The 144179-nt window shown below is 38.1% G+C and overlaps 1 protein-coding gene across 2 annotated transcripts; it reads right to left on the reverse strand.

The window, feature by feature from the left end:
* Positions 1-25013: 25013 nt before the first annotated feature.
* Positions 25014-91890, reverse strand: LOC115630078 (thyroid transcription factor 1). Of its 2 annotated transcripts, none has more exons than XM_030526702.1 (7): positions 91760-91890; positions 84711-84748; positions 73014-73225; positions 59423-59574; positions 54821-54916; positions 34429-34515; positions 25014-25580 (listed from the first exon to the last, which is right to left on the reverse strand). In XM_030526702.1, the coding sequence occupies exons 3-7, from the start codon at positions 73168-73170 to the stop codon at positions 25149-25151; spliced, it is 924 nt and encodes a 307-aa protein (XP_030382562.1). In that variant the 5' UTR covers positions 73171-73225; positions 84711-84748; positions 91760-91890; the 3' UTR covers positions 25014-25148. The 2 variants fall into 2 exon arrangements, with proteins under 2 accessions (XP_030382562.1, XP_030382561.1); XM_030526701.1 differs by having other exon boundaries at positions 84286-84748.
* Positions 91891-144179: the final 52289 nt, after the last annotated feature.

The following is a 144179-nucleotide window of genomic DNA, read 5'->3' on the forward strand; positions in this document are numbered from 1 at the left end:
TTGATGCTGGTGCTTTGGTTGAATGTAAACATGTTTACGAGAGAGGTAAAATCGATCATTGAATTTTTTTTTATTTTCTTAATTTTTTTATTTTCTATAATTATTGTAAACATATGTACAGAGTATTTCAAAGTCGGGACACCCGACTTTAGCTTTTTTACTTGTTTTCTTCACTCGTTTTCGTGCTTCCATTCATTAACACAAGTGAGTGTGTGTGTTTGCTTGTGCTTTATTCTTTGCACGCACTTTGTTGTGTTTCGCTCTCTTACATAGTTTTTTTTTTCGCTCTCTTACATTTCTTGTTGTGTGACAATATGATTCATATTAAGTGTGCAGGGCTTAAACACGTGACCACTACAAGGTAGTTGCTAAGGCCAAATATGGTTGCTGCGGCTTGCAATGGTCGTGCCCGGTATGTATGGAAATGCAATTTGATTTTTAATAACAGCGTGAAAAACAAATTTGTAAAATTGCAGAACATTTCAAAAAATCTTCCATGCGATTTCGATTTGGGTATTGACTTGAGTCTTGAGTACTGCTTCAAAAAGGTGCGCACGCGTTTCAGTTTTAACGCCTAAAGTGGCGGAGATTGCAGCTTCTGCTCCCAATCCTCCTACTCTTGATGTCGTGGCCCCTCGGAAACAAGTGTTTGTATCGAGGTTATCCGCTGATACGACTTGCGAATCCATTAAAACTTATATTGCTAGCAAAACTTCATCTAGTGTTTCAAATTCTAAATTTAATTTTTCCGAACCTCGCGAAATAGCGTCGTTCAAATTAGCATCTCCGTTAAACTGTTTCCTATTATTTGTGAACCTACATTTTGGCCTCCTCATATGATTTTTCATGAGTTCAAGGAAAGAAAAAGGACTCTACCAGATCCTGTTTCATTGTCTGTTGCCCCTTCTTCTCAACCTGCCACTAGTAATGCCTCAAAAAACTAGACCATATTCACGTTCCGCTTACTCTACCGCTTACAATACCAAAATGTTAGAGGTCTTTTATCTTAGTTAAAAACTTATTTAAAGACAGGGAACATGACTCTGTTTCTGGCTATGAAATTCTGTCAAATATATTTACCATTTATAGGCGTGATCGCCCAAATCGTCGTGGTGGTGGTGTACTAATCGCAGTGAAATCCACCCTTCGATCAGAACTTGTTTATGTAAATATGACTGCTGAAGTAGAATTTATTGCTGTTAAAGTAATTCTATCTTCACATGATGTATTTATCACTTGCTCTTATATTCCTCCTTCTGCTGATCTTCAAGTTCATATGCACCATATAAATTGTATCAGCGAAGTCTAGTCTTCTTTTCTTTCTTTTAAGCATACCAGAAACGTGGCACAGATCAAAGGTAGTCTTCATTCAAAACGGGTAAAGTCAAGCATACTACCCCGAAAGACTTCAGACCTAGTAATCTTTCGTATTTTCTCCTAAAAACGTTCGAGAGACTACTAGGTCTCCACTTAAGAAGCAAGATCCCGCTTTCTGACCTCTCATGCTCACAACATGCCTACTGCAAAGGCAGATTAACAGAAACGGCACTCCATGCCGTTATCTCGAACATTGAGAGATCTCTCAATATTAAACACTTCGCCATCACTGATTTCCTAGACATAGAAGGCGCTTTTAATAACGTGTCCCTAAATGATATCATGAACTCGCTTACAGACCTGGGAAAAGACAACTCCATCGCAGAATTGATAAGACAGCTGCTCACTAAGCGGTCTATGAAGGCTACGCTGGGGTCGTCCACAATATCCAGATACGTAAGTTGTGGAACACCTCAGGGCGGCGTACTCTCACCCTTTCTCTTCCTTTGGAACGTGGCGATTAATACACTTCTCCGATCCTTGGGGGGAATAGGGGGATGCCAAGCTGTAGCCTATGCAGATGACGTGACCATCTCCTTTCAGTTAAATTCCCCCAAACACCGAACGCATGACATGCATTAAGCACACTACATCGTCCCCCACTACTAAATGGGGTACCATTATCATTCAGCAGCTCAGCCAAATATCTAGGTCTAATACTGGATAGGAAGCTAGACTGGAACCTGAATATTGAAGACCGAGTGAGGAAGGCCACAGTCTCGCTCTATACCTGTCGGAAATACATTGGACTGAAATGGGGTATGGCCCCATATGTAGTCCACTGGCTTTATACCGCGATAATTAGACCCATACTGTTGTATGGGGTCGCAATTTGGTGGCCATCACTGTCCAAAAAATCATCTCTCCAGAGACTAAATAAGGTTCAACGACAGGCCGAACTAACCATTTCAGGTGCCTTACGCACTACTCCAACCGACGCTCTAGGTGCGATCCTGGGAATACTCCCACTAAATCTCATGGGGAAGATGAATGCCATGCTGGCGGCTCTTCGCATGAGAGAAACCAATCAATGGTCAGAGGAACACTTTGGTCATGCCAAAATTCTGAGAGGAAACAACATCATCCCCTAAGTCACTGACTATTGCACCCCCAAGGAGTACCTCCATACTCATTTTCACAATATCATTCTCTAAAGGGAAGATTGGAATTATGGCCCACCGGCCCCTAACAACTCCATAAAAATATACACAGACGGTTCTAAGCTAGACAATCGCATAGGCGGTGGCGTCTTCTGCGAAGAACTAGGTATCAAAAAATCGTTCAGACTTCCGGATCACTGTAGCGTGTTCCAGGCAGAAATCCTAGCCATAAAGGAAGCTCTTCTTACACTGCAATTCTCAGCAGCAGACACCAGAGAAATCGGTATATACTCGGATAGCCAAGCGGTAATAAAATCCCTAAACTCCATCACATCGAACTCGATGTCAGTGCAGAACTGTCGCAAATCTCTTCACGAGATGGCTGCCCAGTTCTCTGTTTACCTCATTTTGGTTCCAGGACATAGGGTCATTGAGGGAAATTGTATAGCAGATGAGCTGGCAAGACATGGTAGCACTGTCTCTCTCCTTCTGGACAAGGAGAGTGTCGGTATACCAATGGCCAGCTGTAGACTGTCAGTTCGGAACCACTTTGAATCTGTAGCAGACTCCAGCAAAATTACGCGTCTAACGTGGCCAATTCGCAACAAAAAACGCTCCTCCGACCTCTGCAATTTGAGCAGAATCCAATGTTCAACCACAATAAGAGCCATCACTGGGCACTGGCTGATCGGCACCCACGCCGCCAGAATGGAGCTCTATCACAACGAAGTTGTAAAGACGTAGAAGAGGAGGAAACTGTTACCCACCTCTTCTGCGACTGTCCAGCCCTATTAAGGACAAGACAGCGTTTGGGCTTTTTTTAATGGCTCTAATCACCTTATTCCCTCACATCATGACTTTCTTGATTCTCTCTTTGAATTGTCTTTGGTTCAAATTAATTCAATTTTTAATAACCTAAATAGACTGCTTGACCTCATTTTTATAAACGAGGGCACAGATGCTGTAATCTCTAGATCTTCACCTCTATCTATTCCCGAAGATCCGTATCACCCTACTATTGAAATCTCGATTTCTCTTTACGAAGCTAAAGCCTCTCCATCGGAAAGGCGATTTTAATAAGCTCAACAGATTAATATCAGAAACTGATTGGTCATTTCTATACGAATCCGTTGACATTGAAATCGCGTCTACTTTTTTCTATGAGCCCATTCTCTCCCTTTTCGATATCTGCATTCCTTATAGCGTTGTACCATCTTCCTCAATTAAGCCTCCTTGGCTTAATCGGCAACTTTCCACTTTAAAGAATAGGAAATCTAGGTATTTTAAGAAGTTCAAGCAAACAGCATCTTGTTTGGACTTTTCAAAATACTCTATAGCCAAATCGAACTTTCTTCTTCTCAATTCTCAGTGCTACACTGAGTATTGAGCTGTAAAGCTCAATTTGTTCAAGACCCTAAGCAGTTTGTGACGCAGTTAAATTCTATTATTATTATATTGAATTTCCTATTTTTGTATTGCACAGTTTTGAATATTGCACATTTTGTTATTAGCCTTAAGATTTCACTATTATTGAACTAAAACTAAGATTTCCTATTTTTATATTGCACAGTTTTGAATATTGTACATCTTGTTATTAGCCTTAAGATTTCACTATTATTGAACTAGATCTAATATTTCCTATTTTTATATTGCACAGTTTTGAATATTGCACATTTTGTTACCTTATTTCATATCGAATATCGCCCACGATTGCATAGGGATTTTAGAAAAAGGGAATAAGGTCACACGAACCGAGGCTAGAAGGGCGAGAGAAAACGGAAGTCCGCTCTTTTCTCCGGCGAACCATCAAGAAAAGCAGACCTACCTTCCACCCCAGCTTCCAACAACCGAGCACAAGATTTAACCTAAGTTAACGTAGAGAATTAATCTGAGTAAGTCGGGGTAATCAAGCAACAATCGTGTTGCAGCGAAAGGCCAACAGTGTTTATATTATAAATAAAAGGCAGTGTGCGAAATATTTCAGCGCGCATTGATTTATTTCTTGAATTATTTCTCCCTCTGCGTGAGTACAGTTTATGTAAAGCGGGCATTAGTCGTGGTATATAAGCTGTAGCCCTCTGAGCTGAGTCTTGGTAGTTATATTTGCTGGGCCACTAACAGATGTCGTGAGATCGGCGGATCAGACTGGCGACGTTTTACAGTTGCTGGGCCATTAACCGCAGTTGTAAAACGGAAACATACTGGTAGATGCGTCAAATTTGCACTTATCGGGCATCAACCAGTGAGTACAAATTCCACGTGTCGCTGCCGATTGTCCCCTACAGTGTGCATCGAGCCCTTTGGTCGCAAGGTCCCGCAACTTACAAATTTCTAGTAAGGGATCCTGGATAGCTGACCCATTACCCCAGCTGGAGAAATAACTTTTTTACAAGTGGCGCCCGAGCAGGGACCTTGGTGACAAAGCGAAAAAGAAATATGAAGGGAAATATGGATTAAAGCCCCATAGTCGATGAACGCTGTAGGATAGGGAATTGTCATAGAAGCTGCACCCCAGAAAATTTGACACATGCCAAATTTAATGCACATGAAAAAGTCCAAGCAAGGGCTTAACACACGCACAAACACACATACGTACAAAACAAATCAAACATCACCGCAGCGCTCTTGCTGCTTCGCTCAGCCTAACGGCTCGCGACAAGCGCTGACCAGCGCAGCCAACATCGGCTGCTGTCTCTCACGATCCCGCTCGCGCCCTCTTCACACTGACGCCGCCGTCGCGCAGGGCAGAGACAACAAGTGAAAAAAAAAACAAGTGAAACAAGCAAAATTGACACAATGACAAGAAATTAAAATGTACAACACGCGAAAACAAAATTTATACACGGTGAATAAATGAATAAATAAATGCAACCACAAGCAAATCAGTACAGTGAACACGGCGAGACAACATGAAACAGTGAAATATGGCAATACAAGAAAAGATATTCCTTTTTTACATATTTTTTGTTTGTGTGTGTATAAATCTGAAGCAACACAGTGAACATATGTACATACATGCAACTATACAACATTAAGCCAACCAGAAAAAGAACAACAGGTATACCAACAAATAACATAGCAACGCAGTACAGTGAACCATAAAAACACATCAAAAGCAACAGTGACAAATAAAAAAACAAAATAAAAAAACCGAAATTTGCGAACGAAAAGTGTCTAGAGGCAGTGACGTCATCAGTGATATGCAGGGTCACTAGTCAGGCGAACCAGTGAGCCGAACCAGTTCGTCACATAGCCTGAAACAAAACTAAAACAACGATATAACGCAACAAGCATAAGAACAGTGAAACAAAAACCAAGCAACAAACAATAAGAAAACAAACAAAAAAGTGTATGTACAAAGTTGAATCCAGAAAAGCAGGGTGAGTACGTTCCATTAGCCACCAGAAACCCAGGGCTGGGTACTGGCTGGATTTATGGCCGGTCACAAGAGGAACTCGAAGAATTCTCAGTCGAGTTCGGGTTCAACAAGACGAACCAGCTCGACGATTTGAAGCAGAACTTCGCAACGTTCATTGTGGGGAGAGCACTGCTGCGCGAAACTTGGGCTCGGTTGGCGGACCTTGAACGGCATTATACGTCGAAGCCCGTACCGGCCCCAGTTCCTGAGTCTGGACAATTGCCGCGCACATGGATGACGGCTGCGCCACGTGATTTCCAGATACCCGAACTGTTTCGCCTGCATACTGTTCCCAAATTGGCAACAAAAACCAAATCCATGGAATGCAAGTCGCGCAATACGCTTCGATGAACCCAACCAGAACCGGTCCGCTGCAGGCAACGCTATGGCCTCAATGGCACCTTATAATACAAGTCCAGAGCGCATAAGAAAATGGGAACTTCGTTTTAATGGGCGTACAGACCCACTGGCATTTATCGAACAACTCGAAGAAAGGGCTGTATCCTACGTCCTCGAGTTCGACGATCTACCACGCGCCATGCCAGAGGTTCTAACTGAGAAAGCTGCACTCTGGTTCCGCACAAGCCGCACAAGAATTTTTCCTGCCCTCCAAATATTTTCAGCGGTTAGAAGACGAGATAAGAAGTCGCTTCCAAGTTGAGGGGAAAAGTTTTAAAGATTTCGTGGTAGAGCTGCGCGCACTCATGCACCATGCAGGGTACACCGAGGCCCAAGAACTAGATCGTATCTATGAAAATACTTTGCCAGAATTTCAGCTATATGTACGCCGCCATGAATTCCGGACGCTGCCTCTTCTTATCCAACTCATCGGAGAATTGGAAAGTGTCAAGCAGCGTGCATTGGGAAACGAGCGGAGACGCTGCTCGAGCCGGAACCCAGCGGAGGCAGCACGAGGAACACCCTAAGCCTAGACAACCAGATGTACATGTGCGAAGGACGCATCGCGGCCAGAGTCCAGATAGGCGGTCAAAGCACAGTTGCCACAATAGACACCGGGGCAACTCGCAGTTTCATCAGCGAAACGTGCTTTGATACGATGGCTCGACAAGATGAGATCCGCAGCGCCAGCACGAACATTCGGCTCGCCGATGGTTCCAGATGCGAAATAAACCGAGCTTACACACGATGGTTATGCCCAACTTGCCCGACCCCGTTATCCTAGGCATCGATTTCCTACAGACCGTTGGGACTATGATATAATGCGGGACCGTTTGCCTGAAACTTGGACCAGGTGAACCAGAAGGCCCTAAGCACAACGAGAATCCTGATCTACTCACTAGCCGGAGAAGAAGCACAACCAAGATCGCATCGCCGCGCTCTGTACCGGCTAAGAATACAAGCGTACCAGTTACTAGCCTGCAAGCCATAGAAAGGTGTTGTCAACAACACGAAGACGACAAGGAGATGAAAAAGGAACCACAGAGTCCTTCAACGAGCACGACTATGCAAGCCAGCCCATTCGACCTCACTGAATTGGCTGAAGAACCCGAAGAACCAGATTACGACTCGGTGTTACAACGAAAACCAGCAGAACCATGACCACAGGACATACAGCTCAAAGCCCAACAGTTCCTAGATGAGGAACTACCAAGATTTGACACGCTCAATGGAGTAACGCATATGGCGAAGCACTCAATCGTCATGGGAGATAATCACCCAATCAAGCAGCAATACTTCCCAAGAAACCCGGCCATGCAACGTATAATAAATGAACAAGTGGATGAACTCTTGGAGCCATGACGCTCCAACAGCGGGACATCAAGGCATCAGCAAGACAATCATCAGGCTATCCCAGCGATATTACTGGCCAGGAATGTATCGAGATGCCACGTCCAGAAATGCGAAAGCTGCCAACGATTCAAGATCAACCAACAGTGGCCAGCGGGAAGAATGCTCACAAGACAAGTCGATGAGCCATTCACTACACTTTGCGCTGATTTTGTCGAACCTCTACCTAGATCCAAGCATGGTAACACTACACTGCTCGTCTTCTTCGATTTGTTCTCGAAATGGGTCGAATTGATCCCCCTTAAAAAGACCACTGCCACCCATGTGGTACGAGCATTTAGAGAACGAGTCCTCAGCAGATTTGGAGTCCCAAAACTCTTCGTGTGTAATAACGGCACACAGTTCACGAGTCGGATATTCAAGAACTGCTTGAAGGAATGGGGAGTCGATGTCCAGCAAATCGGACGATCAAAACGATGATATCACAGTTCAGAAGCGGTGACCAAAATACCTGAGACGAGTTGCTACCAGAGATGGTCAAGTTCGTATCTACTTACATCGTGCGCATCCAATGAGTGAGAAGCCGTAGGAGACAAGTTGCCCACGTGTCCGATTTGAAGGACTACCACACTGATGCAGCAAGCAACGACGACGACGACGCAGATACCCTCGAGGTTACCAACAACTCTCAGGGTCAACCCAGTGAACACTAGACAAGCAAGCAACGACGACGACGCAGTTATCCTCGAGGGCATCAATAGCCCTCGGTATTTAACCAAGCCAGCATCAACCAAGCCCTAGTAGTGACCCAGTTCCTGGGTATGAACCAGGAGACGTGGCGCACCTACTTGGAGGGATAATTAGTGAATAAGGGGGGAGTACTAGCCAGGGACCCCGCGCTCACAGGCATCGCCCACCAACGTAGTTTACCTCAACCAAAACTAGTTTATCTTACGCGAAAGAAACACTTCTAGAGCGGAATAAAACCTGCAAAATCAAAAATAATAACAAGCAATTTGATCTTCCACAGCAACAACAAATTTTGACAAGCCCAGATGGAGAAAGAGAGTGGAAGTAGGGCGTGGAAATCGTCTCCAGAGCGGGAGTGGGAAGACGACAAGTCCACGTCCCCGTACCTTCCCCAAGACCAGGACGGCCAGTCATCGGATGACCCGCCCCCAGCCAGCAACACCCACAGCAACGAGAACGACCAGCCCGACGAACGATTCGAGGCAACACCGCAGTGGGATGAGTGGGACTGGCAAGAGCCACCACCACCTCGCAGCCCGGACAGCGGCACTACACCCGAAAGGCACTACACGGACAACGTGCGCGAGATCTACGATGAGGACGCTCTACTACACCGTAGTTTCCAAAGACCCTCGTAACCGCCCAGATTCCAAGATCATCCGGACAGCGATAACGGCTCCAGCTTGCAACCGACGCCGAAGTCCCGCCGAGACCCGAGACATGGACAAGGAGTTTATAAGCCCGCTGAGCCACCAAATGAGCAGGAACACTATACAGCCAGTCCGGCCAGCGCGCCCACCAGCGACGACGAGGTCACCTATTATAGGGAACTGGTGGCGTCCACGGAGGAATATCACCACGCGGTCACCCAGGATATTTTCCTTCCCCTGAACCGAAAACCGCGAGAACCTGTGATGAAATGTACAAGAGTATATTAGGTTTGCGCGAGCTGAAAAATGTAACAGGCAGAAGGAGGCGTGGCAGACCCCACAAAGTATATATATTCTTGATCAGCATGACGAGACGAGTCGATTTAGCCCTGTCTGTCTGCCTGTCCGTCTGTCCGTCCGTCCGCCTGTTCGTCCGTATGAACACCTGGATCTCAGAGACTATAAGAGATAGACATCAAATTTTGCACAAAGATGCCTTATGTGTATACGCTATACGAGTTTGTTTTATTTTTTTTAATATCCTTCCCACTTCCCCTCTATGGGGGTTTTTCCGTAACGCCGTTCGTATAATCGCCTATATCTCAGAGACTATAAGATCTAGGGACCCCAAATGTTAGTCCCAGATGCCTTATGTGAATACGAAGAAAATGTGTTTTTTGGAATTCCCCTCCACCCCACCCCACCTAACAAGATGTTATAGCCATAAATATATTTGCTGCGGCAGCGCTGCTCAAGCGCTGCCCGCGGCAGTTGTTGATGTTGCTGTTTAGTTTACTCAGACACGAATATACGAGCATATACATACATACACTCACATAGACGCAATTGCTTTGTATATGTGCAATTATACACCCTTTACGTGAGTTCGAATACCAAAAGAGCTAAAATCGATCAAATTTTTTTTTTTTATTCTCTTAATTTTTTAATTTCTATAATTATTCTAAACATATGTACAGAGTATTTCAAAGTCGGGACACCCGACTTTAGCTTTTTTACTTGTTCTTTATTAGGTCAGAGTTTCTCTGTAAAAGATATTTAATGTTTTGTTTTGTGGTATCTGAATAAATTGATTTTCAGGAGCTCCGACCCGTGATGGGTCAACATACCGTAAAACATTGCTTTCGTAAGTCGATCCCTACTATTTCGAAGGCTTGACCTTGGGAGTACCGGAAATTGAAGCCATATAAATGATCAAATAGGATCATCGGTATCCTCGTTATATAAGCTAGTTGACCAGTTGCTGGGCCGTTTATAATAGTTGCTACACTTACATTGTCCTGCAATTCCTTAATAACCAGCTTTGCCCCATTTCACATGCTTGGAAGGCTTTAATTTCTCAAAAGCATGATTGCAATTCCGAATTTTACCGTCAATTCATATGGCGGCAGTCCAGAAGGGTTTAGTGAATTTAAATGTCTTGAATATTAATCACGGTGTCGATCGATTTGTAATTATACCCTGTACCCATAGGGTACAAGGGTATATTAGTTTTGTGCGAGTGCACATGGAGCACACAGAACGAGGCTTGGTAGACCCCAAAAAGTATATATATTCTTGATCAGCATGAGAAGCCGAATCGATATAGCCATGTCCGTCTGTCTGTCTGTATGAACGCAAGGATATCCGAAAGTATAAGAGCTAGAATAACCAAACTTGGTATACAGATTCTCCTGAGCCCGAGAAAGGGCGAGTTTGTTCATTTTTTCTGATCCACCCCCGCACTTCCCCCCTATTACCGATTTTCTATAACTCCCGTAATTTTTGGAATTTTGAACTAAAATTTAATTAATTTAATTTCTTTTTTGTGGGGTGCTGAAAATGTAACAGGCAGAAGGAGCCGTGGCAGACCCCACAAAGTGTATATATTCTTGATGAGCATGACGAGACGAGTCGATCTAGCCCTGTCTGTCGTCTGTCTGTATGAACACCTGAATCTCAGAAACTTTAAGAGGTAGAGACACCAAATTTTGCACAAAGATGATTTATGTGTGTACGCTGTGCAAGTTTGTTTTCTTTTTTTGATTTTCCCCCCACTTCCCCCCTATGGGTGTTTTCCCGATTTTCCATTCGTATAATCGCCTATATTTCGGAGACTATAAGACCTACGGACACCAAATTTTAGTCCCAGATGCCTTATGTGAATACGCAGAAAATGTGTATTTTGGAATTTCCCTCCCTCCCCCTCTTCCAAGCAAACCGCGATTTTCTCTAACTCCCGTAATTCTTAGAATTTCAAACTAAAGTAAGTACCCCCAGTTAGTAATTATGTGTCCGAGTGCCCAGTTTCATCATGATAGACAGATTTAACAAGAAGTTATAGCCATAAATATATTTGCTGCGGCAGCGCTGCTCAAGCGCTGCCCGCGGCTGTTGTTGATGTTGCTGTTTAGTTGACTGTCAGACACGAATATACGAGCATATACATACATACACTCACATAGACGCAATTGCTTTGTATATGTGCAATTATACACCCTTTACGTGAGTCGAATCATTGATAAATGATGCATTCCTGCGGGCAGCGCTACAAGCAGAGCAAGGGAAGCGATTTTATTTATGGCTGTAACTTTCTTCAGAATTGACCTATCATGATTAAATTTGGCACACGGACACATTAGTACTAACTGGATGTACCTACCAAAATTGATTTTAAAATTCCGAGAATTACGGAAGTTATAAGAAAAAATACGAATTGCGGGGGAGTGGGGGGGTGTATCAGAAAAAATAAACAAACTCGTTCTGCCTAGGGCTTATAGGAACCTTGATACCAATTTTGGTTATCTTAGCTATTGTACTTACTGAGATCCTTGCGCTCATACAGACAGACGGACAGACAGACAGACGGACATGGCTATATCGACTCGTCTTCTCATCCTGATCAAGAATATATATACTTTGTGGGGTCTTCCACGCCTCCTTCTCTGTGTTACATACATGCGCACAAAACTAGTATAGCCTTTCACCCTTTGGGTACAGGCTATAATAAATATATACATATGCTTTGTTTTCATGCTGTACCTCTTTATTTATTTATTTAAAATTCGTACATACATATACACATGTTGGCGCATAATTGCAAACAACACATGCACGCACAAATACATAAATATGTATATCTATGCATTTTTTATACGGTCATAATCAGGTAAAACCAGCGCAATACTCGAGTAATACTCAAGTATAACTTGCGCAAAACCCAAACAATATTCGAGCAATAACGCTACTATACTCTTTCGATCAAACACTCATTCTGCATAGTCTGGTTTGCTTCGATCAAGACACAGTCATTTTAAACGAAGTGATCGAGCCTGAACTGTTTGAGAGCAAACCAAACATGCCCGGTACCTGCTTGCACCGAACAGAATACTCGAAGTGACCGAGCCTGAACTTTTTGAAAGCAAACCAATCAAGGCCGGTACTCGTTCGAACCGACCGCAATAAGCAAAGTGACCGAGCCTGCTGTGCTCAAAAGCAAACCAATCAAGTCCGGTGCTTGTTTTTGAAAAATTCAATGATGGCCCATGCAAGTGCGACCATAAGAAAAATGCTGAGAGTACTCAACTCGTTCGAGATCATTTGCAGCCAAGAAATGATCTGATTTGATTGAATTTTCAGCAAGGGTGGTCGAACACACTCGTTGCAGTTCTCTGATCCCGACCGATGAATTGCCACAATTTTCAGAAAAGTTTCCAGGTAACCAGTGCGAAAAATAAACTGCGGCCACATTTGTCGACTTGTGTGTATATTTAAACGCCAAGTTTGCCATATATATGTACATACATACAAATGCATAAATATACAAGTATTTACACATATAATTTTGGACAACTTACTAACAAACTTATATGCACAAATTTATATGCTCATACTCATTTGTAAATTTAGCAAGTAGAGTGGACCGTAATTTATTTGGCATTCGGCATCTCAATTAAAGAAATAATTACTAACGCACAGTTATTGGAGCTTTATAAAATAAATAAAGTAAACAAACAAACATATGAACATACATATTTGCGTAGACAATTGCATTTATTTATTTCTTTCTTATACATATGTACACACACGTACACACAAAACATATAAGCAAATAACCAAACGTTGGTTAGAAATTTGTTGGGCCAAATCAGTGTACGTGCACTGCGCTAAGTCGCCGTTGTAAGCCGTTGCTAGCGGCCGTTGTACATATTTATGTACATAGGTACATACAGGCGAGACTGCGTTGGCGTGCACTGAATTTGGCAGTTTTGGTTTGCCTTGTCTTTCCACCAATTTGTTCGTCTCGATATTGTTGTTGTGCTTATGTCAAACTGCAGCAGTGTGCACTACTGGCCCGCTGATATAGTGTAGCGTGCATTCGTCGTCGATTGCGCTGTCGGCGTTGGTATAGATCAGCTGGACGGTTCGCTGTTTTGGTACACATAAACAATAACATAAATCCACTTTCGTTAGGCTAGCAATTTAGTACCACTGTGCTGTAATGTATTGAATTAATTTATTGCAGCCTTTTGCATACCATTTATTTAAAAATATGCCTGACAAACGAGGCGAGCAAAACCATAGCAGGGCATTAGACGACTCTGTCTCAAAAAAATTTGACTGCTTGCTTCAGTCACATACCAATGTCATTCGCGATATCGAATGAATAAAAAGTACTATTCAGACAACTTCTGGCAGAATCGAGCTTTTTGAAGCTGAGTGCCGAATCGAAATTTTGTGCTGGTACATTGATAAAGCCTTTGACCTGCAGGAAGAATTAGGCCAAATTGATCCGACCTTAGTGTCAAGGGCAGAGATTGGAGATTGTCCTTTGACCTTCCGAAAATTTAAAGGTCGTCTGCTAGTTCTTTGCGTTCGTTGATTGATAACATTCGCGCTAGCTATGACTCACTGCTATCCTTAGGCAATGACAAACAAATTTCTAACGTCATGGTCATACTCTTGGTCATGAGTAAAATTGATCCCACTACTCCTTCAAAGTGGGAAGAGAGCATCGACTAAAGCCAACTTCCGTCTTGGGAAGATTGCGAGGGATCTCTCAAAAGACGCTACTAGCACTTATCTTCTGAGGAATCATATTCTGGTCGCTCCCGGACTCAAAAACATCATCAAAAAAAGTGGAACAAGATAGAACGCTACAGTCGAGCAAGCCCGACAGTAAAATAACCTGTACCTGTACACAAAAAAGAAAAATTTTAAAAAATTAAAAAAAATTAAATTATTAAAAAAAATGAATGAATTAATTAATTAAATTAAATTAGAATACAATTTTATGTTCAGTTTTAACAGCATACATTTACATCACGTACCTATGCGTGTTTATATGCGTGTATGTATGCAGCACAAATTTGAACCAAAGCAGCAACAACAACAACAGCTGCGAGCAGCGCTGCCGACAGAGCTGCAGGCAGCGCATGAGCAGCGATTTTACTTATGGCTATAACTTTCTTCAGAATTTACCTATCACGAACACATTAGTACTAACTGGATGTACCTACCAAAATTGATTTCAAAATTCCGAGAGTTACGGGAGTTATAAAAAAAAATACGAATTGCGGGGGAGTGGGGGGTGTATCAGAAAAAATAAACAAACTCGATCTGCCTAGGGCTTATAGGAACCTTGATACCAATTTTGGTTATCCTAGCTCTTGTACTTACTGAGATCCTTGCCCTCATACAGACAGACGGACAGACAGACAGACAGACGGACATGGCTATATCGACTCGTCTTGTCATCCTGCACAAAACTACTATAGCCTTTCACCCTTTGGGTACAGGCTATAAAAATAGCACTGGCACAAGCCAGTCCACCACCGAGTCCGAAGTGTTTGTCCTGCCAAGCTGTTGACCATTTTATAAATTCGTATACTCAATTCGCAGCACTTAACCGCGATAAACGATTAAAGTCCGTGAAAATGTGCCCTTTGTGCATAAACTGCCTAAGGAAAGGTCACACAACAAAGGCATGCAAGTTGACTACACGCAGAGTATGTTCCAAGCCACATCATAAACTTTTGCATAAATATTCTGTCGACTCAGCGAAAGCTGCAACTGCCAGCCTATCATTCGTGGAACTAGCCAAAACTTTGCAGCTTAAACAAGATAGAACGCTACAGTCGAGCAAGCCCGACAGTAAAATAGCCTGTACTCTCCACAAAAAGGAAAAATTAAAAAAAAAAAAAAAATTAAAAAAAAATTAAATTATTAAAAAAAATGAATGAATTAATTAATTAAAATAATTAATTAAATTAAATTAGAATACATGTTTATGTTCAGTTTAAACAGCATACATTTACATCACGTACCGTGTTCATATGCGTGTATGTATGCAGCACAAAGTTATACCAGCCTGAAAATGTAATTGTAACCGTTGACATGCCGAAAGATCTGGAACTACCAGATCCTCAATTTCATAGGCCGCAACGAATTGATCTGCTCCTTGGAGCAGATGTATTTTGTGACCTATTAAAAGAAGGTCAAATTAAAGGAACCAGTGACCTTGCAAGCTACATCACTCGGCTGGATTGTAGCTGGACGTTGTCGGTCTGCTGACTCATCTGCTTTGTTCTTCTTCACTTACTAGTTTAAATCAGAGATTATCGCTGGATAATTGACAAAGTTCCTGAGTTCTGGGAGTTGGAAGAAGTTCCAAATTTGACTGATTTACATCTATATACTTCAGAACAAATTCTCTGCGAGAAGTCATTTGTGAACTCGATCACTCGCTTGCCGTCGGGCCGCCTTAGTCTATCCTTGCCATTTAAGTCCAGTCCGCAGTCGCTTGGCAGCTCCTATGATACAGCTAAAAGGCGCTTTCTAGCCTTAAAAGGAAACTGTCCAAGCAGCCAAACGTACATTCTATGTATATAAATTTTAGAACTGAGTATATATCTATGGGACATATGAACGCAATCGACAACACGGTTCCGAGAGAGCCGCACTATTTTATTCCGTTTCAGTGCATGCTAAGACCGCAAAGCACCTCAACAAAGTTGCGAGTTGTTTTCGACGCGTCGAGCAAGACGTCGTCCCAACTGTCGTTAAGTGACATACTCATGGTTGGATTATCCAGCCATGCTTATATTTAACTATGTTACGGTTCTGACTTCGACCGTTTGCTTTGTCCGCAGACATCATCGCTGACCAAATCGGTTCCGCAATTTCCACTTTGTGCTGCACAGCTGCTAGCGACGATTTGGCACAAAGTGGGGCAACTACTGCATATGCCACTAGAGGGAGCCGTTTTGAATACTTTCGTGGCAAATAGAGTTGCAAATATTCAAGGGCTTACTTCTGACGCGTTTTGGCGTCATGTTCCGACAACAGATAACCCAGCAGATGTGGCTTCACGTGGCTGCATCACGGCCGAATTATCTGATTCGCACTGGTTTTTTTGTTCCCTTTGGCCTCGTAATTCTCTTATCGAGCTGACCAAAGACCAGTCAACACTGTAGAAGCGGAAGAACGCGACGGCTCTCATCGTGGCCGATGAGTGTTCAAATCCCTATATGGATATAATTGAAAATTCGTCGTCGTACCTTAAGATTCTCCGCATTATATGCTACGTATTCCGGTTCATCAACGGAAAAACAAATATAAACTCGTCACTTGTGCCAACAGCAGCTGAATTAAAGTTTGCAGTTTTGGTAGTTGTCCACATAGTACCACACACAGCTTTTACAGACGAGATCTTAAAGCTAAACAAGTGCTCGATCCTGCAGCCGTCGTATGAAAAATTAAATCCATTTATTTGTCCACTTCGAATGGGAAATCGTCAATTAAATTTGGTACGAGTTGACGGTCGCTTACTTAAGGCACCATTGCCCCATAATGCTAAATTTCCATTACTTATGCCATAGGGATGCCGTTTCGTGTTGATATACTTGTAGTATTTACATCGCACTAATTGCCACGCTGGTTCACGTGCGCTTGTATGCATTCTTCGCCAACAAATTTGGCAGTAGTGTGAAGGTGTGTGCATTGCATTAGGTATAAACCAATCCTAGCAAGCCAAATAATGACTAATTTGAGGTGAGCGGAGTGGACTTTTGTGATGCAATACCAGTCTCGATGGGAATTCATGACAGAGCCCCTGCGTCCAAAGCTGTGCACATTGATGTTGTGACAGACCTGACTGCTAACTCGTTTATAATGTGTCTGTCTACGTTTGTCGGCCGCCGTATACGTGTGAAGCGGAGATATTCGCACAATGCAACCAATTTCGGGGGTGCTGCACGCAACGATGCTATTGCCACGTTTGCTGCCACAAAGGGAATAACCTCCCAACTCGCGACCGATCGTGGCAGACAGTGCCAGCGGGGCTGTTTAATCGGGCGATACACCGTCTTGCGCCATTGCCTTCAACGTGGCCGATGTAAAGGCATTTCACTTAGTTTTAAGATAATTTAAGAGAATAATAATGAAATAACGGATTAGTCTTAAGAGAAAAATTGTCGTACACTGCCGCTGTCTGCGAGCAGCATAATTTCAATGCCGCTCTCTCTTTTGTGCTTATGGCGGAGGCCTTTAAATGTAGCTTCACTACAATTAAACACTTGCAATATTGAATTCGAAGTGTGCGAACGTATTATTCTTTTTTGAACCAATAAATCGCGTAGAAAGACACGAGTCTTTATTTTTGTTAAATTTGTGAACCTTTTGTTTTTGCCATACCTGCAAGTTACCGGCTTAAAGCCATACAGGCGTCTTGTCATCCTGATCAATAATATACATATGTATATACATTTTGGGATCTGCCACGCCTCCTTTTGTGTTTTACATACATTCGCACAAAACTAATATAGGTGCTTCTAGGTGCTCACCCACACTTTGACAGCTTTTTAACGCTTACCATTTGGGCTGTGCCTTAATTGCACATATGTATGTACTTACATACCCACATACATATGTAAGTATGTACATAAATATGTACATACATACAATTTTTGCGTTCAAAAAATGGGTTGAAATAGCAGATATATTATATACAAACTATTTTATATACATCTACCTATATATATCTACCTATATATATCTACCTACATATATCTATCTATCTATAAATGTATCTACATAAAATACAAACATATGTACATATGCATAAATATATAGATTGTGACATTGAGGGCTAGCGCTAGATTGTGCCAATTAGTGTTAGCAGAGTATGTATTCAATTGTACAGTTCAACACTTATCCATATGTATGTATATTTTTAATATGAATGTTGTGAGTTTAAAAGGCGTGTTTCTGCTTTTGTAAATCGTAAGAATACATTCACGGAATACGCTTAACGCTTAATGGCTCCCAGAATTCTTCAGAATACATTTGTAGCGTTGTTTAATACAAACGGTAAATCGCATGTAAATATTTACCCGCTCGTGTATTTTCGTGCTTTATCGTGTCAACACGAAACCGCACGAAATTGGAATATGAAACACGGCACTCGTGTCCACGCAGTGCAACGAACAATAAAAAGCACCGACTTTGCCCATCTCTGTCTGTGTCTGTGAGTGTGTCATTGTGTAAGTGTCTTTATGTGATGTCCCCAACTGTTTGATATTTTGCGTTCTTTGTTATTTATTGTTGCTCAATATGGCAAGTATAAAACATCTATACTAATATTATAAAGAAGAAAGATTTCATTGTTTGTTTGTTTGTTTGAATTGAAAAGGCTCCGAATCTGCTGGCCCTATTTAATGGATTCTTTCACTGTTGGGAAGCTACACTATCGACGGTTAACATGGGCTATATTATATTTGCAAAAAGCAATGGAATCCTTGCTAAAACGCCAATAATGTAACCAACGGTGTAAACAAAATTACCTTAAACAAGAGAGAACGCTACAGTCGAGCAAGTCCGACAGTATAACAGCCTGTACTCTCCATAAAAAAAGGAAAATTAAAAATAAAATTAAGTTATTAAAAAAATTGAATTAATTAATTAAATTAATAAAGAACATTTATTAAATACATACTTACACAGAAGACATGTTTATGTACAATTTTACATTTACATCACGTGTCTGTGCGTGTATGTATGCAGCACAAAGTTGAACCAAAGCAGCAACAACAAAAACAGCTGCGGGCAGCGCTGCGGGCATTTTTATGCGATTTTATTTATGGCTATAACTTTCTTCAGAATTGACCTATCATGATGAAACTTGGCACACGGACACATGAATGTAACTACCAAAATTGATTTCAAAATTCCAAGAATTACGGAAATTATAAAAAAACACGAATTGCGAAGAAGTGGGGGAGTGGGGGGTGTATCAAAATAAAACAAGAAAGGAATGCTAAAGTCGAGCAGGCTCAACTCTTAAATACCCTGTACCACCCCACAAAAAAGTAAGTAAATTAATTAATAAATTTAATTAAATTAATTAACTAAATTAATTTAATTAATTAACTAAATATTAACTAATTAAATATAAAATATTCCATGCATGCATACATACATTTACATTTACATCAGAATCGTGCCTTATGCGTGTTTGTGTACTTGTACATATGTATGTATGTGTGCATTGGGCCTGGTTATATGGCTATAACTTTCTTTCCGATCATTCTATCATAATGAAACTTGGTATACGGATATATAATTACTAACCTAATGTGACTACCAAATTTTAGTTCAAAATTCTAAGAATTACGGGAGTTATAGAAAATCGGTAATAGGGTGTAGGGGGGGGGGGGGGGGTGGATCAGAAAAACTGAAGAAACTCGTCCTTCATACAGACAGACAGACGGACAGACAGACGGACAGACAGACGGACAGACAGACGGACAGACGGACATGGCTATATCGACTCGTCTTGTCATGCTGAACAAGAATATATATACTTTGTGGGGTCTGCCACGCCTCCTTCTGCCTGTTACATTTTTCAGTTCCCGCAAACCTAATATACTCTTGTACATTTCATGTATGTAACACACATTTCATGTACAGAGTATAAAAACTAGCTGTTCTGTTTTTCTGTCCTTTTTAAATTTTTCTTTTCCGCTTTTTTATGTTTCTTTGTACTTATTTTGTAGCGAGGTGCTGGCAACACTGAATTGCAGGGCAATTTAAGTGCAGCAACCATTATCAACGGCCGAGCAACTGGTGAACTAGCTCATATAACGAGGATCTCGATGATCCCATTTGATATGCCTTCAATTTCCGGTAGTCCCAAGGTCAAGCCTTGGACTTAGTAGGGATCGAAATACGAAAGCAATGTTTTACTGTATGTTGACCTATCATGGGTCGGTGCTCCTGAAAATCAATTTATTTTGCTACCACAAAATAAAACATCAAATATCTTTTACAGAGAACCTCTGACCAAATAAAGAATAACAAAACAAGTAAAAAAGCTAAAGTCGGGTGTCCCGACTTTGAAATACTCTGTACATATGTTTACAATAATTATAGAAAATAAAAAAAATTAAGAAAAAAAAAAAAAATTTGATCGATTTTACCTCTTTCGGTATTCGAACTCACGTAAAGGGTTTATAATTGCACATTTACATAGCAATTGCGTCTGTGTTAGTGTATGTATGCCTATGCGCATCTATTCGTGTCTGTGTAAGCATTTTCGCAGTCAACCAAACAGCAACATCAACAACAGCCGCGGGCAGCGCTTGAGCAGCGCTGCAGCAGCAAATATATTTATGGCTATAACTTCTTGTTAAATCGGTCTATCATAGTGAAACTTGGCATACGGACACATAATAACTAACTGGGGGCATTTGCAAAATTTTAGTTCGAAATTCCAAGAATTACGGGAGTTACGATTTGCTGGGTAGAGGGGGGAGGGAGGGAAATTCCAAAATATACATTTTCTGCGTATTCACATAAGGCATCTGGGACTAAAATTTGGTGTTCCTAGGTATTATAGTCTCCGAGATATAGGCGATTATACGAATGGAAAGTCGGGAAAACCCCCATAGGGGGGAAGTGGGGGGGAAAATCAAAAAAATAAAACAAACTCGTATAGAATACACACATAACGCATCTTTGTGCAAAATTTGGTGTCTCTATCTCTTATAGTCTCTGAGATCCAGGTGTTCATACGGACGGACAGACGGACAGACTGACAGACGGACAGACGGACAGACAGACAGACAGGGCTAGATCGACTCGTCTCGTCATGCTGATCAAGAATATATATACTTTGTGGGGTCTGCCACGCCTCCTTCTGCCTGTTACATTTTTCAGCTCCCGCAAACCTAATATACTTCTGTACATTTCATGTACAGAGTATAAAAATCTAAAAACGAACAGATAATCATTAAAATAATAATATCCAAAATAAATTTTACTCCTTCTTAGTAACTCATAGCAACAAGAAGGGTATATGTGTGTTAAGTGTGTGTGTGTTATAAAATGTATAATATTTAAAATTTTTGTAAAACTTTCCATTTGAAAAATAGTGAAGAAATATTAAAACCCCAATAATTCAAGCTCCAAGGCAAATTTCAAAAAACCAAGTCCGCAGTTTTTATACCCTGTAATCAAAGGGTGAAAGGGTATACTGGTTTTGTGCGAATGTATGTAACAGGCAGAAGGAGGCGTGGCAGACCCCACAAAGTATATACATATATTCTTAATCAGGGTGACAAGCCGAGTCGATATAGCCATGTCCGTCCGTCCGTCCGTCTGGATAAACGCAAGGATCTCAGAAACTATAAAAGCTAGAATAACCAAAGTTAGCATCCAGATTCTCCTAGGTCCGAGAACGAGGACGAGTTTTTTTTTTTTTTTTTTTTTAATTTTCCCCCGCTACAGAATTTCGTCAATAGCGTCTACATTTCAAATGTTACCTAAACCAAACTTTGCACACATAATTTATATATTATATATATATATTTATATATTATATATTTTATTATATAATTATCTACTGTTGTATAAAATTTTATTCAATTCTGTCAATTCTAAGAAAAGTTATTAGCGAAACAAATTCTCGTCAGTACAACCCACCAAACTGCAGCATCAAGTTCGCTCTTCTTCTTCCTCTTTTTGCTGCTGCTATGGGCGCATATAACTCAGTGACGGAAGTTTACCTGGGTACAGGGTATTACACTGTCGGACTTGCTCGACTCTAGTGTTCTCTCTTGTTATAACTTCCGTAATTCTTGGAATTTTGAAATAATTTGATTTAATTAATTTTGGTAGTTACATCCAGTTAGTGCTTATGTGCTCTGCCAGCAGCGCTGCCCGCAGTTGTTGTTGTTGTTGCTGCCTTGGTTCAACTTTGTGCTGCATACATACACGCATATAAACACGCGTAGACACGATGATGTAAATGTATGCTGTTAAAACTGTACATAAACATGTCTTCTGTATATGTATTAAATACATTTTCTTTATTAATTTAATTAATTAGTTCAATTTTTTTAGTAATTTAATTTAAAAAATTTTTTTTTCGACTGTAGCGTTCTCTCTTGTTCATAAAAACTTTGAAGCTATTTTTTCCCCATTTGGAGTTCGAAGGAGAAGGAAAATTTCTTATCACCAACCTAACCAATGAAAGGATACTTGAGTCCAATTTTTACCGTTTGGGCGTTGATCATGACAATCTGTTTTATTATAGCCTGTACCCAAAGGGTGAAAGGCTATACTAGTTTTGTGCGCATGTATGTAACCCACAGAAGGAGGCGTGGCAGACCCCACAAAGTATATATATTATTGATAAGGATGACAAGACGAGTCGATATAGCCATGTCCGTCTGTCCGTCCATCCGTCTGTCCGTCCGCCTGTATGAGCGTAAGGATCTCAGAAGGTACAAGAGCTAGAATAACCAAACTCGGTATCCATATTCCATATTTTGTTATTCTGATAGACCCCCAACTCCCCCGCAATTCGTGTTTTTGTTTATAAATTCCGTAATTCTTGGAATTTTGAAATCATTTTGGTAGTTACATCCAGTTAGTACTAATGTGTCCGTGTGCCAAGTTTCATCATGATAGGTCACTTGTGAAGAAAGTTATAGCCATAAATAAACTTAAAACTTAACATAAACATGTCTTCTAATTGAATATAATTACTTAATTAATTAATTCACTTTTTTTAATAATTTAATTTTTATACTCTGTACATGAAATGTACAGAAGTATATTAGGTTTGCGGGAGCTGAAAAATGTAACAGGCAGAAGGAGGCGTGGCAGACCCCACAAAGTATATATATTCTTGATCAGCATGACGAGACGAGTCGATCTAGCCCTGTCTGTCTGTCCGTCCGTATGAACACCTGGATCTCAGAAACTATAAGAGATAGAAACACCAAATTTTGCACAAAGATGCGTTATGTGTGTATTCTATACGAGTTTGTTTTATTTTTTTGATTCCCCCCCCCCCCCCCCCCCCCCCACTTCGCCCTATGGGTGTTTTCCCGATTTTCTATTCGTATAATCGCCTATATCTCGGAGACTATAAGACCTAGGAACACCAAATTTTAGTCCCATGTGCCTTATGTGAATACGTAGAAAATGTATATTTTGGAATTTCCCTCCCTCCCCCCTCTCCACCGCAAATGCGATTTTCTCTAACTCCCGTAATTCTTGGAAAATTTTGCAAATACCCCCAATTAGTTATTATGTGTCCGTATGCCAAGTTTCACTATGATAGACCGATTAAACAAGAAGTTACAGCCATAAATATATTTGCTGCCCAAGCGCTGCTCAAGCGCTGCCCGCGGCTGTTGTTGATGCTTTGGTTGACTGCACACATGCTTACACAGACACGAATAGATGCGCATAGGCATACATACACTCAATAGCTATGTAAATGTGCAATTATACACCCTTTACGTGAGTTCGAATACCGAGAAAGGTAAAATCGATCAAAAAATTTTTTTTTTTTAATTTTCTTAATTTTTATACCCTGTACCCAAAGGGTACAAGGGTATATTAGTTTTGTGCGAGTGTACATGGAACACACAGAAGGAGGCGTGGTAGACCCGACAAAGTATATATATTCTTGATCAGCATGACAAGCCGAGTCGATATAGCCATGTCCGTCTGTCTGTCTGTCCGTCTGTCTGTCTGTATGAACGCAAGGATCTCCGAAAGTATAAGAGATGGAATAACCAAACTTGGTATACAGATTCTCCTGAGCCCGAGAAAGGACGAGTTTGTTCATTTTTTCTGATCCACCCCCCCACTCCCCCCTATTAACGATTTTCTATAACTCCCGTAATTTTGAATAATAATAATAATTTTGAACTAAAATTTGGTAATCGCATTAGGTTAGTGATTATATATCCGTATACCAAGTTTCATTATGATAGAATGATCGGAAAGAAAGTTATAGCCATAAAACCAGGCCCAATGCACACATACATATATATGTACAAGTACACAAACACGCATAAGGCACGATTCTGATGTAAATGTAAATGTATGTATGCATGCATTGAATATTTTATATATAATTTAGTTAATTAATTAAATTAATTTAGTTAATTAATTAAATTAAATTAATTAATTAGTTTAATTACTTTTTTGTGGGGTGGTACAGGGTATTTAAGAGTTGAGCCTGCTCGACTTTAGCATTCCTTTCTTGTTTTTATTTTCTATAATTATTGTAAACATATGTACAGAGTATTTCAAAGTCGGGACACCCGACTTTAGCTTTTTTATTTGTTTTTTTTTTTGTTTGTGTGGTGGTACAGGGGATTTAAGAGTTGAGCCTGCTCGACTTTAGCATTCCTTTCTTGTTTTAATTTCCATAATTATTCTAAACACGGGTACAGAGAATTTCAAAGTCGGGACACCCCACTTTAGCTTCTCTACTTGTTTACTTTCGGGTTTGCTTGACTGAGCGTTTTATCCTGTTTGGATTTGAAAATTATCTCCTACATTTTATCAAATATCATCTAAAGTACTAAGACAACATAAAACAGGTCAATTTTACTTTAATTTATTTCGATTTTATTATATAAAACATTGTTCTATTTATATACATATTTTTATAATTTTTACCAAAGGACAAAGGACATAATGCAGAACAGAATTTTTATATGTATAAATATTGCGCTTACTAACAATTAACATTAGACCGAATTGAGTACACTTTAGCCAAATGGATATATTCTTATATTATGTTTACCATGCTCTGCCTTGCAACGGTAAGTAACCCCCACATTGTTGCTGATGACCATTAGAAATAAAATTGTTTTGGTTTCGATATGCCATAGCTAAACTGTTAGACATCAAAGTGTTATTGCAGGGTTGCTGTAACATTGCTACATTGGAACCTCCAACTGTCCCGCTGTAGGTTGCTAGTAGTGAGGAAGACGTATCAGGCGAATGTGAATTAGGTGCATCTGCAGCTATGAGATTTAGGCCAGTCGTTACATTAACAGCTACTGGAGTCGTTCCATTGTTCCCGTTTCCACTACTGCTGTTATTACTGTTATTACCGGAAGTTGTAGATCCGTTAACATGGGATTGCTGTGTTCCACTTCCACCTCCTGAACAAGGCTTACCATCTTTTACTAATACTGGGACAGCTACGCGCCGGGGTGAACTTGCAGACTTTCATGGAAAATAGAAAATGTATACAAATCGTTATACAAATTTAATTTCTTTAAAAGATTAAAATATTATATTTCATTTTATAGTAAGAATACCAATACATGAATATTAATATATTGATAATATCATAAACATTTTACAAAATTTTTCACTTCGATAAACCAACAACACATAAATAAATATTAGATAAATAAAGATTATTAAATTATTTTAATGAACATAATAAAATATTTATATGATAGCACAACAGGTAAAAATTAAAATTAGAATTAATTAAAATAATTATACTCTGTACACGAAATGTACAAGAGTATTGTTGGCGCAGATGCTGCTTTAGTTTAAGATAGTTTAAGAGAATTATTTGAATTTTAGTTTAGGGCGAAAAGAGAGCGCGAGAGCGGCCGTTTGCGGACGTCGCCTCGCGCCCTTTTTTCGCCGCCTTAGGCTTAGTTTAGCATGTAAGCCTAAGTTGAAGTCAGTTGAAAAACCGAACTAAATAGAAGCACAATCGCACAATCGTTTCGTCATTTTCGATATTAAAGTCAGAATTAAAAGCAAGCGTCCCATCTTTGTTTAAATAATTTATATAAACTCATATAAATTTTCATTGGCGCCCGAGCAGGGACTTGCTTGTTTTTTTTAATTAAAAACTTTAATTTGTGCGGAACCGCGTCGGTCGTGTTGTTGTTGCTGCACTGGGGATTGTGTGTGTTGCTGTCACGTCAACTGGATTATTGGAGGATGAGTCAAGTCGACCAAAGGGAAGTTCCTGAGCCAAAGTCGACTTCACAGGTACTGTGCTAAAGTTTGAAAGTGGAATTTAACCAGCGAATTGCTTATTTCGGCCTTCAACTTTCAACCTTTGGCACATACGTGACCATAATATAATACGGTAGATAGTTGAGCATAATTAACACAAATATAAATCGCATGTCGTACTAATATTAAATAAAAGTGAACCGCTATAGGCAATTATTTAAAGTGCCAATTTTTTGTCGTTTGATTTTGTTATACATACATACATACATAAATATACATAGCCACTTTTACATACGGCATCCCCCCCACGTCAATCTCAGCCAACCGTCGGCAGTTTTCGTTTGTTGCTTGCTCTCGTTGTTCTCATCAAATTCGCCGTTGTCGTTATTACATATGTAAATATATACCGACATACTCGCATACATAACATAGCTAATACATTGCTGTCGTGTTCGCGCTTAAGCTGCTGCATTTTTTGTTTGCCTGCGCTTCGCATAATACATGCATAAGAATTAGCTGTTCTGCTAACGCACACAAGGCATTTGTATTAGAATTATTCTTTTCGTTTGTCGCCACTTTCGCTGCTGCTTCCAAAAGTATTGCCTTCGACGGTCAGTCAACTGCAGTTCTTCTCGTTTTCGTTCGCACTGCTAGACGACCATCTGTTGCGCTCCCCTACACTTGCTGAGAACAGCATATTATTTTCGATTTCTCGTTTGTCACTCGACAATTTTCGTTCGATCAAGTTTAAAACTTTAAATCAATATGAGTAAGGACTTGATCGAAGAACTTAAAAGGAAGCGCGAGGGCTGTATGAGGAGTATATGTCGTATGCAACGGCAATTAAAAGAAGGCTCGATTTCGTTAGAGCCAATCGAGTTAGAATGCAGGTTAGAGCTTCTAACAACTCATATAGAAACTGCAAATATATTGCAAAGCAAAATTGAAGCAAAAGATACAGAAGATGACTACCGTGAAGAGTTGGAAGAAACTTGCATTATGACCAAATCCTTATTAAAAGGCCAGCTGGAAAAACTAAGAAGAAAAAGCATCGACAATTCAAGTTCGGCAAACGGTATTGCACCGCCTACTTCAAAAAAGCCAAGGTGTCGATTGCCAGCGGTCGCTCTTCCAACTTTTAGCGGCAAGCATTCTGAATTTAAAAATTTCATGAGTCTTTTTGAAACTTTTGTTCACAATGATGACACACTGCATGATATTGAAAAATTCAATCACTTAATATCATGTTTGGCTGGTGACGCTTTAGGCACAGTTCGCGCCTTCCAAGTGACGGAAGACAATTATAGCAAAGCCCTTGAAAGACTAAAGCGGGTGTACGATAATGACTGCCTAATATTTTTCGATAACAGCCATCTGCGTCAGCTTTGAGAAGCCTGATCGACACAGTGTCGGCCACCTATGACTCACTTCTGTCAATTGGTGACGACAAGAAAATCGCTAATGCCATTTTAATTTATTTAGTTATGGGCAAAGTCGATCCTACCACAAAAAAGAAGTGGGAAGAGCAGCTCGACTACACAACGCTCCCACTATGGCGAGATTGTGAGACTGCTCTTAACAGACGCTACCAGCATATTGTTGCTGAAGAAGCTAGTAAAGCTCAAGCGAAGGGCAGCCAGTCGAACAATAACACTCAGACTCAAAAAGTAAAAAATGCTAGCAGGATAAATCATTCGTTCGTTGCTGCCAAAAACGAACAGAATAACCTTTGTCAATTTTGCAATTCAGCTGACCATTCGATTGGCAATTGCCAGGCATATATTGCCTTGTCAGTGCAGCAAAGGTTTGACTTCGCTAAAGGTGCGCCTTTGTGCATAAACTGTCTTCTACGAGGCCACACAGTAGCGAAGTGTAAGGCAAAGAAATGTAGCGTGTGCCAACGTTCTCATCACACACTGCTACATATTTATACTGCTAGCACAAATCTTGCGTTACCACCACCCTCTCAGCCACTACATCTTCAAGATAGCTCTTCCACTTCGCATGCCATGCATGCGACTGCTTCGGATAGAGTGGTTCTTGCAACAGCAGTCGTGAGCGTTAAAACGAAAAGTGGCGATTTCGTTTTAGCAAGAGCATTGTTAGATTCTGGGTCACAAGTCAACTTTGTGACTGAGGATCTAGCTCAAAAGCTACAGCTCAGACGAGAGGATACGTGTATGGTCTTGCGCGGCATTGGAAACACCAATGCGCGTGCCAAGAAAAGAATTCATACAGTGGTGAAGTCGCGTGTCAATTGTAGCGAGTTTTCCGCAGATTTTTGGATCTTGGGATCGATTTCTGGTTATCATCCCGATCAAGCGGTGAACACCAGCGGGTGGAGGGTCCCCAAAAATATTCAATTGGCCGATCCTCAATTCCGTAAACCGCAAAAAATTGATATGCTAATTGGAGCAGAGTCATTCTTCGACTTATTGTCGGTAGGCCAAATAAAGCAAGGCCCTGAGTCTCCCACATTACAAAAAACGCTTCTCGGCTGGATAGTGTCAGGCAGATGCTCTACTCAACCTACAACGAGTATAGAAGGAGCAGTGAATTTAAGTTGCCAAGAAGAACAATTACTTTCGATAGACTCAACGATACAAAAGTTTTGGTCCATTGAGGACTTGCCTAATAATTCGAAAGTTCTCTCACCTGATCAACAGCTTTGTGAACAACACTTTGTTGATAATACAAAAATCTTGTCGTCTGGTCGATTTCAGGTACGGTTACCTTTTAAATCTGACCCAAAAAATCTTGGCTCATCGTATGAAATTGCGAAACGTCGTTTTTTGTCGCTTGAAAGGAGGTTGTCAAAAGACCCTCAAATGAAAAGCATGTATCTGGAATTTATGGACGAGTATGTTTCGCTCGGTCACATGTCCTCCACGGACAACAAAATTCCAGATACTCCACACTATTTTATTCCGCATCAGTGTGTCCTGCGGCCTCAAAGCACGTCGACCAAGTTGCGTGTCGTTTTCGATGCCTCTTGCCGCACGTCCACTCAGATTGCGTTGAATGATACCTTAATGGTCGGTCCAACAATTCAGGAGGAGCTTTATTCTACGCTGCTTCGTTTTCGTTTGCGAAAGTTCGCCGTAGCGGCAGACATTAAAAAAATGTACCGTCAGGTGATGGTGCACGAAGCAGATAGAAACTATCAGCTCATAGTGTGGCGAAGAGATCCGTCTGAGTCTTTGAAAATCTTCAGGTTAAACACTGTAACGTATGGCACGTCGCCAGCTCCGTTCTTGGCGGTGCGGTGTTTAACAAGGCTGAGTGAAATGGTCCGTTCCTCACATCCAACAGCTGCTGAAGTTATTCGGAGCGACTTTTATGTCGACGATATGTTAACTGGTGCTGAAAGCGTTGAACAGCTAAAAAAGCTTCGAGCAGAAGTGTCGCACGTTCTTCAAAGTGCAGGCTTCGAATTGGCAAAGTGGTTTTCGAACTGCTCGGAACTGTCCGCATTTGATAGCACAGTTATTCCAGTAGCCACAGTCGACTCAGACCCAACCAAAACGCTCGGCGTTATGTGGTTGCCGAAGGAAGATGTATTTCAGTTCCAGTTGGAAAATTCCTTCCTAGATCTCCGCTCGACAAAACGGAACATATTATCGGTGACTGCCAGGCTTTTCGATCCTCTGGGCCTTCTTTGCCCGCTGATCACCAAAGCAAAAATGTTGCTGCAAGATTTGTGGCTACAAAAACTAGATTGGGACGAATCCATCCCTGAGAATCTTCATACAGTTTGGGACTCATTTAAGCAGAATTTGTTGAACCTCAGCGGTATTCAAGTCCCTAGATTCGTCCATACAGATACGCAGTCACCCATTCAAATACATGCGTTCGCCGATGCCTCAATGCGAGCTTATGGCGCCTGTATTTATGTTCGTGTTTCGACTGCGAATGGTTGGAAAGTGTCACTTTTGACCTCAAAATCCAAAGTAGCTCCACTCAAGACGAAAACTTTGCCTCGTCTTGAGCTGTGTGCAGCTCACCTTCTCGCAGATCTTTTTCGTCAAGTCCGCCCGTTGCTTAATTCTCCAATAGACAAGATAGTTATGTGGACTGACTCGGAAATAACGCTCCACTGGATCAAGTCGCATCCGTCGGCATGGTCAGTTTTCGTTTCAAACAGGGTTTCTCAAATCCAAGAGTGGTCCGAGAATGCAACGTGGCGACATGTCCCAACGAAATCCAACCCAGCAGACATCGTGTCCAGAGGATGTAATGTAGACGAGTTGCGTAGCTCCATTTGGTTTACAGGGCCAGCCTTCCTCATGGAATCGGAAGAAAATTGGCCTGTGAATGCTCACTTTGAGCCGCCTAAAAATTCAGCTGCCCTAGAGATTCGTAAGTCTGCTGTAGTTTTACTCGCAGATCGGCAAGCCAATTATATTCTCGAAGTTATCGAAAGCTACTCGTCACATTCAAAATTGCTGAGGGTGTTCGTTTGGGTTTTTCGATTTATACAAAGGTGCAGAAAGGTCTCGAAGCCCTTTGATCCTATAGCCAAGCCAAGCGAACTCAATTTGGTATTCAACAAAATTGTTCAAGTCATCCAGAACAATGAGTTCGGTGACGAAATCGACAAGGTTCGAAAAAAGAGAACACTTAACGCCAACTTACAGCGTCTGAGTCCATTTCTACATGAGTTTGGAGAAGACGGTTTCTTGTTTTCCTTGCTGAGAGTGGGGGGAAGATTATTAAATGCTCCTATCCCGTACGAAGCCAAGTTTCCGTTGTTGCTTTCTAAAAAGTCGCAATTCATAAGATCGTACGTATCTTATTTGCATGTGTCAAATTGCCATGCTGGCCCTAGATCGCTGGTGAGCCTGCTTCGTGAGCGAGTTTGGCTGGTTAACGCTCAGGAAGTGTGTCGCCGAACAGTACGTTCGTGCATCCTCTGCTTCAAATGGAAGCCCCGGTTGGCCTCCCAAGTAATGGGAAATCTTCCGGCAGACAGGCTCCAGCCGTTCCACCCGTTCGAAGTATGTGGTGTTGATTTTTGTGGCCCTATAAGCACAACGCTCCGCATCCGTGGCAAGCCACCGTACAAGTCGTACGTGGCTCTTTTCGTTTGTTTTGCCTCGAAAGCGGTTCACTTAGAGCTTGTGTCAGATCTAACCACTGATGCTTTTCTCTTGGCTTTTGAAAGGTTCGTCGGCAGGAAAGGCGTTCCTCGCAAAGTTTACTGCGACAACGCAACGAACTTCGTGGGAGCCGACAGGAAGCTGCAGGAGTTCCGAGCGAGATGGGAGAAGGAGGCGGAAGGCGTACGCGAATTCGCATCAAGAAAAGGATGCGAGTTTGCGTACATACCACCCAGAGCACCTCACTTCGGCGGTCTATGGGAGGCAGGTGTCAAGTCTGCAAAGCACCTGTTCCTACGGACGGTGGGCAATGCGCTCCTGACCGCAGAAGAGCTCGGAACACTCCTGGCGAGCGTCGAGGCGGTGCTGAACTCTCGGCCACTGGGACCACTCAGCGCGGACCCCAGCGACGGCGAGGCGCTAACCCCGGGCCACTTTCTAATCGGGCGGCCTCTTCTGGCGACTCCAGCTCCACCGCTCCCGGACATCGACAGCCAAACCTGCTTAAGGCGATGGCGCAATGCCTCGTGTCTCAAGCACAGGTTTTGGCAGCGATGGTCCCGGGAGTACATTTCGAGCCTCCAGGTGCGAGCGAAGTGGTTCCAGGAGGAACCCAACGTCGTCGTGGGACAACTCGTCGTGGTGACCGAAGACAACGTGCCGCCACAAAAGTGGATACTTGGCAGGGTCACCACAACTCACGCCGGGACAGACGGGAAGGTGCGGGTGGCCGACGTCGCCACGAGTAGTGGCAATCTACGGAGGGCTATTCATCGGCTGGCGCCATTGCCTGTTGAAGGACGATGTCCCTCCAAGGGGGCCGGTGTTGGCGCAGATGCTGCTTTAGTTTAAGATAGTTTAAGAGAATTATTTGAATTTTAGTTTAGGGCGAAAAGAGAGCGCGAGAGCGGCTGTTTGCGGACGTCGCCTCGCGCCCTTTTTTCGCCGCCTTAGGCTTAGTTTAGCATGTAAGCCTAAGTTGAAGTCAGTTGAAAAACCGAACTAAATAGAAGCACAATCGCACAATCGTTTCGTCATTTTCGATATTAAAGTCAGAATTAAAAGCAAGCGTCCCATCTTTGTTTAAATAATTTATATAAACTCATATAAATTTTCAAGTATATTAGATTTGTGGGTGGTAAAAAAAGTAACAGGCAGAAGGAGGCGTGGCAGACCCCACAAAGTATATATATTCTTGATCAGGATGACAAGCCGAGTCGATCTAGCCCTGTCTGTCTGTCCGTCTGTCAGTCTGTCCGTATGAACACCTGGATCTCAGAGACTATAAGAGGTAGAGACACCAAATTTTGCACAAAGATGCCTTATGTGTGTACGCTGTGCAAGTTTGTTTTATTTTTTTGATTTTTCCCCCCACTTCCCCCCTATGGGGGTTTTTTCCGATTTTCCATTCGTATAATCGCATATATCTCGGTGACTATAAGACCTAGGGACACCAAATTGTAGTCCCAGATGCCTTATGTAAATACGCAGAAAATGTATATTTTGGAATTTCCCTCCCTCCCCCCTCTGCCCCACAAATCGTAACTCCCGTAATTCTTGGAATTTAGAACTCAAACTTGGCAAATCATATACCTTATATTATAAGTCAAAATGCCAAGTTTCATCATGATAGGCCGATTTAACAGGAAGTTATAGCCATATATGTACATAAGACCAAGTAGTGTCCGCAGCTGTTGTTGTTGTTACTGCTGTGCTCAGGCACACGAGACATACACAGACACACACAAATACACACATACACGTATAAATTTTATACACATATGTACAGAGTATTTCAAAGTCTGGACACCCGACTTTAGCTTTTTTACTTGGTTATTTTTATGTTTTTGATAAGGATGACAAGACGAGTCGACATAGCCATGTCCGTCTGTCCGTCCGTATTAACGCAAGGACCTCAGAAAGTATAAGTGCTAGAATAACCAAACTTGATATCTAGATTCTCCTAAGACCGAGAAAGTACGAGTTCGTGTTTATTTGTTTGCTCGACTGTAGCATTCTCTCTTGTTATACTCTGTACATGAAATGTACAAGAGTATATTAGGCTTGCGGGAGCTGAAAAATGTAACAGGCAGAAGGAGGCGTGGCAGACCCCACAAAGTATATATATTCTTGATCAGCGTGACAAGACGAGTCGATCTAGCCCTGTCTGTCTGTCTGTCCGTCTGTCCGTCCGTATGAACACCTGGATCTCAGAGACTATAAGAGATAGAGACACCAAATTTTGCACGAAGATGCGTTATGTGTGTATTCTATACGAGTTTGTTTTATTTTTTTGATTTTCCCCCCCACTTCCCCCCTATGGGGGTTTTCCCGATTTTCCATTCGTATAATCGCCTATATCTCGAAGACCATAAGACCTAAGAACACCAAATTTTAGTCCAAGGCGCCTTGTGTGAATACGCAGAAAATGTATATTTTGGAATTTCCCTCCCTCCCCCCTCTCCCCCGCAAATGCGATTTTCTCTAACTCCCGTAATTCTTGGAATTTCGAACTAATTTTTTGCAAATACCCCCAGTTAGTAATTATGTGTCCGTATGCCAAGTTTCATTATGATAGACCGATTTAACAAGAAGTTATAGCCATAAATATATTTGCTGCTGCAGCGCTGCTCAAGCGCTGCTCAAGCGCTGCCCGCGGCTGTTATTGATGTTGCTGTTTGGTTGACTGCGAAAATGCTTACACAGACACGAATAGATGCGCATAGGCATACATACACTCACACAGACGCAATTGCTATGTAAATGTGCAATTATACACCCTTTACGTGAGTTCGAATACCGAGAGAGGTAAAATCGATCCAATTTTTTTTATTCTTTTTTTTTTTTATTTTCTATGATTATTGTAAACATATGTACAGAGTATTTCAAAGTCGGGACACCCGACTTTAGCTTTTTTACTTGTTTTCTGATGTGGTTGTGAACCAACTCTTGGTTTATATTCATGAGCCACTGCACCAATAAATTTTTACCTGATTGTGTTGATTTTGTTCAGCCATTGCCTTTTCTTTTGCTTGTCGTTTACATTTGTATCTATGGTTTTGGAACCATATTTTAACCTGAAAACAGGAGGAAATAAAATAAAATAATTAGTTAGTCATTTAAAGTTAGATGTACTTGAAAGGTATGTAAAAGGTATTTTCTCTTTTTATATAAAAAGAAAACATTTATTACAGAACTTATCCGACGGTGTGTACTAAAGCAAAAAGGGTGCTGCAAACATAAAACAAGAGAGAACGCTACAGTCGAGCAAGCCCGACAGTAAAATAGCCTGTACTCGCAACAAAAAAGAAAAATTAAAAAAATTTTTTTTTTTAAATTAAATTATTAAAAAAGGTGAATTAATTAAATAAGTAATTAAATTCAATTAGAAGACATGTTTATGTTCAGTTTTAACAGCATACTTTTACATCACGTGCCTATGCGTGTTTATATCAGTGTATGTATGCAGCATAAAGTTGTACCAAGGCAGCAACAACAACAATAGCTTTGGGCAGCGCTGCGGGCAGAGCTACAAGCAGAGCATGGGCAGTGATTTTATTTATGCCCACAACTTTCTTCACATTTGATCTATCATGATGAAACTTGGCACACGGACACATTAGTACTAACTGAATGTACCTACCAAAATTGATTTCAAGAATTACGGAATTTATATAAAAAAACAGGAATTGCGGGGGAGTGGGGGTGTATCAGAATAAAAAATAAACTTGACCTGCCTAGGGCTTAGGGGAACCTCGATACCAAGTTTCGTTATTCTAGCTCTTGTACTTCCTGAGATCCTTGCGCTCATATAGACAGACGTACGGACGGACGGACGGACATGGCTATATCGACTCGTCTTGTCATCCTGATCAATAATATATATACTTTGTGGGGTCTGCCACGCCTCCTTCTGTGTGTTATATACATGCGCACAAAACTAGTATTTTTGCTAAAAGTAACGGGAACTAACATGTGCCTATGTTAAATGTATGTGTGCATACATATGCATATGTATAGACATGTGTGCATGTGGGATTCCATCATTATGAAAATAAAGCTAATGCTGCAGCCAACAATACCAGCTGCAGATGCTAACGATCCTCCCGATGTACCACCAGAAAAAAACAAAAGCTTCTGGGAACATCAAAATCACCTCAACAGGTGAAGTCACCAGAGATCACAACGTTTGCCCTTTGCAGACTTGGAATTCACTTAAAACGACTTTTCCGCATACACATAATATTGCCGAGAAGTGTCTTGTTGTACTAGGGACTTCTGTGCCACCCGAAAGGCTTCTTTCAGCGGCAGCATGCATTTTAAATGAACAACGTAACCGCATATTGCAAAGCAGCTTTCCAAATTAATTTTCTTTAAAAATGTTAATATGAATATATGAATATGAATGAATAACATAACAGAAAACTTTGTAATTATTAAATATATAGTAAGACATATTTATAGCCTGTACCCAAAGGGTGCTATACTAGTTTTGTGCGAATGTATGTAACACATAGAAGGAGGCGTGGAAGATCCCACAAAGTATATATATTCTTGATCAGCGTGACAAGCCGAGTCGATATAGCCATGTCCGTCAGTCCGTCCGTCCGTCTGTATGAGCGCAAGGATCTCAGAAGGTACAAGAGCTAGAATAACCAAACTCGGTAACCAGATTTCCATAAACCGGTCAAGTTTATTATAGCCTGTACCCAAAGGGTGAAAGGCTATACTAGTTTTCTGCGAATGTATGTATGTGTTTTTCCTAACTCCGGTAATTCTTGAAATTTTGAACTCAAATTTGGCATATACATCTAGTTCGTAGTTATTTGCCCGTATGCCAAGTACCATCATGATAGGTCAATTATGAAGAAAGTTATAGCCATAAATAAATCGCTGCTCATGCGCTGCCTGCAGCTCTGCCCGCAGCTGTTGATGTTGTTGGTGCTTTGGTTCAACTTTATGCTGCATACATACACGCATAGGCACGTGATGTAAATGTATGCTGTTAAAACTGAACATAAACATGTCTTCTAATTTAATTTAATTAATTAATTCTATTTTTTTTAATAATTTAATTTAAAACAAGAGAGAACGCTACAGTCGAGCAAGCCCGACAGTGTAATACCCTGTACCCAGGTAAACTTCCGTCACTGAGTTATATGCGCCCATAGCAGCAGCAAAAAGAGGAAGAAGAAGAGCGAACTTGTTGCTGCAGTTTGGGGAGGTTGTACTGGCGAGAATTTGTTTCGCTAATAACTTTTCTTAGAATTGACCGAATTGAATAAAATTGTACCCGTAGGGTAAACAGTAGACAATTATATATAAATTATGTGTGCAAAGTTTGGTTTAGGTAGCATTTGAAATGTGGACGCTATTGACGAAATTCTGTAGCGGGGGAAGGGGGGGGAAAATTCCAAAAAATAAAATAAACTCGTCCTTTCTCGGACCTAGGAGAATCTGGATGCCAACTTTGGTTATTCTAGCTTTTATAGTTTCTGAGATCCTCGCGTTCATCCAGACGGACAGACGGACAGACGGACGGACGGACGGACATGTCTAGATCGATTTCTCTCGTCATGCTGATTCAGAATATACATACTTTATGGGGTCGGAGATGCTTCCTTCTGCATGTTACATACTTTGCACAAACCTAATATAGTACAGGCTATTTTACTGTCGGGCTTGCTCGGCTGTAGCGTTCTCTCTTGTTTTTTATTCTGGTACACCCCCCACTCCCCCGCAATTTGTGTTTTTTCCCCATAACTCTCGTAGTTCTTGGAATTTCGAACTAAAATTTCTGATGTAAATGTATGCTGTTGAAACTGTACATGAACAGGTATTTAATTTAATTAAATAATTTAATTAATACAATTTTTTTAATTTTAAAAAATTTTTTTTTTTTGGTGGGAGGTACAGTGTATTTAAGAGTTGAGCTTGCTCGACTTTAGCATTCTTTTCTTGATTTGAATAAAAATCTTAAAATTTATGCCCAAATGGGCATATATTTTATTTTTACGCTCCGTAAACAAAGTGTGTACACGTTTAGTGCGAATGTAATATGCACAGAAATGGGTATAGGGTATTGATATAAAAGTTGAGCCCGCTTGACATAATATTTTTCTCCCATGTTATAATCTGTACATGAAATGTACAAGAGTATATTTTGCGGGATCTGAAAATGTAACAGGCAGAAGGAGGCGAGGCAGACCCCACAAAGTATATATATTCTTGATCAGTATGGCAAGACGAGTCGATCTAACCCAGTCTGTCTGTCCAGATGAACACCTAGATCTCAGAGACTATAAGAGCTACAGACACCAAATTCTGCACAAAGATGCGCTATGTGTGACCACTGTGCAACTTTGTTTTAATTTTTTGATTTTCTCCCCCACTTTCCCCCTATATAGGTTTTCCCGGATTTCCGTTCTCGGAGACTATGAGACCTAGGGGCACCAAATTTTAGTCCAAGAGAGGTAAAATCGATCAAAATTTTTTTAGTTTCTATAATTATTGTAAACATATGTTCAGAGTATTTCAAAGTCGGGACACCCGACTTTAGCTTTTTTACTTGTTTTAGAATACACACGCAATCGGCAGCAGTTGATTTTTCTGATTATTTATGCCCACCTGATAGGTACATAGGTCTTGAGTCGCCGTTTCTTGTAGTTTTCGGCGGACTACAGGAATATTTTTAATGGATATAGACCTCAGGTTTCTGAGGCTCTTGAATCTTAGATAGCATCTTTTTTCTGAAACCGACGGTGATGATTTTCTAGTCATTCTTTTCAAACGAAATTTACATTAGCCAACAATTATCTATATAAACAGTTTGTTCTGACTGACTGATTGTTGATAAACGTACAGCCCAAACTGTAGAATCTAGGAAGCAGAAATTTGGGCACAAGTATCCTATCATAGTGTAGGTACCCATTTTCCCATTTTGGAAAATTCTAGCTCCAAGGGGAGGAAACAGGCTTTGTATGAAAAATCGTCATCTGACTAACTTCAAAAATAGTTTCTATACTCTCAGAAAAATTCCAAGAAAAACTGCATACTTGGTTTTTTTGAATTTTTATACCCTGTACCCAAAGGGTACAAGGGTATATTAGTTTAGTGCGAGTGCACATGGAACACACAGAAGGAGGCTTGGTAGACCCCACAAAGTATATATATTCTTGATCAGCATGACAAGCCGAGTCGATATAGCCATGTCCGTCTGTCCGTCTGTCTGTCCGTCTGTCCGTCTGTCTGTCCGTCTGTCTGTCTGTATGAACGCAAGGATCTCCGAAAGTATAAGAGCTAGAATAACCAAACTTGGTATACAGATTCTCCTGAGGCCGAGAAAGGACGAGTTTGTTCATTTTTTCTGATCCACCCCCCCACTCACCCCCTATTAACGATTTTCTATAACTCCCGTAATTCTTGGAATTTTGAACTAAAATTTGGTAGTCACATTAGGTTAGTAATTATATAACCGTATACCAAGTCTCATTATGATAGAATGATCGGAAAGAAAGTTATAGCCATATAACCAGGCTCAATGCACACATACATACATATGTACAAGTACACAAACACGCATAGACACGATTCTGATGTAATTGTAAATGTATGTATGCATGCATGGAATATTTTATATTTAATTAGTTAATATTTAGTTAATTAATTAAATTAATTTAGTTAATTAATTTAATTAAATTAATTAATTAATTTAATTACTTTTTTGTGGGGTGGTACAGGGTATTTAAGAGTTGAGCCTGCTCGACTTTAGCATTCCTTTCTTGTTTCTAGTTGGGGCACAAAAGGAAACCGCATCAGCAGCCCACAGCCCAAACGGTAAAAGCTAGAAAGGTGAAATTTGAGCTCAAGTATCCTATCCTTGGAAAAAATCTATCTCCAAAGGGGGGAAAACAAGCTCCAAAGTTTGTTTGAAAAATCCGCATTTTTCATTCGATTGGTTTTAATCTTTGCTTGTGTAATCTATAAAAGAATTCAAAAAACGCTGTCACCATTTTTCCTGGGCATGAAAAAGAGGGGTTTTCCCGTGGAAAAATCGAAACACAATCAACACCCCACAGCCCAAACGCTAAGAGCTAAAAGGGGATTTTAGTAAATTCGAGCTCCCAGTATGGAAAAACGAGTTCCAAAGTTTTGTTTGAAAAAGCCACATTTTTCCACCAATCAACTTAAAATTTGGTTTTTATAATCTATAAAAGAAAGCCAAAACAAGAGAGAACGCTACAGTCGAGCAAGCCCGACAGTGTAATACCCTGTACCCAGGTAAACTTCCGTCACTGAGTTATATACGCCCATAGCAGCAGCAAAAAGAGGAAGAAGAAGAGCGAACTTGTTGCTGCAGTTTGGTGGGGTTGTACTGGCGAGGATTTGTTTTGCTAATAACTTTTCTTAGAATTGACCGAATTGAATAAAATATACAACAGTAGACAATTATATAATAATTATGTGTGCAAAGTTTGGTTTCGGTAGCATTTGAAATGTGGACGCTATTGACGAAATTCTGTAGCGGGGGAAGGGGGGGAAAATTAAAAAAAAAAACATAAACTCGTCCTTACTCGGACCTAGGAGAATCTGGATGCCAACTTTGGTTATTCTAGCTTTTATAGTTTCTGAGATCCTCGCGTTCATCCAGACGGACGGACAGACGGACAGACGGACAGACGGACGGACGGACATGTCTAGATCGATTTCTCTCGTCATGCTGATCAAGAATATATATACTTTATGGGGTCGGAGATGCTTCCTTCTGTATGTTACATACTTTGCACAAACCTAATATACCCTTTTTACCCTACGGGTACAGGGTATAAAAACTGCACAATCGTTCCTGGGTTTGAAATTTGTGTTGGAGCTTGAATTATTGGGGTTTTAATATTTATTCAATTTTTTAAATGAAAAGTTTGTGTTATAAATTTTGTCCGATCGATACAAGCAGCTCTTCGTAAAGTTGCGTGCAAAAGATTTAAACAGTTAAAGCAGAATGTGAGACACTAATGTGTGAATGTATGTACACATGTACATATGTACAAGGGCAAGAAATGTTCATTAATTTAAAATTATTTAACATTTTCAAAAGTAATTTTTATAGCCTGTACCCAAAGAGTGAAAGGCTATACTAGTTTTGAGCGCATGTATGTAACACACAGAAGGAGGCGTGGCAGGCCCCACAAAGTATATATATTATTGATCAGGATGACAAGACGAGTCGATATAGCCATGTTCGTCTGTCCGCCTGTCCGTCTGTCTGTATGAGCGCAAGGATCTCAGGAAGTATAAGAGCTAGAATAACCAAACTTGGTATCGAGGTTCCCCTAAGGGAGGTCAAGTTTATTTTTGTTATTCTGATACACCCCCCACTCCCCCGCAATTCGTGTTTTTGTTTATAGATTCCGTAATTCTTGGAATTTTGAAATCAATTTTGGTAGTTACATCCAGTTAGTACTAATGTGTCCGTGTGCCAAGTTTCATCATGATAGGTCAATTGTGAAGAAAGTTATAGCCATAAAGAAAATCGCTGCTCATTCGCTGCCTGCAGCTCTGCTGGCAGCTCGTGCTCACCGCTGCATTGAAATAAACAAGCAATCGTCAGCAGTTGATTTGCCTTCTGCTTATTTATGACTACCTGGTAGGTTATGGAAGATTTGTTTTTTTTCGTAGTTTTCGGTGATTTTTAATGCCTAATTGAACTACGTTTTCCAAGAACACCAATTGCATGGTAACAGGCGCACATAACAACTAGTAAAAAAGCTAAATTTTAATATTTATTTATTTGTCCCGACTTTGAAATACTCTGTACATATGTTAAGAATAATTATAGAAATTAAAAAAAGTAAGAGAATTAAAAAAAAACAAGTAGAGAAGTTAAAGTCGGGTATCCCGAATTTGAAATACTCTGTACATATGTGTAGAATAATTATGCGTGTATTTGTGTGTGTCTGTGTATGTCTCGTGTGCCTGAGCAAAGCAGTAACAACAACAACAGCTGCGGGCACTACTTGGTCTTATGTACATATATGGCCCTAACTTCCTGTTAAATCGGCCTATCATGATGAAACTTGGCATTTTGACTTATAATATAAGGTATATGATTTGCCAAGGTTGAGTTCTAAATTCCAAGAATTACGGGAGTTACGATTTGTGGGGGAGAGGGGGGAGGGAGGGAAATTCCAAAATACACATTTTCTGCGTATTCACATAAGGCATCTGGGACTAAAATTTGGTGTCCCTAGGTCTTAAAGTCTCCGAGATATATAAAAATAAAACAAACTTGCACAGCGTACACACATAAGGCATCTTTGTGCAAAATTTGGTGTCTCTAGCTCTTATAGTCGATCATTGAATTTTGTTTTATTTTCTTAATTTTTTTTATTTTCTATAATTATTGTAAACATATGTACAGAGTATTTCAAAGTCGGGACACCCGACTTTAGCTTTTTTACTTGTTTTTAAATAAGTCTGCAAAAAAAGTAAAATGTCAAAATAAATTGTAAAATTAACCTTATATAAAAGACATATGCCTTTAAGTTGTAATTTGTAATGTAAAATAAAGGGCAAAGGTAAAGAAAGATTGACTATATTCACAGTAATACAGTAAACAGAGGTCAAGTCTCAAAAATGACTTCACGTGACAAAAGAAGTTTGTCGACTATAATTCATAATCAGCAAAGTACTGTGAGAGATATAGCGCCAAAATGGTCTAAAAATATTGGGAAAACAGTAAAACATGAATGAATGCGACAGAAAATTAAACGAACTTAATATTGCTTCTATAAAGTATGATTGCGACTGCTATGGTCAAGAGAAAGACAGAACTGGGTAATAAGGCAGTGGAACTCTATTATTTTTAGCGAGGAATCCAAATTGTATATATTTGTCAGTGATGCTAAAAACGAGTAATACGAATGCGTACCGAGGCATATCACAAAGATTGTCTTAGGCGTTCAACCAAGTTTCTAGCAATCACAATGGTGAGGATACATGTTAGCCTAGGGTGTGGGAAACTTTACTTCATATGTAAATGTAGAAAAATACAAGAATATCTTGCAAAGTAATCTCATTTCACAGCTTTGTGACTGTGGGGAATACTATTGAACACGATCTACACACCCCGCAAAAACAACCAATAATTGGGTTCGAGAGAATGGTATTGATGTCCTAGATAGGGCATTATCAAGCCCAGGTCTAAGCCAAATAGAAAACTTATGGATAATCATTAAAATAAAGCTGAAAAACGACACAAAACGTGCTCTGTCTGGACGCTATTGACGAAATTCTGTAGCGAGGGAAAGGGGGAAAATTCCAAAAAATAAAATAAACTCGTCCTTTCTCGGACCTAGGAGAATGTGGATACCAACTTTGGTTATTCTAGCTTTTATAGTTCTGAGATCCTTGCGTTCATCCAGACGGACGGACGGACGGACATGTCTAGATCGATTTCTCTCGTCATGCTGATCAAGAATACATATAATTTATGGGGTCGGAGATGCTTCCTTCTGTATGTTACATACTTTGCACAAACCTAATATACCCTTTTTACCCTACGGGTACAGGGTATAAAAAGTCGCTGTAAATATGCGATCAGCTTAGATGCTAGAGATTGGCATGTGCGGGTGCTCTATGTGCTAGAGCATCAAAACTATCCATAGTTGAATCCGTCGATACAATCAATAATTCCATTGACGTTTAAATGCAATTAACAGAAAATTTAAATAATAACATCTTATAATTTATTGAGATCAATTAGAACAAATCATATACAAACATACATATGTACATCTGCCCACAAAGCGAAGCAGAATATGCGTAGGTCTCGTCCGGTTTCTGCTTTACTGTAAACTTTTGGCATTTTGCCTTTGAAATTAACAGGCGTAAGTAATCAAAACGAAAGAAGAAGAGCGAGCCAATGACTTTCAGTTGTTGTTGTTTTTCGTTTTAAAAATTTGATTTAAAACCATTGAACATTATTTATTACAATCAAACAACAGTGCTCGATTGTCCAATGTATACATACATACATGTTTCTATTTACTTTTTTAACCGTACGTAGAGAACCGCACACATAGACACGAACTGTTGTTTTTCTGTGTATGAGTGTGTGTATATGATGTCCCCAACTATTTGATATTTGCGTTCTTTGTAATTTGTTGTTGCTGCATAAAGTTACTAATGAAAACCCTAATGCCAAATGTACTAAAAAAAGAAAAAATTACTTTTAAAAATTTTAAATAATTTTTTATTAATTAACATTTCTTGCTCTGTCCGTGCAAGACGAATGAACATACATACATACATAGATGTATACATATGTATGTGTGTACATTCACACATTAGTGTCTCACATTTTTCTTTAGCTATTTCAATCGTTTGCACGCAACTACACGAACAGCTGCTTGTATGTGTGTGTGTGTGTGTGTATGTATAATTATACTTATTAAAAACTGTTTGATATTTTGTATTGTTTGTTCTGGCTGCATTTGTAAAATGCATATTTTGAAAATCCTTGAACGCAAAGTTGAAGATTTAGTTACGTAGATTACAGTCCCCAAATTTGAAATCGATCGGAAAAAATGTATAACACAAACTTTTCATTTGAAAAGGTGAATAAATATTAAAACCCCAATAATTCAAGCTCCACCACAAATTTCGAAAATCCGAGTATGCAGTTTTGTTTGTATTCTTTTATAGATTATAAAAATCGGTGATTGATCGGTGCAGAAATGCAGAATTTTCGAACAAACTTTGGAGCTCTTTTTCCCCTCTTTGGAGGTGGAATTTTCCAAAATCCCTTCATAGTGGACACCTACACTATGAAAGGATACTTGAGTCCAAATTTCAGATTCCTAGCATTTTCCGTTTGGGCTGTACGTTGATCACCAATCAGTCAGTCAGGACAAACTGTTTTATATACATATGTATATAGAGATTGTTAAAGCTTCATCGAAAAAAACGTAGCCGTACCAATTAATAGTGGTTAGCTCTCGTATGTATGTATATGATTTGTTCTAATTGATCTCAATAAATTATAAGATGTTATTATTTAGATATTCTCTTTATTGCATTCAAACTTCGATGTATCGATACCGATTTTATCGGTAGATTCAACTATCGAAAGTTTTACGCTAGCTAATTGAGATGGGAATTGTCAGTGATTTATGATCGTGGCTCATCGCTGCATTGACACGAGTGCCGTGTTTCATATTCCGAGTTCGTTCATGATCGTATCCATCACAGTGTAGGTTCGCACTAAGAAAGGCTTTTGGAAAATTCGAACTCCCAAAGGAGGAAAATTAGCTTAAAACAAGTAAAAAAGCGAAAGTCGGGTGTCCCGACTTAGAAATACTCTGAAATACTCTTTAGAATAATTATAGAAATTACAAAAATTAAGAAAATTAAAAAAACAAATTTTTGGGGGAGGGAAGGAAATTCCAAAATACACATTTACTGCATATTCACAAAAGGCATCTTTAACTCAAATTTGGTGTTCCTAAGTCTTATAGTCTCCGAGATATAGGCGATTATACGAATGGAAAATCGGGAAAACCCCCATGGGGGGAAGTGGGGGGAAAATCAAAAAAATAAAACAAATTTGTATATCGTACATACATTGGTCTAATGGACGTGGCTTTCCTGAAGAAACGCCTGGAATGTACTTAATGGGAAAGTGAATATTGGTTCCGCCACCAGAGCCATTGCATTCCTTGCTCCGTGGCGAAACACCAGAATCACGGCATCTTCTAGCGAACAGTAAAAATACAATGGCTGTTTTCAAATGACTTCATTTGGAGAAGAAATTCAATAAGAACACGTATTTAATCCAACATTCAGCGGTCGCGCGCCGCGCCAGTCAAGAGAAAGAGGCACTTCATTACGAACCATTTCAGATTATTTTCTCTTTCTATATCTACTACGTCATTCTTACGGTAATTCCTTGTGTTTAATGTTGACTATATTTTCGTATCAGCATTTCCTTGATTACCCGTATGTCTCAGTATAGTGTCGTTTTAAAATTCGTTTGATTCGTTTAACTAGGTACCGGTTTATTTGTTGTTTCAAGGTAGCAGATATTGTCACAGTAGGTTTACGTGTATTGTCGTATAAAAGTTAATTTGAAATTGGGTTTAATTAGGTATTGGTAATTTGTCACAGTATATTGTCGTTCGTATAAAAGTTAATTTGTAAAAAAAGTATTTCTTAAAGTATTCATCATCATATCATATTATTACTGGTAGATTGATTGATTGATTGATATATTGTAGTGTTTCCTTGGCTGACACCGACAAAAATAACAATAATTGTATCTACATTATATATTGAATATTAAGTTGTAGTTGTGTTAATAGTTTGAAATCGGTTTTTTTTATACTCTGTACATGAAATGTACAGAAGTATATTAGGTTTGCGGGAGCTGAAAAATTTAACAGGCAGAAGGAGGCGTGGCAGACCCCAGAAAGTATATATATTCTTGATCAGCATGACGAGACGAGTCGATCTAGCCCTGTCTGTCTGTCTGTCAGTCTGTCCGTCTGTCCGTCCGTATGAACACCTGGATCTCAGAGACTATAAGAGATAGAGACACCAAATTTTGCACAAAGATGCGTTATGTGTGTATTCTATACGAGTTTGTTTTATTTTTTTGATTTTCCCCCCCACTTCCCCCCTATGGGGGTTTTCCCGATTTTCCATTCGTATAATCGTCTATATCTCGGAGACTATAAGACCTAGGAACACCAAATCCCAGATGCCTTGTGTGAATACGCAGAAAATGTATATTTTGGAATTTCCCTCCCTCCCCCCTCTCCCCCGCAAATGCGATTTTCTCTAACTCCCGTAATTCTTGGAATTTCGAAATACCCCCAGTTGGTTATTATGTGTGGATTTCTCATGGATGCCATTGTCAGAATTGGACTAAATTGCAATGGGACCACATGGGAATCATCAACTTTTAAATACAATAGGAATCATTTAAATCGGTTTATACTGTCTAAAGTTCTGAGGTAACAATGAACAATACAGTCGAATTGAGAACGTCCTCGTTTGCAGAACCTAACCAAACTCTCATCAAAGTACCCTTAAAGTACATCCTTTCCAATAAAAAAAGAATCATCGAAATCGGTTATCGTGATATAAAGTTATTCGTTTATTTGTCTTGCACATACTTAATACAAATTTAAGACTTATGCTGATAACAAGAGAGAAATGCTAAAGTCGATCAGGCTCCACTCTTAAATACCCTGTACCGCCCACCAAAAAGGAAAAATAAAAAAAATTTTTTAAATTTATTTATGTATTTAATTAAATTAAATACAAATTATTCAATACATATATACAAAAGTGGAGACATGTTCATGTACAGTTTCAACAGCATACAAAGCAGCAACAACAACAGACTGCGGTCAGAGCTGCAGGCAGCGCATGTGCAGGTATTTTATTTATGGCTATAACTTTCTTCAGAATTGTATCCTTTGGGTACAGGCTATAAAAACATAATATTTTAACAAGTAATACTGACTTTGCTCCTAAATTACAGATTCAAGGCCAGATTTACCATCGAATTAGAGAATTATAACCTCTTGAAGATACACAACAAAAACATGGAGGAGCAACTTGATCGGCGTCAAGAGATTAACACAGCAATGAAAAGAGTAATTCTTCAAGATCTGCAGCAACTGCATTAGACCTCATGACAAACGATGACTACAAAGTCGTGATAAGAGTAGATAAACGACAAACTGGAAAATATATTCAACATAGCATATTCAACGCCCCAACAATAGAAGTTGCAATACTGGTAGTTGGAGAACATTTGGAAGCATGCGATATTGTACTTACAACTTAAAAAATATATGAAACACATCGTTCATATGACACATTGCAATACCCCTTATGTTCTGAAAAGGAGACGATGGATATCACTTCAATATCAAGATTTTTAATCCATTAAATAGTGAGTATCAATACCATTGAATGCTAAAAGTGACTTCGGGGATTTAGTTGTCAAATTCTGTCTACCCTTTCATGGAAAGTGATCGTGAGTTTTACATCTAAAATACTAAATTTACCGTATTTTTTCAGGTGAGGAAACTAACAAGAAGGTTAGTTCGATGAATTAGTACACATATCGTTCGATGATGCATTAAAATTCTGACAACTATTTGTTGCAATTCCGTCGATTGTTCAAACAATATTGCGTCGACATGTGTGTTCATCAAAATCAAAACAGAGCGCCTAACATACAAGTACATTAGGTTGAACCAAACCAAATTGCGTTCGGAAGATTATGATTATATACGCAATGCAATTAGCACTGAGGGAGATGCATCTAATGTTGGTCGATTGACTATTGTCTATTATTCAAAAACTGCTTCCCGGACAAGCATTAAGTGATCGGCACGACGTAACCGCTCTTGTTTCAAGCAAAAAACGTTATCCACGAAAATTGTCGGCGGAGACCATCACTGGCAACGATGGGTATCCACTGTAAATGTGAACTCAAAACCAATATGCTACCCGTGCGAAGCCGGTGCGGGCCACTAGTCTCTATACAAGTATATATAAAACAGTTTGCCTGTACCCAAAGGGTAAAAGGCTATATTAATTTTGTGCGAATGTATGTAACAGTCCGAAGGAGGCTTGGCAGACCCCACAAAGTATATATATTCTTAATCTTGATATAGCCATGTCCGTCTGTCCATCCGTCCGTCTGTATGAACGCAAGGATCTCAGAAAGTATAAGAGCTAGAATAACCAAATTTTGTACCTAGATTCTCCTTTTTCTGACGCACCCCCCCACTCCCCCGCTCTTAATGTTTTTTCCATAACTCCCGTAATTCTTGGAATTTTGAACTCGAATTTGGCAAGTGTTCATACGGACGGACAGGCGGGGCTAGATCGACTCGTCTTGTCACGCTGCACCATGTTTTTTTTGCCCGTTTTTTTTGGCGAAATATTAAGATACTTACCCCAAATTTAGTTTGTACGCATATTTTGGTACCTTAAGACGACATACCAAGTTTGGTTCAGTTTGGGCCACTATTTCATATAGCTGCCATATAACCGATTTGGTCGACTTTCACTAACTTCAGTATTTTTAACTGTATCGAACCAGAAACTGGCCTATATTTTGCTCCCATGCAATATATTTTAGTTCAAAAAATATAAATAATTTAATATGAGTTTATTTTATTTTTTTGATTTCCCCCCTCTGCCAGACAGAACAGAATTTCGTTAATACTGTCCACATTTCAAAAGCTGCATAAACAAAACTTTGCACACGTAATTTATATAGAAATCAAATCGGTAAATTTTTAGAAAAGTTATTAGCGAAAATATTTCACTATAGTACTACGCCCACAAGCACGCTACCTCATATTTTTCTTTTTGCTTTCGCTATGGGCGTATATAACTCAGTGCTTGAAGGTTATCTGGGTACAGGGTATTTCACTGTCGGGATTGCTAGACTGTTGCATTTTCTATTGTTGCCCCCTCTTCGCAACCAATGACTAGTAATGCCTCAAAAATCTAGACATTGTTCACGTTCCGCTTACTCTACATTATCAAAATGTTGGAGGTATTTTATCTAAGCTAAAAAACCTATTTAAAGACAGCATTTCGTTTGTTATTTCATTTTCGCAAACATGGTTAAAAGACTCTGTTTCTGACTATGAAAGTCTGTCAATTATCATTACCATTTATAAGCGTGATCGCATAAATCGTCGTGGTGGTGGTGTACTGATCGCTGTCCAATCCACCCTTCGATCAGAACTTGTTTATGTAAATATGAATGCTGAAGTAGTATTTATTGCTGTTAAAGTAATTCTATCTTCACATTGAATTGTCTTTGGTTCAAATTAATTCAATTTTTAATAACCTAAATAGACTGCTTGACCTCATTTTTATAAACGAGGGCACAGATGCTGTAATCTCTAGATCTTCACCTCTATCTATTCCCGAAGATCCGTATTACCCTACTATTGAAATCTCGATTTCTCTTTACGAAGCTAAAGCCTCTCCCTCGGAAAGGCGATTTTAATAAGCTCAACAGATTAATATCAGAAACGGATTGGTCATTTCTATACGAATCCGTTGACATTGAAATCGCGTCTACTTTTCTATGAGACCATTCTCTCCCTTTTCGATATCTGCATTCCCTATAGCGTTATACCAGCGTTTAGCTGTAAAGCTCAATTTGTTCAAGACCCTAAGTAGTTTTACAATTTTTCTTCGTAGTGAAAATGCAAGCAATGATTCGGCTAATGTTGACTTATTCGCTAAGTTTTTTTCAGTCAACTTATTCATCTATTAGTTTCAATGGTAATTCATACCCTTATAAAATTCCCTATTCTAATTATATTTGTTTCACCCATAATTAGCAGTTCCTGCATTCTGTCAGGAATTAAGTCAGTCAAATCTTCATACTCTCCTGGGCCAGACAACATTCTCAGTTGTGTGCTCAAGGAGTGTTTTACCTCCCTATACCAACTATTGCTTATGCTAACTATTGCTTGCAATTTTCCAACTTTTTGGAAAAACTCCTTCATTCCGCTCCACTGCTTAAACGTTTGGTATCCACAGTGCATATCGTATCAGGATCGAATTGAGTCTGTTCAGAAACAAACTTTGCATACATCTATATATATAAAAAAAAGTTTGTCCTGACTGACTGACTGACTGACTGACTGACTGACTGATTGGTGATCAACGCACAGCCCAAACGGTAAAGGCTAGGAAGCTGAAATTTGGACTCAAGTATCCTATCAGGGTGTAGATGCGCACTAAGAAGGGATTTTGGAAAATTCGAGCTCCAAAGGGGGGAAAAGTAGCTCCAAAGTTTGTTTGAAAAATCCGCATTTTTCAACCGATCGACTTCAAACTTAGTTTCTAAAATCAATTAAAGAATACAAACAAAATTGCATACTCGGGGGAAAACGAGCTTTAAAAAATATAATTTTTTGTCAAGACCTGCTAGTGTTATATAAATTACTAGCAGGTATTGCCCGTCTTAACCCGGCTCAATATAATGTTTCCAATTGTATTTATTTTGTGTGTGCATAACCTACCCATATGTTTTCACCTTATAAGTTACCAGTAGGAAGGCATTTAAGGTATTTAAATGAACATTTTCTGTTCTTGACAAAAAATTGTTCAATAGTCCGTTACATTTTTGTTCTTGCCAAACTATTTCGTTAAACGAACATGACCACTATAACTACTATTTTTTAAAGCTCGTTTTCCCCCTTTTGGAGTTAGAATTTTCCAAAAGCCTTTCTTAGTGTGCTCCTACACTATGATGGATACTATGAAAGGATACTTGAGTCCAAATTTAAATTCACAATTGAGTCTTTTCGTGTCATATTGAGTCAATACGGCCACGCACAAACTCGGAATATGAAACACGACATTCGTGTCAATGCCGTGCAGCGATGAGCCACGATCAAAAACCACTGGCACCGATACCATCAAAATATCGAAGTTTGAATGCAATAAGCAGAATATTTAAATAATAAAATCGAATTATTTATTGAGATCAATAAGAACAAATCATATACATACATACATACATCTGCCCGCAATGCGAAGCAGAATATGCGTAGCTCCGATATTCGGTTTCTGCTTTACTATCGCTTACGCAGTCGTTGCCTAGCGACGGTAACTGTAAACTTTTGGTGTTTTGCCTTTGCAATTAACATTAAATGGTCAAAACGAAAGAAGAAGAGCGAGCTAATGACTTGCAGTTGTTGTTGTTTTTAGAGCATTATTTTTTTTTACAATCAAACAACTGTGTTCGATTGCCCAATGTATACATTAATACGAATGTACATACATGCTATATTCATACACAGGCATACATACATACATATGTATGTTTCTCTTTACTTTTTCAACCGTACGTAGAGAACCGCACACATAGACACGAACTGTTGCTTGTTGTGTGTGTGAGTGTGTGTATGAGATGTCCCCAACTATTAATGAAAGCTAAACAAAGACAAAATTACTTTTAAAAATGTTATATAATTTTCAATTAATTAACATTTCTTGCTCTGTCAGTGCAAGACGAATGTACAAACATACATATGTAGATACATATGTACATACATAGATGTGCACATATGTATGGACATTCACACATTAGTGTCTCACATTTTGCTTTGGCTATTTCAATCATTTGCACGCAACTACACGAACAGCTGTTTGCATGTGTGTGTGTGTGTGTGTATGTATACTTAGTTGTCCCCAACTGTTTGATATTTGTATTGTTTGTTCTGCCTGCTTTTGTAAAATGCATATTTTGAAAATCCTTGAATGCAAAGTTGTAGATTTAGTTACGTAGATTACATTATCCAAATTTTAAATCGATCGGACTAAATATATAACACAAACTTTTCATTTGAAATAGTGAATAAATATTAAAACCCCAATAATTCAAGCTCCAACACAAATTTCGAAAATCCGAGTATGCAGTTTTGTTTGTATTCTTTAATTGATTTTAGAAACTAAGTTTGAAGCCGATCGGTTGAAAAATGCGGATTTTTCAAACAAACTTTGGAGCTACTTTTCCCCCCTTTGGAGCTCGAATTTTCCAAAATCCCTTCTTAGTGCGCATCTACACCCTGATAGGATAGCCCAAATTTCAGCATTCTAGCTTTTACCGTGTGGGCTGTGGGCTGTTGACGCGGTTTGCTTTTGTGCCCCAACATTTTTTTTACAGGAAAACTCCCATATTTTAGGCCCCAAAAAAAATACCAAAAAACCAAGTATACAGTTTTTCTTGGAATTGTTCTGAGAGTATACAAACTAAGTTTAAAGTTAATTAGATGAAAACTGTAGATTTTTCATACAAACGTTGGAGCCTGTTTTACTTGAGTCCAAATTTCAGCTTCCTAGCCTTTACCGTTTGGGCTGTGTGTTGATCACCAATCAGTCAGTCAGTCAGTCAGTCAGTCAGTCAATCAGTCAGTCAGTCAGTCAGTCAGTCAGGACAAACTGTTTTATATATATAGATTAAGTCGATCGGTTAAATATTTTTCATGCAAATGTTGATGCCTGTTTTCCCACCTTTGAAGCTCGCATTTTTCAAAATCGCTCTTATCGCCAGCTTACACTATGAAAGGATACTTGAGTCCAAATTTCAGCTTCCTAGCTTTTACCGTTTGGGCTGTGCGTTGATCACCAATCAGTCAGTCAGTCAGGACAAACTGTTTTATATATATAGAAGTAGTAAATAAACGTATAATTGTAAGCACAAATACTGAGCCAGCAAAGACGGGCAAGACCATCTACTAATAATATATTGAAACATTTCATCGTATCATTCTTTTACAATCTATCCTTGTAGTTCATAAATACATCTTAATGTGTCGATCCCTAAATAAGTATGTATGTTCGGGTATAAGATCTTTAAAACTCGAGCAAATTATTTATCATTCAAAAAGAATGGTAAATTACTTTTTTACTTGAATAAATATATATAAAGGCGTAATGATAACAATCACTTTTGCTATAAATACAATTGTCATTAAGTGAATCAATTATTTTTCGGGATGCGTTCACTGAAGGATGGGACGTGTTATAACAATAAAAACAATCGAATTGTGTATTGTCACCCTTCAATTTTATTGTGTGGAAAATTTATATAAGACCTACCCACATAAACAGGAATGGTGATTACCTTTGTATAAAACAGCTCAAAACCAAATATTAATGTCTGAGTAGATACACAACAGTGGTATGTTTTTGAAAGATAAAAACGCATTTATAAACCATGGGATGGAATAATACAATGTAAACTCACCCCAAAACGCATGCTGAAATACGTTCATTGTTTGATCATGTTCTGCACTCTTAAAAGGTCCCGGCTTTGTGTTAAATGCATGCTTGCCTCTCTTACTAAAAGGACTTTAGACATAATAAAACATCCATGCATCCATCCATCCCCCAAAATGGATATGTTTTCCTACCTTCGTAAGGCAAAATACATGTAGGCATGTTCATATGTATGTACATGCGCACGTATTAATAAATCGATCGAATACAAAACCACAAATACAATTTCTTCTTATACCTACTTTGTTTTATTTTCTATAATTGGTTTAAAAATGATCCAGTCAATTGTTAATTTGTTAGTCTGTTATTTAACTGTGAAATTTGTCTTTACTTTACTCGCCCACTACATAAACGTTTATTAGTTTCTTTTAAACAAGCAGAGAAGCTAAAGTCGGCTGTCCCGACTTTGAAATACTCTGTACATATGTGTAGAATAATTAAGCGTGTATGTGTGTGTATTTCTCGTGTGCCTGTGCAAAGTAGTAACAACAGCTGCAGGCACTGCTTGGTCGTGCATACATATATGGCTATAACTTCCTGTTAAATCGGCCTATCATGATGATTATCTGAATGATAATTAATTAATTAATTACAATTTTACCCTTAAAAAAGGAAATTGGTAAATTTCTCCCTTTCTCAAAGCTACTATGATAGAATAATTATACCCTGTACCCAAAGGGTAAAAGGGTATACTAGTTTTGTGCGAATGTATGTAACACACAGAAGGAGGCGTGGCAGACCCCACAAAGTATATATATTCTTGATCAAAATGACGTGACGAGTCGATCTAGCCCTGTCTGTCTGTCTGTCCGTATGAACATCTGGATGTCAGAGACTATAAGAAGTAGAGACACCAAACTTTGCACAAAGATGCGTTATGTGTGTAAGTTTGTTTTATTACCCCCGAAACCCCCCCCCCCCCCCCCCCCCCCCCACTTCCCCCTATGGGGGTCTTCCATTCATCATTCAGAGGCGTGCATTTTAATGAATAACATTTAACGCATTTGGAAGTATTGAACTAATTATTAGCACTCTGGAGTTAAGTTCTGTAAACTTTTCCACGTACAAGTTATTTATGAAGTTATTTGTCTTACGTTTCAAGCAATCCAGATGGCTAAGCACATTGGGGAACTGGTATTTGAATTAATAATGTTAATAACAACAATTTCTGAACATGTTTGCAACAAGCAATTTGTAACTGATTTTTTAGGCATGGAGAGTGATTTATTGCAGCAACCTTTTACGCACACGCATCGGAAATTTGGCTTTCGGCACAACCCAATAACCGCTGATATGGTAAACCTATCATAGGTTTACTCGTCTTTTCTTCTTAATCTTTTGAAAACCCTTCCTCAACTTCATCGCTATAGGCTCACAAGGAGCACAAATGATGATATGATGATTTAATTACGGGACAACTTTTAATCCAATATTTTCATAGTTTTAGAACTTTATTGTTTTATACGAATTATTTATGAGTAAAGAATGAATTGATAATTTTATGGTTTGTTGTTCGTCCATTCGACATGTGAAATAATATCTTACCTGTGTGGGCGTCAAGTGAATAAGACTTGCCAAATGTTCTCTTTCAGGTGCAGACAAATATCTTTGTTGTTTGAATCTTCTTTCAAGTTCATAAACCTACAAAATAAAATAAAAAGTAATCAATTCTTTATACACTTGAATTTTGTCTTATTAACAAACAAAATTAATTTAAAATGTACAATTGTAAATACTATGAAAACTTTAATTTGATATTTACACTACACTTCAAACCAAAAGCAAATGTAAACAGTTTTTAGAGAGAATATTTACTGTTCAAATTTGTGTACGAGTATGTTTATATGGGTTGTTTGCGCATTGCAGCCAATAGCCACCACATTCAAGTTTATTTGCAGTTTTACACTCTGTATCCAAAAGATAAAAGGGTATACTAGGTTAGTGAGAATGTATGTAACACACAAAACAAAGCGTGGCAGACCCCTGAAAGTATATACATATATCAAATTTTTATGGCTTTTACTCAAAGAGTAAAAGGCTATATTATTTTTGTGCAAATGTATATAACACGCAGAAGGATACGTCCGTCCGTCTGTATGCACGCAAGAATATCAGAAAGTATAAGAGCTACAATATCCAAACCAGATTCTCCTCTGTCAGAGAAAGTACGATTTTGAGTTTTTTTTTCGATGCACCCCGCACTCTTCCACAATTTTTGTTTACTAAGAAAACTTTAAAACCTTACATTAGGTTTGCGGGAGATGAAAAATGTAACAGGCAGAAGGAGGCGTGGCAGACCCAACAAAGTATATATATTCTTGATCAGCATGACGAGACGAGTCGATCTAGCCCTGTCTGTCTGTCTGTCTGTCTGTCTGTCTGTCCGTCTGTCCGTATGAACACCTGGATCTCAGAGACTATAAGAGGTAGAGACACCAAACTTTGCACAAAGATGCGGTTTGTGTGTACGCTGTGCAAGTTTGTTTTATTTTTTTTTAATTTTCTTCCCCACTTCCCCCCTATGGGGGCTTTCAGTATTTTCTATGTGTTATGGAATATCCCTCCCTCCCCCTCTCCACAAACAATCAATGATTGTCGATAACTCCTGTATTTCTACGCCTGTTACATTTTTCATCTCTCGCAAACCTAGTACTTGTATACCAAGAGTATATACATTTCATGTTCGGAGTATAAACAGCGAAATGCTTACGTCAGTTGCAGACTTTATTATTTATGTTTGTAAATACTTTTTTGAACCAGCTTTACAGCAACATACTTATGTATTGTATGCTATTAGTGATCTATAAAACAAGAAAGGAATGCTAAAGTCGAGCGAGCTTAACTCTTAAATACCCTGTAGCTCCCACCAAAAAAAAACAAGAGAGAACGCTACAGTCGAGCAAGCCCGACAGTGTAATACCCTGTACCCAGGTAAACTTCCGTCACTGAGTTATATGCGCCCAAAGCAGCAGCAAAAAGAGGAAGAAGAAGAGCGAACTTGTTGCTGCAGTTTGTGGGGGGGGGGGGGGGGTTGTACTGGGGGGGGGGGGTTGTTTCGCTAATAGCTTTTCTTAGAACTGACCGAATTATATAAAATTTTGAACAACAGTAGACAATTATATATAAATTATGTGTGCAAAGTTTGGTTTAGGTAGCATTTGAAATGTGGACGCTATTGACGAAATTCTGTAGCGGGGGAAGGGGGGGAAAATTCCAAAAAATAAAATAAACTCGTCCTTTCTCGGACCTGGAATCTGGATGCCAACTTTGGTTATTCTAGCTTTTATAGTTCTGAGATCCTTGCGTTCATCCAGACGGAAGGACAGACGGACGGACATGTCTAGATCGATTTCTTTCGTCATGCTGATTCAGAATATATACACTTTATGGGGTCGGAGATGCTTCCTTCTGCATGTTACATACTTTTCACAAACCTAATATACCCTTTTTACCCTACGGGTACAGGGTATAAAAACAAGTAAAAAAGCTAAAGTCGGGTTTCCCGACTTTGAAATACTCTGTACATATGTTTAGAATAAATATAGAAATTAAAAAAAGTAAGAGAATTTAAAAAAAAAAACAAGAAAGGAATGCTAAAGTCGAGCAGGCTCAACTCTTAAATACCCTGTACCACCCCACAAAAAAGTATGGATCAGAAAAAATGAACAAACTCGTCCTTTCTCGGGCTCAGAAGAATCTGTATACCAAGTTTGGTTATTCTAGCTCTTATACTTTCGGAGATCCTTGCGTTCATACAGACAGACGGACAGACAGACGGACATGGCTATATCGATTCGGCTTGTCATGCTGATCAAGAATATATATACTTTGTGGGGTCTACCAAGCCTCATTCTGTGTGTTCCATGTGCACTCGCACAAAACTAATATACCCTTGTACCTTTTGGGTACAGAGTATAAAAATTTGATCGATTTTACCTCTTTTGGTATTCGAACTCACGTAAATTACACGTAATTGCACATATACAAAGCAAAGGTATTTGCAATGTAATTAATTGTTCTGCATACAAACACTCATATAAACACGCATAGACACGATGATGTAAACGTATGCTGTTGAAACTGTACATGAACATGTCTCCACTTTTGTTATGTATTGAATAATTTGTATTAAATTTAATTAAATACTTTAATTAATATAATTATAAAATTAATTTTAAAGGGTGAAAGGCTAGTTTTGTGCGAATGTATGTAACATACAGAAGGAGGCGTGGCAGACCCCACAAAGTATATATATATATATTATGGATCAGGGTGACAAGACGAGTCGATATAGCCATGTCCGTCTGTCCGTCCGTCTGCCCGTAGCGCTGACAGCAGCTGTTGTTGTTGTTGCTGCTTTGGTTCAACTTTGTGCATACATACACGCATATAAACACGCATAGACACGTGATGTAAATGTATGCTGTTAAAACTGAACATAAACATGTCTTCTAATTTAATTTAATTAATTAATACATTAATTCAATTTTTAATAATCTAATTTTAAACAAAAAATTTTTTTGTTTAATTTTTCTTTTTTGTGGAGAGTACAGGCTATTTTACTTGCGAACTCACGTAAAGGGTGTATAATTGCACATATACAAAGCAATTGCGTCTATGTGAGTGTATGTATGCTTATGCTCATATATTCGTGTTTGCTTTCGCAGTCAACCAAAGCACCAGCATCAACAACAGTCGCGGGCAGCGCTTGAGAGCGCTGCAGCAGCAAATATTTTTAGGGCTATAACTTCTTATTAAATCGGTCTATCATGATTGAAACTTGGCATACGAACACATAAGGGGTATTTGCACAATTTCAGTTCGAAATTCTAAGAATTACAGGGTATAAAAATAAACTTTCACAGCGTACACACATAACGCATCTTTGTGCAAAGTTTGGTGTCTCTACCTCTTATAGTCTCTGAGATCATACTGGTGATCATACGGACAGACAGACAGGGCTAGATCGACTTGGCTTGTCATCCTGATCAATAATATACAAGGTGTGCTCCAAAGTAAACAGGACTTAAAAAAAAAATAGAACAAATGGTTTTTTGGCAAAATCAATTTATTTTATTCAAAATAGTCTCCTTCTGCGTCAATACAAGTTTTTGAACGATCCAAAAGCATGTCGAACGAGTGTTTTAGCTCGTTGGCCGGTATGGCCGCCAGTATGCCGGTGCAATCCTTTTGAATGGCCTCTACGTCTGCATAACCCCTTCCTTTCATGGGCAAATGCATTTTTCCGAAAAGGTAGTCGCACGGTGCCATATCAGGTGAATACGGCGAGTGGTTAATGGTTAAAATGTGATTTTTGGTCAAATAATCGGTCAAAAGCGTCGATCGTCTGAGCAATTTTTGGTCGTCAGTCAATTTGTGCGGAACAAACCGTGCACACACCTTTCGTAAGCCCAAATGTTCGGTCAAAATGTGATAAATCGATGTTTTGGAGATGTTTAATTCCATTTCCATCAATTTTAATGATGATTTCGGCTGATTTTTGTTGAATTCACGCACAGTTTCGATGGAATTTTCGGTGATCACGAATTTAGATTGGCCCACATGTTGATCGTCATTTATGTCCCCACGACCACTTTGAAAACGTTGAAACCACTCGTGCACTCTGCTACGGGATAGGCAATCATCGCCATAAACTTGTTCCATCAATTGAAACGTTTAGGTAAAAGTTTTACCAATTTTAAAACAAAATTTAATGTTGGCTCTTTGTTCGAAGCTCATTTTCGAACCGATAACACAAACATACTGACACTTAAAACGCAATAACTTCACTTCCAATCGATGAAATGTCATGAAGTTCTCACTGGACAATCGATAAAGATAGCAGATTCTAACGCACTAGTCGACATATAGATAGCGCCACCAGGGGGCGCTAGATTCAAAAAGTCCTGTTTACTTTGGAAATCTCCTTGTATATACTGTGTAGGGTCTGCCACGTCTCCTCCTGCTTGTTACATACATTCGCACAAAACTAGTATACCCTTTGGGTACAGGGTATAATAATCATGGTTATGATTACAAATAATTCTTTGAACGATTAGACTAAAGACAAAATTATAAATATTTAGATTGAAAAAGATTTTTCGGAATCCCGAATATGCTTAAAAAAAAACCGTTAGTTTAACAAACCTGTGCTTGAGTAAATAAAACTCTCCGTTTTCTTCTTTGCGCTAAAGGGAACTGTAGAGGTTTTGACTCGCTTACACTGCACGCTGCTAAGCCACCCATGTTCCCCATATGCCCCATTGAGCCGCTGGCTGATGTACTCATAAGTCGTGATACTGAAAAAACAAAAAATCAATGAAGAGACCTATCAGCTCATTTAACATAATACAAACATATGTATATGAAAATGAATAAATGGAAACATTTTGACATAAGATCATTCACAGTAATCACCATAACAAATAGAAGTCATAAAAAAGTTCGAATGCAAATTGTATTTGTATGAACAACTTTTATGTTTATAAATTTATTGCATCCGAATTATATGAGTACCTTGTTGACATACCTGACGATGTTGCTTGTTTGTGATGGTGTTTTGTTTGGTGACCATGGATGACCAAACGTTTAATAAATTTATGGTAAATGTTTGCTAATGCATACACTCATAAAAACACACGTAAATTTAAATATTTACACGTTTATTGAAATATTTTCACCATCGATTTTGCACCGTCATGTGTTTTAGTAGATATAAAGTATGCACACTTCAATTCCAGTTTAATATTAAAATATTAAATTTAAAGTGTGATGATATTTAATGACAAGTATTGATGTGGATGTGGGCTTGATTCACACCAAAGATTTCCTTTTTATAAATATAAAATATTTTGAACACATTTTCGTCTACTCTTCTGCATATTTAAGTGTTTTTATAACATGTCGTTAATGAACGAGAAATATATATTTACATATATCATTATTATGTGCATGTGTATTACTTATACATATATTTATTTATATAAGAGAACACTTTTATTAGGAAGTAATTTTCCTATTTGATTTGTTATTATAATAAAGAAACAAGTAAAAAAGGTGAAGTCGGGTGTCCCGACTTTGAAATACTCTGTACATACAAGGTGTGTTCCAAAGTAAACAGGACTTTAAAAAAAATCGAACGAATGTTGCCGGTGCAAGCCTTTTCAATGGCCTCTACGTCTGCATAATGCTTTCCTTTCATGGACAAATGCATTTTTCCAAAAAGGTAGAAAAGGTAGTCGCACGGTGCCCTATAAGGTGAATACGGCGAGTGGTTAATGGTTAAAATGTGATTTTTGGTCAAATAATCGGTCACAAAGATCGATCGTCTGAACAATATTTGGTCGTCAGTCAATTTGTGCGGAACACACCTTTCGTAATGTTCGGTCAAAATGCGATAAATCGATGTTTTGGAGATGTTCAATTCCATTTCCATCAGTTTCAATGATGATTTTGGCTGATTTTTCATAAATTCACGCACAGTTTCGATGGAATTTTCGGTGATCACGAATGTTGATCGTCATTTATGTCCTCACGACCACTTTGAAAACGTTGAAACCACTCGTGCACTCTGCTACGGGATAGGCAATCATCGCCATAAACTTGTTCCATCAATTGAAACGTTTAGGTAAAAGTTTTACCAATTTTAAAACAAAATTTAATGTTGGCTCTTTGTTCGAAGCTCATTTTCGAACCGATAACACAAACATACTGACACTTAAAACGCAATAACTTCACTTCCAATCGATGAAATGTCATGAAATTCTCACTGGACAATCGATAAAGATAGCAGATTCTAACGCACTAGTCGACATATAGATATCGCCACCAGGGGGCGCTAGATTCAAAAAGTCCTGTTTACTTTGGAACGCACCTTGTATATATATAATAATTATATAAATTAAGAAAATTAAAACAAAAGAGATCGCTACAGTCGAGCAAGACCACAAAAAAGGAAATTAAAAAAAAAATTAAAAAAAATTAAATTAAAAAAAAAATGAATTAATTAATTAAGTAATTAAAGTAAATTAGAAGACATGTTTTTGTTCAGTTTTAACAGCATACATTTACATCACGTTCCTATGCGTGTTTATTTGCGTGTATGTATGCAGCACAAAGTTGAACCAAAGCAGCAACTACAACAGCTGCGGGCAGCGCTGCCGACAGAGCTGCATCCAGCGCATGAGCAGCGATTTTATTTATGGCTATAACTTTCTTCACAATTGACCTATCTTGATGAAACTGGCACGCGGACACATTATTGTAGGATGTACCTACCAAAATTAATTTCAAAATTCCAAGAATTACGGAATTCATACACAAAAACACGAATTGCGGGGGAGTGTGGGGGTGTATCAGAAAAAAAAATAAACTTGACCTGCCTAGGACTTAGTGGAACCTGGATGCCAAGTTTGGTAATTCTAGCTCTTGTACCTTCTGAGATCCTTGCGCTCATACAGACGGACGGACAGACTGACGGACGGACATGGCTATATCGACTCGTCTTGTCACCCTGATCCATAATATATATATATATATACTTTGTGGGATCTGCCACGCCTCCTTCTATGTGTTACATACATTCGCACAAAACTATTATAGCCTTTCACCCTTTGGGTACAGGCTATAAGAAACAAGTAAAAAAGCTAAAGTCGTGTTTATTTGCGTGTATGTATGCAGCACAAAGTTGAACCAAAGCAGCAACTACAACAGCTGCGGGCAGCGCTGCCGGCAGAATATGGAATATTTTATATTTAATTTAGTTAATTAATTAAATTAATTTAGTTAATTAATTTAATTAAATTAAATTAAATTAAATTAAATTAATTAATTAATTTAATTTAATTTAATTTAATTTAATTTAATTTAATTTAATTTAATTTAATTTAATTTCTTTAATTTCCTTTTTCTTTCCTTTCTTTATTTCTTTATTTCCTTTCTTTCCTTTAATTTCCTTTCCTTTAATTTCCTTTCCTTTCCCCCTTTCCTTTCCTTTCCTTTCTTTCCTTTCCTTTCCTTTCCTTTCCTTTCCTTTTCTTTCCTTTCCTTTCCTTTCCTTTTCCTTTCCTTTCTTTCCTTTCCTTTCCTTTCCTTTCCTTTCCTTCCTTTCCTTTCCTTTCCTTTTTCCTTCCTTCCCTTCCCTTCCCTCCCTTCCCTTCCCTTCCCTTCCCTTCCCTTCCCTTCCCTTCCTTCCCTTCCCTTCCCTTCCCTTCCCTTCCCTTCCCCCTTCCCTTCCCTTCCCTTCCCTTCCCTTCCCTTCCCTTCCCTTCCCTTCCCTTCCCTTCCCTTCCCTTCCCTTCCCTTCCCTTCCCTTCCCTTCCCTTCCCTTCCCTTCCCTTCCCTTCCCTTCCCTTCCATTCCTTCCTTAATTTCTTGCTTATTCCTTCCTTCTTTCCTTTCTTTTTTCTGGGGTGGTACAGGGTATATAATAGTTGAGCCTGCTCGACTTTAACATTCCTTTCTTGTTTTCTTTTAATTTTTATAGCCTGTACCCAAAGGGTGAAAGGGTATGCTAGTTTTGTGCGAATGTATGTAACAGGCAGAAAGAGGCGTGGCAGACCCCACAAAGTATATATATTCTTGATCAGGATGAGAAGACGAGTCGATATAGCCATGTCCGTCTGTCTGTCTGTCCGTCTGTCTGTATGAGCGCAAGGATCTCAGTAAGTACAAGAGCTAGGATAACCAAAATTGGTATCAAGGTTCTTTTAAGACCTAGGCAGAACGAGTTTGTTTATTTTTTCTGATACACCCCCCCTCCCCCCACACCACCGCAATTCGTATTTTTTCTTATAACTTCCGTATCAATTTTGGTAGGTACATCCAGCTAGTACTAATGTGTCCGTGTGCCAAATTTTATCATGATAGGTCAATTCTGAAGAAAGTTATAGCCATAAGTAAAATCGCTGCTCATGCGCTGCCTGCAGTTCTGTCGGCAGCGCTGCCCGCAGCTGTTGTTGTTGTTGCTGCTTTTGTTCAACTTTGTGCTGCATACATACACGCATATAAACACGCATAGGTACGTGATGTAAATGTATGCTGTTTAAACTGAACATAAACATGTATTCTAATTTAAATTATTTAATTATTTTAATTAATTAATTCATTCATTTTTTTTAATAATTTAATTTATTTTTAATTATTTTTTTTTTGTACTGTCTGGCTTGCTCGACTGTAGCGTTCTATCTTGTTTATTTTTAAGTATTGTAAATTATTTTTTCATTTATTTATTTAAATTTTTTTTGCATCGATAACCATTTTTGTAGGTTAATAAAAACTAATAGAAAATAACATATATACGAGTATACATATGCATATGCATACACATATGTATGTACACTTTCACCCTGCAAATGTGCACACATTTTAAAAATCATCTTCCTATTGGTTAAATAAACAATGACAATGACTTAATTCAAAATCAATTATTCTTACACATACCTTTTCATATTTAGGTAAACACAGTAATAATAAGAACCAACATTGATTGCGTGACGAAGCGTCTTTAAGATCTTACGTGTTTACTTAAGAACATCTTATAAATACAGACCACATGATTTCGAGTACTTGGCGTGAACTTCACTCTATTCTTTGGGAATGACGTTTTCATTTCTATGATATACATTCGAGTATGTATGTCCGTATATATATACATAAATATGTGTATAATTGTATGCGTGTGTGTATTTATGCACAATACACTTTGAATAAGCGTAGGTTTTTGTCTCACATGAGGTAGGTTCATTAGTCACTCGGACGACTTTGATTTTATTCTCCTTTAACTTATCCCCTATTTTTATACTCTGTACATGAAATGTACAGAAGTATATTAGGTTTGCGGGAGCTGAAAAATTTAACAGGCAGAAGGAGGCGTGGCAGACCCCAGAAAGTATATATATTCTTGATCAGCATGACGAGACGAGTCGATCTAGCCCTGTCTGTCTGTCTGTCAGTCTGTCCGTCTGTCCGTCCGTATGAACACCTGGATCTCAGAGACTATAAGAGATAGAAACACCAAATTTTGCACGAAGATGCGTTATGTGTATATTCTATACGAGTTTGTTTTATTTTTTTGATTTTCCCCCCCACTTCCCCCCTATGGGGGTTTTCCCGATTTTCCATTCGTATAATCGCCTATATCTCGGAGACTATAAGACCTAGGACCACCAAATTTTAGTCCCAGATGCCTTATGTGAATACGCAGAAAATGTATATTTTGGAATTTCCCTCCCTCCCCCTCTACCCCGCAAATCGTAATTCCCGTAGTTCTTGGAATTTCGAACTAAAATACCCCCAGTTAGTTATTATGTGTCCGTATGCCAAGTTTCACTATGATAGACCGATTTAACAAGAAGTTATAGCCATAAATATATTTGCTGCTGCAGCGCTGCCCGCGGCTGTTGTTGATGTTGCTGTTTGGTTGACTGCGAAAATGCTTACACAGACACGAATAGATGCGCATAGGCATACATACACTCACACAGACGTAATTGCTATGTAAATGTGCAATTATAAACCCTTTACATGAGTTCGAATACCGAGAGAGGTAAAGTCGATCAAATTTTTTTTTTATTTTCTTAATTTTTTATAGCCTGTACCCAAAGGGTGAAAGGCTATACTAGTTTTGTGCGCATGTATGTAACACACAGAAGGAGGCGTGGCAGACCCCACAAAGTATATATATTCTTGATCAGGATGAGAAGCCGAGTCGATATAGCCTTGTCCGTCCGTCCGTCTGTCCGTCTGTCCGTCCGTCCGTCTGTCCGTCTGTCTGTCCGTCTGTCCGTATGAACGCAAGGATCTCAGAAAGTATAAGAGCTAGAATAACCAAACTTGGTTTCCATATTCTCCTAAGACCGAGAAAGTACGAGTTTGAGTTTTTTTTTGATGCACCCCCCCACTCCCCCGCAATTCGTGTTTTTTCTTATAACTTCCGTAATTCTCGGAATTTTGAAATCAATTTTGGTAGGTACATCCAGTTAGTACTAATGTGTCCGTGTGCCAAATTTCATCATGATAGGTTAATTCTGAAGAAAGTTATAGCCATAAGTAAAATCGCTGCTCATGCGCTGCCTGCAGCTCTGTCGGCAGCGCTGCCCGCAGCTGTTGTTGTTGTTGCTGCTTTGGTTCAACTTTGTGCTGCATACATACACGCATATAAACACGCATAGGTACGTGATGTAAATGTATGCTGTTTAAACTGAACATTAACATGTATTCTAATTTAATTTAATTAATTCATTCATTCATTCATTTTTTTTAATAATTTAATTTATTTTTTTACTTTTTTTTTTAATTTTTTTTTTTTGTGGAGAGTACAGGCTATTTTACTGTCGGGCTTGCTCGACTGTAGCGTTCTATCTTGTTTTATTTTGTATAATTATTGTAAACATATGTACAGAGTATTTCAAAGTCGGGACACCCGATTTTAGCTTTTTTACTTGTTTTAATAAAAACTTTAATAAACTATTGCATTAATACCAACTCTTACTATTTTTAACAAATTTTGACAGAAGCGATGAGGATTTTTGCGTAATACCTATGTTTTTGATTGATTATACCTCCTTCGTGGTTCGAACTGACGTAAAGGATGTATGGCTGCACATTTACACAGGGATATTGCCTTTGTGTTTCTATGCGTGCCTCTGTGTGTGTGTGTGAGTACACAGTTAAGCTAAGGCAGCAGCAACAACAACAGCTGGTGGAAAAACAAGCCCACATTACATTTGTTAATTTAAACATTTAAGACATGCAAACACATAATCGCTTACAGAAAGTAATTTCAAAATTTGATTAAAAATTTCAAGAATTACGGGAGTTTTGGAAAATTTCTAATAGCGGGGTAATAGGGCGAAGAAGGAAAATTTCAGTAAATACTTGTAATGCGTACACATATATGGCCTAAGTGTGTATGGTGTCTCTAGCCTTAATAATCTCTGGGATCCAGGTGTACGGAGGGACTCGTCGCGACTCGTCTTGGCATGCTAATCAAGAATATAAATATTTTGTATTGTATGTTCTACAAGGAGTGTTCCAAAGTAAACAGGACTTTTAAAAAAAATTGGAAATGGTTTTTTCGGCAAAATCAATTTATTTTATTCAAAATAGTCTCCTTCTGCTTCAATACAGCTTTTTGCAAAGGTAGAAAAGGTAGTCGCACGGTGCGCTATCAGGTGGTTAATGGTTAAAATGTGATTTTTGGTCAAATAATCGGTCACAAAGATCGATCGTCTGAACAATATTTGGTCGTCAGTCAATTTGTGCGGAACAAACCGTGCACACACCTTTCGTAATGTTCGGTCAAAATGCGATAAATCGATATTTTGGAGATGTTCAATTCCATTTCCATCAATTTCAATGATGATTTCGGCTGATTTTTGATGAATTCACGCACAGTTTCGATGGAATTTTCGGTGATCACGAATTTAGATTGGCCCACATGTTGATCGTCATTTATGTCCCCACGACCACTTTGAAAACGTTGAAACCACTCGTGCACTCTGCTACGGGATAGGCAATCATCGCCATAAACTTGTTCCATCAATTGAAACGTTTAGATAAAAGTTTTACCAATTTGAAACCAAAATTTACTGTTGGCTCTTTGTTCGAAGTTCATTTTCGCACCGATAACACAAACATACTGACACTTAAAACGCAATAACTTCACTTCCAATCGATGAAATGTCATGAAGTTCTCACTGGACAATCGATAAAGATAGCAGATTCTAACGCACTAGTCGACATATAGATATCGCCACCAGGGGGTGTTAGATTCAAAAAGTCCTGTTTACTTTCGAACCAACCTCTTATAGTTTCTGAAATCCATGCAGTGTTAGATCGACTCGTCTTGTCATGCTAAGCAAGAATATACCCTCTCAAGAATATAGCTCTTAGACGGACACTCTTTCTAGAACATTCGTTTTGATGTAATGGGCACGGACACTATTTTTCGAGAAATTCGAACTAAAGCCCCTCTTGGCTGGACGCGAGCTTTGTCTTAATGGACGCTGAAATGCATACATATATGTATGTATGTATGTACACATAAAATTTGAAAGCAAACGTCTCTTGGCTGTACGCGTACGTTTTGGTAATGGATGTTTCAAATGCAAGCAAAATAATTGTAGTGACCCTCTTCATAAAGTTTGATCATACACATCTCTATATAAATAAAACAGTTTGTCCTGACTGACTGACTGATTGGCAATCAACGCACAGCCCAAACGGTAAGAGCTAGGATGCTGAAATTTGGACAGAAGATCCCTCTTATAGTGAAAGTGAGCACTAAGAAGGGGTTTCGGAAAATTCGAGCTCCAAAGGGGGGAAAACGAGCTCCAACGTTTGTATGAAAAATCTACAATTTTTATCCGATTAACTTCAAACTTAGTTTGTATACTCTCACAAAGAATACAAAAAAAACTGTATACTTGGATTTTCAATATTTTTCCTGCGGCCTGAATAATAATGATTTTCCGGTGGAAAATTCGGTAAACGAAAAGCTATTTGCAATCAACGCACAGCACAAACGGGAAGAGCTAGGAGGCTGAAAATTGGACACATGTTGTCTTCAGTGGTGTAGGTGAGCACTAAGAAGGGGTTTCGGAAAATTCGAACGCCAAAGGGGGGAAAACGGGCTCCAACGTTTGTATGAAAAATCTAAAATTTTCATCCAATTAACTTCAAACTTAGTTTGTATACTCTCAAAAAGAATACAACAAAACTGTATATTTGGTTTTTCGCCATTTTTCCTGAGGCATGAAAAAGGTTTTCCGTGGAAAAATTGAAACACAATCAACACCCCACAGCCAAAACGGTAAAAGCTAGGAAACTGAAATTTGGGCTCAATTATTCTATCATGGTGTAGATGCACACTAAGAAGGGATTTTGGAAAATTCGAGCTCCAAAGGGGGGAAAAGTAGCTCCAAAGTTTGTTTGAAAATTCTGCATTTCTGAATCGATCAACTTTAAATTTGGTTTTTATAATCTATAAAATAATACAAACAAAACTGCATACTCGGTTTTTCGAAATTTTTGTTGGAGCTTGAATTATTGGGGTTTTAATATTTATTCATTTTTTCAAATGAAAAGTTTGTGTTATAAATTTTGTCCGATCGATTTCAAATTTGGGTAATATAATCTACGTAACTAAAATTACAACTTTGCATTTAACGATTTTTAAAATATGCATTTTACAAATGCAGGCAGAACAAACAATACAAAATATCAAACAGTTGGGGACAACTAAGTATACATACACACACACACACACAAACATACATACAAGCAGCTGTTCGTGTAGTTGCGTGCAAACGGTTGAAGTAGCCAAAGCAAAATGTGAGACACTAATGTGTGAATGTTCATTTGTACACATGTATGTACATACATACATACATATGTACAAAAGTACATTCGTCTTGCACTGACAGGGCAAGAAATGTTAATTAATTAAAAATTAATAAAATATAACATAAGCATTTAGACGTTATTTTTTCTTTGTTTAGTACATTTGGCATAAGGGGTTTTTAGGACAACGGACTACAAGGGCGTACGCAGGTTGGGCAGGGGGGACATTGCTCCCCCTAGAAAGCATTTCGCATTATGAATTACACCAGCACCATATGTATTACATACGTACATACATATATACATACGTCTGTATGTATAGTATGTACATATGTATGTACATCAATAAGTATGTATGTATGTACGTTCATACATTCTTATATACATATATAGGTTTGTATGTATGCAGTGGGCCATCGAACACTGTTGTTTAATTGTAAAAAATAGTGTTCTATGGTTTCAAATCAAAATGTTTAAAACAATAACAACAACTTCAAGTTATTGGCTCGCAAATCTTCTTTCGTTTTGATCATTTACGTCTGTTCATTGCATACGCAAAATGCCAAAAGTTTACAGTTACAGTACACATACAAATACATTTGTATGTATGTATGTGTACAGTGAACAATCGAATACAGTATTATAATCAATAACTCTCAAACGATGTTTTTCGATGTATTTGTATTCGACATGTATTACGATATATCAACACAAGTATCGATATTTTCGATATATCGCATTTAATTTTATTATTGGGGTTTTAATATTTATTCACTTTTTCAAATGAATAGCTTGTGTTATAAATTTTGTCCGATCGATTTCAAATTTGGGTATGTTGATTACATAACTATATCAACAAAGTGGCATTCAACGATTAAAATATAGCAATATGTTTTTTACTTGCCATATATCAAATATCAAATAGTTGGGGACATCACATACACACACTCACACATACATACAACAAGCAACAGTTCGTGTCTATGTGTGCCCATGCATACATACATATGTACATGCATATGTACATGCATATGTATGTATGCCTGTATATGTATGTAGCATGTACATACAAAACAACAACAACAACTGCAAGTCATTGGGTCGCTCTTCTTCTTTCGTTGTGACCATTTAATGTTAATTGCAAAAGCAAAACGCCAAAAGTTTACAGTTACCGTCGCTAGGCAACGACTGCGTAAGCGATAGTAAAGCAGAAACCGAATAACGGAGCTACGTATATTCTGATTCGCATTGCGGGCAGATGTATGTATGTATGTATATGATTTGTTATTATTGATCTCAATAAATAATTAGATTTTATTATTTAAATATTCTGCTTATTGCATTCAAACTTCGATATTTTGATGGTATCGGTGGCTTCAACTATCGAAAGTTTTACTCTAGCAAATTGAGATGAGAATTGTCAGTGCTTTTTGATCGTGGCTCATCGCTGCACGGCATTGACACGAGTGCCGTGTTTCATATTCCGAGTTTGTGCGTGACCGTATTGACTCAATATGACACGAAAAGACTCAAATGTGAATTTAAAATTAGGATATACCCTTATAATTATTCCCCTTTTTTGCACTAGACTATCTTAAAACGTTGCGTTATCTCTATATATAAAACAGTTTGTCCTGACTAATTGGTGATCAACGCACAGCCCAAACGGTAAAAGATGAAATTTGGACTCAAGTATCATTTCATAGTATCCATCATAGTGTAGGAGCACACTAAGAAAGGCTTTTGGAAAATTCTAGCTCCAAAGGGGGGAAAACGAGCTTTAAAAAATATTAGTTATAGTGGTCATGTTCGTTTAACGAAATAGTTTGGCAAGAACAAAAATGTAACGGACTACTGAACAATTTTTTGAAAAATGTTCATTTAAATAGCTTAAATGCCTTCCTACTGGTAAGTTATAAGGTGAAAACATATGGGTAGGTTATGCACACACAAAATAAATACAATTGGAAACATATTGAGCCGGGTTAAGACGGGCAATACCTGCTAGTTTTTCATATTCCTTTTATTTGTAATTATTTCTTTCTACCCATGAGATCTACTACAAGATTTTTATAAATTCCGCTTTTTATGTACATAATATTCCTGATATTTAATTATTTCACCATTATACATATTCTCAGTTTTGCACAATTAAAACAAGACAGGAATGCTAAAGTCGAGCGAGCTCAATTCTTAATTACCCTCTACCTCCCACCAAAAAGGAAAAAGGAAACAAAAAATGTTTTTCATTAATTTACAAAAATTATATTAATTAAATTATTTAATTAAATGAAAGACATGTTCATATACAGTTTCAACAGCATACATTTACATCACGTGTCTATGCGTGTTTATATGCGTGTATGTATGCAGCACAAAGTTGAACCAAAGCAGCAACAACAACAACAGCTGCTGTCAGCACTGCGGGCAGACGGACGGACAGACGGACATGGCTAGATCGACTCGGCTTATCATCCTGATCAATAATATATATACTTTGTGGGGTCTGCCACGCCTCTGCCTGTTACATTTTCAGCTCCCGCAAACCTAATATACTCTTGTACATTTTATGTACAGAGTATTAAAACAAGAAAGGAATGCTAAAGTCGAGCAAGCTCAACTCTTAAATACCCTGTACCTCCCACCAAAAAGGAAAAAAATGAAAAAATTTTTTTAATAATTAAAAAAAAATAATATTAATTTAATTATTTAATTAAATTAAAGACATGTTCATGTACAGTTTCAACAGCATACATTTACATCAGAGATGTACACGCAGACATCTCTGCTTGTGTATATGCGTGTATGTATGCAGCACAAAGTTGAACCCAATCAGCAACAACAAAAACAGCTGCGGGCAGCGCTGCCGGCAGCGCTACAAGCAGAGCGTGGGCAGCGATGTTATTTATGGCTATAACTTCCTTCAACATTGAGCTATCATGATGAAACTTGGCATACGGACACATAATCCCAAGTTGGATGTAATTACCAAAATTGAATTCGAAATTCCAAGAACTACGGGAGTTACGCAAATCACTAATAGCGGGGGAGTGGGGGTATATCGGAATAAAAAAACAAACTTCACCTGCCTAGGTCTTGGGGGAACCTGGATACCAAGTTTGGTAATTCTAGCTCTTGTACCTTCTGAGATCCTTGCGCTCATACAGACGGACGGACATGGCTATATCGACTCGGCTTGTCACCCTGATCAAGAATATATATACTTTGTGGGGTCTGCCACGCCTCCTTCTGCCTGTTACATACATTCGCACAAAACTAGTATACCCTTTCACCCTTTGGGTACAGGGTATAAAAATTATTTAAAAAAATTTAATTTATTAATTAAATTAAATATAAAATATTCCATGCATGCATACATACATTTACATTTACTATACATCAGAATCGTGTCTATTCGTGTTGGTGTACTTGTACATATGTATGTATGTATGTGTGCATTGGACCTGGTTATATGGCTATAACTTTCTTTCTAATAACCCTATCATAATGAAACTATGATAGACCGATTTAACAAGAAGTTATAGCCATAAATATATTTGCTGCTGCAGCGCTGCTCAAGCGCTGCCCGCGACTGTTGTTGATGCTGGTGCTTTGGTTGACTGCACACATGTTTACACAGACACGAATAGATGCGCATAGGCATTCATACACTCACACAGACGCAATTGCTATGTAAATGTGCAATTATACTCCATTTACGTAAGTTCGAATACCGGGAAAGGTAAAATCGATCAAAATTTGTTTTTTTTTTTAAGTTTCTTAATTTTTTTTATTTTCTATAATTATTGTAAACATATGTACAGAGTATTTCAAAGTCGGGACACCCGACTTTAGCTTTTTTACTTGTTTTTATTTTCGATAATTATTGTAAACATATGTACAGAGTATTTCATAGTCGGGACATCCGACTTTAGCTTTTATACTTGTTAGTTATTATTTATTTGACATTGCCGCATCTCATTATTTGTTAGTACTTTGTTCACTTATTTTAGAACTATTTTGACAAATAATGACAATAGACGAATGGACTTAGACATGTCCATCTGTCTTGATGAACGCCTGGATTTCGGAAACGGTTGAGTGCATATTAACCAAACTTGGTATATAGACGCCTCATAGGACTACAAGAGTTTTTTTTTACACTCTGTACATGAAATGTACAAGAGTACATATATATATATGTTAGTTATTATTTATTTGACATTGCCGCATCTCATAGTAATGGACATGTGTCTGTTGTACTGTATGTATAATGTACTGTAATTCCTCTTAACTGAACTGAAAGAAATGTTAATTAAAATGTTTCTAAATTCTATACAACTATAGCACTAAGGTTTGTAGATTCATAACTGATTAAATGCTTTGATTTACTTACTTGCGAATCTTGGATCATTGGCCGTTGACCCATACCATGACGCTGAGCTTCTCATATCGGTATAGTGTCCAGCCAACGACAAATTATCTGTTGGGCCACAATAGCTTTGTACTCCAGGACTGTGATATAACGAACCCATGGCATATGGATTTGCCATAGTTGAAGTACTGAGGGTGCCTGGCGAATTGATACTGCTGCCACTTGAGTTAGATCTAAGAAGAATAAATCGAAAGTATAACTACTTGTACAATCGAAAATTGTCATGTTAAATTTAACCCCAGAAGAAACACGAAAAATTGTTATACTCTGTACATGCAATGTACAAGAGTTTTATTTCCTCCCCCAAGTTATAGCCATATATGTATATATGACCAAGCAGTACCCGCAGCTGCTGTTGTTGTTAATGCTTTGCACAGGCACACACATACACGCATAATTATTCTACACATATGTACAGAGTATTTCAAAGTCGGGACAAAGTCGACTTTAGCTTTTTTACTTGAAATACTCTCTACATAAAATGTACAAGAGTATATTAGGTTTGCGGGAGCTGAAAATGTAACAGGCAGAAGGAGGCGTGGCAGACCCCACAAAGTGTATATATTCTTGATCAGCATGACGAGACGAGTCGATCTAGCCCTGTCTGTCTGTCTGTCCGTCTGTCCGTATGAACACCTGGATCTCAGAGACTATAAGAGCTAGAGACACCAAATTTTGTTATATGTGTACGCTGTGCAAGTTTGTTTTATTTTTTGATTTTCCCCCCACTTCCCCCCTATGGGGGTTTTCCCGATTTTCCATTCGTATAATCGCCTATATCTAAGAGACTATAAAATCTACGGACACCAAATTTTAGTCACAGATGCCTTATGAGAATACGCAGAAAATGTATATTTTGGAATTTCCCTCCCTCCCCCTCTCCCCCGCAAATCCCGTTTTCTCTAACTCCCGTAATTCTTGGAATTTCCAACTAAAATTTTGTAAATACCCCCAGTTAGTAATTATGTGTCCGTTTCCGCCAAGTTTCACTATGATAGACCGATTTAACAATAAGTTATAGCCATAAATATATTTGCTGCAGCAGCGCTGCTCAAGCGCTGCCCGCGGTTGTTGCTGATGTTGCTGTTTGGTTGACTGCTAACATGTTTACTCAGACACGAATATACGAGCATATACATACATACACTCACATAGACGCAATTGCTTTGTATATGTGCAATTATACACCCTTTACGTGAGTTCGAATACCAATAGAGGTAAAATCGATCAAATTTTTTTTTGTTTATTCTCTTACTTTTTTAATTTCTATAATTATTCTTAACATATGTACAGAGTATTTCAAAGTCGAGACACCCGACTTTAGCTTTTTTACTAGTTTAATCTAGGTTTGTGCAAAGTATGTAATGGGCAGAAGGAGGCATCTCCGACCCCAGCAACTATAAACATACGTGTATATTCTTAATCACAATCAATAGACGAATGGACTTAGACATGTCCATCTGTCTTGATGAACGCCTGGATTTCGGAAACGGTTGAGTGCATATTAACCAAACTTGGTATATAGACGCCTCAAAGGACTACAAGAGTTTTTTTTACACTCTGTACATGAAATGTACAAGAGTATATTAGGTTTGCGGGAGCTGAAAATGTAACAGGCAGAAGGAGGCGTGGCAGACCCCACAAAGTATATATATTCTTGATCAGCATGACGAGACGAGTCGATCTAGCCCTGTCTGTCTGTCCATATGAACACCTGGATCTCAGAGACTATAAGAGGTAGAGGCACCAAACCTTGCACAAAGATGCGCTATGTGTGTACGCTATGCAATTTTGTTTTATTTTTTTGATTTTCCCCCTGCTTCCCCCCTATGGGGGTTTTCCTGATTTCCCATTCGTATACACTCACATAGACACAATTGCTATGAAAATGTGCAATTATACACCCTTTACGTGAGTTAAAATACCAAGAGAGGTAAAATCGATCATATTTTCTTTTTAATTCTCTTAATTTTTTAATTTCTATAATTATTCTAAGCATATGTACAGAGTATTTCAAAGTCGGGACCCTCGACATACATATAATTTGATCGTAACAAAGGCAGCTGCCTTCTGCAAAAAATATACCAGAAAAGCGACAATTTACGGCGTGTTTATAAGCACGTCAATTACTGAATTGTAGCTGACCCCTCGCCTCTCCCCCCCTTTACCGAAAAGCTGGCTAGGCCGTTACGTGCATAAATTCAACCCCACATCCGCTCATCAGTAACTTAAAAACCCTCCACTCGATCATGTTCAAATGGCAATTAGGGTCTAGGCCGCAACTTCATTTGTATTGACTTTTTGCAACTACATGTAAGCATTAGCCGAAAACGTCCATTGTCGAAGGGATTATGCATTTTGCCACCATAACACTTTTGCTACGTCGCATCCCTCTCTCCGTAGTCCATGTGTAAGATGTCAATATTACCGATTCTTGAATGGATAATTTGGATGAAATTATTCAAATTTGATGGTATCGATATTATAAGACTGGCCTTTACTACTTCAAAGAGAGCCAACAATATTGTGTGCAAAAGAAATTGATCATCTGCTACCTAATGGCATGAGAATAATAATAAGTAATAAGAAGTAATATAATCAGAGCTAGCGAAACGTGTTTTTGCATTTTCATTAAAAGTCATACCTTTATAAAAAAAACATGATATATGCTTATAGCTAGTATATACATACGTGTACATATATTCAAATTGTGACTAGCATGTGTATATATTTATAATTTACTACCAGGTCTTGCCCGTCTTTGCTGGGCTAAGTAAAATGTGCTTATAATTATAAGTTTATTTACTATATGATTTTCTTCTTTCGACGCTCTCTAAAGTTTTTTAAAGAGTTCATTTCCCAAATAGCAAATATAGTACAATAAGTACTATGTATGGTTATACGTACATATGTACATACATATGTACATATCTTCGTTACACACCGGGCGGAATGCCAGCCCTGACTTAACTGTGTGCTTCCTCAGCACGTTGTACGCACGGTCGAGTTATCCCCGAAAAGTCCGACGCGGGACATTTATTTTTGATGTATAAATCGGGACGTCTCGCCAAAATTGGAGCGTTCGGCAACGCTGATATGTACATACATTTAAATTTTTCATGCAGGCGTTATCCGCCTATATACATACATACATACTATACATACATATATAAGTATGCATTAAATTTTTTAATTCAATACTAATTTGTGTCTTCAATTCCAAATATGATTGTTGTGAATGTAAAAGTTGTGTTTCTGCTTTTGTTAATCGCATGAATACACTCACAAAATAGGCTTAACGGTAAATGACTCTAAGATTAGTTCAGAATACATTTGTAGCGTTGTTAGCTAACACTAAAACGGTAAGTCGCTGTAAATATGCGATCAGCTTAGATGCTAGAGATTGGCATGTGCGGGTGCTCTATGTGCTAGAGCATCAAAACTATCCATAGTTGAATCCGTCGATACAATCAGTAATTCCATCGAAGTTTGAATGCAATTAACAGAAAATTTAAATAATAACATGTTATAATTTATTGAGATCAATTAGAACAAATCATATACAAACATACATATGTACATCTGCCCGCAACGCGGTTTCTGCTTTACTATCGCTTACGCAGTCGTTGCCTAGCGACGGTAACTGTAAACTTTTGGCATTTTGCCTTTGAAATTAACAGGCGTAAATGATTAAAACGAAAGAAGAAGCGCGAGCCAATGACTTGCAGTTGTTGTTGTTTTTCGTTTTAAAAATTTGACTTAAAACCATAGAACATTATTTATTGCAATCAAACACTTGTTGCAAGATTGTCCAATGTATACATACATACATATGTACTTGTATGTACATATGCATGCATGTTTCTCTTTACTTTTTCAACAGTACGTAGAGAGCCGCATACATAGACACGAACTGTTGCTTGCTCTGTGTGTGAGTGTGTGTATATGATGTTCCCAACTATTTGATATTTGCGTTCTTTGTAATTTGTTGTTGCTGCATAAAGTTACTAATGAAAACCCTAATGTGAAATGTACTAAACAAAGAAAAAATTACTTTTAAAACGTAAATAATTTTTTATTAATTAACATTTCTTGCTCTGTCAGTGCAAGACGAATGAACATACATACATACATAGATGTGTACATATGTGTACAACGAAAAGGTGAATAAATATTAAAACCCCAATAATTCAAGCTCCACCACAAATTTCGAAAATCCGAGTGTGCAGTTTTGTTTGTATTTGTTGATTGGTGGAAAACTGAAGAATTTTCAAACAAACTTTGGAGCTCGTTTTCCCCCCTTTGGAGCTCGAAATTTCCAAAATCCCTTCTTAGTGCGCACCTACACTATAATAGGATACTTGACCCCAAATTTGAGCTTTCTAGCTCTTACCGTTTGGGCTGTGGGTTGTTGACGCGGTTTCCTCTTGTGCCCCAACATTTTTTTTACAGGAAAACTCACACATTTCAGGCCCCAAGAAAAAACCAAGTATGCAGTTTTTCTTGGAATTTTTAGTGAAGTATACAAACTAAGTTTGAAGTTCATCAGATGTAAATTGTAGATTTTTCATACAAACTTTGGAGCTCGAATTTTCCAAAATCCCTTCTATCGCCAGCCTACATACTTGAGTCAAAATTTCAGCTTCCTAGCTTTTACCGTTTGGGCTGTGCGTTGATCACCAATCAGTCAGTCAGGACAAACTGTTTTATATATATAGATACTTGTTGTGTTCTCGTCAGTGAGCCGAATAGTTTAATACAATAAATTTTTTTAAATTCTATGGAGTATATTGAACCAAATATATCAGAACACAAGAGAATTTTTTAAATACCTAAAAATAGTATCTTATATCAAACTTTTAACACACACACTAAAAAGCATGTAAAAAAGCTAAAGTCGGGTGTCCCGACTTTGAAATACTCTGTACATATGTTTACAATAATTATAGAAAATAAAAAAAATGAAAAAAAAACAAGTAAAAAAGCTAAAGTCGGGTGTCCCAACTTTGAAATACTCTGTACATATGTTTAGAATAAATATAGAAATTAAAAAAAGTAAGAGAATAAAAACAAGAGAGAACGCTACAGTCGAGCAAGCCCGACAGTGTAATACCCTGTACCCAGGTAAACTGCCGTCACTGAGTTATATGAGCCCATAGCAGTAGCAAAAAGAGGAAGAAGAAGAGCGAACTTGTTGCTGCAGTTTGGGGGGGTTGTACTGGCGAGAATTTGTTTCGCTAATAACTTTTCTTAGAATTGACCGAATTGAATAAAATTTTAAACAACAGTAGATAATTATATATAAATTATGTGTGCAAAGTTTGGTTTAGGTAGCATTTGAAATGTGGACGCTATTGACGAAATTCTGTAGCGGGGGAAGGAGGGGAAAATTAAAAAATAAAAATAAACTCGTTCTTTCTAGGAGAATCTGGATGCCAAGTTTGGTTATTCTAGCTTTTATAGTTTCTGAGATCCTTGCGTTCATCCAGACGGACAGACGGACGGACAGACGGACGGACAGACGGACAGACGGACGGACAGACGGACGGACAGACGGACGGACATGTCTAGATCGATTTCTCTGATCATGCTGATTCGGAATATATATACTTTATGGGGTCGGAGATGCTTTCTTCTTCATGTTACATACTTTTCACAGACCTAATATACCCTTTTTACCCTACGGGTACAGGGTATAAAAATTTTTGGATCGATTTCACCTCTTTTGGTATTTGGACTCACGTAAAGGGTGTATAATTGCACATATACAAAAAATTGCGTCAATGTGAGTGTATGTATGTTTATGCGCGTCTATTCGTGTCTGTGTAAGCATGTTCTCAGTCAACCAAAGCACCACCATCAACAACAGGCGCGGGCACCGCTGCAGCAGCAAATATATTTATGGCTATAACTTCTTGTTAAATCGGTCTATCATAGTGAAACTTGGCATACGTACACATAATAACTAACCGGGGGTATTTCCAAAATTTTAGTTCGAAATTCTAAGAATTACGGGAGTGAGAGAAAATCGCGATTTGCATGGGAGAGGGGGGAGGGAGGGAAATTCCAAAATACACATTTTCTGCGTATTCACATAAGGCATCTGGGACTAAAATTTGATGTCCATACGTCTTATTGTCTCCGAGATATAGGCGATTATACGAATTGAAAATCGTGAAAACCCCCATAGGAAATCAAAAAAATAAAACAATCTTGCACAGCGTACACATATAACGCATCTTTGTGTAATGTTTGGTGTCTCTACCTAGTTTGGTGTCTCTACCTATAGTCTCTGAGATCCAGGTGTTCATACGGACAGACAGACAGGGCTAGATTTTGAGGCAGATGCAGTATCTCCAAATAGAAAATTTTTGCCACGTTGGCTTGAAATGTACACACCGTGGTTGGCATATTCTAAAAAAGTTAAAGGTGCTCCATGCTTGTACTGCGTACTTATCTATATATATAAAACAGTTTGTCCTGACTGACTGACTGATTGGTGATCAACGCACAGCCCAAACGGTAAAGGCTAGGAAGCTGAAATTTGGACTCAAGTATCCTTTCACAGTCTAGGTCCCCACTAAGAAGGGCTTTTGGAAAACTCGAGCTCCAAAGGGGGGAAAACAGGCTCCAACGTTTGTATGAAAAATCTACAGTTTTCATCTGATTAACTTTAAACTTAGTTTGTATACTCTCAGAACAATTCCAAGAAAAACTGTATACTTGGTTTTTTGATATTTTTTTTTTGGGGCACAAAAGCAAACCGCGTCAACAGCCCACAGCCCAAACGGTAAAAGCTAGGATGCTGAAATTTGGGCTCAAGTATCCTATCATGGTGTAGATGCGCACTAAGAAGGGATTTTGGAAAATTCGAGCTCCAAAGGGGGGAAAAGTAGCTCCAAAGTTTGTTTGAAAAATCCGCATTTTTCAACCGATCGACTTAAAACTTAGTTTCTAAAATCAATTAAAGAATACAAACAAAACTGCATAGTCGGATTTTCGGTTGGAGCTTGAATTATTGGGGTTTTAATATTTATTCACTATTTCAAATGAAAAGTTTGTGTTATAAATTTAGTCCGATCGATTTAAAATTTGGGTAATGTAATCTACGTAACTAAATCTACAACATTGCATTCAAGGATTTTCAAAATATGCATTTTACAAAAGCAGGCAGAACAAACAATACAAAATATCAAACAGTTGGGGACAACTAAGTATACATACACACACATACAAACAGCTGTTCGTGTAGTTGCGTGCAAACGATTGAAATAGCCAAAGCAAAATGTGAGACACTAATGTGTGAATGTCCATAGATACATATGTATGTGCACATCTATGTATGTACATATGTATCTACATATGTATGTATGTACATTCGTCTTGCACTGACAGAGCAAGAAATGTTAATTAATTGAAAATTATATAACATTTTTAAAAGTAATTTTTTCTTTGTTTAGTGCATTTGGCATTAGTGTTTTCATTAATAACTTTATGCAGCAACAACAAATATCAAATAGTTGGGGACATCACATACACACTCACACACACAACAAGCAACAGTTCGTGTCTATGTGTGCGGTTCTCTACGTACGGTTGAAAAAGTAAAGAGAAACATACATATGTATGTATGTATGTATGCCTGTGTATGAATATAGCATGTATGTACATTCGTATTAATGTATACATTGGGCAATCGAACACAGTTGTTTGATTGTAAAAAAAAATAATGCTCTAAAAACAACAACAACTGCAAGTCATTAGCTCGCTCTTCTTCTTTCGTTTTGACCATTTAATGTTAATTACAAAGGCAAAACGCCAAAATGTTACAGTTACCGTCGCTAGGCAACGACTGCGTAAGCGATAGTAAAGCAGAAACCGAATAACGGAGCTACGCATATTCTGCTTCGCATTGCGGGCAGATGTATTAATGTATGTATATGATTTGTTCTTATTGATCTCAATAAATAATTCGATTTCATTATTTAAATATTCTGCTTATTGCATTCAAACTTCGATATTTTGATGGTATCGGTGCCAGTGCTTTTTGATCGTGGCTCATCGCTGCACGGCATTGACACGAGTGCCGTGTTTCATATTCCGAGTTTGTGCGTGGCCGTATTGACTCAATATGACACGAAAAGACTCAATTGTGAATTTAAATTTGGACTCAAGTATCGTTTCATAGTATCCATCATAGTGTAGGAGCACACTAAGAAAGGCTTTTGGAAAATTCTAGCTCCAAAGGGGGGTAAACGAGCTTTAAAAAATATTAGTTATAGTGGTCATGTTCGTTTAACGAAATAGTTTGTCAAGAACAAAAATGTAACGGACTACTGAACAATTTTTTGTCAAGAACAGAAAATGTTCATTTAAATACCTTAAATGCCTTCCTACTGGTAACTTATAAGGTGAAAACATATGGGTAGGTTATGCACACACAAAATAAATACAATTGGAAACATATTGAGCCGGGTTAAGACGGGCAATACCTGCTAGTAAATTATAAAGGGGTTCTGGGATCTTTCGTAAGAAAACCATTCACCCGGTATAATCATATGCATGAAATGTGCAAAAGTCATCCATTGACCCAATGCTATATTGGAGCGGCAATGGAGGCAAATGCATTCCTAAATGATACACCAGTGGACATAATATTACCAAATGATAATATTACACATAAGCAAAATTTGGTGTCTCTGTCTCTTATAGTCTCTGAGATCCAGGTGCTCATACGGACGGACAGACGACTCGTCTCGTCATACTGATCAAGAATATATATACTTTGTGGGGTCTGCCACGCCTCCTTCTGCCTGTTACATTTTTCAGCTCCCGCAAACCTAATATACTTCTGTACATTTCATGTACAGAGTATAAAAATAGAAAATATTTTACATATTGCAGATAAAATTGCAAGCCAAATTGGTGCAGATGTAACTATACCAAAAATACTTGCACGACAGAACCAAAGACAAAATCATCCTTCGTCAACACCCTCAGAATATTGGAAAAGGTGAATTTATATGCCGTATGTTGACTCGCTTTGCACAGCTTTAAAAAATAGATTCTGTGAAGAAAAAAATCCTGCGTTCTCTTTACTTTTGCTCCATCCTGAAAATATGCTTAAGCCTAATGTTGAACAGTTTAAATCAGCGGTGGGCACGAAATTTTAGTTTGGGAGTCCTACAACAAAAACTACCGTTTGGGTTATGAGAATATTTCCTCTTCACTTAAAGCAATTCGTAATAAATCTGATAAATTCATGTCACTTAATTTATTCTTATAAACATTTTTAATATATTTAATGTTTGAAAATGCAGCTTCGCACACATAAGTGCTGGCAAAAAAATACCGCGTCTCAATCTCGGAAATATTAATTTCATTAGCCATTGTTCAGTTTTAAATCAAATATAAGTAAGATTATAAGTAAATAACTTGACGAAAATCATAAAAGTTTTACTGAAACACTATAATTTATAATTTGTCAATACACTTTGAATGTCAGTGCATAAGTGACCGTCAGCGGGTATTGCAAATCGATCATCAGTACACACACTGTGTGTATTTTGTTATTGCATCGATCTACTTGTGCGTCTGGCTGGCGACAACACTGCGTGTATTTTGTTATTGTAAGTTTGCTCGAGATCGGTGCTTTGCTTTGGTATTAAAACCGCTTTGAGTATTGCTATGTCCCTGCCTTGTACGACAGCAACAATTGAAAGATCTTTCAGTACTTTAAGAAGAGTAAAGACATGGCTACACTCAACCATGGGAGAGTCTCGATTGAACGGTATGTAATACATTTTGTATTATTTCTTTATCACATTTTAAACATTTTTTTTAACCACCAGGCCTATGTCTGTTAGGCGTACACCGGAAATGGGTAGTCCAAAATCAGGATACATTTATTCAAAACGTGTTAAACCGGTTTGCGACTGATAAAAGGCGAATACTATTTTAAATTTGTAGTTAAATATAATAAGTAAATATTATAGTAAAATGTAGAACTTGAAGTTCTCCAATTTGTATCTGAGTTTACCGTTTCTATTATCTTTAAGAAAAAATACTCATTATTTTATTATATTATTTTGAATTTAGTTGTTCCCTATTTTTAATGTCTTTTGCTCTACTGAAAATAATTTGACATTATATTCGGTCAAAAAAAAATTAGAATTTAAGCGACTCAACCGCTAGAATCAACCTGACGCACTTTAATAACAAAGACTGAATATTGTTTTGAATGTTTATATTTGATTTAAAATATTAAAACAATAAATTGAATATAAAAATTCATTTGTACAAGTATAATGCAATTTTGTTTTTTGTGAGAATACTACAATTCTATAGCCCCCTTAGCTATATCTTTTTGTAGAGCTGTAAATTATCTTTTAGTTTATTTGTCGATACCGTGTTAAATACTTTCCTTAATAAGTTTTTCACAATCGAGGATACTATCGGTTCAGCCGATTCCCCAAGTCCAGGTATTCATAAATTGAATATAAAAATTCATTTGTATTATGCAATTTTGTTTTTCGTGAGAATACTACAATTCTATAGCCCCCTTAGCTATAACTTTTTGTAGAGCTGTAAATTATCTTTTAGTTTATTTGTCGATAACATGTTAAATACTTTCCTTAATAAGTTTCCACATACCAATCGCGGATACTATCGGTTCGGCCGTTTCCCCAAGTTCAGGTATTCATTAATATAGAGGGGCGGACACTTCAATATGTGTATTTTGATTCGTTTCATCACAATGATTAAGAATATACATATAGTATATAATCTACGTATACAAATTTATGCTATATAAAAAATTGCCTTTAACACCTTCTGATAGCACAATTTTTAAAAATCGAGTAATATTTATTTATCTACTGCAAAACAAATAGTCCGATAATCATTGTATTGTAGTGGGAATTACTTGTTGTATTACAGTTTAAAAATGTTTTCCGATCACACCGACGGATTTGACTCGACTTTCAAACTAACTAAATGTCACAACAATCCTATTGAAAGAAATAATAAAATAATTACCTACTGGAAGAAATCAAGCTAGAAGAAAAATTTAATAACTTTTTTGTGTTGGTTGCCATTTTCAATCATACAGTGAGTTCAATTTAAAAGCAGTATGGGGTACAAATTCGGTAACCGATTTAAAGGTACTTTAAATAATACATTTCACAAAAATGAACCACTTCCGAAAGTAATAAACAATTTTTGAGTTTCTTACCGAAATGGTGATGGCGGATTTCCGTTTAATTCCAGTTTGCGATATGATTCCTCTATTGGACTTAAAATATCTGTCACACTAAATGGCGTTGAGTGATTGTTATTAAACAGAGAGTTCTGGTGTTGGCTATGCAAGCTTTGGAGATGATGGATATTAGACAAATTATGATGATGATGTGCAACCGCAACAGCGGTTGCAGCGTGAACCGTGTTTTGTGTAGACGTCTCGTTTGAGTTTAGTTTTATTAATGGTTCCAATTGATGATTCTGAGAAATTGAAGTTATATCTTTTGAAGGTAAGCTCATAACCAAATTTTCTCCATTTAATTCAGTAATTAAACTGGTTTCTCCTTGACTGTGGCGCTCACCAAAACTTCTTCGATCGTTGGCTGAAATATTTATTAAAGTTGTGCCTGACATACGAACCGATTTATGTTATGGCTTGCCCAGTTCAGAGTTAATTCCTACAACGAAAAAGCATAGAAGAGCATTGAAACAAAATGACCTAAAATTAAAATATAAACAAGTAAAAAAGCTAAGCATGTTTGCAGTCAACCAAAGCACCAGTATCAACAACAGCTGCGGGCAGCGGTTGGGCAGCGCTTGAGCAGCAAATATATTTATGGCTTTAACTTCTTGTTAAATCGGTCTATTATAGTGAAACTTGGCATACGGACACATAATAACTAACTGGAGGTATTTGCAATTTGAGTTCGATATTCCAAGAATTGTGGGGAAGAGGGGGGAGGGAAATACACATTTTCTACGTATTCACATAAGGGATCTTGGACTAAAATTTGGTGTCCCTAGGTCTTATAGTCTCAGAGATATAGGCGATTATACGAATGGAGAATCGGGAAAACCCCCATAGGGGGAAGTGGGGTACTTTGTGGAGTCTGCCACGCCTCCTTCTGCCTGTTACATTTTTCAGCTCCCGCAAACTTAATATACTCTTGTACATTTCATGTACAGAGTATAAAAATGTAGGGGCGCAAAATGGCCCAAATGGTAAGAGCTAAAAAGCTGAAATTTGGGCTGAAGGAGGAAAATGAGTTTGTTTGTTTCAGTTTTTCACCGATGAACTTCAAATTTGATTTTTATAATCTATAAAAGAATACAAAGAATACAAGCTGCAAACTCGATTTTTATACCCTGTACCCGTAGGGTAAAAAGGGTATATTAGGTTTGTGCAAAGTATGTAACATACAGAAGGAAGCATCTCCGACCCCATAAAGTATATATATTCTTGATCAGCATGACGAGAAAAATCGATCTAGACATGTCCGTCCGTCTGTCTGTCCGTCTGTCCGTCTGGATGAACGCGAGGATCTCAGAAACTATAAAAGCTAGAATAACCAAAGTTGGCATCCAGATTCTCCTGGGTCCGAGTAAGGACGAGTTTATTTTATTTTTTTTAATTTCCCCCCCCCCTTCCCCCGCTACAGAATTTCGTCAATAGCGTCCACATTTCAAATGCTACCTAAACCAAACTTTGCACACATAATTTATATATAATTGTCTACTGTTGTTCAAAATTTTATTCAATTCGGTCGATTCTCGCCAGTACAACCTCCCCAAACTGCAGCAACAAGTTCGCTCTTCTTCTTCCTCTTTTTGCTGCTGCTATGGGCGCATATAACTCAGTGACGGAAGTTTACCTGGGTACAGGGTATTACACTGTCGGGCTTGCTCGACTGTAGCGTTCTCTCTTGTTTTAAATTTGTCTTGGGCTTTTAAAATATTTTCAATATTTTTCAAATAGAAAGTTAGAGTTATTAATGTTGTCCGATCGATTTCAAATTTGGTATCCGTAATCAACATAACTATATCTACAAATTGGCATTCAACGTTTTTCAAAATATAACAAGAGAGAACGCTACAGTCGAGTAAGCCCGACAGTAAAATAGCCTGTACTCTCCACAAAAAAGGAAAATTAAAAAAATATAATTAAAAAAAATTAAATTATTTTAAAAAATTGAATAAATAAATTAAGTTTAAGTAAAAAAAAAATTATTTAATACATACATAGAAGACATGTCTATGTTCAAACATCATCGCACATCACGTGCCTATGCGTGTTTATATGCGTGTATCTATGCAGCACAAAGTTGAACCAAAGCAGCAACAACAACAACATCTGCAGGCAGAGCTGCAAGCAGAGCATGGGCAGCGATTTTATTTATGGCTATAACTTTCTTCAGAATTGACCTATTATGATAAAACATACGGACACACAATCACTAACTAGATGTGACTATTAAACTTGAGTTCGAAATGGCAAGAATTACAGGAGATATGGAAAATCACTAATAGCGGGGGAGTGGAGGGTGCATCGGAAAAATTAACAAACTCGATCTGCCTAGTGCTTAGGGGAACCTTTGGTTATTCTTACTGAGATCCTTGCGTTAATACGGACGGACAGACAGATAGACGGAAAGGGCTATATCGACTCGTCTTGTCATACTGATTAATAATTATTAATGATATATATATACTTTGTTGGGTCTGCCACACCTCTTTCTGTATGTTATATACATTCGCACAAAACTAATACTTGTATAACCTTTTACCCTTTGGGCTATAAAAATATAATTAAGGATTCATGTTTGATATTGCCCTTATCATATCCAGTAGCTAAACTAATGCTAAACTAAACTAATAAATATAAGTGTGATTTAGAAAAATAATAATACACAAACACACATTAGTTGAAAAACAAGTGACATCTGTGTCTTATATGGGCGGTAGGAATGGGCGTGGTCGGATCAGTCCAAAACTTAACACAGTTCTTATAAATGTAATTACAAGTATCAGTACCATTTTAATTTCAAGTCTCTAACTTCATGTTTCGAATTTAATTAATTTAATTAAATTTAATTAAAGTCTGTCTGACCCCATGTGCTGCACATTACATTACTAGATATAAATATTTTGTAATACCCTGTACCCAAAGGGTATATTAGTTTTGTGCGAGTGTACATGGAACACACAGAAGGAGGAGCCATGTCCGTCTGTATGAACGCAAGGATCTCAGAAAGTATAAGAGCTAGAATAACCAAACTTGGTATACATATTCTCCTGACGAGTTTGTTAATTTTTCCCAGTGCACCCCCACTCCCCCCCCCCCCCCCCCTATTACCGATTTTCTATAACTCCCGTAATTCTTGGAATTTTGAACTAAAATTTGGTAGTCACATGTGTGATTAGTGATTATATATCAGTATACCAAGTTTTATAATGATAGTATGATTAGAAAGAAAGTTATAGCCATATAACCAGGCCCAATGCACACATACATACATATGTACAAGTACACAAACATGCATAGACACGATTGTGATGTAAATGTATGCATGGAATATTTTGTATTTAATTTTGTTAATTAATTAAATTAATTTAATTAAATTTACTAATTAAATTTAATTTATTTATTTTTTTGAGGGGTGGCACAGGGTATTTAAGAGTTGAGCCTGCTTGACTTTAGCATTCCTTTCTTGTTTTTCTTACAACAATAACATTAATTTAGTTCAATGCTTTGTTTAACTGATGAGAAAAGTGAATTAATTAGAAGTGAAAGGGTCACTAAGTATAAAGCAAATATTTCTGTAGAATACCTTAGAAAATAATAGAACATACCTATACAATCAATTTATTACAAATTAACAAAGAGAAGAAGAATTATACCTTCAAAAATAAGCTCAGATCGGGAAAACCACGCAAAACAAAGCTTAGAGAAGGCCGCATAATATTGAGAAAACTTAAGGAAAACGTGATGAATACAGCAAAAGCAATGTCGAGTGAGCTCAAGAAGCACCATAAAATATCAATAAGTAGAAAAACTATCCAAATACGGCTAAGGGATTTTTTGCATATATGTATAGCTCGTCCAATTCCTTTAATTCCAACAAAAAATAATCTAAAAAGGTTAATATTCGCCAAATTCCAATAAACAAGTCGCAATCGTTTCGGGAACAAGTATTATGGACAATGAAAGCTCTTTTGAATATCATGGATCGAAGGAAAAGATTTATTGCACGTTGCCAAAGAATATTTGCCAAGAAATTAGGCCCAGGGGCGAATGGGCATTACATGGTGGAGGATTGGTTATGTTCTTGGGGTGCATGTGCTTCAATGGCTTGGGCGATTTGATACCAAATGATGTAACAATGAATAAGGACAAATATTTCCGTCAATGATAAGAAAGGAGGGTTTAATTTTTAATAATATTTTTGTTATTTTTTACCAATATTAACTTTTTCCCTCATTTAGTTAACCAACATTGAAATGTCAAAATACTTTTGTCCACCAACAGTTATGCAAGATGGACTTTAGTTTCGAAACTGTAATATGAAAAAAAAATTTTTGAATTTAAGAAGTTTAATATATTCTTTATAAATTAAAAAGTCATTAAAATTTGTGAACTCAATAAATCATAAAAAATCTCCATAACAATCTTATTTTTCTAATGTCAAAATACTTTTGTCCATCACTTTTGTCCACCACTTTTGTACAACAGCTGCGGGCACTACTTGGTCATACATACATATATGGCTATAACTTCCTGTTAAATCGGCCTATCATGATGACATTTAGCATACAGTCTCATAATCACTAGTGGGTGAAAAATAAAAAAATAAAACAAACTTGCACAGCGTACAGATATAAGGCATATTTGTGCAAAATTTTGTGTCTCTAGCTCTTATAGTCTCTGAGATCCAGGTGTTCATACGGACAGGCAGGCAGACAGACAGTCAGGGCTCGATCGACTCGTATAGTCATGCTGATCAAGAATATCCATTCATAAATTCGCCTATATCTCGGAGACTATAAGATCTAGGAACACAAAATTTTAGTCCAATATGCCTTATGTGAATACGCAGAAAATGTGTATTTTGGAATTTGCCTACCTCCTCCCTCTCCCATGCAACTCGTAACTTCTGTAATTCTTGGAATTTCGAACTCAAATTGCAAATATCCCCAGTTCGTTAATATACGTCCCTATGCCAAGTTTCACTATGATAGACCGATTTAACAAGAAGTTATAGCCATAAATATATTTTCTGCCCAAGCGCTGCTCGCAGCTGATGTTGATGTTGCTGTTTGGTTGACTGCAAACATGTTTATACAGACACGAATAGATGCGCATATGCATTCATACACTCACAAAGGAGCAATTGTTTTGTATATGTGCAATTATACACCCTTTACGTGAGTTCGAATACCGAGAGAGGTAAAATAGATCCAAATTTTTTTTTTTTAATTTTCTTAATTTTTTTTATTTTCTATAATTATTGTAAACATATGTACAGAATATTTCAAAGTCGGGACACCCGAATTTAGCTTTTTTACTTGTTTTATTTTAATCCTTCGCGAATCGCGATCGTTTTATGCAATATGTTTGACTGAATTCTCATTTGTTCATTTAATTTAGGCTGCGCACACTACAGCTTTTCTCTTTAAAATGTTCTCATAAATATCATCGCCATAAAAATATGTATTTATTATTCGGTCTTTTCACTTATTTATCACATTTAATGTATCCAAGATGATTCGAATTCCATGAAATCTTACTGACTTCTAATGGATATACAACCATAAATGGATATAGCAATAAATGTAATCTCTGCCCTTGCTCTGCCTGCAGTTGCTGTTTGGATTAGCTCTGCATTGCACAAAAAAGCATAAATTAAAACCCTACGCAAATGAAAACAACGAAAAAAGATTATTATAGGTTTGTATTTTTTTACATTTTATTTTATTTTTTAATTTAAAATTAAGAATTTAGCAATATCTTCCGTACTATCTTACTACCATAACAACCTAACAAAACAAGATAATCTCTATGATGTTTTCTATTTTTATAAAACTGAAAAATAAACAGATTAATAATTTATTATCTATACCGCAATTCAAACTAACTGCTGTAAAACTTTTCCGTTTATCGCTACAATTCATTATTACCACAATAGTCGACAAATACACAAGTGTGTTAATAACAAGAGAGAACGCTACAGTCGAGCAAGCCCGACAGTGTAATACCCTGTACCCAGGTAAACTTTCGTCACTGAGTTATATGCGCCCATAGCAGCAGCAAAAAGAGGAAGAAGAAGAGCGAACTTGTTGCTGCAGTTTGGGGAGGTTGTACTGGCGAGAATTTGTTTCGCTAATAACTTTTCTTAGAATTGACCGAATTGAATAAAATTGTACCCGTAGGGTAAACAGTAGACAATTATATATAAATTATGTGTGCAAAGTTTGGTTTAGGTAGCATTTGAAATGTGGACGCTATTGACGAAATTCTGTAGCGTGGGAAGGGGGGGAAAATTCAAAAAAATAAAATAAACTCGTCCTTTCTCGGACCTAGGAGAATCTGGATGCCAACTTTGGTTATTCTAGCTTTTATAGTTTCTGAGATCCTCGCGTTCATCCAGACGGACGGACGGACGGACAGACGGACGGACATGCCTAGATCGATTTCTCTCGTCATGCTGATTCAGAATATATATACTTTATGGGGTCGGAGATGCTTCCTTCTGCATGTTACATACTTTGCACAAACCTAATATACCCTTTTTACCCTACGGGTACAGGGTATAAAAATGTATTGCATTGTATTATTTAGTTGTTTCAATTTTCTTTCATTAAATATACTCGTAACTATTGTAGTTGTGATATATCTGACTGTGAATTAGAACAATGTTGAACAAGCATTAGAAATAAATGCCTTATATGGAAGAACGTGCCATTCGAATTTGTGCCTGAAATGTACACTAGAAAGTCTAAGCTCCAAATTTATGCAACAGGACGAAGGAGGTCACCAAACTTCGTACGCCGACCATATCTATTAGAAATTATATACATATGTCCTTATTATGTATTTGATAAAGATGGTCTAGGGGCCATCGGTATAAAAATCACTCTATGTCAAGTGCTACAAAGCATTTGGTCCAGTTTTAATTTCTCTTTGATGGTTTGTTTTGCAGAATTACCAGAATACTAATTTATGTTTGAGCCACCCAGATATTCAAAATATATTAAAGGAATTTTCAATATACCGCTATGCCGCGTAAGAGTGAAAGAACATTTCATTTTGCACCCTCAAAGGAAATCTTCAGCAAACAGATACGCGATTTTTACTGGCAATTCATGAATGTAGTTAAGTAACTTTACCTACTCCAAAGGTATCAACTTATTATTAACCAGCCGCAAAAACAAGCACGAGTTATATATGTTTAATGAATTATTCAACAATATCACTGTTTGATAAAAACATATTTCATTTCTTAAAACATGATTCCCTTTCTCATTTTTCTTCCAATATTATATTGTGATAATATTTGTATGTATTACGATAACACTTTAAAAAAATCTAAATTAGGATATTAGCCATAAAATTGAATCTAAATGGAAGCATGTATTTACATACATATGTAATATTTACTAAGTCATGAAGATATTAATCGATAAACACATACATGATACAAGGAATATTCGGGACTCCAAATGTTGCACCGTTGCTTAAAAAGCGACGTTATTGATTAAGCTCGTGTTATGTACTTGTATACGAGTATTTGTTAAACAAGAAACATTTCATAGAATATTAAATATTAAGCTAAACAGCCCGTGTTTATAATGCACCTGAATTTTATTTCTTGAAAACAATATATGTATGTAAATTTAAGCACATATAAACCCACGTCAGTGAATTTATTATGAATATCCACTCGACACGATTCCGTCAAATGAAATAAGAGGTCTGAACAGTACTGACGAGTACTCCTCAGATAGCTTCTGGATAGCCCTCGAATAAGTTTTTCCTATTAACGATGACTCTGTACTGTGTTTGGTACCGGCATACATACTTTGCTGAACAAAACAAACATGAAAATATTGCTTTTTCGTTTTACTTAAATCGACCAATAACAGCATAGAGAACGGTGCGGCTTGTAATATGTGGCAGCAGTTGTTGAAGCGCGGTTTTGGTTCACGCAATAGTAAATGCCCACAAAAATAGACTGTCGTCTCACTCATACTAGTTGTACGAGTCATTTTCATATTTGTTTAAAAGAGATGGGGCGAGGATGAAAGTATGTAAGACACCAACCCTCCCAAAGGAGACTGGCCAATAGCGCGTAGTATCGACATCAACCCCTCATGCGTCTTTAACTTTAGCTTAGGAATGTGGAATGCATACTTAAATTGTTGAATTTGCTCTCGCTGTCGCTCACAACAATAGGAATGCTTGCTAAGCCTGTATTTTCACACAACGCAACAATGCGTATGCTCCTTAAGTACCAACTCCAAATCACTTTAAATGTTTTGACGTGGTCTGGGTGGATTTAAATTGCACCATGTATGTAATAATTTGCAAGGTTTTAGATTAATTTATCAAAAATATCATGTGATATACAATTTTATAAAAATATTCTATGGTATATTTAAAATTTATTAATTTAACAAAACTTATATATGGAACTAATCTTTTTATACCCTGTACCCAAAGGGTACAAGGGTATATTAGTTTTGTGCGAGTGCACATGGAACACACAGAAGGAGGCTTGGTAGACCCCACAAAGTATATATATTCTTGATCAGCATGACAAGCCGAATCGATATAGCCATGTCCGTCTGTCTGTCCGTCTGTATGAACGCAAGGATCTCCGAAAGTATAAGAGCTAGAATAACCAAACTTGGTATACAGATTCTCCTGAGCCCGAGAAAGGACAAGTTTGTTAATTTTTTCTGATCCACCCCCCCACTTCCCCCCTATTAACGATTTTCTATAACTCCCGTAATTCTTGGAATTTTGAACTAACATTTGGTAGTCATTAAGTTAGTGATTATATATCCGTATACCAAGTTTCATTATGATAGAATGATTGGAAAAAAAGTTATAGCCATATAACCAGGCCCAATGCACACATACATACATATGTACAAGTACACAAACACGCATAAGGCACGATTCTGATGTAAATGTAAATGTATGTATGCATGCATGGAATATTTTATATTTAATTTAGTTAATTAATTAAATTAATTTAATTTCTTTTTTGTGGGGTGGTACAGGGTATTTAAGAGTTGAGCCTGCTCGACTTTAGCATTCCTTTCTTGTTTGTGCCTCTCTTCTGGAATATATTTTAAGAGCTGCCTACATATGGAGCTGTAGCTATGTCGTGGGTCTACGATAATCAAATATTTAAGTCTTTTTATACCCTGTACCCGTAGGGTAAAAAGGGTACAAAGTATATACATATACATATACTTAATCAGCATGACGAAACAAATCGATCTACACATGTCCGTCCGTCTGCCCATCTGGATGAACGCAAGGATTTCTAAAACAATAAAAGCTGGCATAACCAAAGCTGGTATCCAGATTCTCCTAGGTTCGAGAAAGGAAGTTTCTTCTTTTTTTTTTTTTAATTTTGTTATAATGGTAATTGAAATACATACATATAATATGGTTGGTGCTTTAGTTGATTTTTCTTTGTGCCCTATAATGAGTAGGTGTTGGCCGCTAACCGGGGTGGTTATATGTATGTAAGTATGTAAATAAACTGCAGGCTGAATTTGCCAATATACCGCTCGTTGCATGCACTCTGGTATGAAAATATTTTTGGAATATAAGTAAAATTTAATAAATAGACATCTCAATTAGAATAAATCTTTGTTTTGAGCTTTGTTGCAACCCTGTTAATTTGGCACGCTCATTAACTCAGCTGATCGGTGAAAGCCCTGGCATTTGCAAATCGGTGGAAACTTTTTGCTAACTTTCGCTTATTATAAAAATTATTCCATTTGAGTAGAAATAAAAATATAACTCTGGAAAATAAAGATCAAGGTATGTAGAATAAATTTCTAAGCCATATTTATATGTGTGTTCGTGTTGTCCAGTGTATTGTGTGGGTCTATTTAGCAGGAATGTATAACAAAAGTAATTGTGTTTTGGGAGTATTACTATCGCAGTGCACACCTGAGCAAGCAGCTAACAATGTCAACGTCTTAACAAAAGTACGCAGATTGATAATTAATAAGTCTCCTTTGCCTGTTTTCGAAAATATCGCTTTCATTGCAGTAAAACTCGTGTTTGGAAACGTAGAAATGTTGACTTCGGAGCAGCCACAAAGACTCATAAAACACATTTAAGCAGTACAAGCAGTAAACGCTATAGAAATTCAAAAAAAAAAAACACGAATTGTTTTGCTTATGGGGAGAATATGGATATTTATATTGGGGGCCTCGGTGGCGTAGTGGATAGTGCACGCGCACACAACAAGAGCTCGTGGGTTCGAGCCCCAATCATGGCGAGAGCATGACCCGAAAAAACTCTCTCGAAAAACTCTCCTAAAGGCGCATATACTTCAACGTCGTGGTCATTTAACCACAAAAAAAAAAACATCCATGCTATCTGGACAACACCACAGTAACTCCCCCAAGATGCCTCTCCCCGGCAGCGACAGGTGGCAGCCCCAGCACTGGCAATAGACTGCAGGAATTAGATGGAAGTTCTTGTAGAAGCCCTAAGCCCCCAAGTGGAGTAAAAATATTTGTCCTATTTTATAGCTAAGTACCAAAAAGGTATACAATTATACCCAACCGTCTCTATATGTATGAGAGCTAGAATAAAGCTCCTAAGCATATAAATTCTTAGGTTAGATCAAGTTTTATTAGCAATTACCGAACAATCGTGTTTCTATATGTCTGTTGTTCAATTCAACTAGTTTCATAGTATGTTATCTTATTATACCCTGTACCCAAAGGGTGAAAGGGTACACCAGTTTTGTGCGAATATATGTAACACAGAAAAGAAGGCATGGAAGACTCCACAAAGTATATATAATCTCGATCAGAGTGACATGCCGAAATCCATATCCGCCCGTCTGTCCATTTGTATGAACGAAAGGATCTCAGAAGATACAAGAGCTAGAATTACGAAATTGGGTATCCAGATTCCCCTAAGCCGTAGGCAAATAAAATTTTTTAATTTTTTCTGATGCACCCCTCCACTCTTCCGCTAATCACGATTTTCAATAACTCCCGTACTTCTTGGAATTTCGTAATTTGGTAATTACATCCCGTTGATGACTATGTTTCCGTATGCCATTATTAATTAACTAAATTAAATATAAAATATTCGGCACATGCATCAACAGCATCCAATTACATTAGAATCGTATCTATGCGTGTTTATATGCTTCTACTAGCAGGTATTGCCCGTCTTTACCCGGCTAAATATAATGTTTCAAATTGTATTTATTTTGTGCGTGCATGACCTACCCATATGATTTCACCTTATTAGTTACCAGTACGAAGCCATTTAAGGTATTTACATCAACATTTTCTGTTCTTGACAAAAAATTGTTCAGTAGTCCGTTACATTTTTTTCTTGCCAAAATATTTCGTTAAACGTGCACACACATGACCACTATAGCTAATATTTTTAAGCTCGTTTTCTCCCCTTTGGATCTCGAGTTTTCCAAAAGCCTTTCTTCTGCTCCTACACTATGATGGATACTATGAAAGAATACTTGAGTCCAAATTTCAGCTTCCCAGCTTTGCGTCGATCACCAATCAGTCAGGATAAACTGTTTGATATGCATAGAGATAGCATAACGTTTTAAGATAGACTATGTGCAAAAAGGGGGAGTATATCCTAATTTTAAATTCACATTTGCGTCTTTTCGTGCCAATGCGATCACGCACGAACTCGAAACACAGCACTCGTGTCAATGCCGTGCAGCGATGGGCCACGATCAAAAAGCACTGACAATGCCCATCTCCATTTGCTAGAGTAAAACTTTCAATAGTTGAATCCACTGATACTATCGATACATCTTTTAATTTATTGCGATCAATTAGAACAAATCATATACATAGTATGTACATACATACATACATATGTACGTATGCACATCTGCCCGCAATGCGAAGAAGAATATGCGTAGCTCCGTTATTCGGTTTCTGCTTTACTATCGTTTACTCAGTCGATGCCTAGCGACGGTAACTGTAAAATATTGGCATTTTGCCTTTGCAATGAGTTGCATTTGCCGTTGTTGCTTGTCGTTTTAAAAATTTCATTTATTATTACCAATTTAATACAATTAAACAACAGTGTTTGATGGTCCACTGTATATATACAAACATATACATACACTAGCAGGTCTTGTCCGACTTTGCTGGCTCAGTATTTATGCTTCCAATTATACGTTAATTTACTATAAGTCGCCATTTCTGTTTTCCACTTAAGTCGGCTTTTTTTGGTTCAATCCAGACTGGACTGCTCCAAGGGGAAAAACTGGAACGAATTATGCCTGGTTTTAATAAACTGTCTATTTGTCTTTTTACATCCTCCTTGTGAATATAAGGGTATCTATAAGACTTGGTGTAGATAGGGGCATAATCTGAGGTTTTGATTTTATGTTTCATTGAATTTGTGAAGGAGAGGTTTTTTATGTTTCTGGTAGAAAATAGAACTGTATTTTTTGCATAGTTTAATTAATTAGTTTAATTATCCGTCGCGGATCTTCAGTATTGATTCGGCCAGAAATGCCGAGCTTATGCTGTGCAACGTTATTATCTAAGCAAATATGGTGTATTTCAAAAAAGATGCTTGTAGTGTAGGGTTGCACCGAGATTGTTTGTTTTGAATAATTACAGTTACTGAGAAAATTGTATGCCAAATTGACTGTGTCACAGTAAAATGTTCCATTTTGGATGTTAACTGTAATTTGTATACCCTGTACCCAAAGGGTACAAGGGTATATTAGTTTTATGCGAGTGTACATGGAACACACAGAAGAAGGCGTGGAAGACCCCACAAAGTATATATATTCTTGATCAGCATGACAAGCCGAGTCGATATAGCCATGTCCGTCACCTGGATCTCAGAGACTATAGGAGATAGACACCAAATTTTGGACAAAGATGCCTTATATGTGTACGCTATACGAGTTTGTATTATTTCACAAAAAGTTATAGCCATAAATATATTTGCTGCCCAAGCGCTTCCCGCAGATGTTGTTGATGCTGGTGCTTTGGTTGCCTGAAAACATGTTCACACAGACACGAATAGGCGCGCATAGATATCCATACACTCACATAGACGCAATTGCTATGTAAATGTGCAATTATTCACCCTTTACGTGAGTTCGAATACCAAGAGAAGTAAAATCGATCAACATTTTTTTTTTAATTCTCTAAATTTTTTAATTTCTATAATTATTGTAAACATTTGTACAGAGTATTTCAAAGTCGGGACACCCAACTGTAGCTTTTTTACTTGCTTACATCTACCTTTGCTCCAAGTTGTTTAAAAATATCTATGCCGATTAATCCGTCAAAAAGCGGGCGAAATTTAAATATAATGAATTCACAGTTTCCTTGGAGATTAAATTCTTTAAACCAGGTGAACCTAGCTTTTTTATTGACTTCATGATTAAAGAACATAGCCGACAAATTAAAAGTATTGCATTGAATTTCGAATTGGGGGTTAACGAATTTTGGGTCGATGAAGGGCCGACCAAAAGGAAACTCTTTTAGAGGGTGGTCTGTTGTCTACATGTTTGGACAATTCCGACAAGCTCGCATCCGAAAATTTCCCTTTGTTACCTCGAATGTTGAAAAATTGTTAGCGGTTTCCGTATTATGGACTTCTGAAGCTATATAAGGTCTCTAGAGCTACTCTAGAGCTTGGAGCTGTTTTTCTTTGGTTGTGTTGATATAATTGCCTTTGATAGTTGTAGGCCGGTCTGGGGTTTGAATTATAAGCGTAGTTGTTCATTGTGTTCCTATTATAAAAAAGTATTTTGACAACACATTGCAATATTTAAAACCACTTATTTCTGCAATCTTAGAATTTTTAATAGAGGGAAGATTTTAAATGCTATAAGAGAAAACAAGAAAGGAATGCTAAAGTTCAAAAAGGAAAAAATAAAAAAATTTTAAATCTATATATATAAAACAGTTTGTCCTGACTTACTGACTGTCTGATTGGTGATCAACGCACAGCCCAAACGGTAAAAGCTAGGAAGCTGAAATTTTGACTAAGTATCCTTTCATAGTGTAGGCTGGCGATAAGAAGGGATTATGGAAAATTCGAGCTCCAAAGGGGGGAAATCAAGCTCCAAAGTTTGTATGAAAAATCTACAATTTACATCTGATTAACTTCAAAGTTTGTAGTTTGTATACTCCCAAAAGAATTCCAAGAAAAACTGCGTACTTGGTTTTTTGAAATTTTTCTTGGGGCCTTAAAAATGTGGGAGTTTTGCTGTAAAAAAATGTACATGAAATGTACAGAAGTATATTAGGTTTGCGGGAGCTGAAAAATGTAACAGGCAGATCAGCGTGACAAGACGAGTCGATCTAACCCTGTCTGTCTGTCTGTCCGTCCGTATGAACACCTGGATCTCAAAGACTATAAGAGATAGAGACACCCAATTTTGCACAAAGATGCCTTATGTGTGTATTCTACACGAGTTTGTTTTATTTTTTTGATTTCCCCCCCCCCCCCCACTCCCCCCCTATGGGGGTTTTCCCAATTTTCCATTCGTATAATCGCCTATATCTCGGACACTAGAAGACCTAGGAACACCAAATTTTAGTCCCACATGCCTTATGTGAATACGTAGAAAATGTATATTTTGGAATTTACCTCCCTCCCCCCTCTCCACCACAAATCGTAACTCCCGTAATTCTTCGAATTTCGAACTAAAATTTTGGAAATACCCCCAGTTGGTTATTATGTGTCCGTGTGCCAAGTTTACTATGATAGACCGATTTAACAAGAAGTTATAGCCATAAATATATTTGCTGCTGCAGCGCTGCTCAAGCGCTGCCCGCGGCTGTTGTTGATGCTGGTGCTTTGGTTGACTGCACACATGCTTACACAGACACAGCATAGGCATACATACACTCACACAGACGCAATTGCTATGTTAATGTGTTCGAAAATTCTGCATTTCTGCACCGATCAATCACCGATTTTTATACTCTTTATTATACACCCTTTACGTGAGTTCGAATACCGAGAAAGGTAAAATCGATCAAATTTTTTTTTTTTTTTTAATTTTCTAAGTTTTTTTATTATTGTAAACATATGTACAGAGTATTTCAAAGTCGGGACACCCGACTTTAGCTTTTTTACTTGTTATAATCTATAAAAGAATACAAACTAAACTGCATACTCGGATTTTCGAAATTTGTGGTGCAGCTTGAATTTTTGGGGTTTTAATATTTATTCACCTTTTGAAATTAAAAGTTTGTGTTATAAATATTTTCTGATCGATTTCAAATTTGGGGACTGTAATCTACGTAACTAAATCTATAACTTGAGACACTAATGTGTGAATGTACACACATACATATGTACATATCTATGTATGTATGTGTGTTCATTCGCCTTGCACTGACAGAGCAAGAAATGTTAATTAATAAAAAATTATTCAACATTTTTAAAAGTATTTTTTCTTTGTTTAGTACATTTGGCATTAGGGTTTTCATTAGTAACTTTATGCAGCAACAACAAATTACAAAGAACGCAAATATCAAATATGGGGACATAATATACACACACTCACACACAGAACAACAGTTCGTGTCGATGTGTGCGGTTCTCTACGTACGGTTGAAAAAGTAAAGAGAAACATGCATGCATATGCACATACATATGTATGTATGCCTGTGTACGTACATATGTAGCATGTATGTACATACATATGTATGTATGTATGTATACATTGGACAATCGAGCAACAATTGTTTGATTGCAATAAATAATGTTCTATGGTTTTAAGTCAAATTTTTAAAACGAAAAACAACAACAACTGCAATCATTGGCTCGCGCTTCCTCTTTCGTTTTAATCATTTACCGTAAATGATTTAAGCCTGTTAATTTCAAAGGCAAAATGCCAAAAGTTTACAGTTACCGTCGCTAGGCAACGACTGCGTAAGCAATAGTAAAGCAGAAACCGCGTTGCGGGCAGATGTACATATGTATGTTTGTATATGATTTGTTCTAATTGATCTCAATAAATTATAAGATGTTAATATTTAAATTTTCTGTTAATTGCATTCAAACTTCAATGGAATTATTGATTGTATCGACGGATTCAACTATCGATAGTTTTGATGCTCTAGCACATACAGCATCCGACACATGCCAATCTCTAGCATCTCAGCTGATCGCATATTTACAGCGACTTACCGTTTTAGTGTTAGCTAACAACGCTACAAATGTATTCTGAACTAATCTTAGAGTCATTTACCGTTAAGCCTATTTTGTGAGTGTATTCATGCGATTTACAAAAGCAGAAACACACCTTTTACATTCACAACAATCATATTTGGAATTGAAGACACAAATTAGTATTGAATTAAAAAATTTCATACATACATATAGTATAGTATGTATGTATGTATATAGGCGGATAACGCCTGCATGAAAAATTTAAATGTATGTACATATCAGCGTTGCCGAACGCTCCAATTTTGGCGAGACGTCCCGATTTATACATCAAAAATAAATGTCCCGCGTCGGACTTTTCGGGGATAACTCGACGCACACAGTTAAGTCAGGGCTGGCATTCCGCCCGGTGCGTAACGAAGATATGTACATATGTATGTACATATGTACGTATAACCATACATAGTACTTATTGTACTATATTTGCTATTTGGAAAATGAACTCTTTAAAAAACTTTAGAGAGCGTCGAAAGAAGAAAATCATATAGTAAATAAACTTATAATTATAAGCACATTTTACTTAGCCCAGCAAAGACGGGCAAGACCTGCTAGTTAATTATAAACAATTTTATTAGTTAAATTATTTAATTTAATTAAATACATATTATTCAATACATATATACAAAAGTGGAGGCATGTTCATGTACAGTTTCAACACCATACATTTACATCAGAATCGTGTCTCTACGTGTTTATATGCGTGTATGTATGCAGCACAAAGTTAAACCAATGCAGCAACAACAACAACAGCTGCGGGCAGAGCTGCAGGCAGAGCTGCAAGCAGAGCATGGGCAGCTATTTTATTTATGGCTATAACTTTCTTCAGAATTGACCTGTTATGATGAACCTTGCCATACGGACAAATAAGCACTACCTGGATGTAACTACCAGAGAACTGCAACGAGTATGTTCGACCGCCCTTGCTGAAAATTCAATCAAATCACATCTTTGCTTGGCTGCAAACGAACTCGAACGAATTGAATACTCTCAGCATTTTTCCTATGATTGAACTTGCATGAGCAATCTTTCTATTTTTACGAACAAGCACCGGTCTTGATTGGTTTGCTTTCAAACACTTCAGGCTCGGTGACTTCGTTTAAGATGACTGTGTCCTGATCGAAGCAAACCAGACTTTGCAGAATGAGCGTTTGATCGAATGAGTATAGTGCCGTTATTGCTCCAGTTTTATTTGGATATTGCGCGAGCTATACTCGGGTATTACTCGATTATTGCGCATGTTTTACCCGAGTATGTCTCGAGTATTGCGCGGGTTTTAACGGAGTATGACCGTATAAAATATGCATGTATGCATATATTTATGTATTTGTGCGTGCATGTGTTGATTGCAATTATGCGCAAGCATGTGTATATGAATGTAGGTATTTTAAATAAATAGGTACAGAATGAAAAGAAAACATACATATATTTATTTTTATATTATGATATTTAGCATGATTTTATGATATTATGATATTTAGCATTTCTTAAACAAGAGAGAACGCTACAGTCGAGCAAGCCCGACAGTGTAATACCCTGTACCCAGGTAAACTTTCGTCACTGAGTTATATGCGCCCAAAAAGAGGATGAAGAAGAGCGAACTTGTTGCTGCAGTTTGGGGGGGTTGTACTGGCGAGAATTTGTTTTGCTAATAACTATTTATTTAGAATTGACCGAATTGAATAAAATTTTGAACAACAATAGACAATTATATATAAATTATGTGTGCAAAGTTTGGTTTAGGTATCATTTGAAATGTGGACGCTATTGAAATTCTGTAGCGGGGGAAGGGGGGGGAAATTAAAAAAAATAAAATAAACTCGTCCTTACTCGGACCTAGGAGAATCTGGATGCCAACTTTGGTTATTCTAGCTTTTATAGTTTCTGAGATCCTCGCGTTGATTCAGACGGACAGACGGACGGACATGTCTAGATCGATTTCTCTCGTCATGCTGATCAAGAATATATATACTTTATGGGGTCGGAGATGATTCCTTCGGTATGTTACATACTTTGCACAAATCTAATATACCCTTTTTACCCTACGGGTACAGGGTATAAAAAAAAAGCAAATTACTTGTAACATAAATTAAAATAGAAAAACTTTTTTTAATTTAAATAAAAAGGAAGGTATTTCTTTTCGCTAATAGTTTTGTTGGCTTCTTTATTTTATATGCATTTACATACTTGTATACGAAGTTACTATTGAACTAATAGCCGAAAAAACAATCGAAAATGCAAGTGCACGTGCACCCGCCGATATCAGTGGTCATTTCGATCATGCCGGCATGATTGTAAATACGACGTTCGATCATTTCTTGCACGCAGGCAAAAAGTTTCGGTCACCGCCGCTTATTCTGAGTCTTTGCAGTTGTGAGTCAAACTGACTGGTTGGCGAGCGTTCGTTCACAACCGGTCATTGCTTGCATTCATGCAAGAAGTTTCGGGCACAACCGCTCACTTCTGAGTTTTTGCAGTTGTGAGTCGAACTGACTGGTTGGTGAAGGTTCGTTCGCAACCAGTCATTGCATGTCACTATACCCAAATGAAATATTCATACCGAGTATGGGTAAATACTCGAGTATGACCGAAAATGTAGTACTCGTTGCAGTTCTCTGATTCACACATTACTGTCTCACATTTTGCTTTGGCTATTTCAATCGTTTGCACGCAACTACACGAACAGCTGCTTGTATGTGTGTGTGTATGTATACTAAGTTGTCCCCAACTGTTTGATATGCATTTTATGTTGTTTGTTCTGCCTGCATTTGTAAAGCGAAACCCATATTTCTATATTTTGAAAATCCATGTCCGTCCGTCTGGATGAACGCAAGGATCTCAGAAACTATAAAAGCTAGAATAACCAAAGTTGGCATCCAGATTCTCCTAGGTCCGAGAAAGGACGAGTTTATTTTATTTTTTTAAATTTTCCCCCCCTTCCCACGCTACAGAATTTCGTCAATAGCGTCCACATTTCACATTTCCACATGCTACCTAAACCAAACTTTGCACGCATAATTTATATATATATTGTCTACTGTTGTCCAATTTTATTCAATTCGGTCAATTCTAAGAAAAGTTATTAGCAAAACAAATTCTCGCCAGTAAAACCCCCCCAAACTGCAGCAACAAGTTCGCTCTTCTTCTTCCTCTTTTTGCTGTTGCTATGGGCGCATATAACTCAGTGACGGAAGTTTACCTGGGTACAGGGTATTACACTGTCGGGCTTGCTCGACTGTAGCGTTCTCTCTTGTTTTTGCACTCTTTTATAGAAGTTATAGAATTTGAAGTTGTTTGGTGGAAAAATTCGGCTTTTTCAAATAAACTTTGGAGCTTGATTTCCTCCACCTGGAGCTCGAATTTACCAAAATCCTTCCTTAGTGCTTACCTACACTATGATGGGATTCTTGATACAAATTTCGGCATCCTAGCTCTTACCGTTTGGGCTGTGCGTTGATTGCCAATCAGTCAGTCAGGTCAAACTTTTTTTTATATGTATATAGAGATGTATGAAGTACATAATTAAGTTAAAGCAGCAACAGCTGCGAGCAGAGCTTGGGCAGTGATTCGATTTATGGCTATAATTTCCTTCCAAATTGACCTAGCATGATGAAACTTGGCATACGGACACATACAGGAGTGCCACAGAAATAACTTCCACCCAAGTTTCACCTTAAAACCAATTCTCGGTACCACAGAAATGGGATGTTTATTTTCAACTTTCGTTTGACTCACAACTTTAGACTTAACACAAGAAAGGAATGCTTAAGTCGAACAGGCTCAACTTAAATACCCTGTACCACCCACATACATGCATACATACATTTACATCAGAATCGTGTCTATGCGTGTTTGTGTACTTGTACATATGTATGTATGTGTGTATTGGGCCTGGTTATATGGCTATAACTTTCATTCTGATCAAACTATCATAATGAAACTTGGTATACGGATATATAATCACTAATCACACATGTGACTACCAAATTTTAGTTTAAAATTTCAAGAATTACGGGAGCTATAGAAAATAACGAACAGGGGGGAGTGGGGGGGTGGATCAGAAAAAATGAAAAAACTCGTCCTTTCTGGGGTCAGGAGAATCTAGATACCACGTTTAGTTATTCTAGTTCTTATACTTTCTGAGATCCTTGCGTTCATACAGACAGACGGACATGGCTATATCGACTCGGCTTGTCATCCTGATCAAGAATATATATACTTTGTGGGGTCTACCACGCCTCCTTTTGTGTGTTCCATGTACACTCGCACAAAACTAATGTACCCTAATATACAATACGGACCAGGGAAGCAAAATGTTAGTACATTTTTGCAATTTCTGAATTCAATTTCAAATGCTAATTTTGCAAAACATAGATCGCCACAACAACACGCAATTTTCGTCCAATTTATGGAAGCACATCCCGTAACTGCGGAAAATTCCAAATGATGTTTTACAAAATGTAACAAATAAATTAAATTTGTAATAAGCAACATTTTTTTGTGGGATCAGGTGCGCTTCTTAAACATTTGTGTTGTATTTTTTCAACAATTAATTGGCGTTTCCGCAAATACTCGCGGGCCAATATTAATGCAAATGGCATATTTGATTTTTATTTAATATAGTACATTAGAGAATTTAAACACAGTTAGTCAGTCAAATGCGAGCGTCGACAGTCAGCTGTTGCTGGCAGCTGAGTGCGTTACAGAATTTTTACAGAATTAGTCAGTCAAATGTGAGCGTCAACAGTCAGCTGCTGCTGACAACTGGCTTGGAGGGGAAGTTCGAAAAAATTAATTCTTCCGAAGTTCTGCGGCACCGACGAATTTTTTGGGAGTTTTCTGTGGCACGCCTGGTAAACACATGTCCATCTGTCGGTCCGTCCGTCTCTCTTTATGAACGTAACGAGCTCAGAAAATATAAGAGCTAGAATAACTAAGCTACACTAACATAATCACTAACTGCAAGCAGTTGGCAATTTGCAATTTGAGTCAAAAATTCTAATAATTACAGGAGTTATAGAAAATCACTAATCGCGGAGAAGTGGGTAGCGGGAAATAAAAATAAACTCGATCTGCCTAGGGCTTATGAGAATATCTACACCAAGTTGGGTTTTCCTAGCTCATGTACTTGCAGAGATCATTGCGCTCATACAGACAGACGGACGGGCATCCATAGCTGATCAATAATATACAAGGTGCGTTCCAAAGTAAACAGGACTTTTTGAATCTAGCGCCCCCTGGTGGCGATATCTATATGTCGACTGGTGCGTTAGAATCTGCTCTCTTTATCGATTGTCCAGTGACATTTCATGACATTTCATCGATTAGAAGTGAAGTTATTGCGTTTAAAGTGTCAGTATGAGCTTCAAACACAGAGCCAACATTAAATTTTGTTTTAAAATTGGTAAAACTTTTACCGAAACGTTTCAATTGATGGAACAAGTTTATGGCGATGATTGCATGAGTGGTTTCAACGTTTTAAAAGTGGTCGTGAAGACATAAATGACGATCAACGTGTGGGCCAATCAAAATTCGTGATCACCGAAAATTCCATCGAAACTGTGCGTGAATTCATCAAAAATCAGCCGAAATCATCATTGAAATTGATGGAAATGGAATTGAACATCTCCAAAACATCGATTTATCGCATTTTGACCGAACATTTGGGCTGACGAAAGGTGTGTGCACGGTTTGTTCCGCACAAATTGACTGACGGCCAAAAATTGCTCAGACGATCGACGCTTTTGACCGATTATTTGACCAAAAATCACATTTTAACCATTAACCACTCGCCTTATTCACCTGATAGGGCACCGTGCGACTACCTTTCTACCTTTTTGGAAAAATGCATTTGTCCATGAAAGGAAAGCATTATGCAGACGTAGAGGCCATTCAAAAGGCTTGCACCGGCATACTGGCGGCCATACCGGCCAACGAGCTAAAACACTCGTTCGACATGCTTTTGGATCGTGCAAAAAGCTGTATTGAAGCAGAAGGAGGCTATTTTGAATAAAATAAATTGATTTTGCCGAAAATACCATTTGTTCTGTTTTTTTTTTAAGTCCTGTTTACTTTGGAACACCCCTTGTATGTACTTTGTGGGGTCTGCCACGCCTCCTTACATACATTCGCACAAAAATAAAAAACTTAGTTTTACCCTTTGGCTACAAGCCATACAAATTGTATATACAGAGAAAACTCTCTTGGCCGGACACTCACTGAGTTATATGCGCCTCTTGCAGAAGCTACAGTTTGTGGGCGTAGTACCGGAGTGAAATTTTTTCGCTAGTAACTTTTCTTAAAATTTACCGAATTGGATAAAATTTTAAACTAAAGAAGATGACTTTACGTAGATTGCGTTGGTTTATGTAGCTTTTGAAATGTGGACAGTATTGACGAAATTCGGTAGCGGGGGAAGTAGGGAAAAATCAAAAATCAAAATAAAATGAACTCGTTCTTTCACGGACCTATCAGAATCTGGATACCAACTTTGGTTATTCTAGCTTTTATAGTTTCTGAGATCCTTGCGACCATCCAGACAGACCGAGGGATGGACATGCCTAGATTGATTTCTCTCGTCATGCTGCTCAAGAATATATATACTTTATGGGGTCGGAGATGCTTCATTCTGCCTGTTACATACTTTGCACAAACCTAATATACCCTTTGTACCCTACGGGTACAGAGTATACATAATTATCTACATAAATACATAATTATCTACTTTTGTTTCAAATTTCATCTTAATCGGTTCATGCTAAGAAAAGTTATTAGCGAAACAAATTCTCTACAGTACAAACCCCACAAGCTGCAGCAACAAGTTCGCTCTTCTTCTTCCTCTCTTTGCTTCTGCTATGTGCGCATATAACTCAGTGACGGAAGTTAACCTGGGTACAAGGTATTTCACTGTCGGACTTGCTCGACTGTAGCGTTCTCTCTTGTTATAACTGCTCTGACCAAAGATATGGCTCCATGTGAGCTTGCAAATAAAATCCTATTCAACTGAGGAACATCCAAATTCTTCTTAGAAAATTAAGTAGGCTTAATAATATAAATTGCTTTTCAAACTGAGAACAGCTCCCATAAGAAATATTAAATATGATTTGGAACAAACTCCCGGACGAGTAGTGGACTGTAGTCATAAAACACGTGTGTACTGAACTGTTGAAACTTTAATACTGAGTGATAATTTCACAACTATAAGAAATGCCGTCGCAGTGGTCACAAATGTTTTAAAGGGTGTACACACTAATTAGTATACATGAACATGGATAATGAGTAGAAACATAAATCAAATGTGTATAAACATTGTGTTGGATAGAAAGAATGAAAATATACGATATGTTGCAGGCGTTCATCAACAACATATTTTTTAAAAAATCGAATTTTTCTCTCCACCGTTTGCACGCTCCTTGATGTTTTTGTCGCCGTTATTATTCATCTGGATTTCAATAATTTTAAAGTAGTTATATACATACAAAGAATATAACAAAAATTGATCATTTATGTAAGAAAAAAAAATTTCAAATTGTTAAATTTCACACTTTCGGTGTGGCACTGGGCCAACTTAATATTAGTTCCACGATCACAAATCTTCTTATTTTTATACCCTGTACCCAAAGGGTACAAAGGTATATTAGTTTTGTGCGAGTGCACATGGAACACACAGAAGGAGGCTTGGTAGACCCCACAAAGTATATATATTCTTGATCAGCATGACAAGCCGAGTCGATATAGCCATGTGCGTCTATCTGTTCGTCTGTCTGTCTGTCTGTATGAACGCAAGGATCTCAGAAAGTATAAGAGCTAGAAGAACCAAACTTGGTATACAGATTCTCCTGAGGCCGAGAAAGGACGAGTTTGTTCATTTTTTCTGATCCACCCCCCCACTCCCCCCCTATTACCGATTTTCTATAACTCCCGTAATTCTTGGAATTTTGAACTAAAATTTGGTAGTCACATTAGGTTAGTGATTTTATATCCGTATACCAAGTTTCATTATGATAGGTTGATCGGAAAGAAAGTAATAGCCATATAACCAGGCGCAATGCACACATACATATGTACAAGTACACAAACTCGCATAAGGCACGATTCTGATGTAAATGTAAATGTATGTATGCATGCATGGAATATTTTATATTTAATTTAGTTAATTAATGAAATTAATTTAGTTAATTTTTTTTTATTTCCTTTGTACTCCACTTGGGAGCTTAGGGCTACTACAAGGACATTTTTCCAATCTTAACACTCTCTATTTCTAGTCGTCTGTCTGGCTGTGTCCCATGTGGTGTTGTTGTTTCCGGGAGAATTCCTGAAGGGTGCATCCGCCGCCAGGTTGCCGTCTTTTTTTTTAGGTCTGCCGATCCCGTCTGCTTCCTTGGGGGTTCCAGCGCCATCCTTGACATCAAACATCGAAGTAGTAGGAGTCCTTTTTGGATTCAGTTGTCTTGTAGTAGTTTCCATAATCATGTAGTTGTCAATCGACCTGGTGATTGGCCAGATGCGACTTATCCCAGTGGTGGGGCTGCCACCTGTCGCCGCCGGGGAGAGGCGTCTTGGGGGGTGTAACTATGGTGCAGTCCAGATAGCGTAAATGGATGTGTTTTTGGGAGGATAAATGACCACGACGTTGAAGGCATGAGTTTAGGAGAGTTTTTTCGAGAGGAGAAAATTTAGGTCATGCTCTCGCCATGAGTGGGGCTCGAACCCACGACCTCTTGTTTGGTGTGCGCATGCGCTATCCACTACGCCACCGAGGCCCCCAATTTAGTTAATTAATTTAATTAATTAATTAATTTAATTACTTTTTTGTGGGGTGGTACAGGGTATTTAAGAGTTGAGCCTGCTCGACTTTAGCATTCCTTTCTTGTTTAGTTTTTATAGTCTGTACCCAAAGCACTATGGTCCCAAATATTTTGACATAAGTTCGAAAATTTAAGATATTTGCCCCAAATTTAGTTTGTACGCATATTTTGGCCCTCTACGACGACATACCAAGTTTGGTTCAGTTTGGGCCACTAATTCATATAAGTAACTGCCATATAATCGATATGGCCGAGTTTTACTAGCTTTGCTATTTTTTGCCGTATCAAAAGAGGAATTGGTCTATAATACTCTCCAGTGCAATATATTTCAGTTTACAAAATAGTTTATTTTATTTTTTTAATATTCCCCCCTCCCCTCTCTCTCTCCTATATTGTCAATTGTAGTATTACTTTTTATTTGCACTGTGTTGTGGGTTTTTTTTTTACACTTTTTTTCATCCTTTTTTTTACGTTGTAGTAGTAGGTTAGTGCGGTATAATGCCACTACTACACAATACTGTCCACATTTCGAAAGCTACATAAACAAAAAAAAACTCGGATTCTATTCACAACTATCTAGCTTTGTTTTAAATTTCATCAAAATCGATCAATTTATAGAAAAGTTATTAGCGAAACAATTTCAGTCCAGTACTATGCCTACAAACTGAAGCATCTAGCTCGCTCTTCTTCTTCCTTTTGGTTCCGCTAGGGACGCATATAACTTAGTTTGTCTAGGTACAGGGTATTTCACTGTCGGGATTGCTCGACTGAAGCGTTTTTAATCAATACTCAAAATAACCATCAACTTCTACAACCATGTAAAAAGCAAAACAATTCGTGTGTTTTTTTGAATTTCTATAGAGTTTCATTACAACTCGGCTTCTTTTTAATATAATTGGCGAAGGCTTTTACTTATTCCGATATCAACAGAGTATTATATTCATCTACGATTTTTACTTTAATTTTCTGCAGTATATACTGTTTAAATGCGTTTTATGAGTCTTTGCTGCTGCTCCAAATGTCACAAATTTCTACGTTCCCAAACAAGAGCTTTGCTGCAATGAAAGCGATTTTTTCGAAAACGGGCAAAAGAGTCCTTATAATTTTGAATCTGTGTGTTAAGACATTGACATTGTTAGCTCCACGCTCTGACGCGCTCTGGGAAAGTAATACTCCACAAAAACCAATTACTTTACCGCAATTCGTGTTTTTCATAACTCCTGCAATTCTTTGAATTTTGAAATATTTGGCATCCAGTTTGTGGGTATGTATCCGTGTGCCAAGTTTCATCATTATAGGTCGATTCTGAAAAAGTTGTAGCCATAAATAAAATCGCTGCCCATGCTCTGCCTGCAGCGCTGCCCGCAGCTGTTGTTGTTGCTGCTTTGGTTCAACTTTGTGCTGCATACATACACGCATATAAACATGCATAGGTACTTGATGTAAATGTATGCTGTTGAAACTTTACATGAACATGTATTTAATTTAATTAAATAATTTAATTAATATAATTTTTTTAATTTTTTCCATTTTGGTGGGAGGTACAGGGTATTTAAGAGTTGAGCTTGCTCGACTTTAGCATTCCTTTCTTGATTTTATACTCTGTACATGAAATGTACAAGAGTATATTAGGTTTGCGCGAGCTGAAAAATGTAACAGGCAGAAGGATGCGTGGCAGACCCCACAAAGTATATACATATATTCTTGATCCCCGTGACAAGACGAGTCGATCTATGTCTGTCTGTCCGTCCGTCCGTATGAACACCTGGATCTCAGAGACTATAAGAGCAAGAGACAAAAGTTGGCACAAAGATGCCTTATGTGTGTACGGTGTGCAAGTTTGTTTTATTTTTTTGACGAACATAGACATTCATATACTCACATAGACGCAATTGCTATGTAAATGTGCAATTACACACCCTTTACGTGAGTTCGAATACCGAGAGATGTAAAATCGATCAACATTTTTTTAAAATTTTCTTAATTTTTTTAATTTCTATAATTATTCTAAACATATGTACAGAGTATTTCAAAGTCGGGACACCCGACTTTAGCTTTTTTACTTGTTTTGAATCCAGTTAGTAATTTTGAGTCCGAATGCTAAGTTTCACAATGATAGGCCGATTTAACAGGAAGTTATAGCCATATATGTCATCTTGCTCAATCACTGCCCGCAGCTGTTGTTGTTACTGCTTTGCAAAGGCACACGAGACATACACATACACACATAATTATTCTACACATACATATGTACAGAGTATTTCCTTCTTTACGGAACACCCGATTTTAGCTTCTCTACTTGTTTTATTTTGATAAAGAACAAATTTCACGGAAATAAAATACTGATATTCATATAAATCTTTGTGGGAGGAGTCCAAACTAAACCTCGTGACTTCTGATTGGGTAAATGGCTGTGACGCCCTTTTTGATTTTGGACGGAGTAAATGAATTGAACGTGTGAAATAGCATGATATGTATTATTGGGTGAAAAAGTAAGACAACTGTAGGCGTGTGCACGGAAGAATAAATGAAATATCTGCACGTATAACACAGTGTATTAAAGTGCAATTTGTATCAAATGCTTATTAATGAAACCACTCTTTAAGAATAAATTTATTTTAAATTCCATAAAAATTTAATGATGTCAAAAAACTATATTTTAGCAAAAATAAATTAAAACTTATTACAAATAATACAAAACACTTACGTACATTGGTTGATTTATTTTGCTGCTTAAATTACATAAATTTTCATGTGATTTTTTTATGCTTTTACGTGCAGTACAGATTTGAACCAGTGAAGCACCAATCACAACAGTTGTCACCAGTGCGCTGGCAAAGATTACATTTACGAATATAATTTCTTTTAGAATAACATATAAAAACTATTTGGATGTAATCGTTAAATATGAATACAAAAAAATCAGAAATTTTTGTAGTTTTTGAAAAGTCACTCATAACAGAGAGTTTGGTTTCCAAGCTATTCTACTGCAATCTTTGCGTTCTTACAGATGACTATACCGACACACCTATACAGGAATTTGAAGTCTGCCACTTTCTACTAGGTGTTATGTACATTCACAATAAATAGTACCCTTTGGCTAAAATACGTACATATGTAGTATACTTGTAGTGTATTATTTTTCTCATATAAGATATGTATACCTTATGTATTATTTTATTATAATATATTGAAGAAAAAGAAAGGTAAATGACCAAATGGTTTCTGGTTGGTCTGATAACAACTGAGTAATTAAGTTACCCAAAATCAGCATCCCTGACAGTAGTATCATCATGTAAGCAAGGTCAAGAAAGCAAGGATGACGAAACGAAAGATTATAAATTGTTTCTAATTCCAATCCTGATGTTTTTATAGCCTGTACCCAAAGGGTGAAAGGCTACACTAGTTTTGTGCGAATGTATGTAACACACAGAAGGAGGAGTGGCAGACCTCACAAAGTATATATATTCTTGATCAGGGTGACAAGCCGAGTCGATTTAGCTATGTCCGTCCGTCCGTCCGTCCGTCCGTCTGTATGAGCGCAAGGATCTCAGAAGGTACAAGAGCTAGAATTACCAAACTTGGTATCCAGGTTCCCCTAAGCCCTAGGCAGGTCAAGTTTATTTTTTTATTCTGATACACCCCCCCACTCCCCCGCAATTCGTGTTTTTTTTATAGCTTCCGTAATTATTGGAATTCTGAAATCAGTTTTAGTAGAGAGAGAGGTAAAATCGATCGAAATTTTGTTTTCCTTTTATTCTAAACATACTTGTATGTACATAGTATTTAAAAGTCGGGATACCGGACTTTTCCTTCTCTACTTGTTTTAGTAAGTTAAATGTCAAAATTCGTATTGGTCACTCTGAATACATGCGTAATTTGAAATGTGGAATTCACCCCCCCATCGGCCCATTTAAAGAAATGATATGTTATTTCTTCACAACCTACATAATTATATTATATTATATTATAGTTATGATTTAAAAACTCATTCTTGCACGAATGAAGTTATAAATAAGAAAGAACGCTACAGTCGAACAAGCCCGACAGTAAAATAGAAAATTAAAAAAATATATATATACAAGTATTAAAAACAAGTAAAAAAGCTAAAGTCGGGTGTCCCGACTTTGAAATACTCTGTACATATGCTTAGAATAATTATAGAAATTAAACAAGAAAGGAATGCTAAAGTCGAGCAGGCTCAACTCTTAAATACCCTGTACCACCCCACAAAAAAGAAATTAAATTAATTAATTAATTACATTTAATTACTTTAATTAATTAACTAAATTAAATATAAAATATTCCATACATGCATACATACATTTCCATCTACATCAGAATCGTTTCTATGCGTGTTTGTGTACTTGTACATATGTATGTATGTGTGCATTGGGCCTGGTTATATGGCTATAACTTTCTTTCTGATCAAGCTATCATAATAAAACTTGGTATATGGATATATAATCCCTAACTGGATGTGTCTAGAAAATTTTAAAATTCTAAGAACTACGGGAGTTATAGAAAATAACGAATAGGGGGGGGAGTGGGGGGGTGCATCGGAAAAAATGAACAAACACGTCCTTTCTCGGGCTCAGGAGAATCTGTATACCAAGTTTGGTTATTCTAGCTCTTATACTTTCTGCGTTCATACAGACAGACAGACGGACATGGCTATATCGACTCGGCTTGTCATGCTGATCAAGAATATATATACTTTGTGGGGTCGACCACGCCTCCTTCTGTGTGTTCCATGTACACTCGCACACAACTAATATATCCTTGTACCCTTTGGGTACAGGGTATAAAAAGTAAGATAATTAAAAAAAAAAATTTCATCGATTTTACCTCTTTTGGTATTCGAACTCACGTAAAGGGTGTATAATTGCACATATAAAAAGCAATTGCGTCTATGTGAGTGTATATGTCTATGTGCGCGTCTATTTGTGTCTGTGTAAGCATTTTCGCAGTCAACCAAAGCAGCAGCATCAACAACAGCCGCGGGCAGCGCTTGAGTAGCGCTGCAGCAGCAAATATATTTATGGCTATAACTTCTTGTTAAATCGGTCTATCATGATGAAACTTGGCGTACGGACTGGGGATATTTACAAAATTTTATTTCGAAATTCCAAGAATTACGGGAGTTAGAGAAAATCGAGACGGGGGAGGGAGGGAAATTCCAAAATACACATGTTCTGCGTATTCTCATAAGGCATCTGGGACTAAAATTTGGTGTCCGTAGGTCTTATAGTCCCTTAGATATAGGCGATTATACGAATGGAAAATCGGGAAAATCCCCATAGGGGGAAGTGGGGGGGAAATCAAAAAAATAAAACAAACTTGAAAAGCGTACACATATAACGCATCTTTGTGCAGACGGACGGACGGACGGACAGACGGACGGACGGACGGACATGTCTAGATCGATTTCTCTCGTCATGCTGATTCAGAATATATATACTTTATGGGGTCGGAGATGCTTCCTTCTGCATGTTTACCCTACGGGTACAGGGTATACAAATTTAATTATTTAAAGAGAAATGAATTAATTAATTGAATTAATAAAGAAAATTTATTTAATACATACGTAGAAGACATTTTTACGTACAGTTTTAACAGCATACATTTACGATGCGTGTATGTATGCAGCACAAAGTTGAACCAAAGCAGCAACAACAACAATAGCTGCGGGCAGAGCTACAAGCAGAGCAATGGCAGCGATTTGATTTATGGCTATAACTTTCTTCAGAATTTATCTATCATGATGAAACTTGGCATACAGACAAATAATCACTAACGTGATGTAGTTACCAAATTTTCGAAATTCCAAGAATTACGAGAGTTATGGAAAAGCACGAATTGCGGGGGAGTGTGGAGGTGTATCAAATAAAACAAGTAGAGAAGCTAAGGTCGGGTGTCCATATATAGCTGACATATATAGCTATAACTTCCAGTTTAATCGGCCTACCATTGTGAAACTTAGCATACGGACTCAAAATTACTAACTGGAGGTATTTTCCAAATTTCAATGAAAAATTCCTGAAAAATGGTAGTTATTAAAATACACATTTTCTAGGTATTCTTATAAAGTATCTGGGGCTACAATTTGGTGTTCCTAGATCTCATAGTCTCCGAGATATAGGCGATTATAGGAATGGAAAATGGGGAAAAATATGGGAAAACTCCCATAGGGGGGAAGTGGGGGGAAATCAAAAAAAAAAAACAAACTTGCACAGCGTACACACATAAGCCATCTTTGTGCAAAATTAGGTGTCTCTAGCTCTTATAGCCTTTGAGATCCAGGTATACATAACCTGGCAACCCTGTCGTTGAAATCGGTCGTGGTTATTTTGAGCTCTGTGATTAATCGTTTTTTAAATATAAACTGAACTTTTTGCCAAAGTACTTACTACTTTGTCAAGTGTACACATATCTGTGACTGATTGCCAGCAAATGCTTTACTTAATCGATTGCGGCTTACAAACGCTAAACCTCTAAGTGCAGTGAACAAGTGACTTTTTGTTGTTGCTTTCCATCAGTGCATTCACATTTCGGTGCATTACCAACTATGCCCTTATCCTTGATCAAAAAATTCAGCTGTTAGTGGGGACGTGTAGAAATTCTAAAATAGAGTCAAAACCTATCTATTCCCGAATTCTTTGAATAAAATCTTCGTTTTAAATCAACTAAAAACATTTTTGCTAATTACTTTGAGTGCGTGTGTTTGTGCTATTCCTAGTGCCATTCAACAAACATTGTTTTTATACTCTGTACATAAAATGTACAAGAGTATATTCGGTTTGCGGGAGCTGAAAATGTAACAGGCAGAAGGAGGCGTGGCAGACCCCACAAAGTATATATATTCTTGATCAGCATGACGAGACGAGTCGATCTAGCCCTGCCTGTCTGTCCTGGATCTCAGAGACTATAAGAGCAAGAGACACAAAAGTTGGCACAAAGATGCCTTATGTGTGTACGCTGTGCAAGTTTGTTTTATTTTTTTGATTTCCCCCCACTTCCGCCCTATGGGGGTTTTCCCGATTTTCCATTCGTATAATCTCCTATATCTCGGAGACTATAAGACCTAGGGACACCAAATTTTAGTCCCAGATGCCTCTCCCCCGAAAATCGTAACTCCCGTAATTCTTGGAATTTCGCAAATAATCCATTTAGTTATTATAAGTCCAAATGCCAAGTTTCATCATGATAGGCCGATTTAACAGGAAGTTATAGCCATATATGTATATAAGACCAAGTAGTGCCCGCAGCTATTGTTGTTGTTACTGCTTTGCTCAGGCACACGAGACATACACAGACACACACAAATACACACATACACGCATAATTATTCTACACATATGTACAGAGTATTTCAAAGTCGGGATACCCGACTTTAGCTTCTCTACTTGTTTTCATAGCATACGTTTAGGCTCTAACTAAAACGGTCCATAATGTTTTTTTGCTGTTTTAAGTCCTGTGAGTTTGGCCATAAGCTTCGTTCAATGGACCCTACAGTGCAGTGCTGGTTGTGCGACGACGTTGGCCGGGTAACTAACTATTTAGGCAAAAACAACGGCTTAATCTGGTTTTGTGAAATATGTCGTGGTGTTGCTATCGAAATGCGTAAGTTTATGAAGCAGACGCATAAAAGCATAAAAGAACTTCGTGCCGAGTTTCAAGTTTTCCACGAAAAATTTGTAGCGCTGTCCGAGTCTCCAAAAAGGAAGAAACGAAACTTGACTATATCCCAGCCTAACATACTTACAATCCCGGATAACAACACAAATTGTGCTTCACCTTCTACACCGGCTTACCCTAATCCTATCGTTGAAGCATTTACTACACCTGCCGCGGTCTCTCTTGGCGAGAGCGCTTCATCTTCGCGTTCACTTGCTGCCCCTATGAATAGTGAAGTGCTTCTTCCGGATGTTTCTTCAGCCATATCAATTGCTAATGATACTACTGACGGGATTGCTGCTGCTATTGCGGATATTCCTGTTACTGCTGCCTGTTCTGCTGTACCCACCATCGCTGCTGCTCCAATACGCCCGACTTCTACTTCTTCTTTTGCCCAGCATAATCCTGGCACCACTCGGGCCTTAGTTGGTGTCCCGCCACGCCAGTCGATTTTTGTATCCCGGCTAAGGCACGATGTTTCAGAGGATGTCATCAAGCTGTACACTTGCCAAAATGTACCTTCTTGCCTAGCTGATGATGTTTTGGTTTCGAAATTCCAGTTTAAGTATAAGCGCGACATTTCGTCTTTCAAAATTTCTGTTTCTGAGAATTTATTTAATAAAATCGTTGACCCTACTTTCTGGCCAAAACATGTAGTTGCTCACGAATTTACCCGTAAACACATTAATGCAAATAATAATTCTTCTTCCATTGCACCGTCTTCTCCAAAAAACTAAATCATTCCTCTTCCCTGATATTTCATTATCAAAATGTACGGGGACTGCTTACTAAACATCAAAGGCTTTATTCAAACAGTACATCATTCGTTGCTAATCTCTATATATATAAAACAGTTTGTCCTGATTGACTGACTGACTGACTGACTGATTGGCAATCAACGCACAGGCCAAACGGTAAGAGCTTGGAAGCTGAAATTTGGACACAAGATCCCTCTTATAGTGAAAGTGAGCACTAAGAAGGGGTTTCGGAAAATTCGAGCTCCAAAGGGGGGAAAACGAGCTCCAACGTTTGTATGAAAAATCTACAATTTTTATCCGATTCAAACTTAGTTTGTATACTCTCACAAAGAATACAAAAAAACTGTATACTTTTCAATATTTTTCCTGGGGCATGAAAAAGGGGGGGTTTTCCGTGGAAAAATTGAAACACAATCAACACCCCACAGCCCAAACGGTAAAAGCTAGGATGCTGAAATTTGGGCTTAAGTATCCTATCATGGTGTAGATGCGCACTAAGAAGGGATTGTGGAAAATTCGAGCTCCAAAGGGGGGAAAAGTAGCTCCAAAGTTTGTTTGAAAATTCTGCATTTCTGAATCGATCAACTTTAAATTTGGTTAATTTGGTTAATCTATAAAAGAATACAAACAAAACTGCATACTCGGTTTTTCGAAATTTCTGTTGGAGCTTGAATTATTGGGGTTTTAATATTTATTCATTTTTTCAAATGAAAAGTTTGTGTTATAAATTTTGTCCGATCGATTTCAAATTTGGGTAATATAATCTACGTAACTAAAATTACAACTTTGCATTTAACGATTTTTAAAATATGCATTTTACAAATGCAGGCAGAACAAACAATACAAAATATCAAACAGTTGGGGACAACTAAGTATACATACACACACACACACACACACAAACATACATACAAGCAGCTGTTCGTGTAGTTGCGTGCAAACGGTTGAAGTAGCCAAAGCAAAATGTGAGACACTAATGTGTGAATGTTCATTTGTACACATGTATGTACATACATACATACATATGTACAAAAGTACATTCGTCTTGCACTGACAGGGCAAGAAATGTTAATTAATTAAAAATTAATAAAATATAACATAAGCATTTTGACGTTATTTTTTCTTTGTTTAGTACATTTGGCATAAGGGGTTTTTAGGACAACGGACTACAAGGGCGTACGCAGGTTGGGCAGGGGGGACATTGCTCCCCCTAGAAAGCATTTCGCATTATGAATTACACCAGCACCATATGTATTACATACGTACATACATATATACATACGTCTGTATGTATAGTATGTACATATGTATGTATGTACATCAATAAGTATGTATGTATGTACGTTCATACATTCTTATATACATATATAGGTTTGTATGTATGCAGTGGGCCATCGAACACTGTTGTTTAATTGTAAAAAATAGTGTTCTATGGTTTCAAATCAAAATGTTTAAAACAATAACAACAACTTCAAGTTATTGGCTCGCAAATCTTCTTTCGTTTTGATCATTTACGTCTGTTCATTGCATACGCAAAATGCCAAAAGTTTACAGTTACAGTACACATACAAATACATTTGTATGTATGTATATGTACAGTGAACAATCGAATACAGTATTATAATCAATAACTCTCAAACGATGTTTTTCGATGTATTTGTATTCGACATGTGTTACGATATATCAACACAAGTATCGATATTTTCGATATATCGCATTTAATTTTATTATTGGGGTTTTAATATTTATTCACTTTTTCAAATGAATAGTTTGTGTTATAAATTGTGTCCGATCGATTTCAAATTTGGGTAATGTAATCAACATAACTATATCAACAAATTGGCATTCAACGATTAAAATATAGCAATATGTTTTTTACTTGCCATATATCAAATATCAAATAGTTGGGGACATCACATACACACACTCACACATACATACAACAAGCAACAGTTCGTGTCTATGTGTGCCCATGCATACATACATATGTACATGCATATGTATGTATGCCTGTATATGTATGTAGTATGTACATACAAAACAACAACAACAACTGCAAGTCATTGGCTCGCTCTTCTTCTTTCGTTGTGACCATTTAATGTTAATTGCAAAGGCAAAACGCCAAAAGTTAACAGTTACCGTCGCTAGGCAACGACTGCGTAAGCGATAGTAAAGCAAAAATCGAATAACGGAGCTACGCATATTCTGCTTCGCATTGCGGGCAGATGTATGTATGTATATGATTTGTTCTTATTGATGTCAATAAATAATTAGATTTTGTTATTTAAATATTCTGCTTATTGCATTCAAACTTCGATATTTTGATGGTATCGGTGGCTTCAACTATCGAAAGTTTATCTTAAAACGTTACGTTATCTCTATATATAAAACAGTTTGTCCTGACTAATTGGTAATCAACGCACAGCCCAAACGGTAAAAGATAAAATTTGGACTCAAGTATCCTTTCATAGTATCCATCATAGTGTAGGAGCACACTAAGAAAGGCTTTTGGAAAATTCTAGCTCCAAAGGGGGGAAAACGAGCTTTAAAAAATATTAGTTATAGTGGTCATGTTCGTTTAACGAAATAGTTTGGGAAGCACAAAAATGTAACGGACTACTGAACAATTTTTTGTCAAGAACAGAAAATGTTCATTTAAATACCTTAAATGCTCTCCTACTGGTTACTTATAAGGTGAAAACATATGGGTAGGTTATGCACACACAAAATAAATACAATTGGAAACATTATATTAAGCCGGGTTAAGACGGGCAATACCTGCTAGTGTTATTATATTAACTGAAACGTGGCTTAAACCCAAAGTGCTAAACTCTGAAATATTTATTAAAAAAAATTATATTTTCAGACTTGACCGTATACACCGCAAAGGTGGTGGTGTTCTTATCGCTGTAGAGTCTCAATTGGCGTCTGAATTTTCCTCTTTCGAAAATCCGTTTTTAATCGAGGTTATATGTGTAAAGCTTGTATTTGCGCGTTTTTCTATATTTGTCACTTGTTCTGCAATACAACGCATATCCAGTATGCTTAAAGATAGAGACTATTTGGTCGTTTTTGGTGATTTTAACATACCTGATGTTTCGTGGTCAGTATTAGAAAATGCAAATTTCCTAACTACTTCTTCTGCCTGTCAATTTTTAGATGGTATGCTTGAAATACCTGTTTTTCAAGTTAATTCTGTGTTAAACTCGTCAATGAAACTTCTAGACCTTGTTTTCTTAAATGATGTGTCAAATATGGTTATAAATAGAACACTGCCTTTGTCCCTACCCGAAGATCTTCACCATCCAACATTAGAGCTAGTGATTGATATTGAAATGTGCACCACCTTGCCTCAAAACTAAAATACGCGGGTACGTTGATTTGAAAAAGCTAATTTTATTAAACTGAATTGTATTTTAGCGCAGCTGGTCTCATTTATATGTGTGTAACGATATGGACTTAGCCATTAATATATTTATATATATAATAATAATATTTATAACTTTGCGCTTGACGCCTGCGATCCTATTTGTACTCTACGGCCATCGCGTCGTGTGCCTTGGTTCACTAAAGAGCTTTCCAATTTAAAAAATGTTAAGTCCAGGTTATATAAGCGTTTTTCAAAATCTGGGACCAACACTGATTTTTTCAAATTTAGTGTAGCCCGTTCTCAGTTTCTAATATTAAACAATCAATGTTATGCCGAGTACTTAACACGATGCAGACTTAACTTTTCTGAAGACCCAAAGCAATTTTATAGTTTTGTTAACTCAAAAAGAAATGCAAATGGGTTTCCTTCAATGTTGTTTTTTAAAGGACTTACTGCTAACACAGATGCTGGTATCGCTGACCTTTTTTCAACTTTTTTCCGAGATACATACACAACAAATTGTTTCTCCTCTTCCAACATTAACTTTTACGGCAATATTCATAAAGCTAACTGCATATTCATGCCTGTTGTCGATGATCCTTCCATTTTGTCCGCGCTTCAAAATCTTAAGCAAAGTTTTGCACCCGGTCCGGATGGTATACCTAGCTGCGTTCTGAAATTCTGTGCTGATGCCCTTAGCAAACCACTTTATAAACTATTCTCCTTATCAATTGACAGAGGCCGATTCCCCGATATCTGGAAGAGTTCTTACATCTTCCCTCTCTATAGAAAAGGACCTAAATCTGACATTGAAAATTACAGAGGGATTTCTAAACTCTCTGCTATCCCCAAACTTCTTGAAAAAATGATAACCTCTCAGTTACAGCACCATTGCAGGTCCATAATTTCCCCTTTTCAACATGGATTTATGAAACGCCGCTCTACCGCAACAAATCTCCTTGAATTCTCATCGTTCGTTATGAATGGGTTTTTAGCTAAGAGCCAGACGGATGTTGTATACACTGACTTTAGCAAAGCTTTTGATTCTGTCAATCATGAGCTATTGATCCATAAGTTGGGTCTTTTGGGATTTCACAAAAATCTTATCGTATGGATACATAGTTATTTGTTTGGCAGAACACAACGTGTAATTTTTAACGGCGTACTGTCAAAAGCTATTAAAGTAACTTCGGGGGTCCCACAGGGTAGTCATTTAGGTCCTCTACTGTTTACTCTTTTTATAAATAATCTGCCATCATCCCTAACTTACTCTCGTGTACTAATATATGCCGACGACGTAAAACTTTGCTTCTCATATATGTCGATGTTCAGTTTCATGATAATTTGCAGCTTGATCTCAATGCCTTCCAATTGTGGTGTTCGCAGAATCTGTTGAACTTAAATTTTGTTAAATGCAAGCTAATGACGTTTCACCGATGCAAGCCTCATTTCATTTCGTATTATTTAAATAACTCTCCTGTAGATCGAATTTTCACTGTTAACGACCTAGGTGTACTGTTTGATGCTAAACTTTGTTTTAATGATCACATCTCCACCATTGTTAATAAAGCAAAGGGAACTCTAGGCTTTATTAAACGTTGGGCAAAGGAATTTGAAGACCCCTACACAACACTAATTTTGTATACGGCTTTGGTGCAGCCTACCTTAGAATATTGTTGTAACATATGGTGCCCACAAAATGAAATACATAAAAATCGCATTGAATCGGTTCAAAAGCAATTTCTTTTGTTTGCCTTACGTGGTCTTGGATGGAGTAGAACTGACCCTCTACCATCATATTTTCACAGGCTACAATTGTTAGGTCTTCCATCACTTGCTAACCGCCGAATTTTATTATTATACCCTGTACCCGTAGGGTAAAAAGGGTATATTAGGTTTGTGCAAAGTATGTAACATGCAGAAGGAAGCATTTCCGACCCCATAAAGTATATATATTCTGAATCAGCATGACGAGAAAAATCGATCTAGACATGTCCGTCCGTCTGTCCGTCTGGATGAACGCAAGGATCTCAGAAACTATAAAAGCTAGAATAACCAAAGTTGGCATCCAGATTCTCCTAGGTCCGAGTAAGGACGAGTTTATTTTATTTTTTTAATTTCCCCCCCCCCCCCCCCCCCCCTTCCCCCGCTACAGAATCAATAGCGTCCACATTTCAAATGTTACCTAAACTTTTCACACATAATTTATATATAATTGTCTACTGTTGTTCAAAATTTTATTCAATTCGGTCAATTCTAAGAAAAGTTATTAGCAAAACAAATTCTCGCCAGTACAACCCCCCCAAACTGCAGCACCAACTTCGCTCTTCTTCTTCCTCTTTTTGTTGCTGCTATGGGCGCATATAACTCAGTGACGGAAGTTTACCTGGGTAAAGGGTATTAGACTGTCGGGCTTGCTCGACTGTAGCGTTCTCTCTTGTTACGTGTTGTTTTTATACATAAATTAATTACCGGCGACATCGAGTCTTCGGTGCTTGTTAGCCAAATTAACTTTACGGTACCACAAAGACCTTCAAGATTTTTTGTTCCCATAAGCCTAAATCGCTGTACCAGCAACTATGCTTTGCACAGTCCGTTTCGGGTTCTGTGTAGCAACTACAATAATTTGAGTCATCTCTTTGGCCATGAGAGTTCGGTTAGTTCGATTAAATCTTGCTTACTTAATTTCCTGATCCGGTCTGAATCTCTTTAAATCGTTTAATTCTATTTAATTTAAATTTTTATTTTTTATGCTTTTTTTTCAATATTTGAATGTATATCTAGTTGTTATTTCTTTTCTTTATGTTTAACATTGACAGTTATTTGTCAATTCAATAAATAAAAAAGATCCAGGTGTTCATTCGGACGGACAGACGGACATTTCATGTACTGTCGAGCAATCCCGACAGTGAAATACCCTCGTTTAGCCGAGATCATTTATTCGAATATTACGGAAAACTGAATGGGTTTGGGTATATTTCGTCTTATATGAAAATTAAAACCTAGCTATTATACACACATTTATGTATATGTGCAATTATACACCCTTTACGTGAGTTCGAAAACCAAAAGAGGTAAAATTAATCAAATTTTTATACTCTGTACATGAAATGTACAAGAGTATATTAGGTTTGCGGGAGCTGAAAATGTAACAGGCAGAAGGAGGCGTGGCAGACCCCACAAAGTATATATATTCTTGATCAGCATGACGAGACGAGTCGATCTAGCCCTGTCTGTCTGTCCGTATGAACACCTGGATCTCAGAGAGTATAAGAGGTAGACACCAAACTTTGCACAAAGATGCGTTATGTGTGTACGCTGTGCAAGTTTGTTTTATTTTTTTGATTTCCCCCCACTTCCGCCCTATGGGGGTTTTCCCGATTTTCCATTCGTATAATCGCCTATATCTCGGAGACTATAAGACCTAGGGACACAAAATGTTAGTCCAAGATTCCGTATGTGAATACGCAGAAAATGTGTATTTTGGAATTTCCCTCCCTCCCCCCTCTCCCATGCAAATCGTAACTCACGTAATTCTTGGAATTTCGAAATCAAATTTTGCAAATACCACCTGTTAGTGATTATGTGTCCGTATGCTAAGTTTCATTATGATAGACCGATTTAACAAGAAGTTATAGCTGCGCAAGCGCTGCCCGCAGCTGTTGTTGATGCTGATGTTTTGGTTGACTGCAATCATGTTACACAGACACAATTCACTCACAAAGACGCAATTTCTATGTAAATGTGCATTATACACCCTTTACGTGAGTTCGAATACCAAGATAGGTAAAATCGATTAAAATTTTTTGTAATTCTCTTAATTTTTTTAATTTCTATAATTATGGTAAACATATGTACAGAGTATTTCAAAATCGGGACACCCGACTTTAGCTTTTTTATTTGTTTTTCTTTGAGAGTGTCGAAGCAGTTTAGCTCATCTTCTCCAAAACAAAATGGTCTGTCCTTCCTTAATAAATCATATAATGGCTTGGCAATTGTAGAAAAATCCTTGATAAACCTACGAAAGTATGAGCACATCCCCAAAAAGCTCTGTACTAGCTATCGCTTCTACCCCCTTTTCATCCGCTCTGATTCCCTCACTTGTAATTCGATATCCTAAATATTTTATTTCCGAAAGCATAAACTTTCCCATTCTGAGCTCTAACTTGTTCTCATCTAACCTCTACCGTCTCACTATCTATCATGATATCATCCATGTATACCGCCACCGTACGCTAACGAATACGTGAAAATATCCATTCTTTAAATCAAGCTTTGTGAACAACTTCTTATCAAGCAAATCATCTATTCGCGGCAAAGGATAATTATCCTTGATCATTATCTTATTCAGCCTTCTAAAGTCTATGCATAATCTCATATCGCCTGACTTTTTCTTGACCAGTACTATTGGCGATGCATATTGCGAACTGCTCGGACGAATGATGTTATCACCCAAGTATTCATCTAACAGCCTCTGCAGTTGCTCCTTTTTTGTATAAGACAGTCGCCTAGGAGAACAACTAAAAGGCTTTGCGTTCTCTAATGATAGCTCATCTCGCATCTTATTTTCGGTACACTTGGTCTTGCTGCATTAAAAACTGCGTGAACTTGCATCTGATTTTATACCCGACATTCTCTCCAATTGTAGTATACACACATACTGAATACACACTGTACGCAATGTATTTATGAAAACCAAGCATAATTCATACGCTACGTAACATGATCGCACTTATGCGCCCTAAGCGGCATAAGTGCAGCGTCGGCGTCTTTATCATAATCACTTCATGTGTGCATGTTATTCTCTCTCGCGCTCTCGCTGCCAACAGCGCTGAGTATATAGGCTAATATATAATGCGGCCGCTCCGCTGCCGGCGTCACCGACAGCGCAGCTACGCGGCCCTAGCTAAGCTGACTTTAAGTAAAAATGTAACAGATCAGTATGAATAAAGATTATAAACAAGAGACGTCTGTTTGTTTCAAAGACGTCATTACACAATATTGTACAGCTTATCATTCTCCTCTAAATGGTATATTTTCAGCATGTGACTCGAAACAATCTTTTTCTAACCTAACATCTGTATGTTCTTCTAACTTAACTATTTCCGAACAATTTGCCCTGTATCTTCCTGTACTTCAAGCTTAAAAGTTGTCGCTCCTAATTTGCTGCTAACAATTTCTGCTTCCGCTGCTCCTTCACTTTCACCAATTGTACCACCTCCGGTTTCCAAGCATCTCACAGCACACGCACTCGGCCTAAACTCATTTTTTTTATCTACTGTTATCAGTTTCAATTCATTTGAGTCAAAATTCAAGTTACATGCATTTATAAAATCTCTAGCAAGCACTGCGTCATACCCCATAGACTTGTCTGCCACGGTTAACAAATCAAAATCAATATTTAATGTTCTCTTTTCAACATAACATTCGGTTTTTCCTAAAATATTTAATTGGCTTCCATTTAGCCCACAATACAAACTTAAACTAAAAAAAGAAATCGGGCTTCCTGTATCTATGAGGCATTCTGAAATAATCGATTGGTTATTTGAGTGCTTATAATGTATTCTAAAATGTCTTACATGCATGACCTCAGAATTCCTTTTAGGGCACCTGGCGATCAAATGGTCCAGCGCGCCGCAACTGAAGCACGAACGTGGCCTTCGTTTAGGCTTTACGCACTCCCTGGCCCAGTGACCCTTGGAGTTGCAGTTAAAGCAACGGGTGTCTTCCTTCTTAGTGCCCACCGGACGGCTTGGTTCCCCTCTCTGCTGGCCGCCCTTGGGCAAGTTCAACTCTGTTTCTCTAACTTGCGCCGGAGCTCAGCTTTCGACATTTTTCCTCCAAAATGTAACTGAAGCTGCTCCAACAGTTCATCAATTGGTTTTCCAAGGCGCTGTGAATCAGCGTGCAACCAATTGAGGGCGCTACTTTTGAACTTGCTAACACACAAAACATGGCGTTGTGTGTCATCCAACCCCAATTGCGTACATTGCACCCTCTCTGGAATTCCAGAAGAATTTCTTTTACGAGCTGAAACGCTGCAAAAGGCCATTCACCATCTCCACCAATCACTTCTTGACTGACAGTTGATATAGCGTCAGTTACCACATCTGGCATCTCTCTACCGTTCGTGTCACGGCCATTATTCATAGCTGCCTGGAGCTGCACGACAGCAACGTTCGCTTTTGATTTGAAAATGCTGCCGCTGCTGCCGCCAGCATCCTCGTCGGTAACAGCGCCGCCGTCATCAGCGTTGTTTTCGATGCCACCGCCGCTGCTAATGCCGTCAATCGCGCTGGCGCCTGCGTCGCCGCAACTTTTGCCGTTATTGGTCCCGATACTTGTGTCGCTGCCACTCTTGCCGTCATTGATGCCGATGTTGATCCCGTTAGGAATTTCGCTTTGCCCTCTCGCATGCCCACTTGCATGGTTTCTAGCAACTCCTGGGAAGTTGCTATTTCATCATGCAGCTGTCTCAGCAGCGCTGTGCCTTCTAACAGTTGTTGCTGTAGCATGGCGTCCAGTTGAGTAATATCGCCCTGTAGAGCCTGTGCACCCTGTATGTCTTGTTATGGATAGGGCCCCCGCTATTACTGACACTTTCCGAAACCGGAGGGCAGCCTCGCAGCTCCCTGGGCACTTCGTTAAAACGGGCCACCTGCTCAGCCTTATAGCCCTTTGTCGGCAACTCCAACGCAGCTAGCCACTTTTTGAGTATAGCCCCGGAAAAATTGGTACCCGCAACGTCGTCTTCCATAACTGCTGTCTTCCGAATATGTATATGTACGAATGGAAGCGTATAGTCCGTGTAATAGCGTGTAATACAAAATAAAACCCAGACGGTGTGGCAGAATCGTAACAAATATCTTATTCATTCGATCGTCGACTTAAGACTAAATTCATCGCTGCTCGCAGGCAGTTCTCTTGCAGCTCGCACGCTTGCATTACAAACGAGAGAGTATTTACCATACCACCTTTTTTCCATAATTATACTCTGTACATGAAATGTACAAGAGTATATAAGGTTTGCGGGAGCTGAAAATGTAACAAGCAGAAGGAGGCGTGGCAGACCCCACAGAGTATATATATTATTGATCAGCATGACGAAACGAGTCGATCTAGCCCTGTCTGTCTGTCCGTATGAACACCTGGATCTCAGAGACTATAAGAGGTAGAGATACCAAACTTTGCACAAAGATGCGTTATGTGTGTACGCTGTGCAAGTTTGTTTTATTGTTTTGATTTTCCTCCCCACTTCCCCTCTATGGGGGTTTTCCCAATTTTCCATTCGTATAATTGCCTATATCTCGGAGACTATGAGACCTTGGAATACAACATTTTAGTCTCAGATGCCTTCTGTGAATACGTAGGAAATTTGTACATTAGAATTTTCCTCCCTCCCCTCTCCCTACCGCAAATCGTAACTCCCGTAATTCTTGGAATTTCAAACTCAAATTTTGCAAATTCCCCCAGTTGGTGCTTATGTATCCGTATGCCAAGTTCACGCTGCTGCACACGCGTGCAGCGGTGCTGTGTGCAGTCTCGTGCAGGCCTGCAGAGGCAGTGTGCAGTTGTAGGCAGCGACCGAGCGCTCGATCGTGCAACCAGGAAGAGTTTGAGAGCTCGTTTGTGCTACGCAGGCATATGTATATATGTGTGATTTGTGAAATTTTTATGATGGTATGCTTGTGTGTATAATTTATGCAGAACGCCTTCCCGATGACCAACGTGTTCTTGTTGAAGCGCTTTGCAGATGTAGTGGATGCCGAAGAATCCAGAAGCGGTACGATGCCGGTTCACGTTTAAATAATACGTTGGGATAGCCAAAGCTTTTCAAAGTCCATACCATAGCTGTGATAGTGTAAACTTCACAGATGTCAACGACATCGTGGTGCCCGGCTCAATAAAGAGGCAATTCAAAAAAATGATTCTTAGAAAATTAAGGCGTTTTCGGCCTCCAACGAGGCACTGTCCTTAACACTTCGGTCGTTGCTACGATCCGCACAGAGGACAATGAACCAGGTTATATTCTCATCCCATGGGTGTTTCAGATTTCGTAAATAACGAAATCAAACAGATGTTGGAACATTATATATTAATTATGTTTGGTTTAGGTAGCATTTGAAATGTGGACACTATTGACAAAATTCTGTAGCGGGGGAAATGGGGGAAAATTAAAAAAAAAAAAAATAAACTCGTCTTTTCTCGGACCTAGGAGAATTTGGATACCAACTTTGGTTGGTTCAAGAGTTTAGGTATAAATTAGGTTAATCACAAAAAAATTCAGTAGGTTAATGATAGAACTAAGAAGCAGGTTTGTGGGCGCGATTCTCTCTATCATAGCAATAGCGAACGCTCGGATTACCGACTATTCACATTCCAGCTACATACCCTTAGTAGACGGGAATGCTCTGGTGTGTGAGGAGCGGGACTACTTGAGGCACTCCAGTAATTTGACGGACTTTTTGAGGCACTCCAGTAATTTGACGGACTTCGCCGATGATACAAGAAAGTTGTCCGAGTTTTTTGCGAAAGTTGTTGGACGTCGACACAGATCACTTTAGAAGCCTTTTGTCCGTATTAAAAATACACCACAGAATTTCCAGAAGCTTAGATTTTATGGGCACAGCCCTTAAGGTGATAGCAGGCACCCCGGATGCCTCAGATTTGGAGACAATAAGAATGTCCGAGTCACAACTGATCGAATCAAACGATAGGCAGGTAGTGATAAGCTCAGAGACGCAGAAATGAATAAATCAGCTCACAGACACCATTAATCAAATAATTAAAGCAAAAAAGAATAATTTGGTTGACACTCCACATTTGTACGAGCCACTGCTGGCGAGAAATATAATGTTAACAACGGAAATTCAAAATTTAATGCTCACAATCACACTCGCCAAGTCTAACATAGTAAACCCCACTGTTTTGATCACAATGATTTGAAATCTCTGGTTGAGTACGCCATAGACGTACCCATAGTTAGCTTAATGGAGGCATCCAATATAAAGGTCCTTCAGTCCGAAAATATTGTTCACATATTGATTGCGTATCCCAGGGTTAGGTCTGTTTGCAAAAAGGTCACCATATTCCCCGTGTCCCATCATCACACTGTGCTGCAGCTACTAGATGACACCATGGCTGAGTGCGCTGCGGATATCTTGGCAGTCACGAAGTGCATCGCAACAACTTATAATACTTTCTGCAGGCTGAAACAAATCGTGCTCGTGGATGACGGCGTCATAATCGTCAATGAGAGCCCGGCCCGGATTAGTACAGACGACGGCCCTGAGATATCAACAAAGGGCACACGCCTCGTCACGTACACAACATAATCAGCCACGATCCGGTTTTGAGCATGCCGCTCCTCCATAGGATGAGTACCCAAAACTTGCATACCATCCGCGAGTTCAGGGATGAGCTTGCGTCGGCCGGATCTCCCAAGTTCTGGCTTGCGGCTGGAGTGGCACTGACTGCAACAGTCAGCGGCTGATGCTCTTGCCGTTTCGCAAGAGTTTTCGTTATCGCCTGCAATTATGCAGAGTCAGCTCGCCGACTATGACTTTTGAAGCGTTTTATTTAGAATTAAGCTTTTCAATTATTGTCTTAAGCTTAAGCTGCACCAAATTTGGATTCTTGTATTCAGTTCTGTATCAACGTTAAGCAGGTGTAATACCTTAAAAATACATTGCTCGTGCATTGCAGCGTGCAGTGTGCGCATTTTAAGAACCCTGGTTTATATGCCTGTATGTATGCAGAACAAAGTTAAACCAAAGCAGCAACAACAAAAATAGCTGCGGGCAGAGCATGGGATGCAATTTTTTCTATGGCTATAACACTCTTCAGAATTGACCTATCATGATGAAACTTGGCATACGGACACATAAGAACTAACTGGATGTAACTACCAAATGATTTCGAAATTCAAAGAACTACGGAAATTAAAACAAGATAGAACGCTACAGTCGAGCAAGCCCGACAGTAAAATAGCCTGTACGCTCCACAAAAGGAAAAATTAAAAAAAAAAATTTTTTTTTTTAAATTAAATTATTAAAAAAAATGAATGAATTAATTAATTAAAATAATTAATTAAATTAAATTAGAATACATGTTTATGTTCAGTTTAAACAGCATACATTTACATCACGTACCTATGCGTGTTTATATGCGTGTATGTATGCAGCACAAAGTTGAACCAAAGCAGCAACAACAACAACAGCTGCGGGCAGCGCTGCCGACAGAGCTGCAGGCAGCGCATGAGCAGCGATTTTACTTATGGCTATAACTTTCTTCAGAATTGACCTATCATGATGAAATTTGGCACACGGACACATTAGTACTAACTGGATGTACCTACCAAAATTGATTTTAAAATTCCGAGAATTACGGAAGTTATAAGAAAAAATACGAATTGCGGGGGTGTATCAGAAAAAATAAACAAACTCGATCTGCCTAGGGCTTATAGGAATCTTGATACCAATTTTGGTTATCCTAGCTCTTGTACTTACTGAGATCCTTGCGCTCATACAGACAGACGGACAGACAGACAGACGGACATGGCTATATCGACTCGTCTTCCCATCCTGATCAAGAATATATATACTTTGTGGGGTCTGCCACGCCTCCTTCTGTGTGTTACATACATGCGCACAAAACTAGTATAGCCTTTCACCCTTTGGGTACAGGCTATAAAAAATCAAATAGTGGTGGAGTGGGGGGGGGGGGGGGGGGGTGGAGCTTGTATCAGAATAAAAACAATATCAACTATGCCGAGTTGACCAAAAATCCAATGAGAAAGAGACTTTTCTGTCCTCTTGTTGCTCCAGGCTTCAAGCAACTGTAAATTCTTGTAGATAAAAGTATTTGCAATACATAAAATAATGCGCAATTATGATTATTATCTTCTAAAACTGCATATTTTTATTCAAAACGAAATATATATAATATATTAACTTGGCAGGGTGCTAGATCTACTTCATAATTCGCGAACACTCGGGCTTACTTTTCAACATAAATCGGGGTAACAACACAAGACACATAAACAACAAATAACACATTTTAAACAATTCTTACTTGGGATTTATATTAAACATACTTTCCTTTTAATTTTCCATTATAAATATAATTTAAAGACATTTACTGTGCAAAATGACACAACCTTAAACTTTTAGAAATTTTCGCACGTGGCAAATGTCAAATAGTGCTCAGATGTTTTTGACTTTGACACCCTGGTAAAACACCATAAATGAAATGTGCTTAATATATCTTTTTCCAAAATATAAAATCAAAACCATAAAACCTGTTCATGAAAATATGGACTTTATGCCAAAAAATCGGGCTCTCCGCCCAGTGTGCAGTGGTAGCCCCCAGAAAGAAAGTGTTTGTGTCTGTGTTATCCCCCGATACTTCTTGTGATACTATATCGCAAGTAAGTCAACAGCTGTTGTGTATATTTTTATACTGTGTACATGAAATGTACAAGAGTATATTAGGTTTGCGGGAGCTGAAAAATGTAACAGGCAGAAGGAGGCGTAGCAGACCCCACAAAGTATATATATTCTTGATCAGCGTGACAATACGAGTCGATCTAGCCCTGTCTGTCTGTCCGTCCGTATGAACATCTGGACCTCAGAGACTATAAGAGATAGAGACACCAAATTTTGCACAAAGATGCCTTATATGTGTATTCTATACGAGTTTGTTTTATTTTTTGGATTTTCCCCCCACTTCTCCCCTATGGGGTTTTCCCGATTTTCCATTCGCCATTCCTAATCGCCTATATCTCGGAGACTATAAGACCTAGGAACACCAAATTTTAGTCCCAGATGCCTTATGTGAATACGCAGAAAATTTATATTTTGGAATTTCCCTCCCTCCCCCTCTCCACCGCAAATCGTAATTCTTGGAATTTCGAACTAAAATTTTGTAAATACCCCCAGTTAGTAATTGTAATGTGTCCGTACGCCAAGTTTCATCATGATAGACCGATTTAACAAGAAGTTATAGCCATAAATATTTTTGGTGCTGCAGCGCTGCTCAAGCGCTGCCCGCGGCTGTTGTTGATGATGGTGCTTTGGTTGACTGCACACATGCTTACACAGACACGAATAGATGCGCATAGGCATACATACACTCACACAGACGCAATTGCTATGTAAATGTGAAATTATTCACCCTTTACGATTACGATTACAGAGTATTTCAAAGTCGGGACACCCGACTTTAGCTTTTTTACTTCTTAAGTTTGTCTTTTGAATCTGATATTATTGCGACCTCAGAGACGTGGTTAAGTCCCAGGATTTCTGATAACGAAATTTTATCAGATATTATTTGTATCTTTCGACGAATCGCGCGACTCGTCGTGGTGTGGGCGTACTGATTGCAGTCAATTCCTCCTTTCGATCGGAAATAGTTGATGTAAATGTGCCTAATGATGTTGAATTTGTTGCTGTTAGAGAATCTTTTCCGTCTATTGCACTATATAACTCTTGTTCTTATATACCCTCTTCCGATAATCTGGACTATATGTAACATATAACCTGTATTAAAGGAATCTCTAATCTATTACGTGACAGTGACGCGTTCGTTTTGGTAGGTGATTTCAATTTGCCCAACTTTGAATGGTCATTCCTCAATAGCCTAATTACTTGTTACCCTCGGCAGAGCATGCCTGTTTAGATTGCCTGCTGGACCTTTCTATACCTAAAACCTTAAGCAGAATGCTCGATCTTGTCTTTGTCACTGACCCTGCAAGTGCAGTTATCTCTAGGTCTTCTCCCCTGACTTTTCCAGAAGATTCAAATTCTATCTTTACTCCTACACTAATCCCTAACAATACTAGTTTGTGTTTTCGCAAATAAAATTTTTCTTTGCTAAAGGAAATTATTGCAGCAAGTAAAAGGTCCTTTTTGTATGGTGCGGTTGGTATCAACGTTACGCAGTCGCTATCTATAAATTCTCTGCAGCCAAATCCAATTTTGTTCCTCTAACTTCGCAATGTTATGATAATTATCTTGCCCGATGCAAGTTAATTCGCACAGGACCCTAAACAATTCTATCAGTTCGTTAACTCTAAATGTAAAACTGCTTTCCTATCTTCATACTTTTTCCTTGGTGACATAAAAACTGCAAAGAAGTTATTTTTCCAGCCGAGGTATAACTCAGCTGGGTTCCTTACAAGAAAATTTGTAAGTTTGTGACGGGACCATGTGACAAGAGGGACTCGATGCTGTAGGGTATTAGTTGCCGCGTGGCCTGTGTCTTGGCGTTATATCGGTTGGCACGTGCACTTCAGATATTACTGCCAAGATATATATTGCAACTCATGCGCTCTTTACATGAAATGTGTCCACTGTAGCCGTTGGCGCTGGAGGATGCGGTGAAGGAAGAATGTTCGTTTGGCGTTATATTGCCGGCTCATGCGCGGCTAAATATAACACCCAACACTTTCTTGCTGTTGCAGTCCCATCTTACATATATGTATACCGACTCAAGCCTGGTATATGTAAGTTGCGCTCATAGTGACGGAGGATTGTTTAGAGAACAATAATTAAGTACGCGGTACACGGAAGAAGAGACCGAGCTTCCGTTCTTTCCTTGGCTTGTAGCTTCGTGCGGTGTGACCATTTCTCTCCTACTTCAAAATACCTATCTAAGCGTGGGCGGCGATGCCAACTTGCTTAACTTTAACTCTGTGTCATTACGTTAAGATAGTAACAGTATGTGCAATAGACTTCATGTGCAATAACATTAGGGAATAATATGTGATATTTTAATGTGTAATATTAAGTCTAGTAATAATATGGGTAATACGATCATGTGCGATGCGTATCGATAGTGTGTAAATTGGCGCGGAATTATACCACGTCCCTCTTTTCCCTTCTTCGAGGGCCGGTTTAGCGGATATCTGCCCTTCCGTGGACCTGGACATCTGGAGTCGTTGAATAGGTACGTCTAGCACATTCTATTAAAACATAGCTGACATGGTTTGTTGGGTTTAATTCTAGATAATACATAGATTAATCGAAAGTATCCGACCGGAATTCTTGGACTTCGGCCGTGGCTCTGCTGCTTCTTGTCGCGTCACTGAGTAGTAGTCTGATTCCTCGTGTTCTTTAGCCACTTCAGCGTCGTGTGGACTGGCTTCCGTAGTCGTAGTAGTAGTAGTGGGCAATGGTGTTTTGGCGGGAGCTGCAGCCATGCGCACCGTGTTCGGCGTATCGCAACTCGCAGGCCATCCTGAGCTGGGCAATGATGTGTTGGCCAGAGCTGCACCATGCGCACCGAGGTCGACGCATCGCAACTTGCTGGGCTCTCTTGATTACTTTTGTTGGCTAGGACTGGGTAGTTTCATGTACCGTCCCCGCTGGATCCCCTGTTGAGCGGAGACGCTTCTTGTTTCCCGGTGGAAGCTGTGGACAACAGGACAGGGTTCGTACGCCTCGCCGATCATTATGACACTGATCCTGGAAATGGCCCTGCTGGCTACAATTTCTGCATGCTTGCCGAGCGTCGCCCGGAACATGCGAGCCCTGTGTCATCAGTTGGTTCGTTGCCTCCCGACTGCTCCCTTGCTGCATCCCAGGCACCGCCAATGTCATCGTTGGTGGTTGAAGCTGTTTGGCGAAGAAGCGACGAAGAGTGCGCCTTTGAACCCGCTGCTTGACACTCCAATGAGTTGGATAAGATGAGGCAGCGTTCGGAACTCGTGGCGGCGTACGTATTGCTGGAATTCAGGCAATGCATTCTGGTAAATGCGATCGAGTTTCTGAGCATCTGTGTATCCTGCATGGTGCATAAGTGCGTGGAATTCCATAACGAAATCTTTAAAGCTCTCGCCCGCCATTTGATACCAAGTTCGTATTTCGTATTGCAGGCGCTGAAAATAATTGAAAGGAAGAACAAATTTTAAAAATTCTTTACGAAATGCCACTCATGTAGCGTTCTGCAGCTGGCTTGTACGGAACCAAAGTACGTCTTTCTCGATTAGGACTTCTAGCATGGCCCGTGGCAAGTTTTCGGACTCCCTTTCTTCTAGCTAGTTGGTTTGGTTCTTCGAAGCGTAGAGTTTGACTTCCTTGCGATGGATTTGGTTGCCAATTGGGACACAAACGATCATTGCTGGATGAGAGGAAGGCAGGTGATACAGTTCGAAATGCGCGGCAATTGTCCTAACTCAATTATCCAAACTGGGATCGGTTGGGACTTCGACGTATAATACCGTTCGAGTTCCGCTAACGCAGCCCAAGTTTCACGGTGCAGTGCTCCCCTCACCCCTCACATTGCGAAATTCTGCTTGAGGTCGTCGAGTTGGATCGCTTTTTCGAACCCGAACTCAGCCGAAAATGCTTCAAGTTTTTCTCGTGACCGGCCACACTGGAACATGCTTGGTATTTTCAATCGTTTTCTTTGTTTGTTGCTTCGCTTGCGTTGTATCACCCCTCACAAATTAGAAAATGCTGGCGTGTTTCTTTGTTTTGGTGCAGCTCCTAACCTATCTAGCTAACCTACAGTGGCATCGACTATTGGGCTTTAATCCCTTCCCTTTTATATATTTTCATTCGCTTTGTCGCCTGCTCGGGCGTTATATTTCTTGGCGTTATATCGATCGGCTCGTCCACTGCAGATATAACTGCCAAGACTCAGTTGTTCGAGTGGACCATTTCATATATCAAGGCTCATGTACTCTTTATATGAAATGTGTCCACTGTAGCCGTTGGCGCTGGAGGATGCGGGGAGGGAAGAAGGCTCGTTTGGCGTTATATTGCCGGCTCGTGCGCGGCTAAATATAACACCCAACACTTGCTTGCTGTTGCAGTCTCATCTCTATATATATAAAACAGTTTGTCCTGACTGACTGACTGACTGACTGACTGACTGACTGACTGATTGGCAATCAACGCACAGCCCAAACGGTAAGAGCTAGGAAGCTGAAATTTGGACACAAGATCCCTCTTATAGTGAAAGTGAGCACTAAGAAGGGGTTTCGGAAAATTCGAACGCCAAAGGGGGGAAAACGGGCTCCAACGTTTGTATGAAAAATCTACAATTTTCATCCGATTAACTTCAAACTTAGTTTGTATACTCTCACAAAGAATACAAAAAAAAACTGTATACTTTCAATATTTTTCCTGCGGCCTGAATAATAATGATTTTCCGGTGGAAAATTCGGTAAACGAAAAGCTATGTGCAATCAACGCACAGCCCAAACGGTTAGAGCTAGGAGGCTGAAAATTGAACACATGTTGTCTTCAGTGGTGTAGGTGAGCACTAAGAAGCGGTTTTGGAAAATTCGAACGCCAAAGGGGGGAAAACGGGCTCCAACGTTTGTATGAAAAATCTACAATTTTCATCCAATTAACTTCAAACTTAGTTTGTATACTCTCAAAAAGAATACAAGAAAAACTGTATACTTGGTTTTTCACCATTTTTCCTGGGGCATGAAAAAGGGGGGGTTTTCCGTGGAAAAATTGAAACACAATCAACACCCCACAGCCCAAACGGTAAAAGCTAGGAAACTGAAAACTGGGCTCAAGTATCCTATCATGGTGTAGATGCGCACTAAGAAGGGATTTTGGAAAATTCGAGCTCCAAAGGGGGGAAAAGTAGCTCCAAAGTTTGTTTGAAAATTCTGCATTTCTGAATCGATCAACTTTAAATTTGGTTTTTATAATTTATAAAAGAATACAAACAAAACTGCATACTCGGTTTTTCGAAATTTGTGTTGGAGCTTGAGTTATTGGGGTTTTAATATTTATTCATTTTTTCAAATGAAAAGTTTGTGTTATAAATTTTGTCCGATCGATTTCAAATTTGGGTAATATAATCTACGTAACTAAAATTACAACTTTGCATTTAACGATTTTTAAAATATGCATTTTACAAATGCAGGCAGAACAAACAATACAAAATATCAAACAGTTGGGGACAACTAAGTATACATACACACACACATACATATATACAAGCAGCTGTTCGTGTAGTTGCGTGCAAACGGTTGAAGTAGCCAAAGCAAAATGTGAGACACTAATGTGTGAATGTTCATTTGTACAAATGTATGTACATATATACATACATACATATGTATAAAAGTACATTCGTCTTGCACTGACAGGGCAAGAAATGTTAATTAATTAAAAATTATTAACATTATAACATAAACATTTTTATGTTATTTGTTCTTTGTTTAGTACATTTGGCATAAGGGATTTTAGGACAACGGACTACAAGGGCGTACGCAGGTTGGGCAGGGGGGACATTGCTCCCCTTAGAAAGAATTTCGCATTATGAATTACACCAGCACCATATGTATTACATACGTACATACATATATACATACGTCTGTATGTATAGTATGTACATATGTACATCAATAAGTATGTATGTACGTACATACATTCTTATATACATATATAGGTTTGTATGTATGCAGTGGGCCATCGAACACTGTTGTTTAATTGTAATAAATAATGTTCTATGTTTTCAAATCAAAATTTTTAAAACAACAACAACAAGTTATTGGCTCGCAAAACTTCTTTCGTTTTGATAATTTACGGCTGTTAATTGCATACGAAAAATGCCAAAAGTTTACAGTTACCGTACACACACAAATACATTTGTATGTATGTATGTATGTACATATGTGTACAGTGAACAATCGAATACAGTATTATAATCAATAACTCTCAAACGATGTTTTTCGATGTATTTGTATTCGACATGTATTAAGATATATCAACACAAGTATCGATATTTTCGATATATCGCATTTAATTTTATTATTGGGGTTTTAATATTTATTCACTTTTTCAAATGAATAGTTTGTGTTATAAATTTTGTCCGATCGATTTCAAATTTGGGTAATGTAATCAACATTATATCAACAAATTGGCATTCAACGATTAAAATATAGCAATATGTTTTTTACTTGCCATATATCAAATATCAAATAGTTGGGGACATCGCATACACACACTCACACATACATACAACAAGCAACAGTTCGTGTCTATGTGTGCCCATGCATACATACATATGTACATGCATATGCATGTATGCCTGTATATGTATGTAGCATGTACATACAAAACAACAACAACAACTTTAAGTTGTTGGCTCACACATCTTCTTTCGTTGTGACCATTTAATGTTAATTGCAAAGGCAAAACGTCAAAAGTTTACAGTTACCGTCGCTAAGCAACGACTGCGTAAGCGATAGTAAAGCAGAAACCGAATAACGGAGCTACGCATATTCTGCTTCGCATTGCGGGCAGATGTATGTATGTATGATTTGATCTTATTGATCTCAATAAATAATTAGATTTCATTATTTAAATATTCTGCTTATTGCATTCAAACTTCGATATTTTGATGGTATCGGTGGCTTCAACTATCGAAAGTTTTACTCTAGCAAATTGAGATGAGAATTGTCAGTGCTTTTTGATCGTGGCTCATCGCTGCACGGCATTGACACGAGTGCCGTGTTTCATATTCCGAGTTTGTGCGTGACCGTATTGACTCAAATGTGAATTTAAAATTAGGATATACCCTTATAATTATTCCCCTTTTTTGCACATAGTCTATCTTAAAACGTTGCGTTATCTCTATATATAAAACAGTTTGTCCTGACTAATTGGTGATCAACGCACAGCCCAAACGGTAAAAGATGAAATTTGGACTCAAGTATTCTTTCATAGTATCCATCATAGTGTAGGAGCACACTAAGAAAGGCTTTTGGAAAATTCTAACTCCAAAGGGGGGAGGTTTAAAAAAATATTAGTTATAGTGGTCATGTTCGTTTAAAGAAATAGTTTGGCAAGAACAAAAATGTAACGGACTACTGAACAATTTTTTGTCAAGAACAGAAAATGTTCATTTAAATAGCTTAAATGCCTTCCTACTGGTAAGTTATAAGGTGAAAACATATGGGTAGGTTATGCACACACAAAATAAATACAATTGGAAACATTATATTGAGCCGGGTTAAGACGGGCAATACCTGCTAGTCTTACATATATGTATACCGACTCAAGCCTGGTATATGTAAGTTGCGCTCATAGTGACGGAGGATTGTTTAGAGAACAATAATTAAGTACGCACTGAAATATGATTCACAATGTCTTTTATTTATAATCTCTCTGCTCTTGGCCCTACGCTGCGATGATTGCCTGATTACCAGAACTTACTTGGAATTGGTTTTAGGTTGATTGAGGTTATATTCTCTACCTTACCATACTGCTGGTACACGTTGAGTCGCATGTCTGCTCGGGTTCGCGGTACAGAGACCGAGCTTCCATTCTCTCCTTGGCTTTTAGCTTCGTGCGTAACCATTTCTCTCCTACTTCAAAATACCTATCTAAGCGTGGGCGGCGATGCCAGCTTGCTTAACTTGAACTCTGTGTTGTTACTTATTAAGTTAAGATATATGACAGCTAGCAGGTCTTGCCCGTCTTTGCTGGGCTAAGTAAAATGTGCTTATATATATAAGTTTATTTACTATATGATATTTTTCTTTCGACGCTCTCTAAAGTTTTTTAAAGAGTTCATTTTCCAAATAGCAAATATAATACAATAAGTACTATGTATTGTTATACGTACATACATACATATGTACATATCTTCGTTACGCACCGGGCGGACTGCCAGTCCTGACTTAACTGTGTGCTTCCTCAGCACGTTGTACGCACGGTCGAGTTATCCCCGAAAAGTCCGACGCGGGACATTTAATTTTGATTTATAAATTGGGACGTCCCGCCAAAATTGGAGCGTTCGGCAACGCTGCTATGTACATACATTTAAATTTTTCATGCAGGCGTTATCCGCCTATATACATACATACATACATATATAAGTATGTATAAAATTTTTTAATTCAACACTAATTTGTGTCTTAAATTCCAAATATGATTGTTGTGAATGTAAAAGGTGTGTTTCTGCTTTTGTAAATGGCATGAATACACTCACAAAATAGGCTTAACGGTAAATGACTCTTAGATTTGTTCAGAATACATTTGTAGCGTTGTTAGCTAACACTAAAACGGTAAGTCGCTGTAAATAAATAATAAATACTAAACAAAGAAATAATTACTTTTAAAAATGTTAAATAATTTTTAATTAATTATCCTTCCTTTTGTGACCCATTATTTTTACAGGAAAACTCCCACATTTCAGTCCCTAACAAAATTTCCAAAAACCAAGTATACAGTTTTTCTTGGAATTTTTTTGAGAGTATACAAACTAAGTTTAAAGTTAAGCAGATGAAAGTTGTAGATTTTTCATACAAACTTAGCTGCTCGATTTCCCCCCTTTGGAGCTCGAATTTCGAAAAATCCCTTCTTAGTGGGCACCTACACTATGAAAGGATACTTAAGTCCAAATTTCAGATTCCTAGCTTTTACCGTTTGGGCTGTACGTTGATCACCAATCAGTCAGTCAGGAAAAACTGTTTTATATATATAGAGATATGTGCAATAATAATATGTGATAATTTCATGTGTAATATTAAGTCTAGTAATAATATAAGTCATAAGATCATGTGCGATGCGTTAGTATGTAATGTGGCGCGGAATTTTACCGCGTCACAAAGTCAGTAACAATTCTGAAGCTGCTGACTTGCTTGACAACTTCTTCCAGTCAACTTATTCCTCTGTCTCTATTAGTAATACCTCTTAGCCTTCTCACTTTATTTACGATCCCATTATTACTGATAGTTGTCTACTTTTCGCTATCAAGTCTTTAAAATCCTCTTACTCTCATGGTGTAGACAATATTCCTAGTTATGTACTTAAGGAGTGTTCTAGTTCGCTCTTACAACCATTGCTTAAACTCTTTAATCGGTCGCTTGATTTTTTAATCTTTCCAACTATTTGGAGAAAATTTTTTATTATTCCTTTTTATAAAAAGGGTGGTAAGTCTGATATTTCAAACTACAGAGGAATTTGAAAGTTGTCTGCCATACCAAAATTACAAGTATTTGAAAAAATAGTTTGCAGTACCTCTGCCACTCTGTTGTATCTCCTGCTCAACATGGATTCATAAAGATAAGGTCTACTACGACCAATTTTCTGGAATTTATTTCCTTGGTAAATGAAGCATTTATTCTAAAAATGCAGAATTATATCATTTATCTAGAAAACAGGACCCAACAGATCTTGCTTAGGTCGCATATCTCTAAGTCCGTGTTTGCATCATCAGGTGTGCCTAAAGGTAGCCATCTCGGCCCCCTTTTTTTTTACATTATATATAATTGACCTCGCCTCTACCTTGTCACACTCTCACATTCTTATGTATTCTTCCCTTCTCATTTTATCGCCTGCAGGATGATCTGAACCGCATGCAATATTGGTGCTTAGCTAAGCACTTGCACCTCAATTGCTCTAAATAAAGTTCATGACATTTCACCGAACTTTGCCTCATTTAGTCACATATACGATTGACAACGTGCCATTGCGTATATTGACTATTGAAGACCTTGGGGTTCATTGATTCCAAATTTAACTTAAACCTTCAGATCTCTAGTATTGTAAATAAGGACAATTGATTACTTGAATTCATTATACGTTGGTTCAGAGAATTTAATGACCATTATACCACAAAGCTTCTTTATACTGCTCTAGAACACCCTGTGCTTGAATACTGCTCATGCGTTTAGTGTCCGTAGTATAGAAAATATCATGAACGTATTGAGTCTGTTTAGAAGCAATTACTTCTTTTTTCTCTATTTTGTTTAAGCTGGGATCCCAACCTCTGCTTGCCATCGTAATCTAGCAGACTAATGCTTATAAACCTCCCTTCTTTAGTAAATCGTAGGACCGTCTTTGGAGTAGTTTTTCTCCAAAAATTGGTTATAGGTGAGGTAGACTCCGCTGCCCTCTTAGCTCACCTTAATGTTTCAGTGCCTTGTAGACCAACAAAGCATTATTTACCGTTCATAGTGTCTAGATGCACAACTGATTATAATCATTTTCGGGTAATTGGCAGTAATTATAATGACACATTTACTTTCGACAGAACTCTCGCTCTTTTCTATAAAAGCTATCCTCTATAATAATCTTCGGGCAAATATCTGACTATTTAGTACTGTGAGGCGGGGCATAGTTTGCCGGACTGGCATTCAATATTCGCCCACCGAGTTGGATATTTACCTCTATTTCTTTCCGTTTTTTTCTTTCTCTCTTTCTTCTTCCCTGTTTCTCTCTTTTCTCATGCGACTCGTGCCGAAGATCGGGTGGGGGCCCCTATAAAAATAGCCCACTCTCATACGGAGCATCCGGAGTACCTGCCGACCTCCCGGATTAATTAGCCCAGCCAGGATATACGGATCTCTGCCCGGGTGGGCATCATTTCTCCGCCTTTAGTGGGATTTAATATGGATACATCGACACCTAAACAAAAACGTAAACAAAACCGAGGATCCCCAACCAAAGGCCATCCTTAGCAACACGGCTACCAGCGGGCTCTCATCTACAGGCGGGCCACCTAGGGTTGGGGCGGAGGCTAAAGCGATGGTGGCGAAGAGGGCGGCTAACTTTACCAAGCCCGATCCCGAAAAAGCTGGATACAGCGAAAGACGTACTTCAGCCCGTATCCTGCGTCGTCAAGCCACGGCACCAATCACTGCAGCACAGGCGTCGGTGGAAGATCTTGCCAAAATAAATGAAGACACCCTGTGGGCCAAGCGAGTGCTGCCAAATTTCAAAATGGAGTTCGATGCCAGTGTCAGCAAGCGTCAACGGAGGATGACTGAAATGCTGCCCCTAAGAGACCCGTTCTCGGACCAGCAATTTATTCATTTTAAGTTAGTGTTCTCCTATTGCTAACCTGTGGCACTGGGGATGAGCTATGTATGATGATACTATGATAGTATGGTAGAAACCTTCACCAATACGTGCTCGGCAGTGCCCAAAAAAGCCTACACGAGCGCTGTTTACACAACAAACCGGAAACCACCGTGGTGGTCGCCAGAGCTTGACAGACTTAGGGTCGATTGCAGGAAACATTTTAATAAGTGAATACTGAATACATAAAGTGCGAGCGAGAACTTCT

This window comes from Scaptodrosophila lebanonensis, unplaced genomic scaffold (assembly GCF_003285725.1).
Source record: "Scaptodrosophila lebanonensis strain 11010-0011.00,11010-0021.00 unplaced genomic scaffold, SlebRS2 tig00000303-arrow-arrow-pilon, whole genome shotgun sequence".
Lineage (NCBI taxonomy): Eukaryota > Metazoa > Arthropoda > Insecta > Diptera > Drosophilidae > Scaptodrosophila > Scaptodrosophila lebanonensis.

What these genes read in the sequence shown, in the direction of transcription:
- LOC115630078 (XM_030526701.1), bottom strand. Translation starts at nt 84,704, where the DNA reads ATGTCAGGCACAACTTTAATAAATATTTCAGCCAACGATCGAAGAAGT. An exon ending in TTTTATTTACTCAAGCACAG is followed by an intron (nt 54,917 to 59,422) that starts GTTTGTTAAACT and finishes TTTATTTTGTAG; the next exon opens with GTTTATGAACTTGAAAGAAG. An exon ending in TTCACTTGACGCCCACACAG is followed by an intron (nt 34,516 to 54,820) that starts GTAAGATATTAT and finishes TCCTGTTTTCAG; the next exon opens with GTTAAAATATGGTTCCAAAA.